The sequence below is a fragment of the Anomaloglossus baeobatrachus genome, chromosome 5, assembly GCF_048569485.1.
Source record: "Anomaloglossus baeobatrachus isolate aAnoBae1 chromosome 5, aAnoBae1.hap1, whole genome shotgun sequence".
Classification (NCBI taxonomy): Eukaryota; Metazoa; Chordata; class Amphibia; order Anura; family Aromobatidae; genus Anomaloglossus; species Anomaloglossus baeobatrachus.
This window is the reverse complement of record NC_134357.1, coordinates 294344401-294488579: the sequence shown is the minus strand read 5'-3', so window position 1 is coordinate 294488579 and position 144179 is coordinate 294344401. Positions and strand designations below refer to the sequence as shown.

Sequence of the window (144179 nt, the reverse complement as noted above, 5' to 3'; positions counted from 1 at the left end):
GACGTAGTTCCTGTGAATGTCGACTGAGCACTGGCATTCATAGGCACACAACAGCATTTGTGCTGATGCACCGCTCTGTAAATCACAAGCGATCAGAAGATCACAGCTTCAAATATGAAAAAAACCCCCACAAAAGTTCAAATCACGCCCTTTTTGCCACTTTGAAAATAAAATAATTAAAATAAAAATGTACACATACAGTGCTGGCCAAAAGTATTGGTACCCCTGCAATTCTGTCAGATAATACTCAGTTTCTTCTTGAAAATGATTGCAATCACAAATTCTTTGGTATTATCTTCATTTATTTTGCTTGCAATGAAAAAACACAAAAGACAATGAAACAAAAATCTAATCATTGATCATTTCACATAAAACTCCAAAAATGGGCCAGACAAAAGTATTGGCATCCTTAGCCTAATACTTGGTTGCACAACCTTTAGCCAAAATAACTGCAAACAACCGCTTCCGGTAACCATCAATGAGTTTCTTATAATGCTCTGCTTGAATTTTAGACCATTCTTCATTGGCAAACTGCTCCAGGTCCCTGAGATTTGAAGGGTGCCTTCTCCAAACTGCCATTTTGAGATCTCTCCACAGGTGTTCTATGGGATTCAGGTCTGGACTCATTGCTGGCCACTAGTAGTAGTCTCCAGTGCTTTCTATCAAGCCATTTTCTAGTGCTTTTTGAAGTGTGTTTTGGGTCATTGTCTTGCTGGAAGACCCATGACCTCTGAGGAAGACCCAGCTTTCTCTCACTGGACCCTACATTATGCTGCAAAATTTGTTGGTAGTCTTCAGACTTCATAATGCCATGCACACGGTCAAGCAGTCCAGTGCTAGAGGCAGCAAAGCAACCCCAAAACATCAGGGAAACTCCACCATGTTTGACTGTAGGGACCATGTTCTTTTCTTTGAATGCCTCTTTTTTTTTTTTTCCTGTAAACTCTATGTTGATGGCTTTTCCCAAAAATCTGTACTTTTATCTCATCTGACCAGAGAACATTCTTCCAAAACGTTTTAGGCTTTCTCAGGTAAGTTTAGGCAAACTCCAGCCTGGCTTTTTTATGTCTTGGGGTAAGAAGTGGGGTCTTCCTGGGTATCCTACCATACAGTCCCTTTTCATTCAGACGCCGACGGATAGTACGGGTTGACACTGTTGTACCCTCGGACTGCAGGGCAGCTTGAACTTGTTTGGATGTTAGTCGAGGTTCTTTATCCACCATCCGCACAATCTTGCGTTGAAATCTCTCGTTGATTTTTCTTTTCCTTCCACATCTAGAGAGGTTAGCCACAGTGCCATGGGCTTTAAACTTCTTGATGACACTGCGCACCGTAGACACAGGAACTTTCAGGTCTTTGGAGATGGACTTGTAGCCTTGAGATTGCTCATGCTTCCTCACAATTTGGATTCTCAAGTCCTCAGACAGTTCTTTGGTCTTCTTTCTTTTCTCCATGCTTAATGTAATACATACAAGGACACAGGACAGAGGTTGAGTCAACTTTAATCCATGTCAACTGGCTGCAAGTGTAATTTATTTGTTGCCAACACCTGTTAGGTGCCACAGGTAAGTTACAGGTGCTGTTAATTACACAAATTAGAGAAGCATCACATGATTTTTCAAACAGTGCCAATACTTTTGTCCACCCCCTTTTTTATGTTTGGTGTGGAATTATATCCAATTTGGCTTTATGACAATTTTTTTTTTTCATTGAAGACAAATTAAATGAAGATAATAATACCAAAGAATTTGTGATTGCAATCATTTTCAAGAAGAAACTGAGTATTATCTGACAGAATTGCAGGGGTGCCAATACTTTTGGCCAGCACTGTATTTGGTATAGCCGAGTTCAGAAATGCCCGATCTAACAAAATATAAAATAAACTAATCTGATTGGTAAGGGGCGTAACAGGAAAAGAAAACACCAGAATTATATTTTTTGAGGCCGCCGCAACATATAATACAATAACAGGCGATCAAAATATCACATCTACAACAAAATGGTATAATTAAAAACAGCAGCTCAGGGTGCAAAAAATAAGCCTGAGTCCCAGATCGAAAAAAATGACAACGCTATAGCTCTTGGGAAATGGCCCCGAAAACGTTATTCCTTTTTTTTTGTTTCTTACAAACTTCTGAATTTTTTTTGACCACTTAGATAAAACTAAAACTGTACATGTTTGGTGTCTATAAACTCGTACCGACCTGGGGAATCATAATTTTACCATATAGTGAACATGGTAAATAGAAAAACAAAAACAATTGTTGAATTGCACTTTTTTTTTGCAATTTCACCACACTTGTATTCCAAGTGGCTCAATGGTTTCATTCAAAACTACAACTTGTCTCGCAAGAAAACAAGCCTTCATATAGCAATAATGTAGGAAAAGCAAAAAAGTTATGGCTCTTGGAAGAAGGGGAGGAAAAAATGAAAACGGAAAATCGCTGAGTGGTGAAGGGGTTAATTTAATGAGAAAATTCAATTACTGTTCATAAAAGCATCTTTAGAAAATCCACTAGGACCTACTGAAAGAAAGCCTCCGTGCAGACTTTGGTCTTGTGAATAAATATGCGGCTGTGCCCTTAAAGAAGAATAGCGGCTGGGGAATGTGCACTTTTTATTAAAGGCAATTAAGTTGAGCTTGTTTTTATGGGAGTAGTTCCTCTTTTATTTTGGGCATCTGCGGCTGAACAATAGCTTGCGGTCCGGCACTGGAGAATCTACAATCACTCAGAGAACACAGGCATGTCCGGGCAGGCCGAGCTGGGCCCTCTCCTTCGTGTGACCAGGGTGCAGCAAGCTGCCGGTAACTCTTTGTCAACCAGTGGCCACAGTCACAATGACTGCAAAGGAATTTACTGAAAATCTGACGCCTATTACTTCCCGCCCATAGCTCATGTGAAAGAGGCTCTTACTGGTTAACATTTGTAAAATAAATCTTAATCTCTTTCCCTGTTTTGTTAGTATACCCACGAATATCCCTCCTTGTGGCCCCCTCTATGTGGATGATCATCTCTGGCCACCACTTTTTGATTCAATAGTGAATACACGCTTCCAGAGATTTTCTTTTCTTCTTTTTTTCTGCTTCCACCTTTTTTTTTCTTCTTACTCTTTTCCTAACCCCGTCCAGCCTCTGACCTGTCCTTCCTCATCTACTCCCAGTACACAGAGTTCTCTCTGAATAGCTTCTCATTTCTTGTAGACTGCAGTCTCAGAACACAGTTAACAAGGGAAGGAGAAGGTCTTATTGTCTGGGACTTTACCCCCCCCCCCCCCCCGAAATACCTCCTCTGGTTCTTGGAGGCTTATGCAATGGAGTCTTCTCCCCCTCCCTTGCGGTCAGGATGCACTCCAATTACACTCACAAATACGTTTTGAATCGAATCCAACATTGTAATAATAAAAGGATAACACATTAAGCAGTTCTTGTTGACCTTCATGGTAAGAATGGAAATAAGCCATAATCTACAGGCCACTTTAAATGCTGTCATACCTGCTGAAAATATTCCATGTACATACGTTAAGCTGGTTCAGGCCTCTGACATCTCTATTTGTGTCTTGGATTGTTGTTAATCATTTACTCGCAGGTCTTTAATCTGCCTCCTACAAGGAAAACTGTCCGTCTTGCTTGGAATGAATGGTTTCTACAATGTCTGGTCTAATATTTCAATAGTTTTTAAACAAACAGGCTAAAAAATATTCGCATCCAATGTACATATATTCATTATGAGATCGATATAAAACAGTACAACATTGGAGTATACTAAGACATTGGGTTAGTAAACATATGGCAAATTATACCTATAAATGTGAGCTTAAGGTTTTTAGGTCTGATGTCCAACCTAAACAGGGGCATGGCTATAGGGGGTGCTATGGTACCTGGGTGTTGGTGTCGGTAGGAGTTCAGTGCCTCTTTAACATAAGACCATAATAATATTATATATGGCACGTTGTAGGTGAAGGGACCTCACAAATTTTTCGTTGGGGCCCCAAATGTTTAAGCCAAATTTAATTTTTTTCAAATGCTATTTACTGTACTTTAGGTCTCCAGGAGTAAATTCTTAAAAATTGCGGTAAGATGAATTCAACAAGGATTTTCCCAGAAATGGCAAAGATTGTGCTTCTCCTGGAAAATGAAAAGTTTTCGGCTGAACCTAGTACATGTCTTTGGAAGCCAAAATGAAGCCTGTAACATTGACTATGAAATAAATGTGATGTTGAGACAGAATCAATCTTCAATACCATGTGGATGCAAGAACACCAAATGTTGGATGAACCCTTATCCTAAACAAATTCCAAGGAAAAGTAGATGGCTTCAGATCAATTTGCGTTATTATGGTATCATTTCCGCATTTATGTTGCCATTTTAAATCATTTGATGCTGGAGCCTTTTCTTCTACCATGAAATATACAGTGAAGTCCAGAAATATATAGAAAGTTAAGTTTTGGCATTTTAGCTTTTTACCAAAACATATTCAAGATACAGTTATATAATCAATATGTGCTTAAAGTGCAGACTCTCAGCTTTAATTTGAGGGTATTCCTAATTGGAGTAGGAATTACAGCTCTTTAATATGCACTGTAGCTGTCGCTTTTTCAAGAGACCAAAGGTAATTGGACAATTATCTCAAAAGCTCTTAGGGTGGTGTCACACACAGCGACGACGACAACGACGTCGCTGCTACATCACCATTTTCTGTGACGTTGCAGCGACGTCGCTGTGTGTGACATCCAGCAATGACCTGGCCCCTGCTGTGAGGTCGCCGCTCGTTGCTGAATGTCCTGCTTCATTTTTTGGTCGTCGCTCTCCCGCTGTGACGCACACATCGCTGTGTGTGGCAGTGAGAGAGCGACGAAATGAAGCAAGCAGGGAGCAGGAGCCGGCGTCTGGCAGCTGAGGTAAGACCTTTCCCTGGTTACCCGATATTTACCTTCGTTACCAGCGTCCGCCACTCTCGCTGCCAGTGCTGGCTCCTGCTCTCTGCACATATAGCTGCAGCACACATCGGGTAATTAACCCAATGTGTACTGTAGCTAGGAGTGCAGAGGAGCCAGCGCTAAGCGCTGTGTGCGCGGCTCCTAGCTCTCTGCACATGTAGCTGCAGTACACATCGGGTAATTAACCCGATGTGTACTGTAGCTAGGAGTGCAGGGGAGCTAGCGCTAAGCGGTGTGCGCGGCTCCCTGCTCTCTGCACATGTAGCTGCAGTACACATCGGGTAATTAACCCGATGTGTACTGTAGCTAGGAGAGCAGGGAGCCAGCGCTAAGCAGTGTGCGCGGCTCCCTGCTCTCTGCACATGTAGCACAGCGACGCGTGTCGTTATGATCGCTGCTGCTTCTGCTGTGTTTGACAGCTAAGCAGCGATCATAACAGCGACTTACAAGGTCGCTGTTGCGTCACAGAGAATGGTGACGTAACAGCGATGTCGCTGTCGCTATGTGTAAACCCAGCTTTAAATCGGCTGCTTGGTTATTGCCTCATAAATCCATCATCAATTAAGCAGATAAAAGGTCTGGAGCTGATTCCAGGTGTGGCATTTGCATTTGGAAACTTGCTGTAAACCCACAAGGAGTGGTCAAAGGAGCTCTCAATGGGAGAGAAACAGACCATCATTAGGCTGAAAAAAAAGAAGAAATAGCAGAAATGTTAGGAGTGTCCAAATCAACAGTTTGGTACATTCTGTACAAAAAAAAAGCGCACTGGTGAGCCTGGGAACTCAAAGCCTGGATGTCCACAGAAAGCAACAGTGGTGTAAGATTGCATAATCTTTTCCATAGTGAAGAAAAGCTCATTCACAACATCTACCCAAGTTAAGAACACTCTCCAGGAAATAGGTATTTCAGTATTTAAGTCTACCATAAAGAGAAGACTTCATGAGCGCAATACCGATGGTTCATCACACGGTGCAAACTATTAATCCGCCTTAAAAATATAGATTAGATTAGACTTTGCCCCCAAATAAAACCATCTAAAGAAGCCACCCAGTCCTGGAAAAGCAGTTTTTGGAGAGATGAAACCAAGATCAAACTTTCAGAATGAATGGGAAGAAGAAAGTATGGAGAAGGCTTGAAACAGCCCAAGATCCAAAGCACACCACATCTACTGCAAAACATGGTGACATGGGTTTCAATGACACTGGGTCACTAGTGTTTATTAATCCCTTCACCACCCAGCGATTTTCCGTTTTGTTTTTTCCTCCCTTTCTTCCAAGAGCCATGACTATTTTAATTTTCTGTCAATATAGCCTTATGAGGGCTTGTTATTTGCAGGACGAGTTGTACTTTTGAATGACATTATTCTTTCTCCCTCATATTGTACTGGAATATGGGAAAAAATCCAAGTGCGGTGAAATTGAAAAAAAAAAGTGGAATTCCATTATTGTTTTATTTACCATGTGTACACTACATGATAAAACTAACCTGGCATTATGATACCCCAGGTCACTATAGGTTCGTGGTACCAAACATGTATAGTTTTTAGTTTTTTTTTAATTAAGTGGTGAAAAAAAACCTAGAAATTTGAAAAAAAAAAACCCCAAAAACAAATTGCATTTTTGTCACCATTTTCCAAGACCTGTAGAATTCTCTTTTTCGGGATGTTGAGCTCAGTGATGGTTTATTTTTTATGCCCTGAGATGACGTTTTTAATTATACCATTTTTGGGTATGTCGCGGGCGGGGAGGAGGGTGTCAACACACTACGCTCACCCCTTCTGCTCGGGTCCGGCGGTTGCTGCTCAGTGGTGGCTCGAGCTGTGGGCCGGATCCCGGGGGTCTCTCGAGCGGCACTCCTCGCCCGTGAGTGAAAGGGGGGTTGTTGGGTGTGGGGATGATTATTGTCCGTGACGCCACCCACGGTTGTGGTGATTTCACCACCGCTGCTCTATACGGGGCTCCCGGGGATGGTGATGCGGAGCAGCCAGGTGTTGTGTTGCCCCTCCGTGGGTAGGGGTTGGTGATCCCGGGGCCCGGTGATGGTTTGTGAGGTGCAGGGCCTGGTGGGCGCAGGGACGCGGGGGCAGCGCTGTGCCTTGCGGCACTGTGGTACTCACTCAGCCTGAGACGTGACACAGTTTTTACGGTAAACCAACGGCTGGATAGACGGTCCCACGGACGGCTGCACTTGCTCTCCCGGTAGGTGACGGTGATGTCCCTTTTCCTTGCACCTTGATGAACTGGTTGGTTGCGATGGGTCCCCACCGGTAACCCGCTCCCCGGCTTCAAGCTGGACCGGGGGAGCTCTACTCTTTGCCCGCAGGCGCTGGCCCTAAGAAACGGGTGCCTTGGCGGTGGCGGTGTCTCTTCTATACTGGCTGGGCTGTTGCCTTCAATCGGGTCTTTGTTGTTGGGGGATCTACGTCCCCTTCACTGACGGATTCGGCAAATTTGGCGACTCCTAGCCTTGCCAGGGTCCGAGAGGCCCCTGCCCTGGTGCTGACTGTCCTTCGGAACACTGCTCCAGACCGCCGGGCACACAGCCAACGGGGTCCTTCCAGGAACTTCCAAACGGTCCCCCTCCAGACAGTCACCGCCGTTGCTGACCTTGCTGACCTGGCCCTACACAAAGCTGGACCCTTCAGGCTTTCCTTCTTTCTTGTCACCTCACTTGCTTTCCTCCTTTTCTCCTTTTCTACTTTCACTTAGTTGTTTACTTTAGCCCTGTCTCGGCTACTCCTCCACTCCTTCCACTTCCTCCTCCCTGACTAGACTCCGTTGTTTTCTCAAGCTCGTCCCTGAGCTGACTGCCTGGTTTCTCCCGCCTCCAGAGCTGTGACCTCCTCGGTGGGCGGAGCCAACTGCCTGGCCCACCCCCTGGTGTGAATCACCAGCCTCTGGAGGAAGGCAACAAGGATTTCTGGTTAGCTGTGGTGTTCCTACCTGGGATGTAAGGTGTGGTGGTGTGTGACCTGTGTCCCCTGGCTTGCCCAGGGCGACACATTCCCCCTTAGCAAAATGCAGACCGTCCGCGGGCTGCTGTCCAACACCGGTTTTATTTTTCTGAAAAAGATAACATAATGATATAACATATTTACATTTTTAATAATAACTGTTCCCAAGACGGGAGGCACATTTCTTTTAACGTTGCAAACAGTTTACGGTTACGGTTTCCGCTCTCTCCCACCCAAGCAACCTGGCCCTGATGCTGCCCCTAAAACCCAGGCAGCACCCCTTGACCCACAGTCCAGCACACGGTACCCGAGCAGGATCTGTCCTTCCCTCCAGAGGGTAGCCACCGGTTCCTTTGGTGGCTGGGCCCCAGCCTGCTCTGCTCAGGGCCCTCCCTCCACCCTGCCTCTCCGGAGGCGGCATGCGGAAAACGGTAACGGTAAACAACATATTTACAAGCCACTTAACGTTTGTGGTTGCCCTGCAAGTTCACGGGCTTGTCCATGGATAGTTCCTATGCTAAACTTTTTAAACGGTCCCCACAGGGACAACGGTGCGGGCTCCAGCCGGTTACAATCACAAAGCAAATCAGGTAAGGCACTCGGTCATCATCATTTTTCTTATCATTTTCAACTTTTTAAACAACTAAACAAAATGGTGGTCCCAACGGGGACGGTGCAACGGGCTTCTGCTGCCCTACTCCGGATATTCAGGCTCTAGTGCTCCTTCCAAGGGAGGGGGCGCGGCGCTCGCTCAGGCCTCTGGGCTGCCCTTTAGTTTAGCGTCCAGCGCGAACCACCCCCGCTCCCCAAAGAACCGGGTGTATTGCACTATGTCTCCCGGCATCAGATTGCGGCCGGGATGCTCTTCAAGCAGGTGGGCATTCACATCCCGCCGGGCTATAAACACTTCGGCTTCCAGGCCCGCTTCGTAGATAAACCCATAGCCCCGGCGGACATCAAACCGCCTCACCTGCCCCACATACGACGGGCCCCGGACACGGGAGGTTGCTTGCCGGAGGTGCTCTTTCTCTCGGATAGCTCGGGCCACCAGTTCGGCCTTCTTCCGTTCTCTCTCGGCGATCTCCAGGCCCAGCGGTACCGGCTCCCTATCCCAATACGGCGCTGCCGCCAGCGCCGGCGCACGGGTCGGGCCCCGCGGGACATCCTGGACGTTGCCCACTGTCAGGACTCTGGGCGGCATGTCCCGCGGTGTCTTAGCCTTGGGCGCTGCTTTGCAACAACAACCCGGCGCTACCTCAGCCGAGGTGTGGGGGATGGGCATAGGGGCTTTCCGCTGCTGGGCCTTCAGCTCGGAGCGGGTCATCGGCTCCGGCTCGGGGAACTTCTCGGGGGATGCCTCCGGTTCCACTTTCGGAGTCTTCCACGGTAACACCTCCGGGGTGCCGCGGGCTCCGGCTACAGGTCGGCCCGCCTGGGCGGGGACGCTGGGTACTGCTACTGGTTGCGGTGGTAGCAGGCCTAGTGGCGGGGTCACGGCCTCCGGGATGGGTGGCGAGGGAGGCAACTGGGGGAGAGGGCTTGGACCGGGCCCCACAGCCGCGATGACCGGCCCTTCAAGGGCATCGGGACGTGGGTCACTCACCCTCCCTTTCTCCGCGTCCTCCTCGCGTCTCCGCACGGTGGCTACAACGTCCGCCATGTCGGCCTCCCACTCCTCCATGAGGAGCTGCATCCTGACCTGCAGCCTTTGGTAGAGCTGCGCGGTTCGGATTTCCACCCACGCCGCGGTTCCAGGCGCGGGGGCTACGGTGTCGCGGGACGGCATCCACATGATGGCTTCTTTTCTCTACTTCCAGGAACGGTATCTTTGCAGAGTCCTGGCGTCCCTGCTTTTATAGCTGCAGCTACATGCGTCCAGCCGCCATCGCGTCCCACTTAGCTCTTTCCGGTCCCTCCTCTCTCGGGGCGGGGTTTTGGCCTTCGCGCCTCTACTGCTCGAGAAGACGCTCGAGCGGGAACTTTTCGCGCCAAAGATGGCGGCTTCTGAAATTTTTCTGCCGGATACCTCCGGCGGTCACAAGGCGCACCTCTACCAGACGGCAGAGCGGTAAGATCCTGTTCGTGACGCCAAGTTGTCGCGGGCGGGGAGGAGGGTGTCAGCACACTACGCTCACCCCTTCTGCTCGGGTCCGGCGGTTGCTGCTCAGTGGTGGCTCGAGCTGTGGGCCGGATCCCGGTGGTCTCTCGAGCGGCACTCCTCGCCCGTGAGTGAAAGGGGGGTTGTTGGGTGTGGGGATGATTATTGTCCGTGACGCCACCCACGGTTGTGGTGATTTCACCACCGCTGCTCTATACGGGGCTCCCGGGGATGGTGATGCGGAGCAGCCAGGTGTTGTGTTGCCCCTCCGTGGGTAGGGGTTGGTGATCCCGGGGCCCGGTGATGGTTTGTGAGGTGCAGGGCCTGGTGGGCGCAGGGACGCGGGGGCAGCGCTGTGCCTTGCGGCACTGTGGTACTCACTCAGCCTGAGACGTGACACAGTTTTTACGGTAAACCAACGGCTGGATAGACGGTCCCACGGACGGCTGCACTTGCTCTCCCGGTAGGTGACGGTGATGTCCCTTTTCCTTGCACCTTGATGAACTGGTTGGTTGCGATGGGTCCCCACCGGTAACCCGCTCCCCGGCTTCAAGCTGGACCGGGGGAGCTCTACTCTTTGCCCGCAGGCGCTGGCCCTAAGAAACGGGTGCCTTGGCGGTGGCGGTGTCTCTTCTATACTGGCTGGGCTGTTGCCTTCAATCGGGTCTTTGTTGTTGGGGGATCTACGTCCCCTTCACTGACGGATTCGGCAAATTTGGCGACTCCTAGCCTTGCCAGGGTCCGAGAGGCCCCTGCCCTGGTGCTGACTGTCCTTCGGAACACTGCTCCAGACCGCCGGGCACACAGCCAACGGGGTCCTTCCAGGAACTTCCAAACGGTCCCCCTCCAGACAGTCACCGCCGTTGCTGACCTTGCTGACCTGGCCCTACACAAAGCTGGACCCTTCAGGCTTTCCTTCTTTCTTGTCACCTCACTTGCTTTCCTCCTTTTCTCCTTTTCTACTTTCACTTAGTTGTTTACTTTAGCCCTGTCTCGGCTACTCCTCCACTCCTTCCACTTCCTCCTCCCTGACTAGACTCCGTTGTTTTCTCAAGCTCGTCCCTGAGCTGACTGCCTGGTTTCTCCCGCCTCCAGAGCTGTGACCTCCTCGGTGGGCGGAGCCAACTGCCTGGCCCACCCCCTGGTGTGAATCACCAGCCTCTGGAGGAAGGCAACAAGGATTTCTGTATAGCTGTGGTGTTCCTACCTGGGATGTAAGGTGTGGTGGTGTGTGACCTGTGTCCCCTGGCTTGCCCAGGGCGACACAGGTACATGCGATGATTTGATCACCTGTTATTGCATTTTATTGCAATGTTACGGTGACCAAAAAAATTTAACTCAGGCATTTTGATTTTTTTTCTCATTATGTCCTTTACCAATCAGATTAATTTATATTATAGTTTGATAGCTCGGGCATTTCTGAACAAAAAGATATTCAATATGTGTATTTTTTTTGTTTTTTAAATTGCTTTATTTTCAATGGGGCAAAATGTGGGTGATTTGAATTTCTGCGTTTTTTTTCATATTTTTAAAAACTTGGGTTTTTTTACACTTTATTGTTTTTACTAGTCCCCTTAGGAGACTTGAAGAGGACACTGTCCGATCGATTCTGCTGTACAGAACGGTTCTTCAGCCTAAATGATGGGATATTGCCGGGTTGGAAAAGAGACCAGATGGAGTCCAAAGTGTCTCCATCTGCCTCATTAGAGTGAGTGGTTCCAACGGGGGTTTTGTATGAATCGCGTCTTTTGGGATTAACACGGAAATCTTAACAGTAGTGCTCAGTAGAGACCGCAGGATAAATGTAAGCCAAACTGTATTCCGATTTTTGGGAGGGAGAATGAAGAAAAAGACAGCAGTTCATGGATAGTTCTTTTTTTATTTCCCGCAGTTCACTGTGCGGTATTAGTGATAAGACGGATTTATTCTGCGGGTTGGTGCCATTACTGCGATAACATATTTATATGTTTTATTATGTTCTGCTTCTATCACACAGTAAAAATGCTTTTTTATAATAAATAGTTTTTGCATTATACTGAGAGCCGTAACTTTTTTATTTTTTGGTGATTATCAAGTATCATTTCTTATTTTTTGTGAGACAAGTTGTATATTTTTGTATATTTTTTTGGACCAATTTGGGCAATATAACATTTTTATTGCAGTTTATTCAGATTTTTGAAATGAATAATTAATAAAAAACAACAATTCACTTTTATTTATATATATATATATATATATATATATATATATATATATATATATATATATAATTTTTTTTTTTTTTTTTTTTTTGTGCAGTTCACTGTGCGGTATAAATAATAAGACTAAGTTATTCTTCGGGTCACTACGGTTACAGTGATACCAGATTTATATCTCTTATTATGCTTTGTTACTTTTACACACTAAAGTCTACATTTTACGAAAAATAATTTGTTTTTGCATCACCATATTCTAAGAGCTGCAACTTTTTTTTTTTTTATCTTTTTCTGAATGATCCGTACTAGGGCTTGGATTTTTTACGGGATGGTTTGGCATTTTTTTTTTCTCCTATTGTTTTTTACATATGACATTTTATTCTCTTTGTGTTGTCAGTATAATGAAAAAATGTCATAATAGGAGGGTTTTTTTAAATTATTTTTTTCCATACAGAATAACTAACGTAACATTTTTGTAGATTGGGTAGTTTGTTTATTTTTCCTTGAAAACAAAAGCTCTGTTTTTGGGTGTGAAATGGGTTATCGTGATTTGTGTGCATTTTTTTGTGTTTTCCTTTTTTTACTTTTTTACTCATTTTATTTAACTTTTTTTATTGTTTCACTGTCACTGTGGGACATGATTTTTTTTCAATTTGATGACAGGTCTCATGCAAATTAGTACAACAGTGAGTCACTGACTGCCTGTAAGACTCAGCCCATAGTTGGATCTGAAGGCCACTTTACATGCATACTCGCCCCCATTGTTTGTGCGTCACGGGTAAATCGCTGCCCGTGGTGCACAAAATCGTGCGGACCCGTCACACTACTTACCTGCCTAGTGACGTCGCTGTGACCGGCGAACCGCCTCCTTTCTAAGAGGGCGGTTCGTTCTGCGTCATAGCGACGTCACTAAGCGGCCGCCCAATAGAGGGGTGGAGTGGAGTGGGACGTAACATCCCGCCCACCTCCTTCCTTTTTCATTGCCAGCGGCCGCAGGTAAGGAGATGTTCCTCGTTCCTGCAGTGTCACAGATAGCATAGCGATGCGTACTGCCGCATGAACAAAACAACGAACAACATCGTACCTGCAGCAGCAACGATAATTGGGAATAGGGGAGCATGTCAACGATTAACGATTTTGAACGATTTTGCGACCTTTTTCGATCGCACGTAAGCGTCACACACAACGACATCGCTAAAGCGGCCGGATGTGCGTCACGAATTCAGTGACCCCAAGGACAACGCTTTAGCGATTTCGCTACATGTAAAGCGGCCTTTACAGTTTACCGTATCATCAGATGACCCCCAGGGTACTATGGTAATGATCGGAACCCGTGATTATCATCGCGGGGCCAATAGAGGGTCGTTTAACTCCCATTTAACCACTTACATACCGCAGTCACGATTGACAGTGGTATTTAATGGGTTAATCAACGCAGCTCGGTTGCAAAACCGGTCAGAGCCGATGCCCACGGGTGTCAGCTCTCATGTACAGGTGTCAACCGCGGGATTTTCACTCTTAGGGCGGTGCTGTTTACTTATTTCATAGCGCCGTTAAAAAGTGGTGCTGAAGAATAAGGCTCCTGAACAACCACTGCGTATCGGCAGTCGTTACGGGGTTCAGATAAAACTTAAGGCAGAAAGACCTCCGATCAAGCAACAAATGAAATCAGCTGAAGTAAAGGCCTGGCAATGCATCACAAAGGAGAAAACACAACATTTGGTGACCTCCATGGCGTACGGACTTCCTAGGTTGCTAGATCACAATCAGTCAGCAAAGGTGCCCATGAGGTAAGAGTGCAAATTTTCACCTACAAAGCAGGTTGAATTGTACATTATGATGAGATATTGTTCTGCAAAGGGTCAACTATATTATTCTTGCACAGAGGCCCTTTTTTGTCAGTGTTATATGTAACCTAATGTACAAGCAGGAGGAGCTGAGTAGATTTCTATATAGTTTAGTGGAAAAACACTTAGTATAGGACCAAATTCAGATTTCAAACACTGTCTGAGTGTGCCGCCCCCGTAGCAGCAGCCGAGCTGCTCGGATCCGGGTTCTCAGTGGCTTGAGGGTCTCCGGACCTGGGGGGTCGTGCGGCCACTCAAATGAAGATGGTTATTTACAAGGGATTTTATAGAGTTTGTGACGCCACCCGTGGTATGTGGTAATTAGGAGTACCACCGCTGCTGTTGGTAGTACCCGGGATGATGGAATGGAGCAGCCAGGTGTTGTGACCCTCCACGGGTAGGGGGGATACCCCGCGGCTCGGTGATAGAAGGGGAGTGCCATTGGATGCGAGGGGGTCACTGTGGTACTCACTCAGTCCATTAAGCTGACACCGACAACTGGTCAAACAAGTCTCTGGACACCGCTGCAGCTGAGGGCAGCTTCGTTCGGGTCCCATCCCCAATCGTGCTGCCTGGTGATCCGTGACCTGCCTCCTGGCACTCAGTTTACTTCTTTGGTGGTCCCGGTAGTATGAAACTTGCCAGGTCCCGCTTCCCACTATGGCTAAATGTGGGAGCTTGCTCTCAGGGCTCACGCTTGGAATTTTCTGGACCGTTTTGAATTGGAAAGTCCTATCCACCTTGTTGCACTAATGCACTAATTTTAGAGCAGGTGGGATCGGCTCTTGAAGATTCCGTTCTCCTCGGGTAAATTATTGGGTTGCCTGAAGCTACTCCCCGACTTAGGGTCCACGTACCCTGTCGTGCCTTGGTCCCAGCCCGGTGATGGTGCAAGGCCACCAGCTGTCCTCCTCAACAGATCCATGCCCCTTGCCACGATCCCCTGCGACCGGGGGTCCATCTCCTCTGGACATGCAATTACACAGCGTGCGCACGATCCCTAAGGCTGGTTTCAGACGTCCGTGTTTTAGGTACGTGTGACATCCGTTTTTAACACGGATGTCACACGGACCCATGTTACCCTATTGTGTACTCACACAGCCGTGTTTTCACACGGACCGTGTAGCCCCGCTATTTCACACGGACATGTGTCCGTTTTTTTCTCCGGCAGCACACATCAGTGAGAGACAGACTGGAGAAAGCACGGGTTTTTAAATAAAAAGATTTTCTATATTTACCTCTCCCCAGTGATGCTGCCTCCCGCTTTGCTGCCTCCTGCTCCTGACCCCCGCTCATTATTTTCATTGATTATTTACTGCAGCGAGCAGCTGGGAGCAGGGGCAGTGCAGTGACGGCGCTGGAGACAGCACTGCCAAGGACAGCATCGCTGGGGGCATCGCTAGTGACAGGTGAGTATCCTGCCAGCATTGTGTGTGCAGGGACGTCCAGGAGGTCATCGGATTTCCCAATGAACTCTGATGACCTTTTGATGACACCCCTGCGACAACTGCGCTACAGAGTGTCACGATGGTGACTTCCAGGGGATCATGAGAGTTCATTGGGAACTCCGATGACCCCCTGGATGTCACTGCACAAACTGCTGTATACTCACCTGTCACCGGCGATGTCCCTGGCGGTGCTGTCCTCGGCTGTGCTGTCCTCGCGATACTCCTGCTTCCAGATCCTCGGGCAGTGAATAATCAATGAAAATAATGAGCGGAGGTTAGGAGTGGGAGGCAGCAGAGCAGATTACAGCATCGCTGGATACAGGTAAATATAGAACATCTTATTGTGACGCCCAGGACCTCAGGGGTCACAGGTCACTACACAACACCATACACCCCCTTCCCTGGACAGGTCACACCAGTCAAACATTAAATCCTTGTTGCCACCCTCCAGGGTTGATGTCCACACCAGGTGGGGCGGAGCCAGGCGGTTGGCCCCACCCACCGAGGAGTTCACAGCCTGGAGGTGGGAAAAACATAGTCAGTTAGTCCAGTGGTGGTTAAGGAGTCCAGTTCTGGGCAGGAGTGAGGAGTAAGAACTGTTTGTGTCTGGGTCAGAGCCCAGGCACTTCCAGCAAGGTTGGCAGACGGTGGTGGCCATCTGCAGGAGTTGGCGAAGGTCAGCGGAACCGTAGGACCGGGGTCGGGCAGTGGCCCGCCAGTACTGGACCGGGGAGCCGATTGGAGCCAAGCACCAAGCAGGGTACTCAGGCCCCGACTAGGCTTAAAGCCAACCTCTAGTCAAATTCTCTGATTGCGGTCTGGACCTCAGGGGTTCATTCCCAACCAAGTCCCGATTGAAGGCAACAGCCCAACCATTTCGGATAAGTGCCACCGCCAAGGGCCAGAGATCCAAAGGGCCAGCGTCTACAGGCAAAGTGGCTCCTCCGGCACCTATACGTCGGTGAGCGGACTACCGGTGCCCAGGCATTGGAGTCAACATACAAACACAGGTGCAGGGAAACTACAGCCACCATCAACCCATCCAGGGAAACACTGCAGCTGGCTGCGGGCCCCGTCCATCCAGCCATTTAGTTTACCAGAGACTCTGTCCATCTGTGTCTGAATGAGTACACCAGTGCCATCCAGCACCACACCGCGCTGCACCGCGACCCTGCACCCTGCGAGCCCCCATCCTACGGGAATCCAACCCGCCACCGGGCCCCGAGACCAACAGCCCCTACCCAAGGAGGGGTCAACATCTAGCTGCTCCCCGCCATCGCTCCTGGGAACCCCGTCACCAGCAGCGGTGGTGCCCACCATCACCACAACCCCTGGGTGGCGTCACGAACTCTATCCATCCCAAATCCCCTTTTCACTCGTGGGCGAGGAGCGCTGCTCGAGCTCCGGGTCCGGCCCCGCTCGAGCCACCGAGGAGAAGGCACCGGATCCGGGCGCGATCTCCCTGAGCAGCCCCCATGACGGGGAAGCTGGCCCCCTGCCCTCGACACTTTCATTGCAGAAACACGTGTTTTACCCGGTATATGTCACACGTATGCAAACACGGATGTCACACGTGTGACGCACGTGTGACCATAACAATGCGTGTGACTGGTACCTGATTAAACATGGACGTCTGAAACCAGCCTAACACTGCTTCTGTGAAGCCCCACAGGTGCGGTGTAGCGGTGAATTACCTTTAGGGACTCCACGTGATGTGACTGTTCTGGTCACAGGTAGGGAACCTTCATGGGATTGTCGTGACGCCACTCTAAGAATTGCGGTCAATGGGGACCGCCACTGCAGATTAAGGGATGACTGGGTCTGATGGTGGGTGCAGTCAGTTGTAATAGCCTCCTGAGAGTGACGCAAGCCCCAGGGCCCTGTGTAGGAGTGTGGAACCACAAGGCGCAGAATAATTCAACACAAACAGGATGTCTTTCAGGGATTTTACTCACTGTTGATGGCAGGGTGGGTAACCTGGGCGTAGCTGGGATGAACCAGGTGTCCTTCAGGCTGACTTGTGAGGGTGGCTACTGACTTGCCTTCCTTAGCCCTTCTGTTGTTTGTGATGATTGTTATGATCCGGAACCATGGAAGACCACCACAAATCATTGGCAAAAAGGTGACAAGAGCATTGGCAACTAATCTGGCCGCCATCCCTTTACTAACCAACACAACTAGAAGTAGCCAAGGGGTGAACTAACATCCTGTGCACTGCGAACCCAGCCGGAGAACTAACTATCTTAAAGGTAGGAAAGATGAATAACTCTCTGCCTCAGAAAATAGACAAGAATAGCAAGCCCCCCACATTCAAAGACTGCGGTGATATAGGAAAAACACAATACACAGGTAGATGACAGGATTAGCAAAAGGTGAGGCCCCCGCTGACTAAAATAGGAAAGGACAGGAAAGAAACTGATGGTTGCCAGAGAAAAACCCTGCAAAATACCAACTTCCTGATAGTACAAAAAGGCCCTCAGATTGCTCAATCTGAACTCCGTCCTATACCAGGTGCCCTTGTCATACCAATGAACAGAAAACAAGAATCATAACAAAGTCAACAAGCCTCAAACACATGGACCCAAAGGAGCTATACTCCACACAGAACTGCAGGGAGTTCCTCAACAATCCACTGAGGGGGAAAATCCCTGCAAGCAAATAAACTGAAAATAACCACAGCAAAATGACAAACCCAGATAAACAAAAGAACCAGACAATAAATAAAGAGCAAGCACTTATCTGGGGAAGATGTGGTGTAAAGCAGGATTAAGCAGGCTAGAGATACAAAGAACAACTGACATCCGGCAACAGCCTGCAATCAGACCAGGACTTAAATAAGCAGAGAGTTAGGAAAGGAAACACCCACTGCACAACCCACCTGGTCTCTGTCCAAACCCTTCCTGGCCACCAGAGGGAGCCTCCCAGCAGCCAAGACATAACTAACATTCACAACAGATGACCCCGACTTGCAGTCCCTACGGGGGTCACCCAGGGAAGTTGCTGCTCCCCTCGTTTCGGCCCGTTTGCTTGTAGCCTGCACCAGGTCACTCCGGCTGCTTGCCTCCTGTGAGCTATGGGCCCTCACTTTGCTACGTGGCTGCGGACTCTGTGGTGTTGTCTTGGGGGTTTGAAGTGCCCCCTCAGCAGGTTTGGCAGAAGAAAGCTGGATCTATCTCTCCACTGGGACCTGTTACCCGTTTGGGCCTGGTTACTCCCTGGCAGTCCTCTTACTCTCCACTCTGTTGCTCTCTCTTTAGCCTTGGGTGGATTTCGGGCGGCACTACCAGGTAACCGGTCTCCCCCGTCAGTAGTCACTGCGCGGACGCTGTTACACTGCAACAGCTCCAGGGTCTGCTTCTGCTCTCCCTGAGCTGCACACTAAACCGGCTCACTCATGGGACCTGCACATCTTCTCTCCTCGCTGTCTTCTCACTAACCACCTCCTCCCTTGACACTCCTTCACCGACTGACTCAGCTCACTTCTCTTTACTTCCTTTCCCCACTCGTGCCTGCCTACGCCACCTAGCAACCAGGCTCTCTACCACACCCCTTGAGTGTGTGGCGCCCTGGACAAGCCAGGACGTCAGAGGTGCTACAACAACACACCCCACACCCCGGCTAGGCACACCGAAGTCAAACACAAATCCTTGTTGCCTCCCTCCAGGGGCTGATGTCCACACCGGGGGGTGGGCCAGGCGGTTGGTCCCGCCCACCGAGGAGTTCACAGTCCTGGAGGCGGGAAAAGGAAGGGAAGACAGATCAGTTTTGGAGAGTGAAGTGGTAGTAGAGGAGACTGACCGTGTCCGGGTGTGTGGCCCGGGCACATACAGCAAGGTTGGCAGACGGTGGTGACTGTCTGCAGGAGAGGCTGATTGAAGTGAACTGTAAGGACCGGGGACGGGCGGTGGCCCGCCGGTACCGGATCGGGGAGCGAAGAGAAGCCAGCACCATTCGGCAGGGCTTACGGACCCCGACCAGGCTAGGAGTCGCCGTAAAACCGGTCAAATCCATTAGCGAAGGGAACCTCCGGGGTTTCCCAGCAGTCAAAACCCGATTGAAGGCAACCGCTCAAACCGTAAAGGGAAATACAGTCACCGCCAAGGCTACAGTTCCCAGGGCCAGAGCCTGCGGGCAAAAGGGGCTCCCTCAGCATCCATCCAAGCTGGGGAGCGGGTTACCAGTGGGAAGCCATTGGAACCGTGAACACAACACAGGTGCAGGGAAAGGCAGTCACCACCAACCTACCGGGAGAGCTACCGCAGCCGTCTGTGGGACCCGTCCATCCAGCCGTTTGTTTTACCGGAGACTTTGCATTCATCATTGGCTGAGTGAGTACCACCGTGCCGTGCGGCACAGCGCTGCACCCGTGACCCTGCACCTCACCAGGCCCCGTAGCCCGCCTGCCATCCCTCCGTCACCGGGCCCCGGGACAACCAACCCCCTACCCACGCAGGGGAGAAAATAACATCCAAGCTGCTCCCTGTCACCGCTCCCGGGATCCCCGTCCAGAGCAGCGGTGGTGCCACAACCTCACCACAACCGTGGGTGGCATCACGGACAATATCCCTAAACCAAACCACCCCCTTTCACTCACAGGCGAGGAGCGCCGCTCGAGTCCCCGGGATCCGGCCCACCGCTCGAGCCACCGACCGAGCAGTAGCAGCAGCCGGACCCGAGCAGTGGGTGAGCGCAGCGTCCCCTCCCTGCCTGCGACAACTTGGCGTCACGAACAGGATCTTACCGCTTTGCCGTCTGGTAGAGGTGCGCCTTGTGACCGCCGGAGGTGTCCGGCCGACAATTAGGAGAAGCCGCCATTTTGGGCGCGAAAAATCCCCGCTCGAGCGTCTTCCCGAGTAGTGGAGGCGCGAAAACCGAAACCCCGCCCCTGTAGAGGAGGAGTCGGAAAAAGACTAAGGGGGACGCGGATGGAGAGATGGCGGCGTCCTCGAATTGGAGCACGGGAGTACCCACCACCGGGGCATCCAAGCTCTGGGGGAACCGAGGAGGAGTAGCCTTTGAAGACTGCGTCCCGGGTGAGCTCCCCGCCGGGACCACTGCGTGGCTGGAGCGGGAGCTGGGCCGGTTCTGCTTGAAGGTGAGGGCGCAGAGCCTGCAGCAGCTGATGGATTGGAAGGCGGAGATGGGCAGAATGGTTGCCGTAGTGGGGGCCCGTGAGCAAGGGGCCGCTGCAGCCGTGCCGTGTCGCGATCAGTCCACCCAAACTCCAGAACCAGCCCTGATTGAGTGGGAGCCAGGGGCCAGCACCGCAGCTGGAGGTCCAGAGAGAATGCCGCTGATGGAGGAGGGGGTTCCAAGTACGCTGCCTCCGCCGCCGTTCCTAATGGCCGTTAGTGGTTCTGGACTGAACTGCCTATGGAAGGAGAACCCCATTTACCGACCGGTCCCCGAGTGGGCCGACCCCCTGCGGTAGTAGCCGCCTCAAAGTCAGCGGAGCCCGCTGAAAGTTGTTCCCGTTGTGACCACCAGTTTAAAAGTTGTGAATGATAAGTAATCAACAGAAGATGTAACCTGATTAGTACTTTGATTAAACCGGCCGTTGCCGGCAACCAGTCCCCGTAGGGACTTCCTGCAACCGTTGCATAAGGGACTTCTTACGGACAAGTCCTAGAACTGTCAGGGCAACCACAAACTTAGTGGAATGTAAATAATAATGTTTTGGCTTGATACCGTTACCGCCTCCGGAGAGGCTGATTTGGGAGGATGGGCCTGGAGGAAAGAGATGGCCCAGGCCCGCCACTACCGTAACCGGTGGCGATCCTCCGGGGGTTCAGGGGTTCCCCATGGACGTGGGTCCCCTGAAGGAGACCGTACCCGCTCGGGCAGCTTGGTGATGGACTGGGGCAAGGGGTGCTGCCCACTTCTTAGGGGCAGCATCAGGGTCAGGTTGTTTGGGTGGGAGAAGAGCGGAAGCCGTTACTGTTTGCAACGTTTAAGTACTGTACCTCCCATTAAGGGAAGTTTTATACAAAAGAAATGCTTGTTTTTACTGTTTTATATGTTTTACCCCTTTTCTACAGTTAAACAAAAATAAAACCGGTGATGGACGGGCAGCCCGCGGACGGTCTGCATTTTACTAAGGGGGAATGTGGCGCCCTGGACAAGCCAGGACGTCACAGGTGCTACAACAACACACCCCACACCCCGGCTAGGCACACCGAAGTCAAACACAAATCCTTGTTGCCTCCCTCCAGGGGCTGATGTCCACACCGGGGGGTGGGCCAGGCGGTTGATCCCGCCCACCGAGGAGTTCACAGTCCTGGAGGCGGGAAAAGGAAGGGAAGACAGATCAGTTTTGGAGAGTGAAGTGGTAGTAGAGGAGACTGACCGTGTCCGGGTGTGTGGCCCGGGCACATACAGCAAGGTTGGCAGACGGTGGTGACCGTCTGCAGGAGAGGCTGATTGAAGTGAACTGTAAGGACCGGGGACAGGCGGTGGCCCGCCGGTACTGGATCGGGGAGCGAAGAGAAGCCAGCACCATTCGGCAGGGCTTACGGACCCCAGCCAGGCTAGGAGTCGCCGTAAAACCGGTCAAATCCGTTAGCGAAGGGAACCTCCGGGGTTTCCCAGCAGTCAAGACCCGATTTGAAGAGAAACGCTCAAACCGTGAAGGGAAATACAGTCACCGCCAAGGCTACAGTTCCCAGGGCCACAGCCTGCGGGCAAAAGGGGCTCCCTCAGCATCCATCCAAGCTGGGGAGCGGGTTACCGGTAGGAAGTCATTGGAACCGTGAACACAACACAGGTGCAGGGAAAGTCAGTCACCACCAACCTACCGGGAGAGCTACCGCAGCCGTCTGTGGGACCCGTCCATCCAGCCGTTTGTTTTACCGGAGACTTTGCATTCATCATTGGCTGAGTGAGTACCACCCCCGCGACCCTGCACCTCACCAGGCCCCGTAGCCCGCCTGCCGTCCCTCCCTCACCGGGCCCGGGGACAACCAACCCCCTACCCACGGAGGGGAGGAAAAACATCCAAGCTGCTCCCTGTCACCGCTCCCGGGATCCCCGTACAGAGCAGCGGTGGTGCTACAACCTCACCACAACCGTGGGTGGCGTCACGGACAATATCCCTAAACCAAACCACCCCCTTTCACTCACGGGCGAGGAGCGCCGCTCGAGTCCCTGGGGTCCGGCCCACCGCTTGAGCCACCGACCGAGCAGCAGCAGCCGGACCCGAGCAGTGGGTGAGTGCAGCGTCCCCTCCCCGCCCGCGACAAGTGGACATGGAGGCACGCCCCCTCCTGGAAGCTCTCAGGAGTCCTCCCAAAGGTACATGTGTGAGACCTGATTACTATGCGCCTGTGTAGTCACACATCGGTCAGCCTTCTGGATTACCTGTATTGTACTGCCCCCAGTATGGGTGCAGTACTCAGTGGTGCCTGACCAGGTCCGGGGCGCCACACTTCCTTCACTCGCCATAGTGATCATGTGATCATATTACTGAAAGGGGGCAAGAGGGTTACAGGGAGAGACCAGATTAGTACTACATTGCAGTCAAGAAGCTGAATTTGTCCTGTAACTTTGGCTAATATACAAGTTCCAGGTACAGGGGAAATCAGAATACAAAAAAGTATTTAAGTGTTGTATTGTTGCAATGTAGGTCTTTAATGACATTATGTGGGGGGTGGCAATGTGTGAAATAAATGAAAGATTAAATAATAAAAAAGCAAGAAATATAAACAAATAGAACAAAATAAAAAAGCCACTGCTGGTTTTAAACACAATTTTTATTCTTGCACTCATAGAAAAAGACACATATGTTGATATATAACTATAATAGCCATGAAATTATAAAATCTGGAACACGATTTAAATATTTTAGTGGTCCTTTGTGATAGTAAAATAAATAAATAGCCCCTTATTGGTGGAAAATGGCCTGGCCTTTGAAAGAGCTACAAGCACGTATAAATAGTACAGCATCACCTTTCATGGACAATCACTAAGAAATAGCATTTAAATTGCAGCAAATGAGGCTGAAGGACTGTGGTAGATCTGAAGCCTCTGACACTCCAGCTCTATTCCTCACCCAGAGCTACCTCCTCCTCTGTGCTGTGATTTCAGGCAAAAAAACATAAGTCTAGCATATGGAGGTGCAGCAGGGAGGGAAAAAGAGCTGGAGTGACTGAGGTTTCAGAGTTCTTTAGCCTCATTTCCCTATCAATTAAAAGGCTGATTTCTCAGTAGTTGAAGAACAGACTGGCCAAGTAAAGATATTGCTTGACTTGTTTGAGGGGTGACATTCTGCTGACAGATTCTCTTTAGATAACTGTGTTCTGAAGAGGCGTATAGCCTACCACTATTAATCTCAGCATCTGCCCCATTTGGATTTCATGCTGAAGTATCTAATACATGCAATTTGCTATAATATTTAATGCTCACATCTTGAGTATCAGAATCTATTGATTAATTTCATCTAATATATAAAGCTGAGTGTATGTGTATGTGTGTGTGTGTGTGTGTGTGTGTGTGAGTGTGTGTGTGTATGTCCGCTAAAGGAATCTGCACTGTCGCATTTACAATCACAAAATTTTGCACATCCGCCTGATTTGACTCAGGGAACGTCATAGGGCGGCTTTGCACACTACGACATCGCAGGTGCGATGTCGGTGGGGTCAAATTGAAAGTGACGCACATCCGGCATCGCATGCGACATCGTAGTGTGGAAAGCCTAGATGATACGATTTACGAGCGGAAAATCGTCGTAATCGTATCATCGGTGCAGCGTCGGCGTAATCCATAATTACGCTGACGCGACGGTCCGATGTTGTTCCTCACTCCTGCGGCAGCACACATCGCTGTGTGTGAAGTCGCAGGAGCGAGGAACATCTCCAACCTGCGTCACCGCGGCTTCCGTAGAATATGCGGAAGGAAGGAGGTGGGCAGGATGTTTACATCCTGCTCATCTCCGCCCCTCAGCCGCTATTGGCCGCCTGCCGTGTGACGTCGCTATGACGCCGCACGACCCGGCCCCTTAGGAAGGAGGCGGGTCGCCGGCCAGAGCGACGGTCGCAGGGCAGGTGAGTGCATGTGAAGCTGGCGTAGCGATCATGTTCGCTACGCCAGCTATCACACAATATCGTACCTGCGATGGGGGCGGGGACTATCGCGTGCGACATCGCAGCATCGGCTTGCGATGTCGCAACGTGCAAAGCCCGCCATAGACTATGTTCTGAGGGGAATTTTTCCCCGCATCTTACATTTCGCCAAAAAACCTGCTTACATTAAAGTCAATGGAGCTGGGAGCTACAGGTCATTAATAGGAGCTTTATTGGTTGCTATAGGAAAAGAAGGACATTCTTAGTATGAGAAGCTTATGTGTGAGGTAATATGATTTTGGTGGAGAGACAAAGAGAGTGAGAGACAGACAGGAAGAGAGACTGAGAGAGAGACGGATAGAGAGACTGAGACTGATAGAGAGACAGACAGACAGAGAAAATCTGAGAGACAGAGAGAGATGGCTAGAGAGAGACAGACGGATAGAGACAGACAGAGAGAGAAACAGAAAGACAGAGAGGCAGATAGGGAGAAAGACAGACAGTGAGAGACAGAGAGAGGCAGATAGGGAGACAGACAGTGAGGGAGACAGACACTTAGTTACTCTCCCGGATACTACAGCTAGTCTAATATATAAAGCTGAGTGTATGTATGTATGTATGTCCGCTAAAGGAATCCTCACCGTCGCATTTACACAGACACTCCATGTGACTCAGGGAATGTCATAGACTATGTTTGGATGGGAAAACTTAACCCCGCGCTTTACAGTTACTTTCCAAAAAACCTGCCTCCATTAAAGTCAATGGAGCTGTGAGCTATTAGGTTATTAATAGGAGCTGTGATTGGTTGCTATAGGAACAAAATAAATTGTTAGTATAAGAAGCTTATGTGTGAGGTAATAAGAGGTCGGTGGGAAAATGGACAGAAAGAGACAGAGAGAGAGAGACAGACAGTCAAAGAAACAGACAGAGGCAGACAGACACAGACAGACAGGGAAAGAGACAGACAGAGAGACAGCCAGACAGGGAAAGAGACAGGCAGAGAGACAGACAGAGACAGACAGGGAAAGAGACAGGGAAAGAGACAGAGACAAGTAAAGAGACAGACAAGTAAAGAGACAGGGAGAGACAGAGAAAGACGAAGAAAGAGACAGATGGGGAAAGAGACAGACAGGGAAAGAGAGATGGGTAAAGAGACAGACGGGAAAAGAGACAAACGGGGAAAGAGACAGACTTGGAACGATACAGACGTGGAACGATACAGACGTGGAACTATGCAGACCTGGAACGAGACAGACCTGGAACGAGACAGACCTGGAAAGAGTCAGACCTGGAAAGAGTCAGACCTGGAAAGAGTCAGACCTGGAAAGAGTCAGACCTGGAAAGAGTCAGACCGGGAAAGAGTCAGACCGGGAAAGAGTCAGACCGGGAAAGAGACAGACGGGGAAAGAGACAGACGGGGAAAGAGAGATGGGTAAAGAGACAGACGGGGAAAAAGACAGACCCGGAATGAGACAGACGGGGAAAGAGACTGACAGACAGAGAGAGACAGACAGACAGACACAGACAGACACCGAGATAGAGAGAGAGACAGACAGACAGACACAGAGATAGAGAGACACAGAGATAGGGACAGACATAGAGACTGATACAGAGACAGACAGAGAGACTGATACAGACAGACAGAGACAGACACAGAGACAGACAGACACAGTCACACAGACAGAAACTTGAAGAGAGACAGTTACTATCCCGGGCAACGCCCGGGTACTACTGCAAGTTATAATATAAAACCTTAAGTTATTTATTTTTGATCTGCAAGAAGAAACAATTACTGACCAATCACTTTCCTATTCGTGTCATGCATAAAGGTACCGTCACACTAAGCGACGCTCCAGCGATCCCACCAGCTATCTGACCTGGCAGGGATCGCTGGAGCGTCACTACATGGTCGCTGGTGAGCTGTCAAACAGGCAGATCTCACCAGCGATCAGAGATCAGCCACCGGCGACCCGTGTAACCACGCTGTGCTTGGTAACCATAGTACACATCGGGTTACTAAGCAAAGCGCTTTGCTTATAGTTACCCGATGTGTACCTTGGCTACGTGTGCAGGGAGCCGGCTTCTAGAAGCTGTGGATGCCGTTAACCAAGGTAAATATCGGGTAACCAAGCAAAGCCTTTGCTTGGTTACCCGATGTGTACCTTGGTTAACAGCATCTGCAGAAGCCGGCTCCCTGCTCCCTGCACATTCAGATCATTGCTCTCTCGCTGTCAAACACAGCGATGTGTGCTTCACAGCGGGAGAGCAACGACCAAAAAATGGTCCAGGACATTCAGCAACGACCGGCGACCTCACAGCAGGGGCCAGGTCGTTGCTGGATGTCACACACAGCGACAGCGCTATCAAGATCGCTGTTGCGTCACAAAAACCGTGACTCAGTAGCGATGTCGCTAGCAATGCCGCTTAGTGAGACGTGGCCTTTAGATTGCAGACTGTAAGATGGGAATATTTAGGGAACTGGCTTTTTGTGTTGAATTTCTTGGTAATAGGCAAATCATAGGGTATACTGATAGCAGATTTTGCCTTTTAGCTGCACCCCCCTTCTCCACCTTCTCCACTGATGCTTGACCATACCCCTAAGAACATAGTTCCAAACAGCCTGTACGTAGCAACTATATGAATCATCCTCTGATTTGATATAATAAAGGCAGATACTACGGATCTATGGAAATCTTATCTATTTGTTTTAACATTTATTCTTCATGTTTCAATTTATTTTTTTTTGCAACATTAATTTGTCATTTTTGCCGACTTCAACAGGACCCACCAGCCAAATATCTGAAGAGATGGACTTTGTCTATTTTTTTTCTTGATTTTTCCACAAGTGTTCGTCAATAGGATGTGAAGAATTGGGATTGATAAGGTCTTCTCATGTTATTGTGCCTAACTTTACAGTTTAGAGGCTGAAGGCAGGTAGACATATTAGTATTTCTTTTCCTTTTCTAAAATAAAATACAATACTGTAATATCCTTGTGTAAATTATTTGATAATTCTACTAAACCATTTTTCAGAGGTATTGGATGAAGACGAGACTACTATTCTGATGAATATCACTTCCACAAGCTAACCTCAGTGGAAACTACAACTCCCAGGATGCCATAACACCTGCATGCTTGCTGGGAGTTGTAGTTTTCCCATAGCAGAGTCACAGAATGGACACCTCTGTATTACTTTACTCTGTTTGGCTTCTTATTCTGGTAGTAAATTGTGGCCCTAGAATACACAAGGATCCCAGTTTACATTGGAAGTAAAAAGGACAATACAATGGAAATTGATGTTTTATTTTTGTTTCATTCTCAAAGACTAGGGAGCAGCAATTACCAGAACACAGCTACCGCCATCACTGCAAATAATTGTCACCATTAAGGGACATGAATTAACAACCCTGCATAGTGCAGCTGACTCATAGGACTCCTATTCTTGCGCCATAGAAGCCTGGGCTATAAATCCTTTTCTGCAAGACGTGAAGACAATCAGAGGCTCCCCAGAGCGTGGAGCTGAACTGCAATTCATGGTTATGGCTTCCTAGCAATACTACTCCTCATTCCTCTCGGCTAAAGGGGCTAAACAAGATGCATTATGCAATACTTCCATGTTGACTCCAACATAGATGACATCCCCTTCTTCCTACCTATAGTGGTTTGTAAACCGCATTTCCCCCCTATTGACGTCTTTATTAAAAACAAAACTTGAAACAAGCTACCAGTGCCTTCATTTACAGTTAGGTCCAGAAATATTTGGACAGTGACACAAGTTTTGTTATTTTAGCTGTTTACAAAAACATGTTCAGAAATACAATTATATATACCGTATAATATGGGCTGAAAGTGCACACTCCCAGCTGCAATATGAGTTTTCACATCCAAATCGGAGAAAGGGTTTAGGAATCATAGCTCTGTAATGCATAGCCTCCTCTTTTTCAAGGGACCAAAAGTAATTGGACAAGGGACTCTAAGGGCTGCAATTAACTCTGAAGGCGTCTCCCTCATTAACCTGTAATCAATGAAGTAGTTAAAAGGTCTGGGGTTGATTACAGGTGTGTGGTTTTGCATTTGGAAGCTGTTGCTGTGAACAGACAACATGCGGTCTAAGGAACTCTCAATTGAGGTGAAGCAGAACATCCTGAGGCTGAAAAAAAAGAAAAAATCCATCAGATAGATAGCAGACATGCTTGGAGTAGCAAAATCAACAGTCGGGTACATTCTGAGAAAAAAAGGAATTGACTGGTGAGCTTGGGAACTCAAAAAGCCCTGGGCGTCCACGGATGACAACAGTGGTGGATGATCGCCGCATACTTTCTTTGGTGAAGAAGAACCCGTTCACAACATCAACTGAAGTCCAGAACACTCTCAGTGAAGTAGGTGTATCTGTCTCTAAGTCAACAGTAAAGAGAAGACTCCATGAAAGTAAATACAAAGGGTTCACATCTAGATGCAAACCATTGATCAATTCCAAAAATAGACAGGCCAGAGTTAAATTTGCTGAAAAACACCTCATGAAGCCAGCTCAGTTCTGGAAAAGTATTCTATGGACAGATGAGACCAAGATCAACCTGTACCAAAAGGATGGGAAGAAAAAAGTTTGGAGAAGAAAGGGAACGGCACATGATCCAAGGCACACCACATCCTCTGTAAAACATGGTGGAGGCAACGTGATGGCATGGGGATGCATGGCTTTCAATGGCACTGGGTCACTTGTGTCAATGATGACATAACAGCAGACAAGAGTAGCCGGATGAATTCTGAAGTGTACCGGGATATACTTTCAGCCCAGATTCAGCCAAATGCCGCAAAGTTGATCGGACGGTGCTTCATAGTACAGATGGACAATGACCCCAAGCATACAGCCAAAGCTACCCAGGAGTTCATGAGTGCAAAAAAGTGGAAGATTCTGCAATGGCCAAGTCAATCACCAGATCTTAACCCAATTGAGCATGCATTTCACTTGCTCAAATCCAGACTTAAGATGGAAAGACCCACAAACAAGCAAGACCTGAAGGCTGCGGCTGTAAAGGCCTGGCAAAGCATTAAGAAGGAGGAAACCCAGCGTTTGGTGATGTCCATGGGTTCCAGACTTAAGGCAGGGATTGCCTCCAAAGGATTCGCAACAAAATATTGAAAATAAAAAAATTTTGTTTGGGTTTGGTTTATTTGTCCAATTACTTTTGACCTCCTAAAATGTGGAGTGTTTGTAAAGAAATGTGTACAATTCCTACAATTTCAATCAGATATTTTTGTTCAAACTTTCAAATTAAACGTTACAATCTGCACTTGAATTCTGTTGTAGAGGTTTCATTTCAAATCCAATGTGGTGGCATGCAGAGCCCAACTCGCGAAAATTGTGTCACTGTCCAAATATTTCTGGACCTAACTGTATCTTGCCCTACTAAGGAATATTAAAAAAACCACCCTCCCATAAAGTTTTTTTTTTTACTAAATCTATGTTCCGTATATATGCCTATAATATACTCACCTACTGCCGTCACTGTATTCTTCTTCTCAGTGATATCACCGCTCTTCAAACACTCCAGGTCACACTGCACTCTGCGTGACCCAGAAGTGACTTTTACAAAGTAAAGGGTGCTTTACACGCTACGACATCACTAACGATATATCGTCGGGGTCACGTCGTTAGTGAGGCACATCAGGCGTCGTTAGCGACATCGTTGCATGTGACACCTAGGAGCGACGATCAATGATCGCAAAAACGTCAAAAAACGTTGATCGTTGACACGTCGCTCCTTTTCATAATATCGTTGGTGGTGCATGCCGCTGGTTGTTCGTTGTTCATGTGGCATCACACATCGCTATGTGTGACACCGCAGGAACGACGAACATCTCCTTACCTGCGTCCACCAGCAATGAGGAAGGAAGGAGGTGGGCGGCATGTTCCGGCCGCTCATCTCCGCCCCTCCTCTGCTATTGGGTGGCTGCTTAGTGACGTCGCTGTGACGCCGAACGCATCTCCCCCTTGAAGGAGGGATTGTTTGGCAGCAACGGCGACGTCGCTGAGCAGGTATGTGCATGTGACGCTGCCGTAGCGATATTGTTCGCTATGGCAGCGATCACACATATCACAAGAACAATGGGGGTGGGTGTTATCGCTCGCGACATCGCTAGCAATCGCTAGTGTGGCGCCCCTGAAGCTTCCGTCGCCACAGGTCATTGCACCCCATCCAGCGGTGTGATGCCCCATTCTGGGTGAGGAAAGGAGTGAACACCGGTCCCCTGGTAAATCTACACTACACCCATTGCTAGGAACACACTGGGACCAGGGAAAGTGGCAGTTCCCCTCCCATGCTGCATGCTGGGAGGGGCCGTAAGACCCATCCCTGCTCCTATAGGGTAGAACAGAGCAACTGGGGAGGTGGGAGGAGCCACAAGAGTGCAGACAAAGAAAGGAAGGTCTAGTTTAGTTAGTTGAAGAGAGAGTGGGGAAGGAGGAGGAGGCCTGCCGGAGGCAGGCAAGGAGGAGAAGAGAAAGGAAACAGAGCTCCAAGTCAGTCAGGAGCTGAAGGAAAGAAAGACGCTTCCTGGTGAAGATCCTGGGACTCAGAGGGTCCAGGTGACACCAAGCAGAGAACAGAAGGGATCCCAGGGTCACGGGTAAGCTGTAGAGCTGCGGTGGCCTGTTCCACAGGAACATCGGTGGAGGGATCAAGCTGCAACAGGGGACGGTCCCTAGAAACCGGAGGAGTGCAAAATCATCTCCAAACAGTAAAAACCGAGGCCCAGGGAAAGTTGTAAACTCCCCGGGCCATAGCCCACAGCAGTACCTCTAGAAAAGGGATAATCAGCCGACAGATGACCCCCCCAGCCTGGAGGCTGTTGTGGAGGCCAAGCCAGGTTCATCCTACAAAGGCAAGGCCTAGGAGGACAGCTGAAGACAGAGACACTTAAGAGAAGGGTACCAGGTTTTACTCCAAGAATCACCCAGAAACGGCGGATGTCCCTGACAGTGGTTCCAGAAGTCCAAGGGTTCCTACAGAGCTCTGACAAGAATTGTGAGTAAAGAACTTGAAACTGTACCCTTGGAGTGGCCTCTGTTATTTCATCTGCATAGACACACACAAGCACCAACTGTGCCCCAGGGCACCGCTCCACCTGTGGGGAGCAGTACCACCATTGCTGCCATATCATCCCCCGGAGGCCTCATACAGCAGCGGCGGCTTACTAGCCGCATACCACAGGTGGCGTCACCAACACAAACTTTAATTCAAGCCACATATTCAACTGACACCCACCAGGGCCACGGAGCCGGGCCCAGCCACCACTGACTACCACCGGACTAGTCCGGCCCGGCACCGGGTGTCCCACAGCCCTGGGGTGGGCGAGTCAATTTTGGCGTCACGAACAGGATTTCGTGCCTGGTTATTCCGGGTACTGTGCGCCTGAAGAATCGTGAAAAAGACTGTGTTACTGTGTGCTTCACTGTGAGAACTGCCGCCATTAGCGTTACAAAGAGCGGGAAGAAGGGGGGTGTGCCAGAAGAAAGGGCGCGAAGAGAAGCCCCGCCCCCTTGGTCTTGGCAAAAAGAGCGCGAAGCAGTGCCCGCTATGGAGAGCGGAGGAGAGAAAAATGGCGCGCTAAGAAACTGACAGGCAGTTAATGCTGCTGTCTGGAGGAAGAGAAAGAAAATGGCTCCTGTAAGCGGAGGCCAGGAGGAGCTCACCTGGATCAGGCCTGTGACTGCCGCTGAGCTGAAGGCTGAAGTCGGGAGGATGGCTGACCGGATGAAGGAGCGGGAAGTTACCAGCCTGCTGCTGAGCAACATCAAAAGTCTGCTACTAGAAGAAGCGACGAGTCTGCTGCTGGGAGATCGTGCAGAAGGAGACGCAGAGAGGATGGCTTCCACATGCAGCGATCCAGAGCTAGACTCCGCTGACTGGTGGAGGTGGGAGATGGACCAGTGGTGTGAAGGGCTGCAGGCGAAGGTGATGCAGCAGATCCGACAAGCGACGCGCGGAGCAGCGACCGCCAGAACACCGGAGATGCTACTGAGGGGTGAGTCATTTAATACCCCTGCCGGTGCGAGTGCCCCAACCCCCGCTGCCATACCCGCGGTCCCTGGAAAGATGCCCAGCACGGCGACGCCGATCCGGGCCGCAGCCACGCCAGGTGCGGCCCACCAAGATTTCGCCGCCGGAGCGACGCCCATCCACACCGCAGCAGCGACGCCCAGCCCGGCCCGTCCAGCTCAGGCCCCAGCAGCGATACCCCGTTCGGCCAAGCAAGATCCCGCCGCAGCAGCGACGTTAATCCGCGCCGCAGGAGTGACGCTGAACCAGGCCGCAGCCACGCCAGGTGCGGCCCATCAAGAACCGGTCACAGCAGCGACTCCAATCCAGGCCGCCGCCATGCCAGGCGCGGCCCGCCAAGACAAGGAGACAGCCCCAGAAGAGTCAGAGTGGCGCCGCCACTCTCAAGCCAGCAGCCCCCTGCAAGCAAGCAGTCCGCTACAGGAATGCCGAGCTGTGAGTGCTAGAAGCCCCATTCCTGCCCAGGCCGCAGCGGTCCGCAGTAGGTCAGTGGCCAGCACCCAGACAATGATCTCATCGGCATACATGTTGCCCGGAGCAATGCCGGAGTGGGACCCCCGCATCTATCCTCGTGAGTAAGAAGGAAAAGAAGATGCTGAACTGTAAATAGCCCCTGTCTGCCCCTTATTCTTTGTGAAGATGTCCCTTTTGTTCTGCCCTAATGTTCTTTTTGAAGATGACACCCTTTCCTGCCTTACTGCCCCTTGTACTTTTTGAAGAAGTCACCCCCCCCCTGTGTATGTGTACCGGGCCACTAGACTGGAATGTGGTCCCTGGTAAATGTGATGTGTAAAGTGTCCTGTGTAACCAGGCCACTGGACTTAGTGGCTGGTTTTGTTTTCCACTTTGTCGATTGAAAGAAACGAACTGCCAGGCTACTGGACTTGTTGTAGCCAAGAAATGTAAATAGTTGCACCCGTTGTGCCCCCTACCAGAATTATGGGGGAAGTGCCCAAACTGTGCAATGAACTGAAAGTGCACACTTAGCTGTTTCTTTATAAGAAAGTTTGCAACGTTTACTTATATGTGCCTCCCATAAAGGGAAGAAATGTTTTATTGTTTTTCTTACATGTATATAAAAATGTTTTTGCAGTTTCTCCACTTTTCTGTTGTTTTTCGGCCCGAGGACGTGCTGGGATTTGCTGTGGGGGAGTGTGGCGCCCCTGAGGCTTCCGTCGCCACAGGTCATTGCACCCCATCCAGCGGTGTGATGCCCCATTCTGGGTGAGGAAAGGAGTGAACACCGGTCCCCTGGTAAATCTACACTACACCCATTGCTAGGAACACACTGGGACCAGGGAAAGTGGCAGTTCCCCTCCCATGCTGCATGCTGGGAGGGGCCGTAAGACCCATCCCTGCTCCTACAGGGTAGAACAGAGCAACTGGGGAGGTGGGAGGAGCCACAAGAGTGCAGACAAAGAAAGGAAGGTCTAGTTTAGTTAGTTGAAGAGAGAGTGGGGAAGGAGGAGGAGGCCTGCCGGAGGCAGGCAAGGAGGAGAAGAGAAAGGAAACAGAGCTCCAAGTCAGTCAGGAGCTGAAGGAAAGAAAGACGCTTCCTGGTGAAGATCCTGGGACTCAGAGGGTCCAGGTGACACCAAGCAGAGAACAGAAGGGATCCCAGGGTCACGGGTAAGCTGTAGAGCTGCGGTGGCCTGTTCCACAGGAACATCGGTGGAGGGATCAAGCTGCAACAGGGGACGGTCCCTAGAAACCGGAGGAGTGCAAAATCATCTCCAAACAGTAAAAACCGAGGCCCAGGGAAAGTTGTAAACTCCCCGGGCCATAGCCCACAGCAGTACCTCTAGAAAAGGGATAATCAGCCGACAGGTGACCCCCCAGCCTGGAGGCTGTTGTGGAGGCCAAGCCAGGTTCATCCTACAAAGGCAAGGCTTAGGAGGACAGCTGAAGACAGAGACACTTAAGAGAAGGGTACCGGGTTTTACTCCAAGAATCACCCAGAAACGGCGGAGGTCCCTGACAGTGGTTCCAGCAGTCCAAGGGTTCCTACAGAGCTCTGACAAGAATTGCGAGTAAAGAACTTGAAACTGTACCCTTGGAGTTGCCTCTGTTATTTCATCTGCATAGACACACACAAGCACCAACTGTGCCCCAGGACACCGCTCCACCTGTGGGGAGCAGTACCACCATTGCTGCCATATCATCCCCTGGAGGCCTCATACAGCAGCGGCGGCTTACTAGCCGCATACCACAGGTGGCGTCACGAACACAAACTTTAATTCAAGCCACATATTCAACTGACACCCACCAGGGCCACGGAGCCGGGCCCAGCCACCACTGACTACCACCGGACTAGTCCGGCCCGGCACCGGGTGTCCCACAGCCCTAGGGTGAGCGAGTCACTAGCGATTGTCGCAGCGTGTAAAGCACCCTTAAGTCTATGAGGGATATAACAAGGCACCATAGACTTACATTATAAAGGAGTCTTCCGGCTCACACCTAGAGTGATCCAGATTGTCTAAAAAGCAGTGACATCAGTTAAGGCTGCTTTACACGGTACGACCGATTGTGCAATTTCACAATCGATCGTACCCGCCCCCGTCCTTTTTGCGTCACGGGCAAATCGCTGCCCGTGGCGCACAAAGTCAGTAACCCCCGTCACATGTACTTACCTCTCGTGCGACCACGCTGTGGGCGGCGAACGTCCACTTCCTGGAGTGGGAGGGACGTTCGGCGTCACATCGACGTCACACGGCCGCCGGCCAATGGAAGCGGAGGTGCGGAGATGAGCGGGACGTAAACATCCCGCCCACCTCCTTCCTTCACATAGCCGGCAGTGGCCGCGGGACGTTCATCGTTCCCGGGGTGTCACACGGCGCGGCGTGTGCTACCCCGGAAACGATGAACAACTAAATTAAACGATATTATGGAACCTAGCAAGCAGTACACGACTCACGATTTGTGAGCGATACTGTGTCGCTAGGAGGTGTCACACAGGCCGGCATCGCCAGCGATGCCGGATGTGCGTCACAAAAACCGTGACCCCGACGATCTATAGCGCGATAGATTGTCTGGTGTAAATCAGCCTTACACAGTGCGTCTTTTTGACACTGCGCTAAAAACGCACAAAAACGCACCTGCGTCGAAAAAACGCGGCAAAAAACGCATGCGTTTTGCCGCGATTTGGTGCGTTTTTTTGCTGCGTTTTGCTGCGTTTTTGCTCACTGCGTCTTTATGCGTTTTTTATCAGAGAACAAAAAAAAAAGGTCTGATGTCATTTCCTTCTTCAATGTGTTCTTCATGCTCCACTAGTGTATGCAGAAGAGCAGACAGCTGCAGAACTACAAGGCTCAGCATCCTCCATCCAATAGTGTATGCAGGAGAGCAGACAGCAGCTGTCGAACTACAAGGCTCAGCATCCTCCTTCCAGGACTGTATGCAGGATTTCTTTGCCCCCCCAAACAAAAAAAATGACGTGGGCTTCGCCATATTTTTGTATGCTAGCCGAGTACAGCAGGCAGGTACGGGCTGCCCCCAACCCCCAGCTGCCTATTTGTACCCGGCTGGGAACCAAAAATATAGGGAAGCCCTTTTTTTTTAAATTATTTCATGAATTTCATGAAATAATTTAAAAAAAAATGACGTGAGCTTCGCCCAATTTTTGAGTCCAGCCGGGTACAACTAGGCAGCTGGGGATTGGAATCCACAGTGCAGGGTGCCCAAGCTTTCTGGGCACCCCCGCTGTGAATTGCAGTCCCGCAGCCACCCCAGAAAATGGCGCTTTCATAGAAGCGCCATCTTCTGGCGCTGTATCCAACTCTTCCAGCTGCCCTGATGCCGGGTGGCTCGCCAGGTAATAATGAGGTTAGGGCTAGCTGTATAGCTGGCCCTAAGCCCGAAATTCATGGTGTCACGCCAATATTAGACATGGCCACCATGAATTTCTAGTAAAGATAAAAAAAAAACACAACACACAGAAAAATATTTTTATTAGAAATAAAACACAACACAATTAGTGACTCCATCTTTATTAAAATAAACCCCCCTCCGCAGTAATCCTGGGTCAGGGTCCCGCGCCGTCCAATCCGGATCCAATATCATCTGATCGGTTTGCTGGAAGGCAAAGCGATCAGATGATGTGTCAGGATCAAGTGCCTGAATCCCATCACACATCAGCTGATTGTATAAAAGCCGATTATACAATCAGCAGATGCATCGGTGCAAAAAAAAAAAAAAAAAAAAATAATACTCACTTATGTGCTGATTACCGGCAGCTCCTGCAGCGATGAGGCGGGAGTCTGATCCTGTCCGATCGCTGCAGCAGCTGCCGGTAATCAGGGATGAAGTCTCCTGACGCATCCGCTGATACCGGCCGGGCGCCCGCGTCACCGCGATAATTACGATCAGCTGATGCGTCAGGTGACTGCATCAGGTGATCCATCGCCAGGTCCTGCATCTATCGTACTGCCCGGGGAGACTGCACACACCCGGAGTGGCGATACCGTGAGAGGAGATGGGAGCGGGCATGGCACTGGGAGTCTGCACACAGGTGAGTATAACTTTTTTTTTTTTTCTACTGTTAACTTTTGTTTTCGCAGCCGCTTCCACCTCCCGCCCAGACATGGCGCCGCACGGCAGCATACATGCACAGGACGGGAGATGGAAGCGACGGTGACTGTACCGGGAGGATTCACGCTTCTGTATATACTGACAGAAGGAATCCTCTTCCTGTACACGTCACTTTACTACCCACCTCCTGCGTTTATAGCTGCGTTTTTGGTCTTAGAAACGCACCAAAACGCACCAAAACGCAGCTATTTGCGTTTCTCATTGCGTCTTTCAACATCCCATTGAACTCAATGGATGAAAAGCGCAGTGAAAAACGCGGGAATAATTGACATGCTGCGCTTTTGTGGTCACCACAAAAACGTAGCTGAAAAAAAACGCTGTGTGGGGACAGCAAAAATGAAAACTCATAGACCTTGCTGGGGAAGCAAAGTCATGCAGTTTTGAGGCCAAAAACGCACCCGAAAAACGCGCAAAAATGCAGAGAAAAACGCACTGTGTGCACATAGCCTTAAGAAGAGGAGCAGAACAGAGCTGAAGCCTTGAGAAGACTGTGGAAGGTGAGTATATTAACACACTGAAACTACTCTACATACACATATACACAGATATAGTGGGAAAAAATCAGGGTAGGGCTTTTTTAAGGTAGATTGATCAGTAGTTTGAACACTGCTACATAGTAAATCTGGAAAGGATTTTAATCATAACTCTTTGTAACATTTTATTGATTAGGTTTAATCTGGATTATTCCATTACTACAAGCCCTGTAGTGCCCAACTATGAGCCCACTGCAGCCATCACTGAACAGAAAAGGGCTGGGGATGTTCTGCTCTTAATGCAGATAACAAAGTACAGCTTAAATGGATCTATCACCAGATTTCACCTTATAAATTACTAAATACATCTTTTAGACCCGATGAGACTGGTGCACTTACTTTCGTAATCCATGCTTGAATAATCCTGAAATAAAAATGAACATTTTACAAGTCCAGATAATATTAGGTATAGAAACGCTCAAAAAGGATTCTACAGCTATTGTGACATGGATTTACAAAGTAAACTCATCAGACCTAAGAGAACCATATGAGGTATGCAGTTTTTATTGTGAAATCTAGTAACAGATCCACTATTATCATTGTGGAAATACACAGAAATCACTTGTCGGACTGGACATTCCAGATTAGAACTTCACTTTCTCAACCACGCTGCTACTTAAAGAGGTTGGCCACTATTTTTACAATGATGGCCTATCCTAGAAAGTATTCATGATACATTTCAGGTGCATGCAACTCCTAGATACCGCTGCCTTACCACACTGTGGAATCAAACCGTAAACCATCTCTCTCAAGATGATTATGATCAGTACTGAGGTATTGTTCCCTGCAGTGTGTAAGACTTGTATGTGTTACTTATATGACATGAGTGGAATGATAGGTATGAGCCCCAATTCTCAATGGTTCCTCTTCAGAAAGGGAAGGCTTAGAAAGGACCATTCACTGGATTTTTAAAAGTAAATTGGGCACCTCCTCCAATTAGCGCTGCTGCACTGATTGTGGAACAGTTTTTCTATATGTCCTATGCCGCTCTTTTCCAATGCTACAATAAAGAGTGCGCAATATGCTAATTATCCCTTCACCAACTGGGCGTATACCCCTGAACTTCTCTAATAAGCCATTTGCTTTTCTTCCTACAGAAAAAGTCAAAGCTGCAGCCTAGCTTAGGGTGTTCTCAATCTGCAGTCACTATGTCACGCTAGGTACAGGGAAGTACCACGATCACGGCAAAAGAGAAGGGAAAGGAAACCCTGTGTCTAGGGAAGAGGGTGATGGTGACCCCTGACCAAACACACTTCCAGCCCCTGGGGTCCCTCACTACCCTAGATAGGTTCTGTACCTATGCATCGAGACGGATACCTGACAATAGGTATCCTTAGTGCTGGGCCCTAAATAAGGAACGGATGGAATAAGCTCCTCATCAACCCCACTAAACAATTATAAAGACACAAGGGGGACAAACAAGGGGAAAAAGCATCAACTACTTATTGTTAGATAACTTAGGTAGGAGTACAGCTGAGCTTTCAGCAACGATACCACAGAGGATGACAAACCAACTGCTTGCAACCTCGGCTTGAAGGAACTGAAAATATCACCAGCACAGTCAAAAGAAAGGAAGGGGTAGTTAAACACCAAAGGAATACTAATAATCAACAGCTGGGTGGAAGTTGCGCTCCTGCTGGGTCCAAAAGGGAGAGAGATGAATCCAGCAGGAAAGCTACCTATACCAATGAACACTAACAGCCGGAACAATGGAAAGTCAGGGAGCATTCTGTGCAGCCAGACGCTGTGACTGTCCATGGCCAGAAACCCATGACTGTCTTTCACACGTGACACACTGCATCCAGTCTTGTTTTTGGAGAGCTTCAGTATATAGTAAAGCAGCACAGCACATCGTCTGTAACAAAGTTAGCTCCAACGCACCGGATCTCCAGTGCTCCTGTGTTTTGGCTCTCTACTGTTGCTGCCCTGATGTGCTCCAGTGCCTCAATAGCAGGAAGGGATGAATGGAGTTCTCAGTGTGTTTATGTGAGATTAATTTCGTTTCAAGACAACACATTGAGCAGAGCTACAACTGTAACCTACTCTTGGCCATTAGTTTTTGACCCTCTATGACATAGCTGTGTTTTGATTGGCCAGCGTCATAGTGGAGAAAAGGCAAAAGCCGAAAGAGAAGTTATGTGGTATATGCCCTGCTGTTTGAAGGGAAAATTTGCAAATAGGGTGCACATTATTACTATGGAGCATAACTTTGGAACCGATTGGAAGAGGTACTTATTTAAATTTAAAAATCCAATGACAGGTTGTCTAAAAAAGAACCGATCACAAGGTCAATAGGGGGCAGTATTTTCTCTGATTTTATTTCCACTGTTCCCCTGAGTATTCCACTTTTTTATTTTTTTTTAAATCCGCCTTATGGTTCCAGATATTTTGGTCTTTTTATTTAGTGCTAACTTTTATAGTTTCTACTAAAGGGGTAATGATACAGAGCAACATAAAGACACATCCCTAAAGAATCCTTTCAGTCATGCCCCTTGATAAATTACTAAATAATAAGGTTCATATATCTGGAACCATGTGTGGATTTTAAAAAATGAATGAAATAGAATATTCTCGTGATCAGCGGGAAATAATTAAGATAAAAAACTTGACACTTTTTACTTAGCAACATTAAACTCTCACCTATAAAATTGCGATTTACCTGCAATTACAGTGCAGAGCAGGCTGACAGTCAAGATGCAGGAGGAGTGATAATAGCGCCCTCACAGTGTTAAGGTACCGTCACACATAACGAGATCGCTAGCGAGATCGCAGCTGAGTCACGGTTTCCGTGACGCAGTAGCGATTCCGTTAGCAATCTCGTTATGTGTGACACCTACCAGCGATCAGGCCCCTGCTGTGAGATCTCTAGTCGTTGCAGAATGGTCCAGGCCATTTTCTTCAAAGGCAATGTCCTGCTGGGCAGGACACATCGCTGTGTTTGACACTGTGTGATAGAGTCACAGTGACTGCTGAGATCGTTATACAGGTCGCTACTGCAACCTGTATCGTTCCTGCATCGCTGGTAAGATCTGACAGTGTGACATCTCACCTGCGACCTCCCAGCGACTTACCTGCGATCCCTATCAGGACACATCGTTTTCGGGATCGCTGGTAAGTCGTTGTGTGTGACTGGGCCTTAATGAGCCGTGACTGTAATTGCTCCCTACATCGCCCCGATGACTGAAAGCTAGCAGCTACAGGGACAATATAACGTAATTTTCTCACTGCAGCTGTTGCTTCAGTAACACAGCCAAGATGATTTAAGCCTTATGTATCTGCTGAATACGACTACAACTGCAGTAAATATTGGTTTTGTAGGTGACTGGTTCCCTTTAAGGGATAGGAATGAATATTATTGAGTTGGGTACTTAATGAATAATATATTTTTTCTGGTTGTCAATATGAGTGAAAGAATTTATGTTAATACATTTTCTGGTATGAGAAGTAAAGGGGTCATGCTGATATCCCTAGATGGCTAAGTCAACAATGGGCTAATGCCAACTGTCCTAGTGATCTTGGGCTTTAAATACTAATTTCTTTTGTGGTCCAGGGCAGTATTTCTCAACTCCAGTCTGCAATTACCCCCAACAGGTCATAAAATAAGATTCAATGATTCTGAACCATTGCCAATGATTATAAAATGTGTCGTATATGTCACGCTCCCCGGGTCCTGGCGCTGCCTGTCACTCACCGCTCCGGTTCCCTGTCCTTCTGCCCGCTGCTGCTGCTGCCCTCCTCACTCTCCCTCCTCTGCGTCCTCCGTGCCTCCTGCCCGCCGGTCCTGGCGTCCCCTTGCGACCCAGGACACTCTGTCTGGTCCCCCTGCATCTCCTGCACCGCTTCCTGCTCTGGTCTCCGGCACACGAGCCTCGCGCATGCGAATTAGGGCGCGCGCGCGCTCACTCACCACTTCTTAAAGGACCAGCGTCCCGGAAGCAGGATATGGTCAATTACAGGTACAATTACAGGTACAGGGTATATTAGGCCTTCCTTTCTATGTGGGCGGTGCCTGATCAACGTGTTCCCATTAGCTAGGTGTTCAGGTCCCTTTGTGCCTTGCCCCCATTTAACTCTGTCTCTTCCGCAGAACCCGTCCTGCCACCTTAACCTGGTCCCGACTGCTGATTCCCCAGGAAGTCTCCCGGTGACCGTCTGCTGAGGATCCCGCCATCTACCGTCAGCCTGAACCAGTCACCGATCCCCAACTTCACCTGGTAACTTCAGCCTTCACATCTCGCTGGACCCGGACCCCGTCTGCGGTTCCTACCCGGCACTTGAATCCGGCTCCAGTCATCCGTCCAGTTCCCGTACCCCTAGTGTTCCGGCTACCGTGCATCTAGGCCCTCTGGTGGGGTGATCGGACAGTCCCTGTACAGGGGTTAGCTCCGGGTTGCCTCACTGGGGAAGTCCGGTGCACGCTCCAGTGAATCCACCTCCAGGACGTTACAGATTGATCAGGCCATGGATTCTGCTGAAGCACTAGCGCCCAGCTGGCCGGATTACAGCAAGAACTGGTACGACAACGCGAGACCCAATCTCGCATTCTGGCCTTTATGTCTTCAGTGGACACCCGCCTGAATACTCTTCAAGCAACAGCCACATCCCTGTCGACTCAGACCACGTCAGCGGCTTCCTTAGGAGATTCCTCTGCGACCTCGAAACTTCGCTTAGCTTCTCCGACCCGGTATGCCGGGGACCCCAAGACCTGCAGAGGCTTTCTGAATCAGTGCTCACTGCACTTCAAGTTGCTTCCGCACCTCTTTGCCTCTGATCAAGCAAAGGTGGCCTTTCTGATGTCCCATCTGGAGGGTGAAGCATTGGCCTGGATAAATCCCTTGTGGGAAAAGGAAGATCCAGTGACTACCGACATCCGAGAATTCCTGGAGGCCTTCCGTAAAACCTTTGACGAACCAGGACGCACCTCCACATCCGCCTCTTCGCTTCTCCGGCTACACCAAGGGACTTTAATGGTTGGCCAGTACGCAATTCGGTTCCGTACCCTTGCCTCTGAACTAGGGTGGAATAACGAGGCACTGACAGCAGCCTTCTGGGAGGGGCTCTCCGGTCGCATCAAGGATGAGTTGGCCGGTCGTGATGTTCCTCCTACCTTGGATGCCCTGGTCTCTCTTGGAACTCGGATTGATCTTCGTTTCCAGGAACGGTCCAAAGAGGTATCACGGGAGAGGCGACCGACACGGCACACCTCCACTCCGCAGAGGTCCACCGCCTTTCAGTCGGTGCCGTCCGGCACCTCTACTCATGAACCTATGCAAATAGATCGACTACCGGGACTGCCTTCTGCATATTGGTCATTCGTGAATGTTTTTGACAAGAAGGAGGCAGAGGTATTACTGCCACATCGACCCTACGACTGTGCCATCAACTTGTTGCCCGGAACTACTCCTCCTCGTGGATGGATCTATCCCTTGTCTCCTGCTGAAACTCAGGCCATGTCGGACTACATTGCAGATAACCTAGCAAGGGGGTTCATCATGAGGACCTCCTCTCCTGCTGGAGCAGGCTTATTCTTCGTCAAGAAGAAAGAAGGTGACTTACACTCCTGCATCGACTACCGGGGCTTGAACCAGATCACCGTGAAAAACATATATCCTTTACCTCTGATCCCAGAACTATTCGATCGGCTCAGGGGGGGCCCGTATATTCACCAAGCTAGACCTTCGCGGAGCTTACAACCTGGTCCGTATTCGCTCGGGAGACGAATGGAAGACGGCGTTCAACACCCGTGACGGGCACTACGAGTATTGTGTGATGCCCTTCGGTCTCTGTAACGCCCCGGCTGTCTTCCAGGAACTGGTGAATGACGTGTTCAGGGACCTTCTCTATGTCTGTGTGGTCGCATATCTGGACGATATCCTGGTCTATTCCCCGGACTTGCCGACCCACAGAAGGAGCGTACGACTCGTTCTTCAGGCTTAGGGAGAACCTCCTGTACGCTAAGTACGAAAAATGTGTGTTTGAACGGACGTCCCTTCCCTTCCTGGGCTACGTGATCTCCGACACGGGCTTGCAGATGGATCCCGAGAAGGTGTCTTCTATCCTTAAGTGGCCCCCTCCTTCCAGACTGAAAGCCATCCAATGTTTCCTAGGCTTTGCCAACTATTATTGCCAGTTCATCCCTCACTTCTCTGCTCTTACGGCGCCTCTCTTCACTTTGACCAATAAGGGGGCCAACCCAAAGGACTGGTCACCTGAGGTCGACGCCACTTTCTGTTCCCTGAAGCGGGCGTTTGCCTCCTCTCCCGTTCTCCACAGACTGGAGTTAAACTGACAATTCACCTTGGAGGTGGATGCCTCCTCCTCTGGGGCTGGGGCCGTGCTGATGCAGAAGTCGTCTACCGGGAAGATGGTCACCTGCGGCTTCTTCTCAAAGATCTTCTCGGCACCCGAACGCAACTATACCATTGGCGATCGAGAACTCCTAGCTGTCAAGCTGGCTCTGGAGGAATGGCGTTACCTGTTGGAGGGTGTGGTATACCCGGTTATTACTTATACCAACCATAAGAACCTGTGGTATCTGCGATCTGGTCGAAGACTGAACCCACGACAAGCCCGTTGGTCCATGTTCTTTGCCCGGTTTGACTTCCAACTACATTTCCGGCACGCGGACAAGAATGTGCGGGCTGATGCCTTGTCCCGGTCCTTTGTTCCGGTGGAACAAGAAGAAGAGACGAACCAGTCCATCATCTGTCCCAGTAAGGTCATTCCGGTGGTTCCCGTCACTCTGGCACAGATACCCCCTGGGAAGACTTATGTCACGGAGAACGACAGAACTAAAGTCCTTCAATGGGGGCATTCTTCGAAAGTGGCCGGACATGCCGGTGAGAAGAAAACATGGAGCGCTATTGTCCGTCACTATTGGTGGCTGTCCCTCCGCAAGGATGTCGTCTCCTTTGTCTCCGCTTGTCCATCCTCTGCAAGACGCCCAAGCACTTGCCTTATGACCGTCTCCTGCCTCTGCCGATTCCCTCCGTTCTATGGCAACACATAGCCATGGATCTTGTCACGGACTTGCCTTTGTCCTCCGGACATACGGTCATCTGGGTCGTGGTGGATTGTTTCTCGAAGATGGCTCATTTCGTCCCCAAGGTCGGACTGCTCTCTGCCCAGGAGCTCGCTGATGTCTTCATTCAGCATATCTTCCGGCTGCACGGCTTTCCCTTACATATAGTGTCTGACAGGGGAACTCAGTTCACCTCGCGCTTCTGGATGGTGCTCTGCGAACATCAGGGAGGATCTCTGAACTTTTCCTCGGCCTACCATCCCCAGTCGAATGGCCAAGTGGAATGTGTCAACCAGGTCCTGACTTCCTTCCTTTGACACTATGTCAATGTTCATCATGATGACTGGTCCACACTTCTCCCTTGGGCTGAGTTCTCCCATAACCATCACGTCAGTGAATCCTCCTCCAGTTCTCCCTTCTATGTTGTCTACGGTCTTCAGCCTTCCGTTCCATTACCGGTATCCTCGACCTCGGATGTCCCCGCTGCAGATGCCCTGTCCAGGGACTTCTCTACTATATGGAGTTCTGTCAAAACCTCCCTTGAACGTGTCTCTGTCCAGATGAAGAAACATGCGGACAAGAGACGCCTTGATCCTCTTCACTTCTCTCCTGGGGATTTGGTATGGCTTTCCTCCAAGTACACCCAGTTGAAGATTCCATCTTACAAGTTGGGTCCGCTGTACGTCGGTCCTTTCAAGGTCATCAAAATGATCAATGAGGTCTCCTACAAACTGCAGCTCCCAGCCACAATGCGGATCCCGAACTCCTTCCACGTCTCCTTGCTCAAGCCAGTCGTCCTTGGTCCCTTCTCCTCTGATGCCGTTACTCCTCCTCCTCCTATTGCTGACGACGATGTGTACGCGGTAAGAGATATAGTGGCCATGAAGACCGTGCGGGGTAAGCAGTTCTTCCATGTTGATTGGGAGGGCTACGGCCCCAAGGACCGGTCCTGGGAACCCCGGGAGAACGTTGGCACTCCTCTTATATGCGACTTCTTGTCCCGGTTGCGGGGAGGGGGACGTGAGGAAGGGGGTACTGTCACGCTCCCCGGGTCCCGGCGCCGTCTGTCACTCACCGCTCCGATTCCCGGTCCTTCTGCCCGCGGCTGCCCTCCTCACTCTCCCTTCTCTGCGTCCTCCGTGCCTCCTGCCCACCAGTCCCGGCTTCCCCCTGCAACCCAGGACACTCTGTCTAGTCCCCCTGCATCTCCTGCACCGCTTCCTGCTCTGGTCTCCGGCACACGAGCCTCGCGCAAGGCGCATTAGGGCGCACGCTCACTCACCTCTTCTTAAAGGGCCAGCGTCCCGGAAACAGGATATGGTCAATTACAGGTACAGGGTATATTAGGACTTCCTTTCCATGTGGGGTGTGCCTGATCAACGTGTTCCCATAGCTAGGTGTTCAGGTCCCTTTGTGCCTTGCCCCCGTTTAACTCTGTCTCTTCCGCAGAACCCGTTCTGCCATCTTAACATGGTCCCGACTGCTGATTCCCCAGGAAGTCTCCCGGTGACCGTCTGCTGAGGATCCCACCATCTACCGTCAGCCTGAACCCGTCACCAATCCCCGACTTCACCTGGTAACTGCAGCCTTCACGTCTCCCTGGACCCGGACCCCGTCTGCAGTTCCTACCCGGCACCTGAATCCGGCTCCAGTCATCTGTCCGGCCTCCGGTGTTCGTTGGACTCAGAGACGTTCCCGTACAAGATCCCTGACGGACTCAGTTCCCGTACCCCTAGTGTTCCAGCTACCGTGCATCTAGGCCCTCTGGTGGGGTGATTGGACAGTCCCTGTACAGGGGTTAGCTCCGGGTTGCCTCACTGGGGGAGTCCGGTGCATGGTCCAGTGAATCCACCTCCAGGACGTTACAGTATACAAACTGAGTCCAAGACACTTGACCTACTTTGGGGTACGTGAGGACTGGAATTGGGTAACACTGGTCCAAGAGGCATTAATAACCTCATCATTAGTTGTCTACCATACTGAAGAGGTTTATATCAACATCCCTGGTGGTCTAGGGTAGTGAATGGTTTAATCCAAATATTCATAGTGGTCACAGGTAGTGGAAAAACTAAGATGTGTAGTGGGTTATTGATTGCATGGGAGTGAAAGAGAATAGTGAAGACTGTGTACCGCCCCTGCAGCAGTCGGACTGCTCAGATCCGGGGTTGCTGTGTCTCGAGGGTCACCCGAAAATGAAAGGGGGCTATTTACATGGGATTAATGTTCGTGACGCTACCCGTGGTTCGCGGTAAGGGGAGTACTGCTGCTGCCGATGGGAGTACCACGGGGAGATCGAGTGGGGCAGCCAGATGACGTTCCCTCCATGGATAGGGGAGGCCCCGGGACTCTGGACGGTGGAGACGTAGGGGAGCGTGGTGCAGGCCAGGCAGGGAGAATCAGGGGAGAGCGTACTCACTCAGGCCATATGGATGTTGGTGTGACCGTAAAGCAGATTCTGACACAGTAGTAAACCAAGTCTCTGGGTGCCACTGCCGCTTCAGGGAGAGCTCGTCCGGGAATCCATCCCCGTGGGTATTGCTGATAGTCCTGGACCTGCCTCCATGCACTAATTTAGAGTGTTATAATATAATAATAATAATGATGATGATGATGATGATGATGATGATGATGATGATGAAGCTTTCGGGGTCCCGCTCCCTACTGTTAGTTGTGCTCTCGATGGCTGACACTTGGGATATCAGTGGGCCGCATAAGCTGGAAAGCCCTATCCCCCTCGTTGTGTTGATGCCTTCGATCTCTGAGCTCTTGGGGAAAGTTCATAAAAAGACTATCCTCCACAGGTTAATTATCAGGTTGCGTGAAGCTACTCCCTGATCTAGGGTCCAGTACCCCGCCGTGCTCGTAACCGGTTCGGTTACTAGATTTTCCGGTACCGACCATTCTCCCAAACTAAGTCTGGCACCACAAATGGCTCTACTCTCAATGGACCTAGAATCCATTAACCCATGTCATACTCCAATTATTATACATATTCTCCTCATAATAAAAAATTCCATTGCAGCAAATTGGAATAGTGACAATATACCAAATATAATGGAAATTAACAACAAGCTCATATTACATCACAAATTTGAAAGGAAACATGCTATATTTAATAATTCATTCGGCTATCACCATAAAAGATGAGGAGTATGGTTAGACAATTTAATAGATACCAGATGATTATCGAATCCCAAATATATAGGTTGACTTGTACTACTCTCTGACAACCTTACAAATTTCTAGATTTTTTCAAAGACATTCTACTCCAAAGATACAAAAACTTCTGTTCCTCCCTACCCAACCCTCTCTCTTTTTCTCTATCTTTTCTCCATTTCCTTCTTTCCTTTACTCTTAAAAAAAAAAAATTCCCTTCCTTCTTTACTTAAGGTTAATTCTCCCTTTTACTACTTACCCTTCCCACTTTTTTTCCTTGATCTTTCCCAGGTTTGCCCCAATAAGGTTGTTCTTCCCTAATTTATCCTCCCTAACCCCTACTTCCTTACCCCCTATATATACTAAATGGTTAATGTAAGTATACTTATTCATAACGTAGTCAAACAAATTTATTAATAAAATTGATTCTGTTTTATTTGTTCAAACTTAAAATACAATAAAAATGATTGAAATTCTAAGTCTGGCACCCCTCTCTAATACCCTGCGACCGGGTTTCCGACTCCTCCCGTCCCAGACCCCCGTCTGCAACCTAGCCAATGTCTCCCAGGAAGCTCCAATTCCCTCCAGCTCCTCACTCTCCGAGGGCTACCACTCCTCTGACCCTCCCACCAGTCTGCCTGACCCCTAGGCGGGTGGCCCTGTTCCAGTTAGACCACCCACTGGTGTGTCTGACAGGGTGTGGTGCGAGGTGTGGCTAGGATTTGAATGCTGATGGAGCAATACCAAAGGTTAGGATCCCAGAACCATGGGGGGTTGAGCACTGCACCAAAAGGGAAAGGTGTACAGTACCCTAGTTCAGGGGTGTCACAAGTATAGCTACTGTGCTGCCCTGGCAAAACCAGGGTGTCACAGAGGTCTGCATCCATCGTTTTGGTGCCCGGAACCCGTGCCCCACACTGGGAGTGGCGGCAGCCGCAACAGTGGTAGCCGCATCTGCAAGTTAACCCCCAAAGTTTTAAAGGACCCGCTCCTGCAGTAACCCTCCTGCCTTTATTGAACGTCCCCATGTTCCTGGGAGACGCCATCCAGCACACGGGTGGAAGGAGGAGGACCCTGCCCGACTTGTTGAACGTCGCCGCGGTCGGAGCCGCGGAGGGCGCCATCAGGTGTCAGAGCCCCTGGTGGAGGACGGCAGGGAGTTAAAGGAGTGAGGACAGTTCCCGTTTCAGAGCCTGGTTCACTGTACCCGCACTGCAGGCAGTGAAGGACGAGGTCTTTCTAGACAGTGTCACCATGAGTGAATGTGACATTGGGGACCCGTGCTGCCCTGTGGTGGACTGTGGGAAAGTGGCTGGAGGAGACTGCGACGGCAGCAGAATTAATGTTTGTAACGTTTAAGCAAACGTACCTCCCGATGTGGGAAGATGTATGATTGTAATGTTTTAACTTTTCCTTTCCCATTTAAAATAAATAAATAAATAAATAAACGTTGGTAGCTGGCCAGCCCGAGGACGGGCTGTGTTTTACCAAGGGGGAGTGTGCCGCCCTGGTAAAACCAGGGTGTCACAGAGGTCTGCCTCCATCTTTTTGGTGCAGATCTCACTCTTCATTGGGGAGTTTCCCACACTGATACACACCAGCCAATCAGGCCCCACTCACCCCCTCCCCATGAAAAAGGAGGGGGGCGAGAGGAGCTTAGAAAGAGCAGTGCAGGGTTTGAGCTGTAGTCAGTCTGCAGGAGGAGAGAGGTCTGGAAGCAGCCCCTGTTTGGGGCTGGGAAGAGTGGCAGTAAGGGCCTCAGGAATAGGCCAGCTGCTTGTGGAACCCGAAGTGGACCGGGAGAGGGTGGTGGGCCCCAGGTGCCGACTGTCGGGACCCAGTCCGGACCTGTGTAAAAAACAGACACAGACATCAGGCAGGAGAACAACACCTGAATTACACGCACGGGTGTGGGACCCGTCCTCACAGCATCTGTGGGCACCAGTTACCAGCAATTTGGTTTACAAAAGACTCTGAGTATTTCTTCCATCCGCGTTCCTGACCCTCCACATCAATCCAGCTTCATCCAGCACCACGACAAATGAACTGTAAGTGTACTGTTCCCTGCAATCCCTGCCACCACCCCAACTCCCAACTGGGCCCCGGAACTACACCTCCCTTACCCGTGGAGGGATCCCACCTTGCTGCCCCACACCATCAGTCCCGGGTACGGTCCCCAGAGTGCCACCATCTCATCACCGCAACCCACGGATGGCGTCACGGACAATCTCCCTTACCTAATCCCCTTTTTGCTGTGGAGCCTGGGATCACAGACTGGGTCACGCCACCGTGATACTCACAGAAGTGACCCCTTGGCCCGGATCTGAGTACCCCTTATCCCTGGGCGACACACTACAGTCTATGATTCTCTTCTAAGATTTATTGCAAAAAGACCCCAGGGACATGTTCCTGCTAAGCCTTCCTGACACCTAAGTGTCGTGGGCGGGGAGGACGCAGTCGCTGCTGCGCTCTCGCTAACGCTCGGGTCCGACGCTGCTGCGGCTGCTCGGTGGCTCGAGCAGTGGGCCAGATTCGGGGACTCGAGCGGCGCTCCTCGCCCGTGAGTGAAAGAGGTGGTTGGTTTGGGGGATTTAGTCCGTGACGCCACCCACGGGTCGTGATGAAGATGGGCACCACCGCTGCTGGTGACGGGGATCCCGGGAGCGATGGTACGGAGCAGCTGGGATGTTGTTTTCCCCCTCCGTGGGTAGGGGTCAGTGGTCCCGGGGCCCGATGATGTGATGGGGAGGCAGGGTCAGCGAGGTGCAGGGTTGCAGGGACAGCGCTGCGCGTTGCCGGATGGCACGGGTGTACTCAGTCAGCAAGAAAGGTACAAAGTCCTCGGTAAACCAAACGGCTGGATGGACGGGTCCCGCAGCCGGCTGCAGTGTCTCTCCCCGGACAGGTGATGGCGGCTGTCTTTCCCTGCACCTTGATGTTATCCTTCTGACTACTATGGATTCCCAATGGTAGTCCGCTACCCGGTGTATGGGTACCGGAGGAGCCCGTTTGCCCGCAGGCGCTGGCCCTTGGGTCTCTAGCCTTAGGCGGTAGCTGTGTACCCTCACGGTGTGGGCGGTTGCCTTCAATCAGGACTTTTGCTGTTGTGAAACCCCTGGGGTTCCAGTCACATTCGGATCTGACTATTGTCGGCAGCTCCAAGCCTGGTCGGGGTCCGATGGCCCTGCCTGTGTGTGCTGGCTTCACTTCGCTCCCCGGTCGGTACCGGCGGGCCGTCGTCCGACCCCGGTCCTACGGTTCCGCGTTGCTTCACCACTCCTGCAGACGGCCACCACCGTCTGCCAACCTTGCTGTCAGTGCTTGGGCCACAAACCCAGACACCCTAGTGCTTACTCCTCACTCCTCAAACTCCAACACTCAACTCAACTGTCACTTTTCCCGCCTCCAGGCCTGTGAACTCCTCGGTGGGTGGGGCCAACCGCTTGGCTCCGCCCCACCTGGTGTGGACATCAGACACTGGAGGGAGGCAACAAGGATTTTTGTTTGGCTGGTGTCCCTGTCTAATGGGGGTGGGGGTGGGGGTTTGTATGCTATCTGTGACGACCTGGCTAGGCCAGGGCGCCACATAAGCCTTCCGACATGACACACAAGTCCAGTTAGACAGAGAAAATAGCATATTTCATGTAGAGAAACCATAAAAACATGATTGCCTCTCAATCTTTAAAGGGATTGTCCAGAAATAGAAAAAGATGACTGCCTTATATCAAAAATAGGTTATCTACAATTTGTATAAATCCTATAAATAGAGAGAAATTCATCCCATATAAATTAACCATAAAGGTTTAACTCAGGAATATAAACGCAATATATACCCAACAAATATTCCATAAGCATAATTTGTGCAAAAAATATTTTTATTGGTTAAAAAAACTAAACACACATTTAAAAACAAAGTGCACAGAAAAGAGCATGAGGGAAAGACATAAAAGAGGGTGTGAGGTAGCGTCGTCGGCTGCGCTGCAGAAGACACGGGATCCAGGCACCAAGGTTCACAGCATACGGTTTATTCCAAAGAAAAAGTCCACAATATTACATATGTGCCTTTCCGGCAGAGAACTCAGGGAGATGTGATCACCCCCTCACACCCGGCACACCTGCCCTTGTTCCTGAATCTATTTATCCCTCCCTTCAGCCTGTAGGGAAAACAGCATTAACCCTATAGTGGATTATCATGGAGTGAGCACAACCGGGGCGAGACATACCGGCCGTCATAGATAACCCCGGTCACAGTCTCACATACCCCCCCCTCAGTTCAAGCGTGCGGGGTTGAACTCCTGCCATCAAACACGGGCCGCGGGACAAGGCATCGGCGTTGCCCTGCAACCTACCGGCCCGGTGTTCAACCGTAAACCGGAAGTTCTGCAGAGAAAGGAACCACCGGGTAACCCGGGCATTCCGTTCCTTGGCGGACCTCATCCAGACCAGTGGAGAGTGATCCGTCACCAAGCGAAACTGCCGTCCCAGCAGGTAATAGCGTAGGGACTCCAAGGCCCACTTGATCGCCAGACACTCCTTCTCCACTACGCTATAATTCCGCTCGGGAGGGGTGAGCTTCCTACTTAAGAAGGTGACGGGGTGTTCCACCCCCTGAACCACCTGAGACAGCACTGCCCCCAGGCCGTCCTCCGAGGCGTCAGTCTGTACTATGAACTCTTTCCGGAAATCAGGGTTTACAAGAACGGGCTGTCCGCACAGGACCCCCTTCAGGGCCCGGAAGGAGTCCTCGGCCTGCGGAGTCCAGTGCACCATGACGGACTTCTTGCCTTTGAGAAGGTCCGTCAAGGGGGCTGATAGTCCCGCAAAATCTTTTACAAACCTCCTGTAGTACCCCACGATACCCAGGAAGGCCCTAACCTGCTTCGTGGTCAGGGGTCTAGGCCACTTCTGGATCGCCTCCACTTTGTTAATTTGGGGCTTAATCACTCCTTGGCCTATTACGTAGCCCAAGTAGCGGGCTTCCGTGAGTCCCAACGCACATTTCTTGGGATTGGCTGTCAATCCGGCTGTTCGAAGCGCGTCCACCACCGCTTGTACCTGTTCCAAGTGGGTCTGCCAATCGGAGCTGTAAATAATGATGTCATCAAGGTACGCTGAAGCATACGCCTGGTGGGGTTCCAGCACTAAGTCCATCAACCTCTGGAACGTGGCCGGAGCGCCATGTAACCCAAAAGGCAAGACAACATAGTGGAAGAGACCCTCCGGCGTAACAAAAGCGGTTTTCTCCTTGGCGGACTCCGTTAGTGGCACCTGCCAGTACCCCTTGGTCAGGTCGAGCGTGGTAAAGTATCGCGCCTGTCCCAGCCTATCAATCAGCTCATCCACCCGGGGCATGGGGTAGAGATCAAACTTGGATATTTCGTTCAATCTCCTAAAGTCATTGCAGAACCTTAAGGAGCCATCGGGTTTTGGTATTAGGACAATCGGACTAGCCCATTCACTCCGGGATTTTTCGATGACCCCCAGGCGTAACATTGACTTTACTTCCTCTGATATGGCTTGTCGTCGAGCCTCCGGTACCCGGTATGACTTCAGGCGTACCTTCAGGTGGGGCTCGGTGACAATATCATGTCGTATCAGACTGGTCCTACCGGGCAGCTCGGAGAAGACATCGGGGTTCTGCTGAACCAACCGTCTGGCCTCTCGCCTCTGTGTCTTGGTGAGGGCTTCTCCAATCCTTACTTCCGGTTCGTCCTCTCCGGAGGTCGCTGGAGCCGGATGTGAACGACCCGAAGAGGAGGGAGGTGGGGAAAAAACAGCCATCAGGTTTTCCCGTTCCTGCCAAGGTTTTAATAGGTTGACATGGTATATTTGTTCAGGTTTCCGCCTACCGGGCTGCAATACTTTGTAGTTAACCACCCCGACTCTTTCCTTTATCTCGTAGGGGCCTTGCCACTGAGCCAGGAATTTACTCTCCGCCGTGGGAATCAATACCAACACCCGATCCCCGGGATTAAAGGTCCGCACGGTGGCTTGTCTATTGTAGCGGCCGCTTTGCGCGGCCTGAGCCTCCTGTAAATGCTCCTTCACAATTGGCATGACCGCGCTTATGCGGTTCTGCATACCCAAAATGTGTTCAATCACACTTTTATGGGGGGTGGGCTCCTGCTCCCAGGTTTCTTTTGCCAGGTCCAACAATCCCCGGGGATGTCGCCCGTATAACAATTCAAAAGGCGAAAACCCCGTGGATGCCTGTGGCACCTCTCGTATGGCAAACATCAAATAGGGAAGCATCATATCCCAGTCTTTCCCGTCTTTGGAAATCACCCTTTTGAGCATGGTTTTCAGGGTTTTATTGAATCGTTCCACTAAACCATCCGTCTGAGGATGATACACAGACGTACGCAACTGCTTGATCTGGAGTAGCCGGCATAGCTCTTTGGTCACTTTAGACATGAATGGGGTCCCCTGATCCGTAAGGATCTCCTTGGGCAACCCCACCCGGCAGAACACAGCAAACAACTCCCGAGCTATAAGCTTGGCTGCAGTATGTCTGAGAGGTATCGCCTCTGGATACCGGGTGGCATAGTCAACGATCACTAGGATATGCTGGTGCCCTCGAGCAGACTTTACGAGGGGCCCCACCAGATCCATCCCTATCCGTTCAAAAGGGACTTCTATAATGGGTAACGGTACCAACGGACTGCGAAAGTGGGTCAGGGGTGCGGTAAGCTGACACTCCGGGCAGGTTTCGCAGAACCGTTTTACCTCCCCAAAGACCCCGGGCCAATAGAACCTTTGCAATATTCGCTCCTGCGTTTTCTTGACCCCTAGGTGACCACTCATCAGGTGTTTATGAGCCAAGTCGAGGACCCGCCGGCGATACGGCTGGGGCACCACCAACTGCTCTACCCCTACGCCCCGTATTTCATCTACCCGGTAGAGTAAATCCTGCTTAAGAGCGAAATGGGGGTATCTTACCTGGGCACCAGGCAGCTGTGCCACCCCGTCAACTACTGTCACCCGACTCAGGGCATGTATTAATGTAGGGTCCTGGAGTTGGGCTGTCCCAAACGTATCCGGGGACGCCTCCAACTCCGGGATGGGCTCGACTGTCTCAGCCTCTCCTGCCAATACCTCTAGGGGCGACCTATCAGGTTCACATACTGTCCCTATCATGGGGACCCCTACGGCAGGCGTCCCGGATTCAGGATTGTAGGGCTCAGGTCCCGGACTGACCAATATCTGAGGGGACTTAGGAGGTCCCTTCCATAAAGTCCAAAAATAGGGCAGATCCCTTCCTAGGATCACATCATAGGGAAGAGTATTAATAAGTCCCACCTCATGTTGCACCTGACCGCAAGGTGCTGTGATGGTGACTATCCCCGTGGGATAGTCTCGGCGGTCCCCATGTATGCAAACCACCCCCACGGTACGTCCGGTGGCCTTTACTTTAGCCCTTAGGGTTGATCGCACAAGGGTCACTAAGCTTCCGGAATCCAACAAGCCTGTAACCGGACATCCATTCACCTGAATTTGGCACAAGTGGGGCTCAGTCTCTGGGTAGACCAGGTCAGCGGTACACACCACTTGAGCATACATTGAACCCCGCTGGGTAACCCCACAATCCATGGGCTCCGTGGTGAGTGGACACTGGGCTTCCATATGTCCCACCCGCTGGCACCGCCAACATCTAATAGGGAAGGACACCCCCTTGACGAGTTGTCGTTTAGGGTACATAGTTTTCCGGACCTCAGGGACGGAGGGTGCAGCTTCAGACGGGACGGTAGCGGACTCCCGCACCGGTGTCAGCGGTGGGTCCTTGGCCCTAGGCTTGGAGGGGCCGGACCGCCGGGCGGTACGCAAAGTCTCAGTGTCCCGTATCAAGTCCTGCGTAGCCACATGCCGCTCTACCAGGGACACTAATTGGTCCAGGGTACTCGGGTCACCCTGTCCGACCCACCGTTGAACGGTGACGGGTAAAGTGCGCACAAAACGATCCACTACTACCCTTTCCACCATTTGCGCCGGGCTCAGAGTGTCAGGCTGCAACCACTTTTTTACAAGATGTAACAAGTCATAGGCCTGGGAGCGTACGGGTTTGGCTTCCTCAAAGAACCACTGATTTAGCCGCTGAGCCCGTACATAGGTATTCACCCCCAACCGAGCCAGTATTTCGGCTTTCAGGGTCACATAGTCAATGGCGTCCTCGGTACAGAGGTCCAGGTATGCTTTTTGGGGTTCCCCCGTCAGATAAGGTGACAATACCTCAGCCCACTGCGGGGTCGGCAGCTTTTCCCGCTCGGCCACCCGTTCAAACACCGCCAGGAACGCTTCCACATCATCACCCGGGGTCATCTTTTGCAACGCTTGTCTCACCGCTTTCCGGACGCTGCCGTCATCACCCGATCCCGGGGTTGTTGCTGCCGGTCCGGCACGGATCGACTTGGCCAGGAGAACCATCTGTTCTTGGTGCCTTTTTTCCTGCAATTGCAAGGCTTGCTGCTGACGTGCATTGGCCTTCTCCATCTGTTCTTGGTGCACTTGCAAGGATTGCTGCTGACGTGCATTGGCCTGATCCATCTGTTCTTGGAATTTTTTTTCCTGCATTTGCAAGGATTGGAGCAGGTGTGCATTGGTCTGTTGCTGCTGTGCATTAGCCTGAGCCAAATGCTTTAGTATGTCCTCCATGGCGTCGCCGGGTTTGGGCTGTAGTATAGCCGCTCGAATCCAGGACATGTGCTACTGGGTCACCAGGAATGGATGCTACACCTCACCGGCTGTCATGCCCGCCGATTCTCCACCATATGTGAGGTAGCGTCGTCGGCTGCGCTGCAGAAGACACGGGATCCAGGCACCAAGGTTCACAGCACACGGTTTATTCCAAAGAAAAAGTCCACAATATTACATATGTGCCTTTCCGGCAGAGAACTCAGGGAGATGTGATCACCCCCTCACACCCGGCACACCTGCCCTTGTTCCTGAATCTATTTATCCCTCCCTTCAGCCTGTAGGGAAAACAGCATTAACCCTATAGTGGATTATCATGGAGTGAGCACAACCGGGGCGAGACATACCGGCCGTCATAGATAACCCCGGTCACAGTCTCACAAGGGGTAATGACCTACTAGTAATCAATTGTGCTGCTATACACCTTTTTTCTACCTCTATATGTGACGCCCTGGGCAAGCCAGGGGTCACAGGTAATGACATCACCACACCCTACACCCCGGTTAGGTACACCTAAGCTAGACCAAAAATCCTTGTTGCCTTCCCCAGGGGCTGATGTCCACACCAGGGGGTGGAGCCAGGCGGTTGGTCTCCACCCACCAAGGAGTTCACAGTCCTGGAGGAGGGAAAACACAGGCAGTTGAACGCAGGCAGAGCTTGAGTGCAGAGGAGAGTTAGAGTTTGGAGGAGGAAGTGAGAGGAGAGATAGAGTTTGGAGTTTGAAGTAGAAGGAGGGAAGGTAGTGAAAGAGAAAAGTGATAGTTTGAAAGCCTGAAGTTGGTCCGGGTGTGTGCCCCGGACTGAGACAGCAAGGTTAGCAGACGGTGGTGACCGTCTGCAGTGGAGGCTGATCGCAGGTGCCGTGAGGACCATGGACGGGTGGTGGCCCGGCGGTACCGGACCGGTACACAAGGAGAAGCCAGCACCATTGGCAGGGGCCTTTCGGATCCCGGCAAGGCTAATGTCGCGGGCGGGGAGGAGGGTGTCAGCACACTAAGCTCACCCCTTCTGCTCGGGTCCGGCGGCTGCTGCTCAGTGGTGGCTCGAGCTGTGGGCCGGATCCCGGGGGTTCTCGAGCGGCACTCCTCGCCCGTGAGTGAAAGGGGGGTTGTTGGGTGTGGGGATAGTTTATTGTCCGTGACGCCACCCACGGTTGTGGTGATTTCACCACCGCTGCTCAATCCCCATATCCCGGGGATGGTGATGCGGAGCAGCCAGGTGTTGCGTTGCCCCTCCGTGGGTAGGGGTTGGTGATCCCGGGCCCGGTGATGAGATGGGAGATGCAGGGCCTGGTGGGCGCAGGGACGCGGGGGCAGCGCTGTGCCTTGCGGCACTGTGGTACTCACTCAGCCTGAGACGTTGACACAGTTTTACGGTAAACCACACAGCTGGAAAGACGGTTCCCACGGACGGCTACACTTGCTCTCCCAGTAGGTAACGGTGATGTCCCTCTGACCTGCACCTGATGTTTCTAAGTTGGTAGCGATGGGTCCCCACCGGTAACCCGCTCCCCGGCTTCAAGCTGGACCGGAGGAGCTCTACTTTGCCCGCAGACGCTGGCCCTGAGGAACTGGTGCCTTGGCGGTGGCGGTGTTCCTCTTTAATGGTTGGACTGTTGCCTTCAATCGGGACTTGGTTGTTGGGGGATCGACGTCCCCTTCACTGACGGATTCGGCAAATTATGGCGACTCCTAGCCTTGCCGGGGTCCGAGAGGCCCCTGCCCTGGTGCTGACTGTCCTTTGCACGCTGCTCCAGACCGCCGGGTCACTACCCGTCCGCGGTCCTTCCAGGAACTCCCGAACAGTCACCCCTCTGGACAGTCACCGTCATTGCTGACCTTGCTGACCCGGTCCTGCACACAGCTGGACCAACTTCAGGCTTTTCACTCTCTTTCCTTCCTGTCACCACTCTTGCTGTCCTCCTTTACCACTTTACTTCCTTCACTTCACTACTTGTCTACTCCTCTCCCTAAACACAACTGCCTGGTACTTCCCGCCTCCAGGGCTGTGAACTCCTCGGTGGGCGGAGCCAACCGCCTGGCCCACCCCCTGGTGTGAACATCAGTCTCTGGAGGAAGGCAACAAGGATTTTAGTTTAGCTTGGGTGTTCCTAGCTGGGATGTAGGGTGTGTTGGTGCATGACCTGTGACCCCTGGCTTGCCCAGGGCGTCACATTCCCCCTTAGCAAAATGCAGACCGTCCGCGGGCTGCCCGTCCAACACCGGTTTTATTTTTCTGCAAAATATAACATTGTAAACGGTAACATATATACATTTTTAATGAATCTTCCCATAACGGGAGGCACTTTGACATAAACGTTGCAAACGGTTTACGGTTACGGTTTCCGCTCTCTCCCACCCAAGCAACCTGGCCCTGATGCTGCCCCTAAAGCCCAGGCAGCACCCCTTGACCCACAGTCCAGCACAAATTACCCGAGCGGGATCTGTCCTTTCCCTCCAGAGGGTAGCCACCGGTTCCTGTAGTGGCTGGGCCCCAGCCTGCTCTGCTGAGGGCCCTCCCTCCAACCTGCCTCTCCGGAGGCGGCATTGCGGAAAACGGTAACGGCAAACAACTTATTTACAAGCCACTAACGTTTGTGGTTGCCCTGCAAGTTCACGAGCTTGTCTATGGATAGTTCCCATGCAAACTTTTTAAACGGTCCCCACTGGGACAACGGTGCCGGCTCCGGCCGGTTGCAAATCAAGCAGACAATCAGGTTACTGTTCGGTAATCATTTTCATCATTTTCAAAACTTTCAAACAAACACTTTTAAACACAATGGTGGTCCCAACGGGGATGGTGCAGCGGGCATCCGCTGCCCTACTGGGTATTTTCGTCCTCCTCACCCGGCTCGGGGTGGAAGGACATGGGCACCAGCCCCTCCAGTGCATAGCAAGCACGGCGTGGAAGGGCCACCCGATACCCGTTGCCCCCGGTTCAGGGAACATAAGTGGCCTCCATGCCAGGCAGGGCAACGACCCCCTCCTCTTCTTCTGACACAGGCTCAGTGTCAGGCCCGGAGTCGCTATCTTCTGCCCCCGCCGCAGTCACAGAGAGAGGCACACCCGACGGGCCAGGTGCGGTGCAGCACGCGAGTGAGTAGGACGGAGGTAACACAGGAGCCAGGGGCAGACCGGGTCCCTCAGCCGCAGCGGCCGGTCCCTCGGGGACACAGGGGCGTGGGTCACTCTCCAGCTCCTCCATCACGGCCTCCACTCCATACACTCGTGCCACAGCAACTAGCGCCTCCACCTCCGCGGCCCACTGCTCCATCAGCCCGCCGATCTGACTCCGATAGTGACGGCAGATCTCCGCCGCCCGGGCCCTCAGCCATGCCGCTGTTCCAGACACCAGCTCGGTAGTCTCTGCAGAACTAGGTGGGGCGGACATTTCCCGTTAGGGTCGGTGGACCGGGGGGGTCCCAGTGTGTTTGCTGCACCGCCACACTCACATGCGTCCAGCCGCCATCGCGTCCCCCTTAGCTCTTTTCGGCCCCTCCTCTCTCGGGGCGGGGTTTTGGCCTTCGCGCCTCTGCTACTCGAGAAGACGCTCGAGCGGGAACTTTTCGCGCCAAAGATGGCGACTTCTGAAATTTTTCAGCCGGATACCTCCGGCGGTAACAAGGCGCACCTCTACCAAACGGCAGAGCGGTAAGATCCTGTTCGTGACGCCAAGTTGTCGCGGGTGGGGAGGAGGGTGTCAGCACACTACGATCACCCCTTCTGCTCGGGTCCGGCGGCTGCTGCTCAGTGGTGGCTCGAGCTGTGGGCCGGATCCCGGGGGTTCTCGAGCGGCACTCCTCGCCCGTGAGTGAAAGGGGGGTTGTTGGGTGGGGGGATAGTTTATTGTCCGTGACGCCACCCACGGTTGTGGTGATTTCACCACCGCTGCTCAATATGGGGATCCCGGGGATGGTGATGCGGAGCAGCCAGGTGTTGTGTTGCCCCTCCGTGGGTAGGGGTTGGTGATCCCGGGGCCCGGTGATGAGATGGGAGATGCAGGGCCTGGTGGGCGCAGGGACGCGGGGGCAGCGCTGTGCCTTGCGGCACTGTGGTACTCACTCAGCCTGAGACGTTGACACAGTTTTACGGTAAACCACACGGCTGGAAAGACGGTTCCCACGGACGGCTGCACTTGCTCTCCCAGTAGGTAACAGTGATGTCCCTCTGACCTGCACCTGATGTTTCTAAGTTGGTAGCGATGGGTCCCCACCGGTAACCCGCTCCCCGGCTTCAAGCTGGACCGGAGGAGCTCTACTTTGCCCGCAGACGCTGGCCCTGAGGAACTGGTGCCTTGGCGGTGGCGGTGTTCCTCCTTAATGGTTGGACTGTTGCCTTCAATCGGGACTTGGTTGTTGGGGGATCGACGTCCCCTTCACTGACGGATTCGGCAAATTATGGCGACTCCTAGCCTTGCCGGGGTCCGAGAGGCCCCTACCCTGGTGCTGACTGTCCTTTGCACGCTGCTCCAGACCGCCGGGTCACTACCCGTCCGCGGTCCTTCCAGGAACTCCCGAACAGTCACCCCTCTGGACAGTCACCGTCGTTGCTGACATTGCTGACCCGGTCCTGCACACAGCTGGACCAACTTCAGGCTTTTCACTCTCTTTCCTTCCTGTCACCACTCTTGCTGTCCTCCTTTACCACTTTACTTCCTTCACTTCACTACTTGTCTACTCCTCTCCCTAAACTCAACTGCCTGGTTCTTCTCGCCTCCAGGGCTGTGAACTCCTCGGTGGGCGGAGCCAACCGCCTGGCCCACCCCCTGGTGTGAACATCAGTCTCTGGAGGAAGGCAACAAGGATTTTAGTTTAGCTTGGGTGTTCCTAGCTGGGATGTAGGGTGTGTTGGTGCATGACCTGTGACCCCTGGCTTGCCCAGGGCGTCACACTAAGAGTCGCCGTGAATTTGCCAAATCCGTCAGTGAAGGGGACCTCCGGGTCTCCAAACAACTAAGTCCCGATTGAAGGCAACAGTCCAACCGTATGAGAGAGACACTGCCACCGCCAAGGCACCAGTTTCTCAGGGCCAGCGCCTGCGGGCAAAGAGGGGCTCCTCCGGCTCATATCCAAGCGGGGGAGCGGGTTACCGGTGGGAACCCATCGCTACCAACATTGAACTTAGATGCAGGAAAAGGGACAGTTACCGTCACCTACCGGGGAAAAGCAACAGCAGCCGTCCGTGGGAACCGTCTTTCCAGCCGTGTGTTTTACCGAGAACTGTGTCACCGTCTCAGGCTGAGTGAGTACCACCGTGCCGTGAGGCACAGCGCTGCCCCCGCGACCCTGCACCTCGCCAGGCACCGCACCCGGCCTGCCATCCACCCCTACCCCATCACCGGGCCCCGGGACAACCAACCCCCTACCCACGGAGGGGAGAAATAACAACAAAGCTGCTCCCTGTCACCGCTCCCGGGATCCCCATACAGAGCAGTGGTGGTGTCCACACAATCACCACAACCGTGGGTGGCGTCACGGACAATAAATCCCCAAAACCAAACCCCCCTTTTCACTCACGGGCGAGGAGCGCCGCTCGAGTCCCCGGGATCCGGCCCATCGCTCGAGCCACGGAGCGGCAGCGGCCGCAGCAGCAGCGGCAGCCGGACCCGAGCAGAGGGAGAGTGCAGCGTCCCCTCCTCCGCCCGCGACATATATATGTATATGCTGCTATGGATTTATGCATCGGGCACTTTAAATGGCATTAACTCCTTGAAATTTGTATAATATTTGCACTCTAAATATAGGCCATTTGATATTTTGCGCCTTGGTTTTGTTCACACTCTGAATCTAATAGTTATCAATTTTGCTGTTCGTGTATAGCACTTCATCTAATCATCACACTTGTGAGTTTATTGTATATTATATGAGGCTACTCATTACCCCTCTTTTATATTTTGCCCTCATGCTCTTTTCTGTGCACTTTGTTTTTAAATGTGTGATTAGTTTTTTTAACCACTAAAAATATTTTTTGCACAAATTATGCTTATGGAATATTTGTTGGGTATATATCTACAATTTGTGTCTGGTTTTGCAGATCACGTCCTGTGAAGTGAATAATGCAGAGCTGCAATTCCGCACACAACACGTAGGCAGGGGTGGCGCTTTTCTTTTTTTCAGGAAAAGCTTTTTCAGATTCTGGGAAAATCTTTCGAGGCCAATAGGAACCATCAAGTTAAAATGACCAAACCTGATCAGATCCAGCCACATGAACTATTATTTTAGGTTTGATCACTTCTCTGTTTGTATAGTATAGAACTATCTATGTCCATAGATGTGACAATAAACACAATTGTCTTATTGTGCACACCCATACAATATTATAATACCACTAAGCCATTAAATCTCATATTGTGAAAGTTTTAGATCCATAGATTATTTCTCGTCATGTTGTCCTATTTTCTATCTTTTAGTGTCCTGGCTGTGCTCTCATGACCTTTCCAAGTGAAAATCAAAGTCACTCTTGCCTCACTGACCCCCAACCCCCCTTTTCTCTGAGGTCACACAGGCTACTAAACGTATTCCCGTAGTGGGATTTAAATCTTGGTTTTAACCACATTTCCCACATTTCTCTGGTAACCGTCTGTTAACTCCCACTCTGCCCCCATTTAACCCTCACATCCATTAGAAACCAATGAGCTCAGATCTGAAATGAGCAAATTTCCTGGAAAACACGCACATTTAAGTCTACTGCTGGTCTGTTAGGTTTAGTCTGGTAATACTGCACAGATAGGTATTCGTTGGCACTGCTAAAGAATCAATTATTTGTATATAACAGGCGATCCACACTTAAATATGGTAGTTTCAGATTCTGTTACTTAAAGGGAATCTGTCACCAGGTTTTTGCCACCTAATCTGAGAGCAGCATAATGTAGGGGCAGAGATACTGATTCCAGCTACTTTGTATAGTTGTAATAAAATCACTGAATAATCAGCAGGAGATTATCATTAGAGGACTACTTAGCCTGCTGCCAGGTAGTCCAGCATATTCATGAGCTCTGTATAACTGCTAGATCTGCAACAGAGAAAACATTGATTTTAACCAAAATGACAGCGAACAGCTCAGTTAGTGACACATCGCTGGAATCAGGGTCTCTGTCTACATTATGCTGCTCACAGAAGAGATAGCAAAAACCTGGTGACAGATTCCCTTTAAAAGCTAAAATCCAGTAAATGCAGTGCTCAGCCATCTACATGAATAATAGTGTAGCGACCCTGAATACATCAGGGTGCTACAGGGGACTGCATCCTTTTCACCAGGGTGCAGCACCTAACCCCCCCCCCCCCCCGGTTCCAAGTTCCCAGAAACCGGTGTCACCTCCATCAGCACCACAAATCCCAACCAACACCTCACATCATGACCTGTCAGACACAGAGCCTGAGGTGGGTAAGTAAACAGTTTAGTTTCTGAGTTCAAGTTGGAGATGTGTGGGCTGGAGCTGTGTGCAGCTCCAGCAGAGGAGTGAAACCAATTTGAGCAGGTGCCAGGGTAGGAGCCCTGGTACCTTTGGCTAGGAGGCAGACGGCGGTCTCCGTCTGCAGGAGCCGGGAAGACGGCTCAGTGGAACCGAGGTGGACCGGGACAGGGTTGTAGCCCGCTGGTACCAACCCGGGGAACCGACTCGGAAACCGGAGCACAAAGGGGGGTACTCAGACCTGAAGCTAGGTCCAGAAGCTACTGGGGGCTAGCTAATTAACTGATTGCAGCTAGGACTAGAGGTCCTGTCCCACCCAAAGTCCCGACTGAAGGCAACAGCCCAACGAGGGGGATAAGCAGCCACCGCCACGGCTCAGAGATCCCATGGGCCAGCGTCTACGGGCATAGGGCTCCTTAGGCAACCACAAGCCGGGAGCGGATTCCTGAAGTTGCAAGCACAGGCAGTCCACCATCCAACACAGGTGCGGGAGAAAGACAGAGACCACCAGCCGGGTGGGGGACCAGACTGCAGCCGGCTGCGGGCACCAACCACCATCACCTTGGTTTAACAGAGACTTGTGTGTTTACTAATAGTGAGTACAACAGCACCCTCCGGTCGCCCATCTTCCTGCACCGCCAAACACCCCCAACGGGTCCCGGGGCCACCATCCCTACCCACAGAGGGGTTAACAACTTGCTGCCAAACATCTCCCCCGGGTGCCCCGTAACTGCAGCGGTGGTGTCCACCTTCACCACATCCCGTGGGTGGCGTCATGAACTTAACACGACTCTGGCCGTACATCTACGTCCCCAAACCACAAACCCCTTTCAGTTGAAGTGACCGCGAGAACCCCGGGTCCGCAGACCCTCGAGCCACCCACTGAAGGTCCAGATCCGAGTGGCTTGGCTGCCGAGCATGGGGCGGTACAACTCAATTTCTGGCGTCACGAACAGGATACTTACCCATCCACCTTGTGGAAGTGCGCCTTGTATTGAAGTCAGCGGTGATCCGTTGCAAGATTTTCAGAATCCGCCATCTTGTCGCCATCTTGTTGGCGTGAAAGTTCCTGCCCAAGGTCTCCTTCCTCGAGAAAGGGCGCGAAGCTGAAGCCCCACCCACTGGGAACACGGCCGTAAAGAAAAGCTGGAAGTCGCAAAATGAAACTTACCGGCCAGCTAGTGAAGTGCCACGAAAAGATCAAGGGGGAAAAGCGGGAAGATGTCCGCACCTAACCCCGACGGCGGAGTGGCGGGGCTCCGAAGTGGTAGAGGCGGAGTGGCCTTTGAAGCAGAGGAAGTGGTGCCGTCCACGATTCAACCACCATTCCCGTTGGAGGTCGAGAGTCCTGGGATGCATTGTACCTGCATGGGGAGCCCGATGTCCTGGCCGAGGATGGAGCAGTATGGTCCTCTGCAGTGGTAACAGCACCCCGTAAGTTAACCACAAGTTTTAAAGTTGCAAAGTTTTAAGTAAAGGACCCGCTCCAGTAATACTCCCGACCTTTGTTGAACGTCTCCAAGTTCCCGGGAGACGCCATCCAGCACACGGGGTAGAAGGAAAGGAGGATCTTGTCTGACTTGTTGAACCCCACTGCGGTCGGAGCCTCAGAGGGCGCCATCAGGGGTCGGAGCCCCGGTGGAGGAAAACAAGATGAGTTGGAGTGAGGACAATGTCCAATTGCAGAGACCGGTCTGGAGCAGTAACTGTACCCGCACTGCAGGCAGTGGAAGACGGGGTCTTTATGGACAGTGTCACCTGTGGATGATGGTGGCATTGGGGACCTGTGCTGCCCTGTAGTGGACTGTGGGAAAGTTGCCAGGAGAAGTCGTACCTGCAATGAGTTAAGTGTTTTAGCCCTGGACCACCCTTTCACCGTCCTGCAGTCTCCGGAGAGGCTGGTTGGTGGACGGGCCTGCGGGAAATTGTAGGCCGAGGTCCTATCACTAGTGAGACCGGTGACGACCCTCCGGGTCAGGGGTCCTCTGGACGTGGGGCCTCTGAGAGAGACGGCCGGGTAAGGAACTTATTATCCGGCCCGTGTGGGCAACACCCGGACCTGAACCCGTTTCCTGGACTGGGGAAAAGGGGTGATGACCTAGTTTTTAGAGGCAGCATCAGGGCTAGGTTTGCTTGGGTAGGCAAAAGTGAAAAGGACCCGGTCCCGTTCCCGGTTAATAAAAAATGTTTTATTATGTAACGTTTAAGCAAACTGCCTCCCCTCACAGGGATGAAACAAAGCCTTCATGAATGTAAATATGTTAGTATAATTGTATATGTGTACCGCCTCCCGGGCTCGGCTGCGACCGCCGAGTCGCTCGGATCCGTGCTCGTATGGTGGGCGGTGGCTCGAGCCTTTCCCGGACCCGAGGGTCACGTCACTCTGCAGGGGGGTTGGCGCTACACGCAGGGACTTGTCGGGGAGGTTCCACGGCCGGGGCCGCGGTGGTTTGGTTTGGGATGTAAGTTCGTGACGCCACCCACGGTGGTTTCCACCTTTCTCCTGCACCTTTTATATGTACGTTTGACTCCTATGCCTAAGCAACGGTAGTCCGCTCCCCGGCTTGCTGGTTATCGGAAGAGCCCTGTTTGCCCACAGACGCTGGCCCTTTGGGTCTCTATGCCTTGGCGGTGGCTTTACCCTGTATGGTTGGGCTGCTGTCTTCTAACGGGTCTTGTGTGGGATAGGTCCTAAAGTCCAGTCCTCAATCAGTTGATTTGACTCGGCCCTGTTGGTTCGGGGCTTTGTACTGGGTCTGAGTACCCCTCCTGGTGCTCCGGATTCCAATCGGTTCCCCGGTTCGGTACCGGCGGGCCACCGCCCGACCCTGGTCTCTACGGTTCCACCGGCTGTAATCCCAGCTCCTGCAGACGGCCACCACCGTCTGCCTCCTTGCCAAAGGTGACTGGGCTCCGACCCAGCCACCTGAGTAGACTCTTGGCAGGCCTGGTCACGGTCACAGGTCTGCCCTTGAACTCATCCTCCCTCCTTCACTGTCAAGGCTACTCCTCACACTGCTCTAGAACTTCTGTCTGAACTTGTGTCTTTCCCATCTCCAGGCCTGTGAACTCCTCGGTGGGCGGAGCCAACCGCCTGGCTTCGCCCCCTGGTATGGACATCAAACCTGGAGGGTGGTGACAAGGGTTTCTTGGTTGGCTGCTGTGACCTACTCAGGGAGGGGGTGATGTGTGTGTGTGACTACCTGGGACGACCTGACTAGTCCAGGGCGTCACATATGTGTTTTATCTTTTTCAGTTCAAAAAACGAAATAAACCGGTGTTGGTCGGACAGCCCGTGGACGGTCTGTGGTTAACCAAGGGGGAGTGTGATGCCCTGGCCGAGCCAGGTAGTCACAAATAGGGCCCTGCATTACACCTGTCCCTCATAGGTAACACACAGCCAAACACTTAAACCCTAGTCACCCCCTTCAGGGCTTGATGGACACGCCAGGGGGCGGAACCAGGCGGTTGGAAGACGCCCACCGAGGAGTTCAGAGAGCCTGAGGCGGGAAAGTAAACAGTTTAGTTTCTGAGTTCAAGTTGGAGAGGTGTGTGGGCTGGAGCTGTGTGCAGCTCCAGCAGAGGAGTGAAACCATTTTGAGCAGGTGCCAGGGTAGGAGCCCTAATACCTTTGGCTAGGAGGCAGACGGCCTTGGGTGGCGTCACGCGTACATCTACGTCCCCAAACCACAAACCCCCTTTCAGTTGAAGTGACCGCGAGACCCCCCGGGTCCGGAGACCCTTGAGCCACCCACTGAAGGTCCGGATCCGAGCGGCTCGGCTGCCGAGCACGGGGCGGTACAATATTATACATATAGAGTTGGTAAGTGTTTTTAGAAAACACTCGTTATCTGTATAGAATAACCATGTTGAACCAGCCTCTCACGTAATTCGTTGGACTGCTCAATGAAATTGCTATCCATGCTATTAATCCGACGTAACTTCAAAAATTGGCTATATGGCAGTGATGAAATGGATGATAGTTATCAAATTATAATAATGCATTCGTAGAGTTAGGTTTCCGATACGCTTTCCATCCAAAATGTCTATCTGAATGTCTACAAACTCCTGTAATAATGCTGTAGTGTGGCCACTATATTTCAACAAAAATAATACAATTCTTCTGCTACATTAGTTTTTCCTTTTCACGGCACAGAGAACAGCGGCTGTAGGCACAACCCAGGACTGTCTGACAGCCCGCTCTGCTGTGCATCATTACAGAGCCGGTCGTCAGTAAGTGATGGGGCTTCCCTACAGCCGCTGTTCCCAGTTCTGCTCCAATTATATAAATTAGGTTACTTGCGAGAAATACAGGCAGACATCTATTCATCATGCAATACCAACAGGGAGACATCAGATTGGTTCCAAATTTATTCTGCAGCCGGACAATGACCTTAGACATACAGCCAATGTCATTAAGAGCTAGCTTCAGCTTAAAGAACAAGGAGTCTTGGAAGTGATGATATCCCCTCCAGGGAACATGAACTCACCAACATCAAATCTGTGTGGGATTACATAAAGAGACAGAAGGATTTGCAGAAGCCTATATCCCCAGAAGATCTGTGGTTAGTTCTCCAAGATGTTTAAAGCAAGCTCCCTACCAAGTTCCTTCAAAAACCCGTCCAAGTGTACCTGGAAGAATTGATGTTTTGATGCCGTTTTGAAGATGAAGGGCGGTCACACCAAACATTGATTTGATTTAGATTTCTCTTTTTGTTCACCCATTTCGTATTTTGTAAATTGGAAAAAATAAACTATTATCACTTCTTACTTTGCAGCATTTTTTCCGGATGTGCCTAATCCTTTTGCACAGTACTGCATAATCATACCCCCACAGAGCTGTGTCTCTTGCGACAGGTCATACGGCTCTGAGTACCCTATTCTGGCAAAATGCCTGATCATGTGACGTACATCTTTCAGGTTTCCTCTGCTCCTCTTCCCAAAATGTATGTATTGTCACCAGGGAAGCTATGTAGAAGGCACGATAATGGGCTCCCTGCTTGAAAAACACATGCGCTATTAGTAGCCATGCTTCAGACTGCCCATGTCTATGGCTCCACTTCTGACGATATGCACATTGAGCATGGTCTAAGTAGAAGAAAATCAGGTGCTCCCCTCTCATCTCCTCTTCCCACCATCGCATCCAAGATTTCTCCCGTGCCTCCCCCATACTCTGGAATGCTCTGCCACAACACATCAGACTCTCGCCTACCTTGACAAGCTTCAAAAGGAACCTGAAGACCCACCTCTTCCGACAAGCCTACAACCTGCCGTAACCCTCAGTCTGATACAGCGCCGCACAATCAGCTCTACCCTCACCTACTATATCCTCACCTATCCCTTGTAGACTGTGAGCCCTCGCGGGCAGGGATCTCTATCCTCCTGTACCTGTCTGTGTCTTGTATTGTTTATGATTATTGTACTTGCCCTATTATGTATAGCCCTTTCACATGTAAAGCGCCATGGAATTGATGGCGCTATAATAATAATAAATAATAATAATAAATAATAATAATGATGTTATAGCATACAAATGAGCTCATTGTCAGAAAAAGAGCAGTAACATTATGTGAGAACCATAGCGAAAATAGCTGATCCATGAGGATATTCTAAATTAGGTATCTTACAAAAACAAGAGAAATAATCCAGCTCTCCATCGGATATCATTGTGATTTAGAGCACGAGAGACATTTTTGCTTGGACGCAGTGACATCAGTGCAGGAAATGGATACTCTGGCTTCATGAAGAAACAAAGCTTCTTTATTGGTAGAGATATACAAAAATCAGTGCTAATGGGTAAAATGTCATGTTATAGACATGGCTAGAATATTGCAGGCAGCATGCCCTGGACAGCTACACTTTTTAGGTGTTTTACACCTTTAGCAGTGACGAGCGAGAACTACCATTCTTAGGTGGTCTGTACTTGTAACGAGCAGTCGGACACTCAGATCAGCGTCTCGAGTACCCAAGTATAATGGAAGTCAATAGGAAACCCAAGCATTTTTCTCCACGATTTCCCCGAAAAAATGCTCTAGTTACCCATTGCCTTCCATTACACTTGGGTACTCAAGTCACGCCCATCTGAGCGTTCGACCTGCTTCTTACGAGTACCGAGCACCCGAGCATTGTAGTGCTCGCTCAACACTAACCCTTAGTCATGTCGCAACTGATGTGTTCCTCCAATTCAGTGGTCCCCAACATAGAGTTTTCTGGGACCTGTCTCCATGTGACTCCACAGAATATGCAGCAACTAGCCATACTGTAGCACACCTAGGTGGTCACATTATTACTAGAACTTGGCACTAGTGTCAAAAAAAATCACTAGCAGTTAACACTGTGGTAAATACGGGCTTGTCATCATTGGACTTGCTTTCCTTTAGTACCATGCATGGCTCAACACCAAGAGTCATATTTGAAAGTGGCTTTCGACCTGCAAAAGTTTGAAAACTTCTCCCCGACTGCAGTTTATTAATCCAAATGGGTTTTGTGGCTATAATAATTGATAAAGGTTCATGAGTTGTAGTGCAGTTTCTTTAAAAAGTGAAACACTTTGCTGTATAAAAAGGATTAGGATTAGTGACCAGAAAGCACTACCTTTCTCGCGAGTTCGGTACTTGAAATGAGCAGGTGGTGCTTGGATTGGCATGACTTTAGTACCGAGTATAATCGAAGTCAACTGGAAACTTGAACATTTTTCCAGATTTCCAGAAAAAATGTTCGAGTCTCCTTTCACTTCTATTATACTTGGTACTAAAGTCACACCCGTCCAACCTGCTTGTTTCGAGTACTAAGTCCCTGAGAATGGTAGTGCTCGCACATCACTAATTAGGATGTATCAACTGAGCCTTTTTTATAACAAGGTAAATCTGACATAGTATTGCTGTATTTTGGGGTTTTTTTGTGAGAAAAATAAGTGTTTGTGCTTAGTCAAATATTTATTAAATGGTTTTTAGGGTGTGAGAAGAAACAAATATATAATTCACATACGTGGATACCACTTGACTTGATTATATATAGTGAGGGGATACTGCTATGATTAAGAGCGCACTACGTGCTCGAAACGCGTCAGTGTACATTTTCCTGTCCCCGATGCTGGATTTTTAATGAATTTTGAATGAAGAAGTTCTTTCTACAATTTTACTGGATACCACATGACTTTGGTATAGTTGAGTTCCGGTGACCCAACCATTTCACCTTTTCTTTTGTCCCCTTACCCCCAACGGCTATGAAATAACACACAAACAACAGGATTGGATGAAATGGGCCCAGCAGACTTTTATTTAACATATAAACATCAGAAAATAACTCAAATTGGGTGGGGTCCTTGAAGCTTATAAATCTGGTGATTAAATAATAATAATAATAATAATAACTAGGGATGATCGAATACCTCAAATATTCGGCTTCGCGAATATTTGCAGAATAGGTCGCCGCTATTCGACTATTCGTGAATATTCGATGCCCAATGTAAGTCTATGGGAAACTCGAATAACAACTATTTGGGACTATTCGGGCTTCCCATAGACATACATTGCGCATCGAATATTCGCATAGCGACGACCTATTCATCGGATATTTGCGAAGCCGAATATTTGAGGTATTCGATCATCCCTAATAATAACCTTATTAACATAAAACTTCCCCCTGAGCCACACTTACTCCCAGCAACTTGGGAGCACCAGTAGAAAAGGGGAAAAGGGATAAATGCAAAACACAGGACCCGGTATTCCATTACCGGCGGTCCTCCAAATAACCAGACCACCAATCAAAACCACAAATTAAAGGGATCCGTATCTCCATGAACCCCCAGTTACAATTTACACCAACTTCGAGGACCCACCCCAACCGCCTACAGCCACCATGACCCTGCTACCACTCAACAGGGAGGGCGGGCAGGACTATCCCAGGGGAGCACAGGCCAAAAAGGATCCTCCACCCCCCGGCTGATCTATATAAACCCGAATTGTCCACTAGTCTCCACCCCCCTCCTGGTGTCACCTCCCCCTAACCAAAGTCATGCTGGCCTCCAACCACAGCAGGGGGGAGGTTCCGGCCTTATACTAGAGTGCTGGATTTTTTTCCCATGTTTGCAATCAGCGATACTATATATTAGTTACATTTCTATGTGTGTCCATATGTAAGTGTTGTTGGGTCTGGGCAGATGTCGTCACTATTGATGATTTTTTTTTTTGCCAATAAAGACGCCGAAACATACTGGAATTCATTTTCAGAAAAATGCATTTATTTAAATCCACAGGAGAAAATTCAATGCACCTTCAATGTCCATACAAGAGTGCCGTATTTCAATCTTCCCAGTATTCAACCCTGATTTCCCACCCCAATTGAAATTGCATAACAATGTTTAAGCCATTCAGATAGGCGGTGAACAGTCATAAACTCCTTATTGTTCACTGGTGCCAGCTCTTCTCGCACACACACATACACACGCACATTTGTTCCCCTTCCACGTCTCAGAATCCAAGTGAGGCCACCTACTTAACTCTTAACACCAGAGGAGTACGCAACACTTTAAAGGACTCTGGCAGCAAAGGCTTAATATATTCTTAAAAATACAACTCTTTTTAGAAATTTTTCTAGCAGCACCCATTCACGTAACACCCAACCCTAAATATATTTATATCTTAAGTGGTTTGTTCTGGCATCCAACCGATGGAAATATATGGAAGTAGAGGTATAAAATGCCCCATGGTTCCAAATAACCGGTGGTCATCATATTTTTTCTAGAGGTCAGTACAAACCAAGTCAGATTGAGAGAACACATTGCACATTATTAAGAATTGATCATTTTATATGATGTAACATATCTTACTCAGGCTGGTCACCAAAAGATCAGAAGTCAGAATAAAACAAAAAATAATATTTTCAAAAACAGTTTCTTTTTTTTGCTTTTATCTGTAGAAAAATAAGTACAAAAGTTTATTTTTTTTCTGTCTCTTTACTAAGTACTGTACATGTGATTGAGGAATAGGGGAAGGGTCTTCTCTCTAAGTCCAGAGTTCATTCTGTCTCATAGACCATTCTTCCAGGATTCAGTAGAGAAGAAATCTTACATTGGAGGCTCTGAATCCTTTTTTTTTTTAGACATGTAAACATCTGAACGCTCTCCTCGTTATATGAGTTCAAGGTCAGATAAAATGTAAATATAAAAATGTATTGGTATATCTATATGTAAGTATATAATGTACACAAGTCTTTTAAAGTCCAAAATGGCCCCATTATTGTAAATAGGTATTCATGGAGGTCCAGTCATTGAGACCCGGAGGGAATTCTTCATTGAGATCAAACAGCTGATCTATGTTGGAAGAGTTTGAAAGGTAGTCATTCCTGCCCTCATCCCATGGGTGCTGGAGAAATGAGGTGGCCAGGAATGTCTCATCAAAATCCAAACTATTTTGAACTGCTGCTGGATCCTGACCCATGGGATACCACTGCTGAGGACAGTTAATGTGTTTACCGTGGACTGTGAGGTCAACAGATTGGCTAACAGGGCTCAGTGGTGGTGTAACTTCTAGGTCCTCAAATGCTGAGAAGTTGTCACTGAGATTCGAGTCAAAAATGACTTCCCAGTCAAAATCTCCTTTCAGGGGTCCGAGTTCTGTCTGGTCATCATGGGACAGCATAGGTGAACTGGATAAGCGTGGCGCTTTGAACATCCTCTTAGGCAATGGCTGCTTGCGCTTGTGACCTTTGTTTTCTGCCATGTTCCACACATGTTCTCCGACAGAGTTCCAATTTTGCTCACCTGTTGCTTCCTCAAACTCTTTCAGCAGTTGGTGGGACTCGGAGCTCACATTCAAACTCCAGAGAGAACCCATATTATTATCAGAGGACATGGACTGGGCTCCGGCAAAGGCTGGGTGGATCTGGACGGGTGGCAGTCGCCTCTTCTTAATTGCACCATTCATAAGTCGGTCAGCATACTGTGGATCAATCTTCCAAAACCCACCTTTTCCTGGCTCGTCTTTCTCTCGAGGAACTTTGATGAAGCACTTATTGAGAGATAGATTGTGTCGGATGGAATTCTACAGAAGGAAGAAATCAGAGGCAGGTCAATATTAGACAATATTATTTTTGAACTCTAATGATGGAGACATTTGGCCCAACTGACCCATGAAAGAAGAAACCACAGCTTCTTTTGGGTTTGACCACTGTCTCTTAGCAGCATCCATTAAAATAAAATAGGTATATAATAACATCTACAATCTTTGTTTTTTTCCTTTACCCTAAGTCTACCCCCAACCCCCATCCACAGGGATCCCGGATCTTCCTGATCCGCTATTTACTGTTTAATGAAATTTAACAAGGGAAGAAAAACCGAAACAGCCCCCACCTCCCCCTTTTCTATTCATCCCCCTCCCTTGTGGGACTTTGGATGCTTATTGCTTGGCCAGTTAAACATATTTATCATTCTTGCCTCAGCGGTCTCCATTCTCACCACCTGTGTGTGTCTGCGATGCCCCCCCACCACCAGTGTTTAATTAAACCAGTAAAGTCTGAGACTAGCTGGGGGAGTAGTTCTCATTATCCGCCTGTAGAAAGTTTATGGTCTTGGTGGCTTGTTTATATGTTGGAGCAGAAGAAATAGATAGATCAAGACAACTGATACAATTAGATAGATAGATAGATAGATAGATAGATAGATAGATAGATAGATAGATAGATAGTGTGAGTTGTTTAAAGAAGCTGGGACAGGGATGGGGGTACTTCTGTATCCCCCTTTCCGGTAATCTCCCCCTCCCACCTCACTGTACAAGATTTCTCCCATAAACCAGCCTCGTCTGGTCCCTCCCAAGGACCATCTATTACCAGGAGACAATGCAGTGTCAGGGCCACACAGATTCTACAGAACAGAGGGAGGGAAGGGGCTGACACCCACAATCTAATACACTGATATATGGCCGTGTAGTTACTGACCCTCCATAGGGACCTACTCTGACCCGTCATTATATTATCCATTGTGTTGCACCCCATTCAGGAACACCAACCCGTATTGTAGAAAATTTGGGACAGGACAATTTTACTGCCTCTGTGTGATGGATCACAGGGGTTAATGTAACACTTGTGATGCTGTGGGATGCAGAATGTGCAAAATAGTAACTCGGGAGTCACGGAACTAGAGAATAATTATACCCAGGGGAGGATGAGAGCGGCAGAAAGATGCCAACGGCGTGCCTTATTGCCTCAAGACTAGGATGGCTGCATCAGTGACAGATTTATAAGATTAAGGGGATGCAGGGTTATTAATGTAAATGATCCCTTATAATCAATGTAAAAAACAGCTCAATTCATGTCCGGATATAGGAAACCATTGAATCTTTTACATTTTCTATGAACATATGTCTTATTTACCTGCCAAGTGGGGTCTGCATGCCGGAAGTAGCAGAAGTTATCTGTGATCCACTTGTAGATGGCAGAAAGCGTAATCTTGGTCTTCTTGCTTGCTTGCATTGCCATGCATATGAGAGTGGCATACGAGTATGGCGGCTTAACATGCGGGTTGGTCTTGTAGTCAATCTCCTCCATCGGTTGAAGGCCCAGATGGGCAGCCCTTGAGGTAGAAGATGATGTTGGCTTGCCCGGTGTGTGCGGCATTCCTAAGCAGGCTGGATCAGCAGCCAGAGGAGAGCAGGGGGCAGCAGAACCTGGTAGATGACGGTACCCATGAGGGTCTACAGATGAGGGGGTCTTGCCCACATTGGCATTGATGATGGAGAATTCTTGTAGCCATTGGAGACTGGTCAGACTGTCGTCCAGGTTCACTGAGCTGGAGAGGGACTCGTGCCCGACCTCACCTTCTGTCTGGTAGGCCGGCCAGTTATCTGCCATGTCTATGGGGACAGCAGTGGACAAGTCAAACATTCAGGAAGCCACAGCGGTCCGAAGACGTTTCCTGAAACACAATAATGTAAGTTTAGAGCAATCATGGATTATTACCGCGGTGATATACAGTATATCGTCACTACTGCTCCCAGATTCGGCTGCCAGGGGAGGTTATGGTTTGTAGAGCAGTAAGGCATGCTGGGAGTTGTAGTTTCCCAACACCTCAGTTGTTATATACCCAGTGTATATGACTGAAGTCTCACAATAAAGTAATAAATATATTAAGGAAAAGTAAGAGGACATTAATGGGGATAATTGTTCCTTACTGCTAACAAGATCACTGCAAGGTGTCTCCAATATCTCCACTATTAACCCATTCCTGAAGAGCCAGGAATAGAGAAACTTGTAATAACTGTTCCTGTGTAATGGGCAGAAGGTTTCCAAGTAATGTTGGCAGAAAGCCTCTAGAGCTCAGAAAGTGATGTATTCATAGTCCCTGCACGTCTGCCAAGCCCTGGGTGCCCTCCTGCCATTCTCATACCTGCCCATTCTATACAGCAGCTGGTAAAGATCACAAAAGCAACCCTAGCAGACCCATGAAGATGGCTTTGCTTGTTACCTGACTGACAGCTGATCAGGAGGCTGCAGGACGGACACGAAGCTTCTAGAAGCTGCTGAGGAGCCGCAGATGAGTTATTGCCAGCTCCTTTCTTATCTACCACCGACTCCTGCCAGGCATTAAGTACCAGCGGCGGTGAAAGGCTTCTCTCTGCACCATGGCAACGCTCCGCCCGTGTACACAGCTTCCAGCGATCCGATTGGCCGGTGAGTCGCCATGGAGAGCGCAGTCATGCCGCCACGCCCCCTCCTGTGGCTGCTCGCGGTGCCTGGCAGGGCATGGCTGGTATGTTGGCATGTACATGGTGAGGGGCAGGAAGGCAGCAGGGGGAGGGGTGGGCATGCATTCTGCTCACAGCAGCCTGCTGGTGCCTATTATATGCCATCCTCAGTGACTGAGGCACTGCCCACTTGTGCAGGTGCCCCTGTATGGATCAATAGAGTGTGGGGCTGACATACTGTATTCTCCTATACCAGTCATGAGGTAAGCCCGGTCATTTATTATTATAACGCCATTTATTCCATGGGAAAACAATACAAGGCATAGACTGGTACACAGGGGGGTCAGGACCCTGCCCATAATGGTGCAAGGCTTTTGGGGGGAGATCTCGATATAGGTAAATGGATTCCCGCGTTTTATTCCACATACTGTAAACAAATCCGCTTGTTCCTATTCACCGACTTTGTAAGTTACAGATTCATTTATTGTAGGATTGTCCGAGATCCCACACACGGATCCGTGGATTCTGATCAATCCCACACACGGACCTGTGGATTGTGATCAATCCCACACACGGATCGGTGGATTGAGATCAATCCCACACACGGATCGGTGGATTCTCATCAATCCCACACACGGATCGGTGGATTGAGATCAATCCCACACACGGATCCGTGGATTCTCATCAATCCCACACACGGATCCGTGGATTCTCATCAATCTCACACACAGATCCGTGGATTCTGATCAATCTCACACACGGATTGGTGGATTGTGATCAATCCCACACACGGAACGGTGGATTCTCATCAATCTCACACACGGATCCGTGGATTCTCATCAATCCCACACACGGATCCGTGGATTCTCATCAATCCCACACACGGATCCGTGGATTCTCATCAATCTCACACACAGATCCGTGGATTCTGATCAATCTCACACACGGATTGGTGGATTGTGATCAATCCCACACACGGAACGGTGGATTCTCATCAATCCCACACACGGATCGGTGGATTCTCATCAATCCCACACACAGATCGGTGGAATGTGATCAATCCCACAAAAGAACCTGTGGATTGGGATCAATTCCACACACGGATCGGTGGATTCTGATCACTCACACACGGATTGGTGAATTCTGATCAATCCCACACACGGATCGGTGGATTCTGATCAATCCCACACACGGATCGGTGGATTCTGAATAATCCCCCATCAAGGTACATATGAGGTCAGGGTGTACAATGTTATTTCGGATGGGGCCTTGGACATCACCCGCCGGACGCATCAGACTGATCTGTCTGCTGGAGAAGCTTTAACCATTCGCTCCTCTCCCCGGGCTGGGGTGTCCTCACCAGTGCACAGTATACAGGCGTGGGGAGGCAGTGATATGCATGTTTATGATGGAGGGAGAACAAAGTGGGGGTTACAGACTGTGCCCCGGGAAAACAATTTCAGTTAACGCAGTCATCGGCCTCTATTCTGCCTGGCAGGCGCAGTGCCCGCCCCTCCTCTTCTTTTGGTGACAGCCCTGTCCCCTCTGTGCTGTGGCATAGCAAAAGACCCATTCATTTGGGTTTTTTCCCATAGGCAAAATATGGGATCTGAAAAGAGCCCCCAAAATACTAGGGGAGGCGGAGGGTGGTGTGACTGGCCGAATGCCAAAGACATGGCACCTATTTGCATAATAAGGGATTGCAGGCAATTTACCCATTCAGTGCTGCTGACATAACTGAAGTGTGGGCAAGGATGGCCTGGAAAATGGGTTAACTGGATTTGTGTTCATACAGGACTGTGCTCCCTTCCCTGTGCTCCATTGTGTATGGGATGGAGTTCAGATGCCTGAACCTATCTTGAAACAGTTGCTTTTAGCTGGTAAATTGGCACTAAAATCTCTCCACAGATCCCATCATTTTGCCCCTAGCAAGAGCCCAGTGAGGAGGTACCAGTGTTATCTCCCGCTATATCTGCTGCCTGTTCCCTCTCTGGACACCAGGACATTACCATCCTTTCATATGCGTGATTGACCAATTTACCACCTGGGGATGAACCTAACTTCCCTCTTTTACACTTTCATCATCTGTCTTTGATCACTTGCACTGAGGTGAGACAGAAGTGACCTATACTAGCCATAGACATAGACTAGCCATTTATCAGCCTAGATGCCTCCCATTAGGATGATCTACATGCTCTGTATTATGGACACTATGGCTGCGATTCATCACAGCAATTTCGCGGGATTCTAGTGTAAATTGCTTTGAAAAGTCACAAAATTTTGACACATCTTGGCGTTGCACAAAACGTTTGCGACTTCTGAGGTTTTCATGGCAGTTCCTGCAAGATACACCAGAATAGGTGGAACCGGGGCACGACTCCACGTGTCATCTGTGTATTTATGTACTGTACACCTTATTTATGGCTTGATAAAGGCCCTGCATTGGTCGAAATGTTCGTTGCTGTTTGATTCCCTTCATGTATACTGGGATCAATAAAGGTTTTTCTGCTTGAAGAAGGAGTGTTTTGGTGCCTTGGACACTGTATATTGATCCATATCTTATCTAGTCAATGACGAACGCTGTGGCGTTTCTTAGGCCTAGGATACACGGTGAGAAAAACGGTGCAAGTGGAAAATGATAAAAAAATCACATTCCACCCGGACCAATATTACTCTATGGGTCCGCTCCCATGAGCGATTATTTTCTTAGCCCTAATCGGACCGAGAAAACAGTCGCAGCATGCTGCAGGTGAAATGCGAGCTTGTTTCACTCGCACCCATACAAGTCTATGGGGCGAGAGAAACATCGCATTGCACTCGCATTACAGCGGTGTAATGCGAGAGCAGTGCGATTCTCGCATCAGCAAAACCATATATCAGAGAAGAAACCAATACTTCAATAACCTGACCTAGAACATACACCAACCCAGATTAACCCAAAAAAAGTCCCAGAAATCACACAACAATAAATATATAAATTACATCTTTATTGATACCACCAGATTTCAATTTAAAAACAATTACACAAAAGACATATTAAAACCATAAAAACATATGGCAATGGAACAGGTCATACTCATGACCCCAATAAATATCTTTAAGCAGTAGGGAGAAAATATATGATTACAATTGCTTAAATCTCCTCAACAAAAAGCCACATACTGCCATCAGTCCAAAAATCACTGCCAATATTGCTAAACTATTAAGACTGCAAAGTAAAAAGGCAGGGGCTGTAAAAGGAGAATCCCTAGAAATTACCTGCTGTCATATTCAGAACCAGAGTGTGATGCTGTTCCACCGTCACGCACTCCAACGCGCGTTTCACTAACGCTTCCTCAGGGAGTAAAAGTTTTTGTTGGGGAGATTTAAGCAATTTTAATTATATATTTTCTCCCTATTGCCTAAAGATATTTATTGGGGTCATGAATGTGACCTGTACCTTTGCCATATGTTTTTATGGTTTTAATATGTCTTTTGTGTAATTGTTTTTAAATTGAATTCTGGTGCTCCCTCTCCTCCGTAGCGCTGGCCGTTCCCTCCGCAACTATGGTCTGATCACACGATGATCGGACCACAGTCGCATGACACTCGCATGACACTCGGCTCCCGCTGTGCTGCAAGCATGTGCCGAGTGTCATGCGAGGACTCGCACAAATCCCTGTGTGGCCTCAGCCTTAGCCTAGAAATCTCACTCCAGTCAAGCAGTGGTGTAAAATTCTTGTTTTGGGTCACAGATACGCACAACTTATCAGACGTTTCAGATTCATAAAGAAGCATGCACATCTTCATCACTCAGGAGACTTCATTACACTCATCGGGGGGAAAAAATAGCAGTCTTGCTGAATCGGGGCCTGTGTATATGAGAAATGTCAGTGGAGTTCATGAGTCAAGACATCCCCTGACATGTCCTGTGCCTTAAATTTTTTTTAATGTATATTCCACACTTATCCTCTCTAAAATTGGGGTGCATTCTTTTACTTTATTGGTAGCATAAATGTTTCCCCAAACTACAGCATCGATTGACCAAACTTAAAGAGAACTTGTTATGAAGTCAAAGGTTACCAATATCTGCTCTTATTTTGTTCCCAAAAGTTCCAGAGATGTCGACCCTTTTATTTAGGGCTAATTTTTATTTTTATGATTTTGCCAATGAGGCGTGGCTCACAGGATTCTCTAGGGCTTGTATTAGGCTCCTCGGCATTCATTAAATGGACACACAAGGTTACAGTTCTTCTTCAAACTTTATGATAAAAAAAGAGTAGAACCACCACTTCTGTAGACAGAATTGAGCAGTGTTTGCACATGCTCCTTACATTTACGCATATTGCTATTGTGAGTGTAGGGGTTGCAATCACACATGGGCTTTGAAGCCTATGGAGGTCCAAAAGGTCCCTTTGGTTCATATGAAAACCTATATCAGAATTGAGTATTGTTCTAGATTTTGTATATCATGTTTTTTGTTTTATAAGACGCACCATTAGAGGGGGAAAAAAAGGGGGGAAAAAATATGCGGTCCGTTTTATATTACAGTGGTGTGTTACCGGGGATTGGGCAGCAGTGGTGGATGAGTGGGGGTTACAGAAGGCAGGGGCGGGGCTTGAATACGGCGATGCTGCGGGCGGTGCAGAGAGGGGCCCTGATACTCACTGTGGATGGCGCTGTGCTGGGGCAGCAAGCACTACTCTGTCCTGGGACAGCGGGCCCTGCTCTGTGCTGTGGCAGCTTGCGCTGCTCTGTGCTGATGCTCGCTGCAGGCGGTGAGGCACGGGCCATTCTGAAGTTGTCAGCGGTGCAGGCTTGAAAAATATGGCGCCCGGAGTCGGCGCGTGCTCAGATTGAGTTATCGGCTCAATGACAAGCAGAGATCTCATCTGCACACATGCCACCTCCGGGTGCCATTTTCCTTAAGACCACTGCTGGACATCAATGGACCGGAGGCGGAACATGCACAGATGAGAGCTTGAGCCGAGAGCTCCATCTGTGCACACACCGACTATGGGTGCCATTATTTGAATCCCTCACCAACGACATCTTCAGAATGCCCCGTGCCTTACCGCCCGCTGCAGAGAGCAGAGCTACACAGAGCAGCACCCACAGCCCCAGCACAGCAGCGCCCACAGTCCCGACACAGCATTGCCTCTGCCTCCTGTGACCCTTCTCCAACACTCCCCAGTAAGCTACATTTGGATTTTAAGATGCAAACCTCAAAAAATATGGTAATTGTTCCTCAAGTTTCAAGATAACTACTATCCATACATTCACATGCATCGCCATTCTGATGATCAGTGGCAATTGTTGCAGTCGGACACCCATCAATTACACATTGATGTACACTATGTCAAAAAAGTGAGCACACCCCTCATATTTTTGGAAATATTTTATTATATATTTTCATGGGACAACACTAAAGATATGACACTTTGATACAATGTAAAGTAATCAGTGTACAGCTTATATAATTTGGTGGACCCTCTAAATAACTCAACAGACAGCCAGAAATGAGAACCTGTCAGGTCCCCCGTGTCCCCAGAACCACCAGCAATTGTGTGTACCTATCTAAATTCCCTGCCCAACAGTCCCTTTATTACATTGGACACATAAACAGATCTTTCGAAAAAGTGTTTCTAAAGTCTATTTATGATATGCAAATTAACCCGACTAGTCAATGAGGCGTTAGTTTTTCCAGACTAGTCGGCCCACTTAGCATGTTATCATGCCCTTGTGGGTTTAAATCTTTGAGCCACTAAAGACGGATGTGCGTGTCCCAGCTTCAGAGAGGCAGACTGTGCATGATCGGAAGTGGAGAAGATGGCTCACATAGACAGAAGAGCTGAAGAACAATCACCTTCTGCACTTCCGATCATGCGCACTGCACTTTTCTGAAGCCGGAATGCGTATACCGGCTTCAATGATGCAAGTGAACAAAGCCGTGAACATGCACAATATTTGTAAAACCCTGGCGATGATGCCAAGTCTTGTAAATCACGTTGTCATGCCCACAGGTGTGTGATAACATGGTGAGTTGACTAGTCTGAGGAAACTAACGCCCCATCTACTAGTCAAAGGGTTCATTTGCATATCATGAATGGACTTTAGAAATACTTTTCGTAAAGTGAAAATGGGTACATTTTGCCAAAAGTGTGGCCAAAATTACTTTCAAGCACTGCCTTAACAATCTTGGGCATGGTGTTTACTAGAGCTTAACAAGAGCCACTGGAATCCGCTTCCTTTCCTCCATGTTGACATTACGGAGCTGGTGGATGTTAGAGACCTCGCGCACCTCCAGCTTCTGCTTGAGGATGTCCTACAATGCTCAATAGAGTTTAGGTCTGGAGACATGCTTGTCCAGTCCAGCATCTTTGCCCTACGTTTCTTTAACAAGGAAGTGGTCATCTTGGATGTGAGTTTGGGATCATTATGTTTGGAATACTGCTCGGCGGCCCAGTTTCCAAAGGGAGGGGATCATGTTCTGCTTCAGTATGTCACAGTACCTGTTGGCATTCATGTTTCGCTCAAGGAACTGTAGCTCCCCACAGTCAGCAGCACTCATGCAGCCCCAAACCATGACACTCCCACCACTATGCTTGACTGTAGGCAAGACACACTTGTATTTGTAGCATAACTGGAGAATTAGACATGAACCGCACATCCAAAATCATCAGGTGAAGAGGTGCCTCACAACAACCATGCTGCATGGCTGAGTCCCTATAACTCCTGGCCACATCGCCTCACTGACACAAAACCACCAAAATAATGGCCGCCACACAGCAAAAACACCATAGTAATGAAGCTGGTCAACTCACCTTTCACAAGCTCCCAGTATGTGAACTGAAAGCAAAATAGGCAGAACCTCTCTTTGCAGTCTCCTGCTAATTAAAAACTCCTGTGCTAAATGGGAGGAATTCTGGTTCAAGTAAAAAAAAAGAGGAGGATAGATTGCAATATAGCATAACTTGTCTTTGCCGCAACACACGCTTGAGACCATGTGAACCAAATAACTTTATCTATTTCTCATCAGACTACTGGACATGGTTCCTGTAATCCATATCCTTAAGGGTACTTAACATGCTGCGACATCGCTAACGATATATCGTCTGGGTCACGTCGTTAAAGACGCACATCCGACGCCGTTAGCGACATCGCAGCGTGTGACACCAATGAGCGACGATCAACAAGCGCAAAAACGTGAAAAATCGTTGCTCGTTGACACGTCGTTCATTAATATCGTTACTGCTGCTGCAGGTACAATGTTGTTCGTCGTTCCTGCGGCAGCACACATCACTATGTTTGACACCGCAGGAACGACGAACCACTCCTTACCTGCGTCCACCGGCAATGAGGAAGGAAGGAGGTGGGCGGCATGTTCCGGCCGCTCATCTCCGCCCCTCCTCTGCTATTGGATGGCTGTCGTGTGACGTCGCTGTGACGCCGCACGAACCGCCCCCTTAGAAAGGAGGTAGATCGCCGGCCAGACCGACGTCGCAGGGAAGGTAAGTCCGTGTGACGGGTGTTAGTGATGTTGTGCGACACAGGCAGCGATTTGCCCGTGACGCACAACTGACGGGGCCGGGTACACTCACTAACGATATTGGTACCGATATCGCAGCATGTAAAGTACCCTTTAGTCTGCTTGTCTTCAGTTTCCTGTTTGCAGGCTTTCTTGTGCATCCATTTTAGAAGAGGCTTCCTTCTGGGACAAGAGCCATGCAGACAAATCTGATGTAGTGTGTGGCATATGGTATGAGCACTGACAGGCTGACCCCCCAACACCCACTTTAACCTCTACAGCAATGCTGCAGCACTCATACGTCTGTTTTGAAAAGACAACCTGCAGCTCAGTTTCAGGAATTTGGCAATCTTCTTATAGCCTAGGCCATCTTAATGTAGAGTAATAATTATTTTTTTAGGTCCTCGGAGAATTATCAGATGCCATGTTGAACTTCCAGTTGAACTTCCAGTGACCAGTATGAGAGTGTGTGAGTCATAGCACCAAATTTAACACCCCTGCTCCCCATTCACACCTGAGAACTTGTAACTGTGAGTCATATGACACCGAGGAGGAAAAATTGATAATTTGGCACAATTTGGCCTTTATCACTTAAGGGTGGAGCTGGGCGGACTCTACTGTGGTGCCCCTGAGGCTTCAGGCCCTCCATTAGGGTGTAGTACTCATCCCGGGTCCAGGGAAGGTCTGTACCGGTTTCCACCAACATCCACACACAGTAACAGTGGGTTGCCCTCCGCAATGGGGACCGAGCCAGGATTGGGTCACAGTAGGGGGTCACTACAGCGGTGGGTTCCCCGATCCACTGGAGCTGGGACTCAGGGTCAGGGAGAAGCAACCACCAGAGGGAGTCAGGAGCACACAATGGGAAGAGCAGGTTGACCTAGTGAGAGCAGTGAACCAGTCATTGGCAGCGGCTGGGGGCAACAGCTTGGAACACACAACACAACTACAACAAAAAAAGGAGAGTACAGCTACAGAAACAGAGCAGAGCAGATGTGTCATGAGCAGCTCTGTGGGCCTAGACGTTCAACACAGTCGCTGGGGAGAAGCAGGCGGCTGCTTCCACAGGACCAGCGCTGTAGGAGTACAGAACCCTAGGGCAGGCATACTTGACGTTGTCTACCAACTCTGCAAGGGTCACGGGGAATGGCTAGAAAAGTCACCGAACCAGTCCGCAGCCAAATAGCACACTACCCTTATCCGCTCCGGATTCCTGCCCCATTTAAGTCTATGGGGATCAGAATCCAGGTGATAGAAAGGATAGAGATATGGGAGCGCGTGCGGAGGACTTACTAAGAATCCAGCATGGCTGTACTCTGCTACCGTACCTTGCATTCACTTCCTGGGCTGCTAATCACAGTCAGACGCACAGTCAGACACGCCCCCACCCTGAGTGTCAGCGTGTCAGCTGACTGCATCCCATCACAGGCGCCAGGACAGCCGGTGGGTGGGGAAAGCAGTGCAACTAAAGGACCCCATACAATCTAGCATCTACTGTGAGCTTAGAATTTATGGGATCAATCCAGGTTAGTGGGCGTGACTATCTTGGTTGGTGGGCATGGTGATGTTTCCTCTTCTCCACCATAATCCTGCAAGGGGGGCTTTGCTTGTCCCTGCACTCCTCCTGTCTGGGTGCCTCACCCCCCAACCCCCGCTTCTATTATAGCCACCTCCATGCCCACGTGGACTTGGAACAATAAAGTTTATTCTGGCTGGAAACATTGGATGGCATTTTGAACATGCCAATATCATGTGATAGGGGCATGTTGAAATGACGTCATATATTATGGTCAGGAGACCACAAAAGATCTTGCAAAAATCCCATAAAAAAGTTGATGATAATACACAAGAGTAGTATAGTTGGTTTCACGGTTTCCCCTCCCCGTCCACATGGCTAGGGGGTGGAGCCTTCTCCAGGGCCTCACTTCTGGAGCTGGGTTGCTTTAATTACTGTCATCTCCGGTGAACCAGCGCCGGCTATAAGCTTAGCGCTGCTTTGCCTGTGAGTGTGATCCTGACCCGTTCCCTCTCTGTGCCCTAAACCTCTGTCTGTGCAAATACATTTAAATAGAAAATGCAAATATAATAGAAAAGATCATAACTACAAAAACACATGAGATACAAAAATACTACACTCCTGATCAAACAGGGAGTTAAAACTGCCTTTCTTGCTGGGAATAAATCACGCTCCAAAAATAGTGCATGAAGAGCACTTATTCACTGGCAAGAAGCAAAAGGGAATACACTGTGTGCAGAATTATTAGGCAAATGAGTATTTTGATCACATGATACTTTTTATACATGTTGTCCTACTCCAAGCTGTATAGGCTTGAGAGCCAACTACCAATTAAGTAAATCAGGTGATGTGCATCTCTGAAATGAGGAGGGGTGTGGTGTAATGACATCAAAACCCTATATAAGGTGTGCATAATTATTAGGCAACTTCCTTTCCTTTGGCAAAATGGGCCAGAAGAGAGATTTGACAGGCCCTGAAAAGTCCAAAATTGTGAGATGTCTTGCAAAGGGATGCAGCAGTCTTGAAATTGCCAAACATTTAAAGCGTGATTACCGAACAACCAAGCGTTTCATGGCAAATAGCCAACAGGTTCGCAAGAAGCGTGTTAGGCAAAGAAGGCGCAAAATAATTGCCCATGAATTGAGGAAAATCAAGCGTGAAGCTGCCAAGTTGCCATTTGCCACCAGTTTGGCCATATTTCAAAGCTGCAACGTTACTGGAGTATCAAAAAGCACAAGGTGTGCCATACTCAGGGACATGGCCAAGGTAAGAAAGGCTGAAAAACGACCACCTTTGAACAAGAAACATAAGATAAAACGTCAAGACTGGGCCAAGTAATATCTTAAGACTGATTTTTCAAAGGTTTTATGGACCGATGAAATGAGAAAGGCCTCTTGATGGGCCAGATGGATGGGCCAGAGGCTGGATCAGTAAAGGGCAGAGAGCTCCACTCCGACTCAGACACCAGCATGGTGGAGGTGGGGTACTGGTATGGGCTGGTATCATCAAAGATGAACTTGTGGGACCTTTTCGGGTTGAGGATGGAGTGAAGCTCAACTCCCAGACTTACTGCCAGTTTCTGGAAGACAATTTCTTCAAGCAGTGGTACAGGAAGAAGTCGGTATCGTTAAAAAAAAAATGATTTTCATGCAGGATAATGCTCCATCCCATGCATCCAACTACTCCACAGCGTGGCTGGCCAGTAAGGGTTTAAAAGATGAAAAAATAGTGACATGGCCCCCTTGTTCACCTGATCTGAACCCCATAGAGAACCTGTGGTCCCTCATAAAATGTGAGATTTACAGGGAGGGAAAACAGTACACCTCTCGGAACAGTGTCTGGGAGGCTGTGGTGGCTGCTGCATGCAATGTTGATCGTAAACAGATCAAGCAACTGACAGAATCTATGGATGGTAGGCTGTTGAGTGTCATCATAAAGAAAGGTGGCTATATTGGTCACTAATTTTTTGGGGTTTTGTTTTTGCATGTCAGAAATGTTTATTTCTAAATTTTGTGCAGCTATATTGGTTTACCTGGTGAAAATAAACAAGTGAGATGGGAATATATTTGGTCTTTATTAAGTTGCCTAATAATTCTGCATAGTAATAATTACCTGCACAAACAAATATCCTCCTAAGATAGCTAAATCTAAAAAAAAAAAACACTCCAACTTCCAAAAATATTAATCTTTGATATTTATGAGTCTTTTGGGTTGATTTAGAACATAGTTGTTGATCAATAATAAAAAAAATCCTCTAAAATACTTGTCTAATAACTCTGCACACAGTGTATTCTCAAACACTGATTTAGAAAACTACATAGATTAAGCAGAAATGCTCTTCAGTGCAAATTCAGCCTTTAACCAAACCCAGACTAAGAGAGCAAAATACTTATCAGGCATAGCTGCAGACTCGAGATGACATGGGAACAAAACTGATGCAAAGGAATGAAAAACTGCTGTAGAAATCATTCCTGGAGAATCCAAGAAAGCGCAAAAAAATGTAAAACAAAAACCTAAAGGGAAAGGCAAAAGGCTGGAGGACAAAATTAACGACATATTCACATGAAGCAAAAATAATTATCACTGGCAAAGTTAGACAGAGATTGCCTTTCTATATCCCCCCAGGCTGGACTCCATAGGCTTCCTGAAACAGCAATCATCTCCAACACCTGTCTGAGTGACAGATGCAGAATCAGACTCACTACCAGCACTAGCCACCAGAGGGAGTCCAGAAACACTCCCGGGAACAGCACCATCTCTGATGATATTCACAACAGTCATACCTGGAAGGAGCCGGTACATTATAGCATAAACCATCTGTAGCATGGTATAAAAATAAATAAAACAATTGGATCAGGGTCACTCCTCCCTCCTTGGTATCCTGATGCCCAGCACAGATAAAGCCCACGGCTACAGCCCCATCTGTGCACTTATCTTAGCTGGATATCAAAAGAAGAGGAACCGCATGCAGCTTTTTTTATTATTTAAATAAATTATTTAGAAAAACCTGACGTGCGGTCCCCCCCAAATTTGATACCCAGCCAACATAAATCCAGCTGGGGGCTGGTATTCTCAGGCTGGAGAAAATATCAGCCTCCAGCCACCTGGAATTGTCGCAGCTATTAGATGTGACAAGCCCAGAGCTTTACCGGTTCCTCCCGAATGCCCTGGTGCAGTGGCAATTGGGGTAATGAGCGCACAGCTGCTACTTAACCCTAGGTAGTGATGGTAGTCGTCTATGAGACACCAGTAAATAAACTCAAACACAGAAAAAATCCTTTATTTGGAATATAAGACAAAAAACCACCCTCCTTCACCACTTTATTAACCCCAACACACCCCTGTAGGTCCGACATAATCCACACAAGGTCCCACGGTGATTCAGCTCTACAACATTTGAATATCACAACGAGCGCCATAGAACAAGACTGCCAGCTGTGAGCTCCAGAGAATGAATGAGCCGCGATGAGCGATGACTGGATGCAGGGAGATGCCTCACACAGGCTGGGGGCACATCTGACTGCAACGAATCACAGACACCAGGCCAACCGGTGAGCAGGGAAAGCCATGCATATTAAATGAGCGGCACAGGGAGGCCGCAGGAACAGCGTACAGCAGCGGGGAGCAGCATATAGCCGGTCGGAGCCTCGGTAAGTATGAAGCGCTCACTTCATTCTAATTTTCTTTATTTTTCCATTATTTATTTTAATTTTTCAAGATCCAGATCAAACAGCCGGAATCCAGGGCCCGGGTCGAGCACCCGGGCAACTGTGAAACCGCGCAGATCCAGACTTTTACAGTCCGGGTCCGCCCAGCCCTACTTAAGGGTGTGCTCATTTTTATTCCAAGCGGTTTAGACATTAATGGCTGTGTGTTGAGTTATTTTGAGGGCACAACAAATTTACACTTTTACAAGCTGTACACTGATACTTTACATTGTATCATAGTGTCATATATCTTCAGTGTTGTCCCATGAAAAGATATGAGAAAATATTTACAAAAATTTAGCGTCCTGGAAAAGGTGGCATGGCTAAAGCAAGCTTTGAATATAGAGGAGTTACAGTGCTCAGCATAAATGAGTACATCCTCTTTGAAAAGTAACATTTATTCAATTTCTCACTAAATAATTTCCTACATTTTGAGCTTTGTAGAACATTTCTTTAACCCATAACATGAACAAAATGTGAATAATTTAACATTCATCCCAAAATGTTTAGTTTTTCTGAAATTATTTGATGCAAAAATTAACACACCACACATTAAAAACTACTACATCTAGTATTTTGTATGACTGCCATGATATTTAAGGACATCACCAAGTCTTCTAGGCATGGAAGAACACCTTGGTGACTTTTTGCAACAACTATGTTTTTCCATTCTTCAAGAATAACCTCTTTTATTGTCTGGATGCTACATGGAGAATGATGGTCAACTTCTCTCTCCAGACTTTCCCATTGGTGCTTCATTAAGTTCAGATCAGGAGACATACTTGGCCACTGAATCACTTTCACCTTATTCTTCGGAAATGTAGCTGTTACTTTAGCTTTGTGTTTTGGATTATTGTCATGTAGTTCATGTCTACCAAAGGCACTTTAGCATCTTCTCTTTCAATATAGAGTAGTACATCTGTGAATTCATGATGCCATCAATGAAATGTAGCTCCCTGACACCAGCAGCACTCATGCACCTCACATAAGGACACTACCACCACGTTTCGCTGTAGACACCATGCATTTTCCTTTGTCCTCCATTCCTTTGTGACGTGATACAGTTATGAAGCTACCGTTTCCAAAATTATTTATCTTGGTCTCATCACTCTAGAATATTGAGTCCCAGTAGTCTTCATATATTTCATTATGGGCCCTGGCAAATTGTAGGTAGGTTTTCTGTGCATCAGCTTTAGAAGATGCTTACTTTGTGACCCATGCATGCTATTCCTCTGCAGTGTGCACCGTATTGTGTCACAGGAAACAATCACCTCGGTTTGGCTTTCTACTTCATTAGCTAACTGCAGTGAGCTTAGATGTCGATTTTCTTTAACCCTTTTCATTAGAAGACACTCCTCTTTAGGTTTTAACGTCTGTGGTCGGCCTGGATGTTTCTGTGAGATGGTTACAGTTCCATTTGTGTTAAATTTTTGTATCACTTTTGCTACTGTATTCTGACTGATAAGTAAATATTTGCTGATCTTCTTGTATCCTTCATCTTTCTTGTGTAAAGAAATGATTCTTTCTCTGGTATTGTGACATTTCTTTTCCATATGGTGCCACTGCTGACAGTATGAAAGGGGAAGCTTTTTTCATTTTTAGGTAACGCCTTTTTATAGGCAACTGTTTGCTGGACATCTGTTTAATGAATGACTTACATTTATTTGAATTTGTGTTAATTAAAAGTCTGTAGTGTAATGCCTGCTTTACACGAGTCGATCTATCGTGCGATAGCACGAGCGATCGTAACCGCCCCCGTCGTTTTTGCATCACGGGCAAATCGCTGCCCGTGGCGCACAAACTTGTTTAACCCCGTCACACGCACTTACCTTCCAGACGACCTCGCTGTGGGCGACGAACGTCCACTTCCTGAAGTGGGAGGGACGTTCGGCGTCACAGCGACGTCACACGGCAGCCAGCTAATAGAAGCGGAGGGGCGGAGATGAGCGGGATGTAAACATACCACCCACCTCCTTCCTTCCACATAGCCGGCGGGTGCCGCGGGACGCAGGTAAGCTGTGTTCATCGTTCCCGTGGTGTCACACAGAGCAACGTGTGATGCCACGGAAACGATGAACAACCGGCGCCATTTTAATTAAACAATTTTATGAAACCTAGCGATGAGTACACAACTCACGATTTGTGAGCGATACTGCGTCGCTAGGAGGTGTCACACAGGCCGACATCGTGTACGATGCCGGATGTGCGTCACGAAAACCGTGACCCCGACGATGCATCGCACGATTGGTCGTCTTGTGTAAAGCACGCATAAACTGTAGCTTTGCTCTTAAGACTTTCTTTGGGGGTGTACTCAATTTTGCAACATGGTCTTGAATTAATTTGTTAGGAAAATGGGTTTTTGTTGGGTGTGCAAAATAAATCTTATTTGCAATAAATGTCCCACATATGTGGTAGTATTTTGTAGTATGGTATCCCATAGAAAATGATGTTGCTTCTGAAAGTTTGACATATCTTTTGGGGTATACTCATTTATGCTGAGCACTATATATTTTATACATACAGACCTACAGTACTGTACGTTAGTGTTAGGCAGGCGTGGAAAAAATACTGCAAAGAATGCTAGTAAAAATAAAAGTGTTAATAGTAATTTTTATTAATTAGCAAATTGAATGAATAAAAGAGAAAACAAAATCAATTCAATATTTGGTATCACCACCCAGGGCCGACATCATGGCATTACTGCCATTACTTTTGTATGGAACCCAAGGATGCAAGGGGCCCACCAACCCCAGTGCCTGCTTCAGCTGGAAGTGCTTCCAAGGGCACATATCCAGCTGAAATGTATTGCAGGACAGAAACCTGTCATGTTCCCGCACTGCAATGCATGCTGCCGGCCAAACAGTGGCCGGCAGCTGACGTAGTTGGTATTATGACTGGGGGGTGGCACATGACAGTGATGTCATGTGCCATAGCGCGCACTCTGATGTTAGCTGCTGACCATTGCGCGCTGGCTAAAGAGGAGGACGGCTCATGACATGGGAGCAGAGGGAAGGTAAGTAGAATTTTTTTTATGTGTTAGAGACAGAACAAGGACTATATTACCAGGAAGGGGCCCCTGTAAGGAGATGTACTAGGATGGAGCCCAGGATGGGACATACATATCAGGATGGAGCCCAGGATGATGATGTATATGGGGCATATATACCACGATGGGGCCCAGGATGGGGACATATATACCAAGATAAGGACATATATACAATGATGGGGGACATGCATACCAAGATAGGCCCAGGATGGGGACATATCTACCAGGATGGGGACGTATATACAGGATATGGTCATATATACCAGAATGTGGACATATATACCAGGATGGGGAACATGCATATCAGGATCGGCCCTGGATGAGGACATATTTATCAGGATGGGTCCAGGATGAGGACATATATTCCAGAATGGAGACATATATACCAGAATGGTGCCCAGGATGGCAACATATGTACCAGGATGGGGGACATATTTTAAAGGATGGTGACATATATACCAGGATAAGGACATACATACCAGGTTGGGGCTATATATACCAGGATGAGGGACATGCATATCAGAATGGGCCCAAGATGAGGACTATATATACTAGGATGAGGTCATACAGTGACAAGTAAAAGAGTAACAATGTTTTGAACGTTTGACTTTCAGGCTCCATATCTCACCATCCACTACAGCTTTGAGCATGAGACTACCTTGATTTTATAGACAATCATCTTGGCCATCTCATATAAATATTTAGCATATGATTAGTTATGCAGATTCTTGTCATTTCAATACATTGTTAGTGTCTTGCTCCTAAAAATCAAAATTTTAATTGTAGAATTTTGTTAGTATTTTGTACATCTCATTTGGCTTTCATTACGGTCTGAATCCTTCTGGGCATGCTCTCAATCTGATTCAAGCAGGTCTCTCCTGAAATCTGATCCTGGGTCTCTTCTACACGTTCCCAATGTTGGTGCATTGGTCAACTCACTTGGGCATATATACAGCTTTTTCTTCAACTCTACTCACAAATCCGATTGGGTTGAGGTCTTTTTGACTGTTGGGGCTACTCCAGCACCTCTAGTTTATTCTCATTGAACCATTTCTTCACCAATCTCAAGGTAAGCTTGGGGTCGTTGTCCTTCTGGAACACTATGTTGTCCTTTTAATACCTATAGTACTGGAGTGTATGAAGTAACTCTTCTTGTAGAATACTCACATATAGCTTAGCATTGAAACCAGCATTGATCCTGGTCATGTATCCAACGTCTTTGGCTGTGAAACAAACCCATATCATCAGACTTCCTCCACCGAACTTGACAGTTCCATCAATGTCTCGATATGTTAACCCCTTTTTCCCTTTATTCTTCCAGACCCGTTTGCAACCATCAAAGCCTAGTCTATTGACTTTCAACTTATTGTTCCAATTTACCCATTTCCAATCTTCTTCTGTCCACTTTTCGTAGTTCTTAGCAAACTAGAGCAGACACTTCTTATGATGATTTTGAAGGGGAGGTTTCTTCAACTTTTTTAGGCCACCATTCCCAACTTGTTAACGTGTTTCTCAAGATGCTTGTATGGACATCTGTACATCTGTGATTTCACTATTACGAAGAATACGGACCATCTCCACGGCCGTGTTTGTCACACCAGAACTTATAGACCTTGTGATAAGCCGACTTGTTGACTCCAATGTTTTGCCTGGACGTCCACCTCTTGGCTTTTGAATGAATATCCGGACTTCATTTCATAGTCTTCCATTTGTGTTGGCGCTCACATGATGCAGTTTGTCTTGGCCAGGCAACCATTATTGATGAACCAGATGCGGTTTATCTTTTTTGGGAAATCTTCTTCATGATGGCTTGTCAATTGGAACCAGTGACCTTTTGCTTTGAAATCAGTCTAATAAAACACTGAGCTATTAGGGAATGGGAGAACAGAGAAAGAAAATTCAAACACCAGGAAAAAAACAGTAACAATGCAGTCATATGACAAGAATCTGCATAACTAATCATATGCCGTCCAACTCGCTGTCATTTATCGCCCTCCAGGGCCAGCCACCGCCTTTTTTGACCATTTCACCACCTGGCTACTACACTTTCTTTCCACCGACATCCCCACTATCATCATGGGCGATTTCAACATCCCCACTAACACTTCTCACTCATCTGTCTCTAACTTTTAACACTCACTTCCTCCTTCGGCCTCAGTCAATGGTCTTCTTTGGCTACTCACAAAGATGGCCACACGCTGGACCTCATCTTCACTCGTCTCTGTTCCTTATCTAACCTCTCTAACTCACCTCTCCCCCTGTCTGACCAGAACCTACTCACATTCTCTTCCCTCTCTTGTCCAAATACACAACCCCCCCTTCAAAAACTTTCGCACCCCCGCAGAAATCTCAATCACCTTGATTTACACTCCCTTTCTCAGTCCCTTCTCCCTCTCACAGACATTGCTTCCATACATGACGCAGATGCTGCAGCCACTTTATATAACACTACAATCTCTGCAGCTCTTCAATTGGCCGCCCCCCTCACACATACCAAAACTCGCACAATCAACAGGCAACCTTGGCACACGAGCCAGACTAAAGAACTGAGACGGGCTTCCAGAATTGCTGAACGCAGATGGAAGAAGTTTCATTCCACTGAGCACTTTGTTGCATACAAAGAGTCCCTCACCACTTTCAAGTCTGCACTCACTGCTGCAAAACAAACCTACTTCTCATCCCTAATATCCTCTCTATTGAAGCGACTGGTGGTAGGGCCGCGGGTGTGTGTATGCTCTATTCCAACAAAATCCCCATACTCAGATTTTACCGGTAGTAACATTTCTTTACTAGGAAACATATTTATAATACAATCAACCGAACTATCTGCGCACATGAGTATAGTGGAGTCCCTGGATTTTCACTCCTTCCGGGTACGCAGCAAGAAGAAAGGAAAAAAAACAACAAAGAAATGGCGGCAACTTTCCCTAACTTTCCCTACAATCACGTACCAGTCTATCCCGGAAGAAGATGCCGCTCCCACGTCGCAGGCCTGGAGTCTCACGATGATGGGTCCCGGTGCAGCGCTGAAGGGATGCAGCTCCTCGGTCTTTTCCTTTGATCTTCCCCCGCTGGTAACGGATTCTAATCAGTCTTTTAGTCCCGGGGCACGCCGAGCAGAAGAAGGGAGATCACAGCCCCTGCACTTGCACTCTGGGTGCGATGCTCTGCAGTCCGGTTAGATCCTTGGTGAAAACAAAGTCCTGCAGACCGGGAATGGCAGAAACCACTTCCACAGGGTGATTTCTCCAAGACTCCGGTGGCAAAAGAGCCCTCTGTTCAGGGAGACCACACGCAGCTCTCCTCTGGCTGAGCTCTGGAACTGAACAACCTTCACGCACTTTTTTTTCTTCCTGGTTTTCACACACAAGCTGCAGTAGGGGATTTCCCACCTCTGTGTTTGTGATTGCACAGTCTGACACTGCCCCCTTGTGGGCAATTGCTGAAACAGTATTCAAATCCATTTCTACATTAATGATGCAGTCTGAATTGTTGATCCCATTACATACCCCCCCACTTAAAGGTTGGCAGTCCCTGTCAACTACCGTCGGTTCCCAGGCAGCGATGACTGCAGATGTCACAGGGGTTGGTTGAGAAGTGGGCCATACATACTGGTCCCTGTAAGACCGCCCGGGCGGGATCCCAGCAGTGGTGCGGTCAGTGCGTCTCAAGGGTCGGTTGTTCCCCTCCCTGTCACTGTCTTTACGCCCCACTTCAGTCAGCACTCCGGGGGAAGAACTGGGTTGTGTAGGTGGGTCACCGATCTCAGAGTCAACGTGATCACTATGCTGGGAAACGTCCGTGACGTCAGTCGTGTTGGTAGCGTCACCCCCTCCGGGTACTGTGGTAGGGGAGTCAGGCTGGGATCGGCAGGGACGCAACATATTTCGGTGCACAGTGCGGATGCTGCGACTGTCTTCACCCCGCACTCGGTATACATGCCCGTTGGGGTAGGGGCGTTCGATTACCCGGTAGACCTCAGTCTCCCACTTGGCTCGAAGTTTCCCTTGGGGCTTCTTGATACGGAGCAGGACTAGCTGTCCCAACTTCAAGGGCTGCTCTTGCACGGGGAGTGGGTCAGCATGTATGTGGCCCCGGATTTGTTTGCTCACCAGCCGGTGTACAGTCTCCATCTTCTGTCGGTGAGCATTTAGCCAGGAGGGGTAGTTATGGCAGACATCATCTCCAGGGCAGAATAGGTTCAGGTCATGGACTCCTTTTCCGGGGCGGCCAAAGAGAAGGGTGTGTGGGGTGTAGCCAGTCACAGAGTGGACCTGGTTGTTGTAGGCCCATACTAGATCAGGAAGGAATTGGGGCCATTGGTCTTTCTTATCATCGGCCAAGGTGCGGATCAGCTGGAGTAGGGTCCGGTTGAAGCGTTCACATGCACCGTTCCCTTGTGGGTGGTAAGGAGTGGTCCTCGACTTCTGGATCCCATACATCCGATGCAGCTCTTCGATGACTCGGCCTTCGAAACAAGCCCCCTGGTCGGAGTGCAACCTCTCCGGGCACCCGTAGACGTGGATGAACTGTCGACAGATGGCCCGAGCAGCCGATTCAGCCGTCTGGTCTTTGGTAGCGACAGCGACAGCGAATTTTGTGAAGTGATCCACCATGACTAGACAGTACTGATAGCCACTGCTCGCCGTCCCAATCAGCAGATAGTCCACCATCAACAGCTCAAGGGGCCTGGATGTTTTAATTGTCTGAACAGGTGCACGCTGCTCAGGGGACTTGTGTAGTTCGCAGGTGCGACAGGTCTGGCAGACGTCTTCAACCAGCTTGCGGAGCCCCGGACAATAGATGGACTGTTGAATCCACCGAAAGGTCTTGTCTATTCCGAAGTGTCCATTCCTTTTGTGGGCTTGGGCCACCATCTCATGGGCCAATTGATCAGGCACCACAACTTGTGTGCATTCCTCCAGCATGTGCGACAAGAGAACCTTCCGGTATAGCACTCCTTCTCTCAGAATCAGCCGGTCCCACTGACTGAGCAGGGTCAAGGTCCCGGTAGACAGTCGTGCCCTTGTATCGGCGGGAGGCTTCTGCTGCCGCTTCACCCATTGTTTGAGTAGAGCCCATTCAGGGTTCTGGTCCTGGATCCTGCACCACTCCTGGGGTGGCAAGGCGACTCCCACTGGAGTTCCAGCTTCGCCCACAACGAACTGGCGGTAATCCACCATCTGTTGGGCGAGCTTTGCAAAGTCAGGCGTCTCGTCCCCTTCTAATTCTTCATCCCGGTCTCGGTTGAGTAAGGGGTATGACACTCTAGACAGGCTGTCCGCATTTTGATTCTCAGCTCCAGCCCTATATTTGATCTTGTAATTGAACTTGGAGAGCTGAGCCATCCAACGCTGCTCCATGACTCCGAGCTTCGCATTTTCTAAGTGGGCCAACGGGTTGTTATCGGTCAGGACTAGTACTTCGGTCCCCGTGAGGTACCCTGCAAATTTCTCCGCCATAGCCCACGTTAGGGCCAACAGCTCCAGCCGGAACGAGCTATAATTGGTGGGGTTCTTCTCGCCCTCATGTAGGGACCGACTGGCAAAGGCTATGACCCGTTCCTTGCCTTCTTGTACCTGTGAGAGTACTGCCCCTAGACCCAGTAGACTGGCATCGGTGTGTAGTTGAAAGGGCAGGTTGTAGTCCGCATATGCCAGGATGGGGGGAGACGTTAAGACACCCTTTAGGGCTTGGAAGGACTCTTCCTGGCTGGGTCCCCAGCTGATGGGTCGTCCTCTGGGGCTGTTGGTGGTCCCTCGAAGCAGGTCATGCAAGGGTGCAGCAAGTCGGACGAAGTTTTTGACGAACCGGCGGTAGTAGCCGGCCAACCCCAGGAAAGCCCTGACCTCCTTGACGTTTGTGGGCTGCGGCCAATCCCGTACGGCGGCTATCTTCTCTGAAGATGGCTGGACACCTTCGGCTGAGATCCGGTGGCCCAGGTAATTGATCTCGGGCTGCAGAAGACGGCACTTGCTGGGTTTCAACTTCAGGCCATGTCATCTCAACCTACTGAACACACGGCCCAGCTGCTGCAGGTGTTCTTCAAATGTGGCCGAATAGACTACAATGTCGTCCAGGTAGATGAGGGTGAAGTCGAAGTTGAAGTCTCCCAAGCAGCGCTCCATCAGCCGCTGGAAAGTCCCCGGCGCGTTGTTCAGACCAAAGGGCATCCGGTCGAACTCGTACAGGCCCATGGGTAAGATGAAAGCAGTCTTCTCTCTATCTTTCTCATGCATAGGTACCTGCCAATATCCGCTGGCCAGATCCAACGAAGAGAAGTATTTGGCTTTCTTCAGGGCTGTCAGGGATTCTTCGATCCTTTGCAAATGGTACGAGTCCCAGATGGTGCAAGCATTCAAACGGCGGTAGTCCACATAGAATCTCAGGGATCCGTCCTTCTTCTTGACTAACACTACCGGTGCCGCCCAGGGGCTCTGGCTTTCTCGTACCACTCCCGCGTGTAACATGGAATTCAGGAGATTTTTCACTTCTTGGTATTGCTGGGGAGGAATTTGGCGGTACCTTTCACGGATAGGAGCAGTGTCACCGGTGGGGATTTCGTGCTTGATACTGGTGGTGCACCCAAAGTCGGTGTCATGCCGGGCAAAGGACGCCTGATGCTCTTGAAGTAGCTCTTCCACCTGGGACACCTCCCGTTTGGAGTATTGGGATACGTCCAACTGACACTTCTCTCGTAGTTCTCGCCCCGCGTTGGTGTCACCCGCGACAGCGGCCATGGCAGAGACCGTCACTGTCCAATCTCCCTCTGTAGGGGGCTCATAGGGTTCACCTCTTCGGTTAGAGCGTAGACTCGGGCAAGCTGTGTCCCGGCTTCTAGGTCAACGCTCACGTTAGCCGTGTTGCCCAGCCTGACAGGAATTCTTCCCTTTCTCACTACTGCTAGAGTTCGAGCGACTAGTGGATTCAGCTTCCCTTCCTTCGGGGAGCGCGGCTCAATCAGCACCTCCACGCCTTCAAGCTGTCTCGTGGTGCTAAGGGGTAGTGAGATAACTGTCTCTTTCCCAGCTGGTAAGGTGATCCTAGTATGGCGGGGTACGGTGACCGTGGCCAGCGGCAGTTGTTCTTCTGTCATTCGCTGGAGGTTGCAGGTCCGGACCACTTGCTGAAAGGCACGGCGGGTGGCCCTATGTGCGGTCACTTCTTGCCAGTACTTGGGCCCCTTCTTGGTAAACAACACCAGATTCAGGTCTTTCAAGATGTTCATCCCAATAATCATGGGCGTTTCTGATCCAAAGCCTTCCCTGACCACGATTATCCCTCTCTTCCCGAGATCTTGGCCACAGATTTCGGTGTTCATCCAGGCAACTCCCGTCACCGGAATGGGTAGATTATTGGCTGCTTTGATCTTGATGGCGGTATCAGGGTCATAGGCAACCCGCGGCTTTAGACATTCTTCGTAGAACTGCTCGGAGATGGTGGATACCTGAGACCCAGTATCCATTAACCCTTGTACGGCGATCCCTTCCAGTAATACTTCCAGGGTGGGGCTATTTGATGCAAGTTTGTTCCGTGGCTGGCTCTGTTTTCCTACACCCCTCTCTTTGGCATCCCCTGCCGAGTGAGCCTCTTTGGCAGGGGCGTCTAGTTTAAAGGCGGCCACTGTTGTGGGACATGACTTGCTGGTTCTGGTAGATCGGACTGTGGAGGAGCTTGAAAGTTCTGGGGGCAACGGTTGGCTCTATGGCGGGGATCGCCGCATGTCCAGCATCTTCCCATCGGCCGGCTGGGTTGTTATCTCGCTTGCCGGCCCGCCTGTTGGTCTAAGGGGAGCTGTAACACCTGTTTCTGCAACTCTGCCACCATCTGTTTCAGTTCTTCCGTGTTGCTGTTCGGAGTCCCGATACCAGATATGGACCTGCAAGCCGCGGTATATGTCTGTGTCTCCACGACAGGTCCCCTTGAACGTTCTATAGCTTCTTGTTTGGCCTTAGCGAACGTAAAGGCCGGATTTATCCGGAGTAGATCTTGCAATGAGCGGTTAAGGTACGGGTCTCTCAATCCGGCCACGAACTGATCTCTCAACACCAGGTCACGGGTACCCGTACTAGCTATCTGTTCTTCGTTTCTACCGACTTGTTCTAGTAGCACTTGAAGGGCATTGGCATATTGAGGAATGTCCTCCGACTCGAGTTGAGTACGCCGGAAGAACATATAGCGCAATGTTCCCACATATGTGGTCGGCCCATAGGTGTTCTCCAGCACCCGCACCAAGTCATCCAACGTACGCTGGCCCCTAACCGTCTCCAGCCTGACTGTCATTCACGCTTCCCCTTCTAATGTTAGCATGGCCATTTCTGCTAAGGTCTTAGGATCAGTGTTATACATTTCCCCCACTATCTTAAGTTGTTCAGTGCATTCAGTTACAGGATAGTTCCATCCGTCAAACTTCCTCACCTGATTGACAATAGACGGCGGGAGAGCTGTCCGGTTATAAGTTACTACCGGGGGATGATTTTGTTGGTCACACATCCTGCCGACTACGCCACATGAAGCGACCGGTGGTAGGGCCGCGGGTGTGTGTGTATGCTCTATTCCAACAAAATCCCCATACTCAGATTTTACCGGTAGTAACATTTCTTTACTAGGAAACATATTTATAATACAATCAACCGAACTATCTGCGCACATGAGTATAGTGGAGTCCCTGGATTTTCACTCCTTCCGGGTACGCAGCAAGAAGAAAGGAAAAAAAACAACAAAGAAATGGCGGCAACTTTCCCTAACTTTCCCTACAATCACGTACCAGTCTATCCCGGAAGAAGATGCCTCTCCCACGTCGCAGGCCTGGAGTCTCACGATGATGGGTCCCGGTGCAGCGCTGAAGGGATGCAGCTCCTCGGTCTTTTCCTTTGATCTTCCCCCGCTGGTAACGGATTCTAATCAGTCTTTTAGTCCCGGGGCACGCCGAGCAGAAGAAGGGAGATCACAGCCCCTGCACTTGCACTCTGGGTGCGATGCTCTGCAGTCCGGTTAGATCCTTGGTGAAAACAAAGTCCTGCAGACCGGGAATGGCAGAAACCACTTCCACAGGGTGATTTCTCCAAGACTCCGGTGGCAAAAGAGCCCTCTGTTCAGGGAGACCACACGCAGCTCTCCTCTGGCTGAGCTCTGGAGCTGAACAACCTTCCCGCACGTTTTTTCTTCCTGGTTTTCACACACAAGCTGCAGTAGGGGATTTCCCACCTCTGTGTTTGTGATTGCACAGTCTGACACTGCCCCCTTGTGGGCAATTGCTGAAACAGTATTCAAATCCATTTCTACATTAATGATGCAGTCTGAATTGTTGATCCCATTACACTATCTCACAACCCTAAACAGCTATTCAACACTTTCAATTCTCTCCTCCGTCCCCCAGCATCACCTCCCTCTCCTCTCATCTCAGCTGAAGACTTTGCCTCTTTCTTCAAGCAGAAGATTGACAACATCAGAACAAGCTTTGGCCCACAATCCCCAAAGCCCCTCCTCATAGCTACTCAGTCCTCTTCCTCCAAATCCAGCTTCTCCCCATGACAGAATATCATCTTTCTACTCTACTCTCAAGATCACATCTAACCACCTGTGCACTAGACCTGCTCCCGTCACACCTCATCCCCAACATCACCGCAGTCCTCATCCCAGCCCTAACCCATCTCTTCAACCTATCACTATCAACTGGTGTATTCCCTTCATGCTTTAAACATGCTTCAATCACACCCATCCTGTCTTGACCCATCCTCTGGGTCAAGCTACCGCCCCATATCCTTTCTCCCCTATGCCTCAAACCTGCTGGAACAGCATATCCATCTTGAACTGTCCTCATACCTCTCCCCCTGCTCCCTCTTTGACCAGCTACAATCTGGCTTCCAACTGCATCACTCTACTGAAACTGCCCTAACTAAAGTCACCAATGACGTACTAACTGCCAAAGCCAAGTGACACTACTCTGTCCTCCTCCTCATGGATGTGTCCTCTGCCGTCGACACCCATAGACCACTCCCTCCTATTACAGATTCTCTCCTCTCTGGGCATCACAGACTTGGCCCTATCTTGGATCTCTTCATACCTACCGACCGAATTCTCAGTGTCTACCATGCCCACACCACCTCCTCATCCCACCCTCTATCTGTTGGTATCCCCCAAGGTTCAGTTCTTGGACCTCTGCTGTTCTCCATCTGCACTTTCGGCCTGGGACAGCTCATAGAGTCTCACGGCTTTCAGTATCCCCTCTATGCCGATGATACTCAGATCTATCTCTCTGTACCTGACATTACCTCCTTACTAACCAAAATCCCAAAATGTCTCTCTAATATTTCATCTTTCTTCTCTGCGCGATTCCTAAAGCTTTACATGGACAAAACAGAATTCATTGTTTTTTCTCCTCTTCATTCAACTCCTCCAACAAGCCTATCCATCAAAGTTGATGCCTGCTCACTCTCCCCAGTCTCACAAGCTCGTTGCCTTGGAGTAACCCTCGACTCTGCTCTATTTTTCAAGACGCACATCCTAGCCCTCTTCATATCATGCCGACTACAACTCAATAATATCTCCTGGATCCACGCCTTCCTTAACCAAGAATGAGCAAAAACATTAGTACATGCCCTCATCATCTCCCGCCTCGACTACTGCAACCTCCTGCTCTCTGGCCTCCCTTCCAACACTCTTGCACCCCTGCAATATATCCTAAACTCTGCAGCCCACTTAATCCTCCTCCCCCCTCGCTATTCCCCAGCCTCACCAATCTGCCAATCCCTCCACTGGCTTCCCATTGCCCAAAGACTCCAGTTCAAAACGTTAACCATGACCTACAAAGCCATCCACAACCTGTCTCCTCCTTACATCAGTGACCTAATCGGCCGGTACCTACCTGCACGCAACCTCAGATCCTCACAAGATCTCCTTCTCTACTCCTCTCTTATATCCTCTTCCCACAATCGCATGCAAGATTTCTCCGGTGCCTCCCCCATACTCTGGAACGCTCTACCCCAGCATATCAGACGAGAAAAGCTTCAAGAGGAACCTGAAGACCCACCTCTTCTGACAAGCCTAGAACCTACAATAACCCTCAGTCCAGTACACCACTGCGCAACCAGCTCTGTCCTCACCTATTATACCCTCACGCATTCCCTGTAGACTGTGAGCCCTCACGGGCAGGGTCCTCTCTCCTCCTGTACCAGTCTGTTTTGTACTGTTACTAGTACTGTTGTACTAGTTTTTATATACAGTGGAACCTCGCTTAACGAGTAACCCAGTTAACGAGAATTTCGCTTAACAAGCAAAGCTTTCTGTAAATTTGTAACTCGATTTACGAGAAAGCTTTGCTGTACGAGCAAAATCCTCACTGCACACACTTCCGGTTCTGTACATCCACCGCGCTCTAACCCGCACTTGCAGTCCACACAAACACACACAAGCTTGCACAAACACACACGCACACACACACATACAGTATTATGCTCACCTTACCTTCCGTTCCACCGCTGACATCCTCGCGGCGAACTACAAGACCCAGGAGGCCGGCGATGGAACGGAAGGTAAGGTCAGCATAATATGTGTACCTTCAGTTTCATCTTCGGCCTCCTGGGTTCTGTAGTTCGCCGCTCCACTCCAGGCTGTGCATCGGCAACCATAGCGACAAAGCAGGAACTTCCTGTCACTGCTACTCAAAGGCAGCGCGCTGGCCAATCAGAGGCAAGCATCTCCTGCCTTTGACGTCAGCGCTCTGGCAGCGGAAGTTTCTCCCTTGTCATTATGGTAACCCGATACACAGCCGGTATCGAAGAACAGCAAGTCCCAGGAGACCGGCGATGGAACAGAAGGTAAGGTGAGCATAATATGTGTACTTTCCGTTCCATCGCCGGCCTCCTGGGTCCTGTAGTTCGCCGCTCCAGGATGTGTATCGGTAACCATCGGCGACGAGGGAGGAACTTCTGCTGTCAGACGCTACTCAAAGGCAGCGTGCTGACCAATCAGAGGCTCCTGCCTTTGACGTCAGCGCTCTGGGTACGGAAGTTCCTCCCTCGTCGTCATGGTTACCGGATACACAGCTAGTGCTACTGAACAGCAAGTCCCAGCAGGCCGGCGATGGAACGGAAGGTAAGGTGAGCATATAATATGTGCATGTGTGGCGCCCTGGACAAGCCAGGACGTCACAGGTACAGCAACAACACACCCCACACCCCGGTTAGGAACACCAGAGTCACACACAAATCCTTGTTGCCTCCCTCCAGGGGCTGATGTCCACACGAGGTGGGGCGGAGCCAGGTGGTTGGCTCCACCCACCAAGGAGTACACAGTCCTAGAGGCGGGAAAAGGAGAACAGTGAGAGACAGGGAGAGTGAAGGAGTGAAGTTGGAAAGGAGCAGTCTGACCGTGTCCAGGTACGTGGCCCGGGCACCTACAGCAAGGTTCGCTGACGGTGGTGACCGTCTGCAGGCGAGGCCGATTGACGCACAACCGTAAGGACCCTGGTCGGGCGGTGGCCCGCTGGTACCGGACCGGGGAGCGAATAGAAGCCAGCACCATTCGGCAGGGCCTACGGACCCCGACCAGGCTTGGAGTCGCCGTTAAACCGGTCAAATCCGTCAGCGACAGGAACCTCCGGGGTTTCCCAGCAGCAAAGACCCGACTGAAGGCAACCGCTCAACCGTGAAGGGAACTACAGCTACCGCCACAGCTAGAGTTCCCAGGGCCAGCGCCTGCGGGCAAAAGGGGCTCCCCTGGCAAATACACCGCTGGGGAGCGGGCTACCAGTGGGAAGCCATCGGGGCCGAAAACACATCAAAGGTGCAGGGAGAGACAGTCACCGCCAACCTACCGAGAGTGACCACCGCAGCCGTCTGTGGGACCCATCCATCCAGCCATTTGTTCTACCAGAGACTCCGTGTACGTTACTGGCTGAGTGAGTACCACCGTGCCGTCTGGCACTGAGCTGCCCCCACGACCCTGCACCTCCCCAACTCCTGCCATCCACCCTCCAGTCGCTATCATCAGGCCCCGGGACAACCAAACCCCCCTACCCACGAAGGCGAGAGAAACATCTCAGCTGCTCCCTGTCATCGCTCCCGGGATCCCCGTCCAGAGCAGCGGTGGTGTCCCATTATCACCACAAACCATGGGTGGCGTCACGGACTACATCCCCAAACCAAACCATCCCTTTCACTCACGGGCGAGGAGCGCCGCTCGAGTCCCCAGATCCGACCCACCGCTCGAGCCACCGAGCAGCGGCAGCAGCACCGGACCCGAGCGTGGTGAGCGCAGCGCCCTCCCCGCCCGCGACACATGTGAGTTTGTGTGAGTTTGTGTGTGTTTGTACGTGTTTGTGTGAGTTTGTGTGTGTGTGCATGTGTGGAATGGCACAACAGGGGACCAGGATGGGACATTTAACAAGTTGTGGAACGAATTGTCTGCATTGCAATGATTTCCTATGGGAAATCTTGCTTTGCCTAACGAGTAACTTGGTTAAGAAGCGGGATTGTTCTCGTTAACCAAGGTTCCACTGTATACCCTTTTTCACTTGTAAAGCACCATGGAATTAATGGTGCTATAATAATAATAAATAATAATAATATGCTAAGTAGATGCATGTCAAATTTATGTATTAGATAGCCAAAATGATTGTCTATAAAATGATGGTCCAGGATGGGGGAAATACAGTATATACCTGGATGGAGACATATATACCAGCAGGGCCGGCTCCAGGTTTTGTGGGCCCTGGGCAAAAGAATCTCAGTGGGCCCCATCCACACATAGACATGCACAGATACATACACATACAAGCATACGTACACATACTTATTTAAAGAGAAATTCACAAAAACACATATAAATAGACATACATCTATACACAGTCATATACACTGACATACATAGATACACATCATACATGCACACACACATTATTTTTATATTTTTATATATCTATACTGTACATATTTCTAATATTAGGAAGCCGGCAGCAGCCTCATTCACCTCCCCGCTTGTCTAACAGACATGGCCGGACATAGAGCACACTAACACTGCTGTATATCCATCACAAGAGAGGCTGGGGACATACACATTACTGGGGGGAATACATATTACTGAGGAAAGGGGTATACAGGAATTGGGGGGCATACAGCTCTAGCGGAGGGCAGTGACTCTGAGGTGGGGGAACAAACAGCTCTAAGGTGGAGGGTGACATGCAGTTCTGAGGGTATACAGCTCTGGGGGTATACAGATCTGGGGTGGGGGGGCATACAGCTCTGGGGGGTATACAGCACTGGGGTGGGGAGACATACAGCTCTGAGGGGTATACAGCACCTGGGTGGAGGGGACATACAACTCTGGAGGTATGGTAGTATGCAGCCCCCATATTCCTCCATATAGTGTTATGAAGCCCCATATGGCACTATGCAGCCCCCATATGGCACTATGCAGCCCCCATATAATATTAAGCAGCCCCAATATAGCACAATGCAGACCCCAGGATGGAGATCATATTTACAACGAAGTGGCCCAGGATGGGGGACATTAGTACAGGATAGAAAAAAGTGGGGGAGGGAGAGTCAGCTTATAGATAGTTGAAACTGCGTCTCAACCATTACACCGAACTGCCCTGGTCAGGGCTGGCAGACTGAACATGAAAAGTTATAAATCCAGCAATGAAATTCAAATAAAATCTTTAGTTCATAGATTAAAAAGTAAATGGATAAAAAATCAGGAGCAATCAATGGGCGCTGTCAGATTTTTCTTTTTTTCTTTATTAATTTGCTACGCGTTTCACGGATAAAAACAACCTCTTCCTGAGGCATAAGGGTTAAAAAATGGCAGACCTCGGGCACAACAGACAATAGGATAAGTACAGTATATTCTATGCATTTCGGTGTAATGCCTTATTCATGGTATACCATGGGCTGTTCCCCGTTATGCCCGCTGTCTGACACTTTTTAATTAATGGAATAAAGTTGAAGATTTCATTTGAATTTCATCTCTGGATTTATATCTTTCATGATTAGTACTCAATGGGGGACATTACTACATAATGAAGGAGGAGGTGGGGCAACTCGTATGTCTCTATAGTATTTATAGTAGAACTCTACAATGGCTCATACACCTGACTAATTTTGCATCAATTTTGTAGAAAACTCTATAAATGATCACAATCTGTTTTCCCTTAAAGAAAAATAAACATATAGCTAAAAAGAAATTTAAAGAAATTTTTATTAGGGTAGAGTAGAATAGGGTCCTGCCAAAAGAATCTACTTTGTTGTTGTGGCCGGCTTAAAAAATTGTTTGGCCAAAACAAAGTCTGATGGCCCTCTATGTGATATGGTGTTTGATGGGAACTGTTAGGCCCTGTGCGCACTTGCCAGTTTTTCCACGGATTTCCTGCGGATTTGCTGCATGTTTCACTGCAGAAAATGTTCATAACATCTCTGCAGTGATTCACCAGCAAATCCTATGGTGAAAAAAAGCTGTGCGCACTATCCAGATTTTGACAGCTGCATGTTTTGCTGCGGGATTCCCGCAGCAAAAACAAATGCATGTCACTTCTTTTCCGCAGATAGCTGCAGGATTTCACTCCATTGACTGCCATGTAATCGTGAAATCCCGCAGGGAATAACGCAGGCAGCAAATTCTGTGTGATTCATTGCGTTTTCCTGCGTTATTCCCTGCGGTATTTCACGTTTTCGGGACATAATGTTCATCACTGCCCTGCGTGTTGCAGGGAAGTGATGTCATTATGACAGGAAGAGGAAGCGGGGCAGAGTAAACACACACACATCACACTCACACACAGACATAGAATATACACACATCGCACACACACACAGACATATAAAATGCACATAGAAATCAAACATACATATAGAAATAAAAGAACAAAAAAAAAACACGGGCTCCGCCGTATTTTTACCGTCCAGCCGAGGTAAACAGAGCAGCGGCCCGGTATTCTCAGGCTGGGGAGAGCGAGGGCCATGGTTATTCCCCCCCTCCCGCAGCCGAGAATATCAGCCCGCAGCTGCCCCGGGACTGTCGCATCCATTATGCGACAGTCCCGGAGTGTCCCCGTCTCTTCCAGATTGCCGTGATGCGGTGGCAATCCAGGTAATAAGGAGTTAAATGGCAGCGGATCACTACCATTTAAGTCCAGGCTTAATCATGGCAGCGTCTATGAGGCAGCTTTCATGATTAATCCGTAAGTAAAGTGAATAAACACACACCGAAAAATCCTTTATTTTAAATAAAAGAAAAAAATCCCTCTTTCACCCCTTTATTAACCCCTCCCAACACACAGCTCCAGGGTAATCCACCGAGGTCCCACGACGCTTGCATCCAACTGCGTCTGACACACTGTACTGAATGCAGCCTCGTAACGAGCCTACAGAGGTAATTACAGGTCATTTCTCACGGTCGGTGATGTGAACACATCCCCGCTCGTGAGAACTGCAGTGTCCTCACAGGGACATTGATTGATTGATAGAGGACAGACCAATCTATTGATTATCTATCTATCTATCCTTCTATCTATCTATCCTTTTATCTATCTATCCTTGTATCTATCTATCTATCTATCTATCCTATAAATCTATCTAGCCATTATCCATCTATCTATTTCTCTATCTATATCAGAAGGAAATTACCTTTTTTTTTTCCAATGTGCTTTATTGCATTAAATGCATTAAAACACATGTAGAGAGAGGGGAGCCAGCACGATCTGAAAATGGCATGCATCATATAGAAAGTGCAAATTCACAGATTTATTCCAATTGTACTGTAATATAAATGAGATTTTTAGCAAATAATTGATCAATTCTTTGAGCCACCCCTGCCAACGTCACGGCAAATCTCAATAGGGGGGTCCTACTCTATATTCTGTATTTTATGTGCCAAGCGGCCTCCTAGATAAAGTTAAAAGCAGAACCATAATGGAGCACACATACCTGTAACCTGTATATATAACCGCTTCTATGTTGCAAAAGAGGCAATTGTGGATAGAGGCCAGCCCAGGTCCCAGCATGTGGAGCAAGCTCTACACATACTAGGACTATATCAGAACTGACCCTCCCAGTGCCAGACATCAACCATTGATAAAGGCGGACCAGATCCAAGTATGGTGCTTAATTAGCAATGCCTGTGGAAAGGGTGAAGCAACTGAATGTGTACAGCTATCAACAGGAGGAATATATTGCAAACCAAGATCAGGCGTGCATAGCATGGTGGTGACCAGCCACCAGACATTTGTAGCATAACTACAACCAAACAGAGAGAGAGGGGAGCCAGCACGATCTGAAAATGGCATGCATCATGTAGAAAGTGCAAATTCACAGATTTATTCCAACTGTACTGTAATATAAATGAGATTTTTAGCAAATAATTGATCAATTCTTTGAGCCACCCCTGCCAACGTCACGGCAAATCTCAATAGGGGGGTTTCTCTATCTATATCAGAAGGAAATTACCTTTTTTTTCCAATGTGCTTTATTGCATTAAATGCATTAAAACACATGTGCCAACCCGCGGAAAAAACACTCCAAAACCGCACCGAAACCACACCGACACCGGGTGCGGAAATCTTTCAAAGCCTGTGGAATTTTCTTAAGAAAATTCCATTTTCTACTGCAAACAGGGCCTTAATGTGTGACTCATGAGGACGTGGTGCAGAAGTGGAGTTTTTACAAGAGTTGGCGGTGGAACTGTGGAAGGTTTGAGTTGTGGAGGTGGAGCTGGTGTGGAGCCTGGGCGAAGTCTCAAGTGGGCCTGAAAATTTTGTCAGTATAAAGCACTGAAATTCCTGGTGGCAGCCCTTTGACCTCTCTTTACCTTCAAAGCAGCTTTCTTTTAGGAAGACTTGGATAAATTTTGGGATTTTGTAGCAAGTAACTCTGTTAAAAAAATGAAGTTGAGGAAGACAGTTTCTTGTCACAGGTTACACTTCTTGTGAAACCGAGCACATCAATAAGACTCAACATAGTTATACCATATTTTTTTAACTATAAGACGCACTTTTTTACCCCCAAATGTTGGGGGAAAGTGGGGGGTGCATCTTATAGTCTGAATGTGGCTGCGGGGAATGAGAGTGCTGCGGTGGAGCGGGTCATCGGTGGCACGAGCAGGTTGTAGCAGCCTGCCGTGACCACGTGGGCCCGCTCATTTCATATGCACGCCCATCATCCCTCAGCGCTGAAGCCGGCACTGACAGGTGGGTGGGATGATGGGTGGGGGGTGCGCGCATAAAGCCAGCCGACATGATCACCCCTGGCAACTACAGCCTGGAGTGATCATGTGCGGCTGTATTCACTGCCCCCCCGTGCATCATCATCAGTGCGGAGCGCAGTGAATAAGTATACTCACCCGTCACCGTTGTCTGAAGCATCGCGATCTCCTCCTGTCTACCGGCCAGCTGATCTGTGTAGAGAGCGGTGAGCACAGCGATGACGTCATCGCTGTACGCACCGCTAGTCTCCACACAGGTCAGCTGAAAGGAGGACGAGCGATGCTGGAGACAACGGTGACGGCTCTACACAGGTCAGCGGCGCTGCTGCCGGCACTGACAGGAGGAGGAGCGATGCTGCATGGAGTGAGGAAATGGGGGAGTATAAACGTTTATTTATTTTTGTGTGCCACAGGATACAGGCCATATAGCAGGATGGGGATATATAGCAGGATGGATGGGGGTATATAGCAGGATGGATGGGGGTATATAGCAGGATGGATGGGGGTATATAGCAGGATTGGTGGGGGTATATAGCAGGATGGATGGGGTATATAGCAGGATGGGGGTATATAGCATGATGGATGGGGGTATATAGCAGGATGGGGGTATATAACAAGATGACGGTATATAGCAGGATGGCGGTATATAGCAGGATGGGAATATATACCAGGATGTGGTACATATATACAAGGATGGGGATCATATCCAAGACAGGAGGATCATTACCATGATGGGGCACCTTAGTAGAGAATTTGGGGACATTACCCCCATAGCAGTGTCAGCAGCAGATCCTTGCCCCATAACAGTGTGTCATGACCACATTTTTTGCTTCAAATTTTATTTTCCTCCTCTAAAACCAGGGTGCGTCTTAAGGTCCGGTGCGTCTTATAGTCTTAAAAATACGGTACTTCATCATTAAGGTCCCTCCCAGGCAAAGATTTCAAAGCAGAGTGGGGTTCAAGCTCTTTTGAAGAAGCACCAAGATTTGAGAAATATTGAGGACTGTTGACACTATGATAGGCATACAGAACTTAGTGCAGCAGATGAAAGACACATCAGGCGTCCATGCTAAATCAGAGGTTACCCAGCAGTGCTCACTACTGACATCAATCAGTGGAATCCAGTTCAGCTCAACCATCTAGTGGGTGAAGATATCTGGCCAGAAGTAGTCTCCAGGGAAGAATTGCAGCTAAAACTATATCTTTCATGTGGAAACCAGGCCAACCAGGTCAAGTATTAACAAAAACATAGGAACTGGGGTGCAAAAAAAAGCAACAAGTGCTTTGGGCTGATGAGTCAAAATGTTAGCTATTTAGTTGTAACAGAAGGAAGTTTGGTTGCCGAAGAGCTGGAGAGTAGTAAAATAATGATAGTCTGCAGGCAACAGTGAACCATGGTGGAGGTTCCTTCCAAGTTTGGGATTGTATTTCTGCAAATTAAGTTGGGCATTAACCCCAGGATTAACCCCTTCACCACCCAGCGATTTTCCGATTTTCGTTTTTTTCTTCCCCTTCTTCCAAGAGCCATAATTTTTTTTTTATTTTTCTGTTAACAAAAATATTGTTTTCTGCGGGACAGGTTGTACCTTTTTTCAAATTAAGGTTTATTGCAAACAGCATATAACAAACATAGTACTCATACAGTCATTACATTAATAATAACATTTCGTTTTTCATTGTGTGACAAATAAATGCAAAGCCAAAACTGTTATTGTAGTCACCAAGATGGTGACTAAGTATAGAGTTCCGCTGAGGGGGTGTGGAAAATTAGATAGGAGAAGAGGAGGATGAAGAACAAGTCAGAGAGAAAAAATAAAGATGAAGAGGAAGGCAAATGAGTTGTACGCTTGAATGAAACTATTAATTTTACCATATAGTGTACTAGAAAACAAGAGAAAAGTTCCAAGTGTGGTGAAATTGTAAAAAAAAATATGCAGCTCTACAATAGTTTATTTATATATATATATATATATATATATATTTATTTATATATATATATATGGTGTATATACCATGTTCACTACATGCAAAAGTAGAAATAGCACCAGCACAAATCTGTAAAAGAAAAAAAAACTTCAATAATATGCAATGCAAAAAGGCATAAAAACAAGAAGGTAGGTGGATAAAATAAAAACTGATACAAGACAGGTACAGGGAACACGTTTCCGGCCCAAAGTGGCCTTTTTCTGACTAAAGGGCCACTTTGTTTTTATGCCTTTTTGCATTGAATAAAATTGAAAAACTTTTTTATGGATTTGTGCTGCTGCTATTTGTACTTTTGGATTGTCTATGGAGCTGCTCTGCACCGTGAACTTTATCAGGTGAGCTGAAATGTTATTTTCTATGTTCACTATATTGTAAAACTGGCATTATGATTCCCCAGGTCAGTACGAGTACGTAGATACCAAACATGTATAGTTTTTCTTGTAATTAACTGGTGGAGAAAAGTTCAGAAGTTTATAAAAAAAAATAATAATTTTGCTTTTGGCACCATTTTCCAAGAACCATAACGTTCTCATTTTTTATTATATGGGGCTCAGTGATATCTTATTTTTTGCACCCTGAGCTGACATTTTTACTGATACCGTTTTTGGGTACATCCGAGGTTTTGATTGCCTCATTGCAGTGTTTTCTCTGGCTGGTCTCCCCGAGATCAGTGATTGTTTTGTCTTGTTGGTCTACTAGGCATTGCTCCCACCTGGCCAGAATCCTACTCCACACTGATGAGGGGCAATACCCCGAAACAGCTGTCTGTGGATGGATACCTGGCCTTGGTATTTCCCTTGTCATATCTTTAAACTTGTCAAAAAGTTGGATATTGACTAAAAGGGCCACTTAATATGGTGGTTATGGTGGTCTCCTAAAAAGAGCCACCCCTTGGCTGGGTCCTTCCCAGAGGGATATCTGGCTGGTTTCTGTGTTGAGACTCCTAAGGCTACTTTCACACATCCGGCTTGAGCCCTGCGGCTCAATCCGGCTGTGCAAGCTATGCATCGGATGCGGTGAAAACACCGCATCCTTTGCATAAGTTTTTCCCATGCGGCCCGCCCGGTTTTTGCCGCTTGCGGCATGCTACTGAGCATGCGCAGTGGCAAAAACCGCATGCGGCGGCCGGATGCGGTATTTGCCGCATCGCGCCGCATCCGGCCGCCATAGGCATGCATTGAGAGATGCGCCGCATCGGCCGAATGCGGCGCGATGCGTTTTTTTTTGCCGCACGAAAAAACGTGCCAGGCAACGTTCCATCCGGCCGCCGCATCGGCTAAATCTGCCGCATGCGGCAAAAACCGGATGGAACGCAAGGCCATGCGGCACAATGCGGCACAATGCGGCACTAATTAAAGTCTATGCAGGAAAATCGCAACCGGCAGCAAAAAAAACCGGTTGCGATTTTCCTGCAAAGTGCCGGATTGTGCCGCAGAAGAAAAACCGGAGGTGTGAAAGTACCCTAACAGAGGCTCCATGGACTTTTTTGATTGTAATGCTGCGGAAGACAAAAAAACATAATTTTGTTGTTTGGATTTTTTCCCATTACTCTGTTTATCGATCAGATTAATTTACTTTATATTTTGATAGCTCGGACAATGACAAGCATGATAACAATATTTTGCGTAATACATCCCCAACACCTGTGCAATGCTGAATGCTTCGAAAACCCAGGCTTTCTCTTTCATGTTCTATGGAGCAGTGTACGGGAACAGGTTTCACTGTACGTTCATACACCGGCTGTACTTCCTTCTCTCATGTGTGCCTTCACAGCTTGCATTTCGTGAAAGCAAACACCATAGGACAGCAGGGATTAACCATTTCCAGGCTATATCCCAGCACAGTAATCTAAATCTTGGCCTTCTCAAGTCAATAAAGACAAGAAGTGTAACTTTAATACCTGCGTTTGGTAGGGTTTGGAGCCTACCTCTATCCTCGTTAAAGTTGACAATCAATATACATCTATATAATATATTGTTTTTACATGGTCACGTACAGAGGGGAATCCATGGCAACATCCTAGAGGAATCTCTTCGGCTTCATACCATCACCTCCCTCCTCCCAGCAGTCTTGATAATGCATTCTCATGTCTTGGTAGAGTGAGGACACCATGTAGTATACAAGCAGTCATGCTCTGATGTGCCATTGAGGAAACAGATCAACAGGATGATTTTTTTAACCCTTCTGACCCTATTAGGTTTTTTTCATTAGATAAGTGGCATCATAAGTGCCTGGTAGCCACTTCTCTCTGTTCCCATAATAGAAATCAAATAGCCATTCATCCTACCCCAATGGGAATGATTACTACTGTTCTTCCACCAGTTGTCTCATTCCTTTGGTCTTTTCCCCTTCACTTGTGATTGTGGATAGGGGGGCCTGTACAGGCTCACATAGTACATAGAAAAGGGGAAAGGGTTTAGTCTAAGCCTGGGCCTCCTTCTCACGGCCCCCATAGCAGCTACATGGGCTGAACGCTCTTGTTTGTATTGTGAGATGTCTCCAGCTAGTCTGATTACATTATTGTGCATTGAGAAATCACTGCACCGCCTTCTTCTAGTCTTGCTATCTCATGTGGATGGATGTCCAGCCTGTTCTCCAGCCATTAGAGAGAACAGAAAAAAATATTGGTAAAATATTCCTTATTTGATTGCTGGTCTTTTTTCAACTATACTATGTAACAATGTACAAAATGGTTTTGTATAATCTAATCATAAATTACAATATTTCTTGTTTATTAAATTGTTCATACATGTAAATAATTAATCTTAACCCCTTCACCCCTGGGTGATTTTTCATTTTTGTTTTTTCCTTGCCTTCTTCCAAGAGCCATAACATTTTTATTTCTCCTTCAATACAGTCATATGAGGGTTTGGGTTTTTTGCGGGATGAGTTTTACTTTTGAATGACACAATTGATTTTACCATATAGTGTACTGGAAAATGAGAAAAAAAATTTCAAGTGTGGTGAAATTCCAAAAATAAAGTGCAATTCCATATTTTTTTTTTATTTACCATGTTCACTAAATGGTCAAATTGACCTGGTATTATGATTCCTCAAGTCGGTACGAGTTTGTATATATCAATCATGTATAGTTTTTTTTATTATTTAAGTGGTGAAAAAAAATTCAAAAATGTGGCAAAAAATAGGATAGCGCTTTTGTTACCATTTTCCAAGACCCGTAGTTCTCATTTTTCGGGATCTGAATCTAAGTGACTCACGTTTTTAATTATATCATTTATGGGTAGATTTGGTGTTTTGCATTTTATTGCAATGTCGTGACAATCAAAAAAACTATAATTTGGGAGTTTGATTTTTTTTTTTACGTTACACAGTTTTCTGATCAGATTAGTTTCTTTTATATTTTGATAGCTCGGACATTTCTGAATGCGGCGATACCAAATATGTGGATTTTTTTGTTTTCTTATGGCTTTATTTTCAAAGGGGCAAAAGGGGAATGATTTGAATTTGTTTTTTTTTTATTTTTTACATCTTTTAAAAAACTTATTTTTTTTAACTTTTTATTGTTTTCACTAGTTCTCTTAGAAGACTTGAAGCCTGCACTATCTGATTGCTTCTGCTGTTCCGAGCTATGTTTTAGCGTCATCATCAACTTTAGCATTGCTCTGAACAGCAGAAATGCTGATCTCCTCTGAGTGCTGGCGGTCTGCCGGCATTAACAGGAAGTTCGTCATGACAGTGGCAGAAGTAATCACCTGACCCCCTACTGTCATGACAACCCATCAGTACCCCGTGATCACGCCGATGGGAGTGTGGAATGGAGCACTCCCTGCCAGCGCATGTTAGATTGTGCTGTCAGTTTGACTGTGGGCTCTAACTAGTTAACAGGCGCGTGTGGATTTCTGATCCACCCACGCCTGTTACCTGTACGTTGGCGGATCAGATCAGCTGATGTGTGGGGAAAGATGCGAGCTCAGCGCATGATCTCACATCAAAGTCAGGGACACAACTAAGGATGTACCGATATGTCGTTGGTCGTAAAGAGGTTAAAATGATTATCCTCTGACATACTGACAGACACAGTCAGAAAAGGGCCTCTGTGCAAAAACAGTATACGGGCCCTTTTCAGTCCAATATTTCATCAGAATCCACAATTCCACATGTTTCGGAGATGGAAATGGGCCTCCTACCTCTTGGGCACTTGTGCAGTTGCACAGATTGCACCAATAATATGTCCGCCCCTGGTCTGACTTATTATTTCACTGTATTAATACTGCAATCTGATATGCAAAGGAATTCCCGCACTTGCTGCACCAGGTGGTCTATGTACAGTTGTGCTCAAAACTTTACATACCCCTGCAGATTTTTTGCTTTCTTGGCCTTTTTTCAGAGAATATGGATAATAACACAAAATCTTTTTTCCACTCATGGTTAGTGGTTGGGTGAAGCCATTTATGTCAAACTACTGCGTTTTCTCTTTTTAAATCACAATGACAACCAAAACCATCTAAATGACCCTGATCAAAAGTTCATATACCCCAGGTCTTAATACCATGTATTACCCCCTCTAACATCAATGACAGCTTGAAGTCTTTTGTGGTAGTTGTGGATGAGGCTCTTTATTGTCTCAGATAGTAAAGCTGCCCATTCTTTGTGGGAAAAAGCCTCCAGTTTCTGTAAATTCCTCGGCTTTCTTGCATGAGCTGCGTGCTTGAGTTCTCCCCAAAGTGGCTCAATGATATTGAGGTCAGGAGACTGAGATGGCCACTCCAGAACCTTCACTTTGTTTTGCTGTAGGCAATGACAGGTCAAGTTGGCCTCATGTTTTGGATCGTTGTCATGTTAGAACGTCCAAGTACGTCCCATGCGCAGCTTCCGGGCTGATGAGTGCAAATTTGCCTCCAGTATTTGCTGATAACGTGCTGCATTCATCTTTCCTTTAACTTTGACCAAGTTTCCTGTGCCCTTGTAGCTCACACATGCCCACATCATCAGTGATCCACCTCTGTGCTTTACAGTAGAAATGGTGTTCCTTTCATCATAGGCCTTGTAGACACCTCTCCAAATGTAACGCTTATGGTTCTGGCCAAAAACTTAAATTTTGGTCTCATCACTCCAAATTACCTTGTTCCAGAATGTTTGGAGGCTTATCTCTGTGCTGTTTGACGTATTGTAGGCAAGATACTTTGTGGCATTTGAGCAGTAATGTCTTTATTTTGGTGACTCGACCATGCAGCCCATTTTTCTTCAAGTGCCTCCTTATTGTGCATCTTGAAACAGCCACACCTCTAGTTTTCAGTGAGTCCTGTATTTCAGCTGATGTTATTTGTGGGTTTTTCTTTGCATCCCGAACAATTTTCCTGGCAGTTGTGTCAAAACGTTTTGTTGGTCTACCTGATCGTGGTTTGGTTTTCAAGAGCCCTGATTTTCCATTTGTTAATCACAGTCTGAACACTGCTGACTGGCATTATCAATTTATTGGATTTCTTTTTGTATCCCTTTCCTGTTTTATACAGTTCCACTATCTTTTCCCGTAGACCCGTTGACAATTCTTTTGCATTCCCCATGACTCACAATCCAGAAATGTCAGTGGCTGTATGAAAGTTGCAAGTCTGTCTGGATCCCAGAAACACACTCCACCAGGTCACAGGTGAGGATGTTACCTTTATTAGCCATTCAAACCCATTTGTGCCAACTTCTGTGCATGTTATCAGGCCAAAATTACTAGGGTACTAGGGTATGTAAACTTTTGATCAGGGTTATTTCAATGTTTTTGGTTATCATTATGATTTAAAAAAAAATAAAAAAATAAAGATTTTGTGTAATCATTGATATTCTTTGAAAAAAAGCCAAGAAAGCAAAAAATCTGCCAAGTATGTAAACATTTGAGCACAACTATCTATCTATCTAATATATACAGTGGGGCTCATAAAGTATATAGGAAGTTATGTGAGGGCTCAATGTATTTAGGAGGCTTTATGGGGCTCATAAATTATATAGGAGGCTATGTGAGAGCTCATAATGTAATGGTCCCTTAGTCTGGTTTAGCAAGCTACACAATCATGGGAAAGACTGCTGACTTGATAAATGTCCAGAAGGCAGTCACTGACACACTTCACAAGGAGGGTAATCCACAAAAGGTCATTGGTAAAAAGGTTGGCTGTATCCAAGCATATAAATGGAAAGGTGAGTGGAAGGAAAACGTGTGGTAGAAAAAAGGTGCACAAGCAGCCTTGATAGGATTGTTAAGAAAAGGTCATTCAAAAATTTGGGAGAGATTCACAAGGAGTTGACTGCTGCTGGAGTAAGTGCTAAAAGAGCCACCACACACAGACGTATCCAGGACGTGGGCTACAACTGTCGCATTCCTTATGCCAAGCCACTCATGACCAATAGACAACGTCAGAAGTGGCTTATTTGAGCCAAGGAGAAAAACAATTGGACTGTTGCTCAGTGGTCCCAGGTGTTGTTTTCAGATGAAAGTAAATTTTGCACTTCATTTGGAAATCGTGGTCCCAGAGTCTGGAGGAAGAGTGGAGAGACCACAATCCAAGCTGCTTGAGGTCTAGTGTGAAGTTTCCACAATCAGTGATGGTTTGGGGAGCCATGTCATTTGCTGGTGTAGCTCCACTGTGTTTTATCAAGACCAAAGTTGGCGTAGCCGTCTACCAGGATGTTTTAGAGCACTTCATGCTTCCCTCTGACGACAAGTTTTTTGGAGATGGAAATTTCATTTTCCAGCAGGACTTGGCACCTGTCCACACTGCCAAAAGTTCATATACCTGGTTTATTAACCAAAGTATCACTGTGCTTAATTGACCAGCAATCTATGGGGTCAAGAGGAACATGAGAGAAAACAGACCCAACATTGCAGACAAGCTGAAGGTTGCTATTAAAGCACCCTGGTCTTCCATAACACTTCAGCAGTGCCACAGGCTGATCGCCTCCATGCCACGCCACATTGATGCAGTAATTCATGCAAAAGGAGCCCCGACCAAGTATTGAGTGCATTTACTGTACAGACTTTTCAGTAGGCGCCAACATTTCTGGGTTTAAAATCATTTTTCAGTTGGTCTTATATAATCTAATTTCCTGAGATAATGTCTTTTGGGTTTTCATTGGCTGTAAGCCATAATCCTCAACATTAACAGAAATAAACACTTGAAATAGATCCCTCTGTCTGTAATGACTCTATATAATATATGCGTTTCCCTTTTTGTATTGAATTACTGAAATACATTAACTTTTTGATGATATTCTAATTTATTGAGATGCACTTGTATTTCGGAGGCTATATATGGTATCAGTGTATTTAGGTGGTGTTAGGGCCGGATGGACGGGCAGACCCAGGAGGTGGATCCACTGGGCCGAACACCTCACTGAAGGCAAGGGGTCCGGTAGCCGAAGCACTACAGGTAGCAGGAGAGTCCGTTCAAGGAAGTGGAGTGTAGAAGTCCCTGGGACCACGGAGTCACCGAAGGTAGTCCGGGTGACGGAGCTCAGGTTCGGAGGCCGAGATGTTGTCAGGCAGAGTCCGGAACCGATGGAGCGAGAAGACGGGTCACCACAGGGATCAGAGATGGTATGGACTGACGGGATGGCGGACAGTCACCGTTCGGGGTTCGGGAATCGTCAGGACCGGTTGGCGAGGCAGGAGCGGCTCTAGGAGAGAGAGAGGTAAGTATACCACAAGACACAAGGAGACCTGACTCCTAGCTTAGCAAACACGAAGAACAGGCCCCGCCCACTTGGAAAGGATTCCCCTATATACCCTGTACCTGATTCACCAATATCCTGTTGGAGGACACTGGCCCTTTAACAGAGGGTCAATGACCGCGCGCGCGCCCTAATGCGCATGCGCGAGGCCCGGGTGCCAGAAGCCAGAGCAGGGAGCGGTGAGCAGGAAGCAGGAGAGCTGGGCTGGGGCTGAGTAGCCGACGGGCGCTGGGAGCGGGGACCGGGCTGCCTGGGGACCGCAGGCGATGAGGCAGGAAGGCTGTAGAGCGGGGGACCGGGAGGCCTGGCACGGGAGCGGCGGAGCGCGGCCTGAGAGCGAGGAAGCGTGGCAGGGGAGCCGGTAAGCAAGGCAGGGGAGCCGGGGACCGTGGCACGGGAGCTGGGGAGCGTGACAGTACCCCCTCCCCCACGCCCCCCTCCCCGCAACCGGGACAGGAAGGCACGTATCAGGGCAGTACTGACATTCTCCCGGGGTTCCCAGGACCTATCCTCAGGACCATACCCTGCCCAGTCCACCAAGAAGAACTGTCGGCCCTGCACGGTTTTCATGGCCACGATATCCCTTACTGCATAGATGTCATCATCAGCAATAGGAGGAGGAGCAGAACTGGCAGCAGCGGAGAAGGGACCAAGGACAACCGGCTTGAGCAGGGAGACGTGGAAGGAGTTGGGTATCCTCATCGTGGCCGGGAGCTGCAGCTTGTAGGAGACCTCGTTTATTTTGCTGATGACTTTAAACGGCCCGATGTAGCGAGGACCCAGCTTGTATGATGGTAGCTTCAATCGGACGTACTTGGAAGCAAGCCAGACCAGATCTCCTGGAGAGAAACACGGAGGATCCAGACGCCTCTTGTCTGCGTGTCTCTTCATCCGCAGGGAAGCACGTCCAAGGGACACCTTGACAGAGTCCCAAATTGTTGCAAAGTCACGGACTGCAGCATCAGCAGCAGGGACATCCGAGGAAGAGGATACAGGTAAAGGGACGGAAGGCTGAAGACCGTAAACGACATGGAAGGGAGAGCTGGAGGAGGACTCACTAATGTGATGGTTATGGGAGAATTCAGCCCAAGGAAGAAGCGTGGACCAGTCGTCGTGATGGGCGTTGACGTAGTGACGTAAGAAGGAGGTCAAGATCTGATTGACTCGTTCCACTTGGCCATTCGACTGAGGATGGTAGGCTGAAGAAAAGTCCAGAGTCACTCCCAGATGTTTGCAGAGAGCCCTCCAGAAGCGGGAGGTGAACTGAGTTCCTCTGTCGGACACAATGTGTGATGGAAAGCCATGCAACCGGAAGATGTGTTGTACATAGGCGTCAGCGAGTTCCTGGGCAGAAGGCAGTCCAGCCATAGGGACGAAATGAGCCATTTTGGAGAACCGATCCACCACGACCCATATGACAGTGTGTCCGGAGGACAGGGGCAAGTCCGTAATAAAGTCCATTGCAACGTGTTGCCACGGAACGGAGGGTATAGGCAGAGGCAGAAGACGGCCATATGGCAGGTGTTTGGGCGTCTTGTTCCTGGCACAAGAGGAGCAGGCTGAGACAAAAGAAGCGACGTCCGTGCGAAGGGATGGCCACCAGTAGTGACGTACAATTGTACTCCATGTTTTCTTCTGACCAGCATGGCCGGCTATTTTCGAGGCATGGCCCCAGTGCAACACTTTTTGCCTGTCCGTCTCAGAGACATAGGTCTTCCCGGGTGGTATCTGGGCCAGGGTAACAGGAGCCACCGGAACGATTTTACTAGGGCAGATGATGGGCTGGGATGTCTCCTCCTCCTGCTCCATGGGCATGAATGACCTGGACAAGGCATCTGCTCATATATTCTTGTCCGCGGGTCGAAAATGGAGCTGGAAATCGAACCTGGCAAAGAACAAGGACCACCTGGCTTGCCGTGGGTTCAGTCGCTGAGCGGACCGCAGGTATTCCAGGTTCTTGTGGTCCGTGTATATGATCACAGGGTACACTGCTCCCTCCAGAAGGTAGCGCCATTCTTCCAGAGCCAGTTTGACGGCCAATAGCTCTCGGTCACCGATGGTGTAGTTGCGTTCAGGCGCTGAGAAGCTCTTAGAGTAGAAACCGCAAGTAACCATCTTCCCGGAGGAGGACTTCTGCATGAGCACTGCTCCGGCTCCCGAGGAGGAGGCATCCACCTCCAAGGTGAACTGTCGGTTTAACTCAGGACGGTGGAGCACAAGGGAGGAAGCAAATGCCTGTTTCAGGGAGCCAAATGCGGCGTCGGCCGCAGGTGACCAGTCCTTTGGATTAGCCCCCTTCTTTGTCAAGGCGGAGAGAGGTGCCGTCAGAGCAGAGAAGTGAGGGATGAACTGACGGTAATAGTTTGCGAATCCCAGAAAGCGTTGGATTGCCTTCAGTCCGGAAGGAGGAGGCCAGTTGAGAATGGAAGAGACCTTCTCCGGGTCCATCTGCAGGCCGGTGTTGGAGATTACGTAACCCAGGAAGGGAAGAGAAGACTGCTCGAAGACACACTTCTCGTACTTGGCGTACAGACGATTCTCCCTCAGTCTTTGTAGTACCAGCTGCACGTTCTCTCTGTGGGTCTGGAGGTCCGGAAAGAAGACCAGGATGTCGTCCAGATACACGACCACACAGACGTAGAGAAGGTCCCGGAACACGTCGTTCACCAATTCCTGAAAGACTGCTGGTGCGTTACACAGGCCGAAGGGCATCACACAGTATTCATAGTGCCCATCGCGAGTATTGAATGCGGTCTTCCATTCGTCCCCAGAGCGGATGCGGACCAGGTTGTAGGCACCCCGAAGATCCAACTTGGTAAACACACGAGCTCCTCTAAGCCGATCAAACAATTCGGGGATGAGCGGCAGGGGGTATTTATTTTTCACGGTGATTTGGTTTAGTCCCCAGTAGTCAATGCATGGGCGTAGGTCGCCCTCTTTCTTCTTAACGAAGAAGAAGCCTGCTCCAGCAGGAGAGGAGGATCTCCGAATGAATCCTCTTGCCAGGCTCTCTGTGATGTAAGTAGACATGGCCCTTGTTTCAGCAGGAGACAGCGGATATATCCGTCCTCGAGGTGGTGTAGTTCCCGGGAGTAGGTCGATGGCACAGTCATAGGGACGATGTGGCGGCAGTACTTCGGACTCCTTTTTATCAAAGACGTCCGCGAAGGACCAATAGGCCGAGGGCAGTCCCGGTAGGGACTCCGGAACCGGAGGGCGTCGGATGGGCTGTATAGTCTTCAGACAGTTCTCATGGCAAGAGGAGCCCCATCAGGTGATTTCACCCGTACCCCAGCTGACTGACGGTTCGTGTGTCCGTAACCAGAGGAGTCCCAGCAGGATTTGATGAGACATGTGTGGGAGGACGTAGAGTGCGATGTTCTCGGTGTGCAGGGCACCGATACGTAGTTCCACCGGCTTGGTGATCCACGAGATGGTGTCAGAGAGGGGTCTCCCATCTACAGAGGCAATCACGAGGGGTTTGTCGAGTGGAGTAACAGGCACCTGGTACTTGTCCACCGTGGCCTGCTGGATGAAATTGCCTGCTGCCCCGGAATCGAGGTACGCCTCGGCCGTGAACCGCGTCTTTCCCGTTGTCACTTGAACAGTCCACGTAACCGGGTCTGAGAGAGTCCCAGCACCTAGGGTGGCCTCTCCTACCAACCCTAGGCTTTGGAGTTTCCCGGCCTCTCTGGACAGGAACGTAGCAGGTGTGTGCCCTCTCCGCAGTAGAAGCAGAGGCGCTTGGCGAGCCGTTCTGCTCGGCGTTGTTCGGACTGCCGCAAATGGTCAATCTGCATGGGCTCGTGGACCGAGACACCAGACGACGTTGACTGAAGTACGGCGGGCTTCTGCGGAGGAGAGGAATGCCGTATCGGACGTCTCTCACGGGACACCTCTTTGGATCGTTCCTGGAATCTGAGGTCCACGCGGGTGGCTAGTGCGATCAGGGCATCCAGAGTAGAAGGAACGTCGCGGCCTGCCAGCTCGTCCTTAATACGACTGGAGAGTCCTTCCCAGAAGGCGGTGGTGAGGGCTTCATTGTTCCAGCCCAATTCTGAGGCCAAAGTGCGGAAGCGGATGGCATACTGCCCCACCGTCATGGTCCCCTGACGTAGCCTGAGGAGTGAGGAGGCGGATGCGGCGGCACGGCCGGGTTCGTCGAAGGTGGTTCTAAACGCCTGCAGGAAGTCCTGGATGTTTGTGGTTACAGGGTCCTCCTTTTCCCACAAGGGGTTCATCCAGGCCAGTGCCTCTCCCTCTAGATGGGACATCATGAACGCGACCTTGGCTTGGTCAGAGGCAAAAAGGTGCGGCAGCAGCTTGAAATGGAGAGAGCATTGATTGATGAATCCCCTGCAGGTCTTGGGATCTCCAGCGTATCGGGGTGGTGAGGCCAAACGAAGGCTGGAAGCATCCGAGGAGGCTGCAACGGGAGCTGTGGCCGTGGATCGTACAGTGGAAACCTGAGATGCCAAGGATGTGGCCGACGCTTGTAGCGTGTTCAGGCGGGTATCCACAGAAGACATGAAGTTCAGCATGCGGGTCTGGGTCTCGCGCTGGCGTGTGAGTTCCTGCTGCAAGGCCGCTAGTGCTTCGGCGGGATCCATGGCCTGTTCTTACTGTTAGGGCCGGATGGACGGGCAGACCCAGGAGGTGGATCCACTGGGCCGAACACCTCACTGAAGGCAAGGGGTCTGGTAGCCGGAGCACTACAGGTAGCAGGAGAGTCCGTTCAAGGAAGTGGAGTGTAGAAGTGCCTGGGACCACGGAGTCACCGAAGGTAGTCCGGGTGACGGAGCTCAGGTTCGGAGGCCGAGATGTTGTCAGGCAGAGTCCGGAACCGATGGAGCGAGAAGACGGGTCACCACAGGGATCAGAGATGGTATGGACTGACGGGATGGCGGACAGTCACCGTTCGGGGTTCGGGAATCGTCAGGACCGGATGGCGAGGCAGGAGCGGCTCTAGGAGAGAGAGAGGTAAGTATACCACAAGACACAAGGAGACCTGACTCCTAGCTTAGCAAACACGAAGAACAGGCCCCGCCCACTTGGAAAGGATTCCCCTATATACCCTGTACCTGATTTACCAATATCCTGTTGGAGGACACTGGCCCTTTAAGAGAGGGTCAATGACCGCGCGCCCTAATGCGCATGCGCGAGGCCCGGGTGCCAGAAGCCAGAGCAGGGAGCGGTGAGCAGGAAGCAGGAGAGCCGGGCTGGGGCTGAGTAGCCGACGGGCGCCGGGAGCGGGGACCGGGCTGCCTGGGGACCGCAGGCGATGAGGCAGGAAGGCTGTGGAGCGGGGGACCGGGAGGCCTGGCACGGGAGCGGCGGAGCGCGGCCTGAGAGCGAGGAAGCGTGGCAGGGGAGCCGGTAAGCAAGGCAGGGGAGCCGGGGACTGTGGCACGGGAGCTGGGGAGCGTGACAGGTGGCTATATGGGGGCTCATGCTGTATGTAGGAGGCTTTAAGAGGGCTGATGCTGTATTTGGCTATGTGCCCACGTTGCGTTTTTTCACGTGTTTCCAACTGCAGCGTTTTAAAGCCAAAATGCATGCGTTTTGATTTTTAAGCTTAGTCTATGAGAAATAGGGATTTCTTGTGCGCACTATGCAGTTCTAAACGCTGCGTTAAATTTGCATATTTTTGGGCAAAAACTCTGCGTTTAAAGAAGCAGCATGTCCTTTTTTTTAGCTATTTGAGCAGCGTTTTGATAACATAGAAGTCAATGAGAATTCCCAAAACGCATGTAAATTACAAAAATATGCGTTTCTATTGCTTTTTATATGCTTTTGATATGCGTTTTGGATGCCAAAACCGCATCTATGCACGCATGGAAGTGACCTCACCAACGTGACCAATGACATCACATCCTTTATAAAATAAAAAGGAAACATGTGCCTTGATTATCTAGCCATTTTTGGGAAATACCACATTATACCTGCATCACATCGTTCTTGGAAAATATGGCATGGTATAAAAGATTGAAGCTGGATGTCCCCAAAATGATAAGTCTGGTATGTTTTCAGATTATTTAATACATGATAAAATCATAAATTGTGTAAAGTATTGATTAAAAATAATTGTGTGTGGTCCTCATGTATGTCATAATTTTCATACAACCGTATTTTTCATGTGCTGTTTTGAGAGATGAATCATGTTAATGTTTTAATTGTTTTTATTTTAAAAATTATCTGTAGGTTGTAACAAACTAGATATAGCTGGACATTAATTTACAGCAATATATTTTCTGTTTAAATTAACTTCCGACAATTGTATTAGTAATATGTTATGGGAATAGTCAAATAAAATCTATACTTATATATAACTATGTACACTGAAATGTTCACAGTATATTACAAATAATCTTAGTTTAAAATACAGATAATTTTGTTGTAGAATTTTTTATAATGTATTAATAAATAAATACAATAACTACATGTAATGTTATATATATTTACATGTTTACGAACGTTTAAATACTCATAATAATTGATTTAAAATATATTAGCAAGCAATATTAATTATCCTGATAAAGAGTAACTGTAAAATGTTACCTCTATTTTTAGATTTTTATGTTAATAGACATATATTTATGCCAAATTAGCAACATATATATATATATATATATATATATATATAATCTAAATATTTATATTTTAAGATTTTTTTTAATATTGGAATAATTTTACATTAACATAGGAAAATATTCATTAAGACAATTATACAGTAATCATATATATATTATTTTAAATACATTAGATTCCCTTTGCAAATTACATATTATTCAAAGTTATATGATTAAAAAAAAATACAAAGTACCAATTTAAATATTTTAATATGTTATATAGTCATTTTAGCGTATATTAATTTTTTTCTAAAGTTATTTAAATTATGTAGATGCTTAAATTATTATTTTAAAATTATTTTTAAAAAAACCAAACATTTAGGTAGAATCGATGCCCTGTCTTTGGGACCCTTCATGTCCTGAATACTTATAAAAAATAAGAAGATCTGATAGTTGGCTCACCATATGTAAAGAGTTGTACCCATAGTGGCATGAGGCCGATCATGCACTTCAGAATAAGATTGGCAATTTTTTTTTATTTTTTAAAATTGTTTATACTTAAATGTTAACTCATATTTGTACATAAATTTGTAATTACTGTTACATTTTTTTAAAAAAATAATATTGAAATGACTGCATAAGTCAATGTTTTTTTTTTTATTCTAAACATTAGAGCAAGAAAACGATGGCGATCCGTTAAGGATCGATTCCATAAAATTCGTATGCAGGCATCAAAGAGTGGGTCATCTCCAGTGAGATCAAACTTTATATATTATCAGGATCTTACATTTTTATGCACAGGCCGTGTATTGCGTCCGTAAGTATATTATTTTTTAATTTTTATTTTTTTTTACTCCTTTTTTTTATAAAAATGGAAATTTTTAAAAATTTTTATTGTTTATGTAAATAAAATTAATTTATATTATACATTATGCATTTCTGTTCATTTTCTTTAAAAACGGTAAAAAAAAACAATAATCATACAACATTTAATTTGTATTGTAGTACAGAGGGGAATATCATGCCACAACCTAACATTCTCAATGAAAATCAAGAACAAACTACTGATCTTAATCCAGATGTGACTGATGAACATCCAAATCCAAACAGCCAGGTGAATGTGGATCAAGATGCTGACCATGTACAAGTCACCTGAAGCAGGTGATTCAACAAGTGAACATCAAGTAGTCAAAAGAGCTACGTATCAAAAACCCAAAAATAAAAAAAAAATATTCTAAATCCAAAAAATTTCGACTCAGATCAGTTAACTACCCAAACACTAGAAATTCTAAAATCTTCATCTCAAGATGATCAGTATGATAATTTTTGGAATGAGTATAGCATTGAGGATTCGAAAATTGGAAGCTTTAAAAAAAAAAAAAATCCACCTGCATGACTGCCATTTGTGCCTTGCTTGCCTGTTTGGAGGAGGAGGAGGAGGAGGAGGAGCAATTTCCTTCGGGAGGAGAGTTGTTTAACTTAATAGAAAAAGCGTTTGAAAAAAAAAAAATCCTCAAGAGCAAATCCCACAACAAACAAATGTAACTCATAATATTGCCAGAGGACACCCATATCCTGATTATCCATCCTCATATGCTCTACAACCAAGTAAAAAATTTTACCAACAACCCAAACAAAATCAATTTGAGCATCAAACAAATGTCAATTATCATCCAAATGTTAATATGTCTGGGCACATAATGAGCCGATTACGGGGTACTACACCCAAGAGCTTTATTCACAGCCATGATGTAATTAAAATTTGTGTTACCCAAAATTAAAAATAATTTAAAATAATTGTGATAATTGTTTATTTTTAAAAATGTTGCATTACTTTTTGCATTTTTCATTGCATATCCAGACATAAAAATTGGGTTGTTTGGATAATAATTGTTATTTTTGTATATTATATTAAAACTGTGGTGGAAAAAAATAAAATTAAGTCAGATTTGACATGTCCATTTGTTTGTCGGTAAGAGGTTCATTGTTACAATTTGATTTTTTTTATCATCATTAAATGTACAAAAAAAATCAAAGGCTTGTGGATTTTTATTAATGTTGTAATAATTTTTTTTCATTTTGGACCATGAAAATTGTATCATTCTTTTTATTATTTAACTTATGTAAGTTTTTTTTTTATTTTGAATTTACCAAATTTTTAAGGTTAAAATTTATTTTTGCTTCAATTGTATGATATCAATATCGAAATATATGTGTGTGAATTTCTGTGACGTAAATTTCCTAAATGTTACATCATTTCTGCTGTCTTTCGTATTTGTCATCCAAAATCCTGTGTTTCCAGCTAGAAGAAAATGACATCAGTAGATTTCTATTTTTTTTTTTTTCATTTGGAAGCTAATGTAAATACCCATTACATTCTATGAGAAACGCAACCACAAAAAAAGCATCTAAAACACTTGTTTAATTCATTGAAACCGCTATTTGAACACAATAAAAACGCATATAAAACGCGCTGAAAACGGATGCATTTTTAAGACATTTATAACAAAAAGACCAAAGTAGACAAAAACAATTTATGCCAAAGGGTGCGTTTAGAACTGTAACTACCTCGACGCAACGTGGGCACATAGCTTTAAGGAGTTTATGTGGGGCTCCTAATGTAGATATGAGGCTATGTGGGGCTCCTAATATAGATATGAGGTTATGTGGGGGTTCATGCTGTATTTAGGAGGCTATGTGATGCTCTTTATGTACACTGCTCAAAGAGAGCACTAAAATACCACATCCTAGATTTCAATGAATGAAATATTCCAGTTGCAGATCTTTATTCCTTACATAGTGGAAAGTGTTGAGAACAATAAAACATAGAAATGATCAATACAAATCAATACAAATCAAAATTCATATTCCATGGAGGTCTGGATTCGGAATGATAGTCAAAATCAAAATGGATAATCAAATTACAGGCTGATCCAACTTCAGTGGAAATGCCTCAAGACAAGGAAATGAGGCTTAGTAGTGTGCGTGTGTGGCCTCCATGTGCTTGGGTGACCTCTCTACAACGCCTGGGCATGCTCCTGATGAGGTGGCAGATGTTCTCCTGAAGGATCTCCTCCCAGACCTGGATTAAAGCATCAGTCAACTCCTGGACAGTCTGGGTGAAACATGACATTAGTGGATGGAATGAGACATGATGTCCCAGATATGCTGAGTTGGATTCAGGTCTGTGGCGCAGGCAGGCCAGTCCATAGCATCAATGCCTTCATCATGCAGTATCTGCTGACACACTTGAGCCAGATGATGCCTAGCATTTTTATGCATCAGAGGGAACCCAGAGCCCACTGCACCTGCATACAGTATGTCTCACAATGGGTCTGAGGATCTCATCCCGGTACCTAATGGCAGTCAAAGTACCTCTGGCTAGCACATGGAGGGCTCTGTGGCCTTCCAAAAAAAAAAGCCTCCCCACACCATTTCTGCCCCACTGCCCAACTGGTCATTCCAGAGTATGTTGCAGGCAGCAAAACGTTCTCCAAGGCGTCTCCAGACTCTGTCATGTCTGTCACATATGCTCAGTGTAAACCTGCTCTCATTTGAGAAACGCACAGGGCATCAATGTCGAGTCTAACAATCTTTGTGTTCTCTGGCAAATGCCAATCATACTGTATGGTGTTGGGCTTGCAGATATTGGGCCCTCATATCACCCTCATGGAGTCTGTTTCTGACAGTTTGAGCAGACATGTGGATATTAGTGGCTTGCTGGAGGTCATTTTGCAGGGCTGTGGCAGTGTTAGTGGTCCTGCTGCTGAGTTGTCCTTATACAGCCTCCTCTACGTCTCCTGGTATCTACTCCATGGTCTGAACACTGCGCTAACAGACTCAGCTAACCTTCTTGCCATAGCTCGCATTGATGTGCCATATTGGATGAGCTGTACTACCTGAGCAACCTCTGTGGGTTGTACACATCGCCTCATGCTACTTCTAGGGGTGAAACAGCCAAAAAGGATGAAAACAGAGAAATGGTATGTGGTCACCATCTGAATAACCATTCCTTTATCGTGGTTGTTTGTATGTTCTCCCCGTGTTTGCATAGATGTCCTCTGGTTTCCTCCCACTCTCCAAAGACATACTGATAGGGAATTTAGATTGTGAGCCCCGATGGGGACAGTGTTGCTGATGTATGAAAACCGCTATAGAATTAATGGCGCTTTACAGTATAAGTTAATAAATATAAGTGGTGTCTAGGTATAGCAAAGTAGCCATGCGCTACACAATGAAACCACCTATAGCACCACCTGGTGGAAAACAACGGAGTTAGCATTTTTATCTTGAAAATGGAATGAGATAGAGAATAAAAGTGAATTAAAAAATTGTAGGGCATGATCAATTCAATACGAATCGACACCTTGCATACAGAAATGCTATGATTAGAACGTGTAAAACTCACAAGGCTGCGGATGTGAAGCGATACCTCATGGAGACCTTCCTACAAGTCATTGGAAGATTTCCTGGAGAAATGTTCTAGTTTCTCATTGACTTCCATTATGCTCAGGTACGCGAGTCATGCCCATCCGAGTACCAACTGCTCGTTACCATTACCGAACACCCAAGCATGGTAGTGCTCGCTCATCACTACTGATGACTATAGCAACCAATCATATTTTTCTTCAGAACCTATTGGCAATCGAAGCAGTGATCCAGTTGGTTGCCATGGGAAACACTGCCATTTTTTCTCAGAACAGTTTTTATGTACGAGGTGCACAGCCTTTGTTGGGATGTTGCTGTTGTATTTTATTTCTGCTCTTTGTTTAATCTTGAAAGCAAACAAACTGGATCACGTATAAATGCAGCTCAGAGAAAAACTGGTTTTGTTTCCAACGCGACCAATCAGCATTAAGCTAGCATTTGAATCTGACACAAGGACGGTGATGGTCAACAAGAAGCATTTTCTATATTGAAAGCATATGGATTCCTCTATGACCCCCCCCCGAAGACATGGAATGATACATGTGTATACATTTTGTACAGAATATAGTTTTCTAAAAGTACTAGAATACTCTATATATGCTTATAATATTCACATCACTTCTTAGTGCAGGAGTCTGTGCTCTAGAGCCACTCTACCTATTGTAAATAACATTTTGGGATCTTTGGATAGATGTCTTCTTGCCACTAAGTTAGAAATCTTATTTCCAAGTTTCTTACCAGTAGTGTAACAGATAAAAACCTGGAACGATCTGCAGTGTTGCGGATAAACCGAAGGTCCAGTCCGTAAACAGGATGTAAAGGTGCTTTATTAATGTGTTTCGGAGTGAAACCCCACTCCTTCATATTAGGTGCTAAACTCGGAGGCTATCCTGAAGAGGGAATGTAGTTTCACGCCGAAACGTGTAAATAAAGCACCTTTACACCCAATTTACGGACTGGACCTTCAATTTATCCACAGCAGCGCAGATCGTTCAACGCTTCTCCAAGCTTCTAGCTGTTACATCCAGCTTTAGGGCTCGTGGACCTTGCGGCAGCTGTTTTTTGCTTCTGTAGTGGTTGTATGTCACACAACCACACAAGGTGGTAAAGCCAGGCAGCTGGGGGCTTGGATTCTCAACAGCCCCCAGCCGCCCCTGGAAATGACGCATTGTTTCTTAGTGCCATTTTCAGGCGCTTTACTCGGCTCGTCCAGTGTTCCTGGTGGCGCTGGCACGCTGGGTAATAAAGGGGTTAATACCAGCTTTGTATTCTGAGCTGGTACTAGGCACGAAACTCATGGTGTCACGCCAAAGTAGACATGGCTACCATGAATTTCTAGTCAACAGTAAAAAAAATACAACACAGAAAATTTTTTTTTGTATTAGAAATTAAACAATAAAAACATTTAGAGACGCCACCTTTTTTATAAAAAAAATCCTTAGTCCGACGTAATCCACAGGTAGAGCATTGTCAGCTTCATCACTCTGTACAGACACAGTCTATACACAGTGAGAAGCACAGAGAGCCAAGTCAGCTCTGCTACATCGCTCTCTACAGAGCGAGATGCAGGCTGACAGTGAGGGGATGAATGCACCTGCGTCTCACATCACCCCGCATGGTCTCCGGACAGGCGCACATAAGCTGCATGGAAACACATGCAGCTGACCGCTCCTGTGGGAAGATTGTGCGCCATGATGCGACACTCGCTCAGTGGCAATGAAAGTTCAGTTACCAGGACCTTCGATAACGTCATAGCCATGTGACTAGTCTGTAAGCCAATCAACATTCACACCAGACGGTTACATGCTATGATGTCATTGAAGGTCCTGCAAGTCACTGCTGGTTACCGGCGGCACAGCAATGATCGGACTCAGAAGCAGGAGCGGCCGGGAGTCTGCGGGACCTGTAAGTATAAAGACAATGGTTTTTAATAATGTGCTTTCTTTTTTTTTTACAGCCCATGACCCGATTTGGACCCGATCTGTAACATGAGCTTCCCAGGAAAGCTCGTGGTCGGAATTGTGTACACAATCACTATGTGATCAGTACGATCCCCGATCTTTACAGATCGGGATCACCCATCCCTACATAGGAGCTCTATAGAAGTGGCTTACCATTAGTGCATCTAAATAAAGTAATTCATTTTTGCTCATTTTCTTTATCCGGCACAGGCCGCTATGACTTCTTCCAGCAAGGTCTTATCTCTGCAAAAAGTAAAACACATACATCCATGACTGATCCCTTCTACAGCACCCTCCGCACCTTTCTCCCTACTTCAACACTGTGCCAGATAAAGAAAATTCCAATAGTATCAATGTGGTAGCCCGTAAAGAATTAGTATCCTTATGTTCCCTCCTTAGTAACTGTATTCACAAAAATAAAACATATTTCTACACCGGGTGGCACGGTGGCTCAGTGGTTAGCACTGCAGTCTTGCAGCGCTGGAGTCCTGGGTTCAAATCCCACCAAGAACAACATCTGCAAGGAGTTTGTATGTTCTCCCCATGTTTGCGTGGGTTTCTTCCGGGTACTCCGGTTTCCTCCCACACTCCAAAAACATACAGATAGGGACTCTAGATTGTGAGCCCCAATGGGGACAGTGTTGCCAATGTATGTAAAGCGCTGTGGAATTAATAGCGCTATATAAATGAATAAAATTAAAATTATTACAGTGATGTCTCCCTTTCTGAGCACCATACAGTATTGCTGCATATGTCCCCTTTTCTGGTCCCCGTACAATACTAAATTCCTCTTTGTGCCCCCATTTAGTAGTAATGTACGTCTTTCTGCTTAACGCCTTCACCGCCGAACTTGTTTTCGCCTTCCTGACCAGGCCAAACTTTACAATTCTGACCAGTGTCACTTTATAATTTAATAATTGTGGAACGCTTAAACGGATCCCAGGAATTCTGAGATTGTTTTTTGTGACATTTTGTGCATCATATTAGTGGTAAATGTTGGACAGTGGATGTATAGCAAAATGTTGAGACCCAATAGACTTTGGAACCTATGGCAAGCACCCCTTCCCCCATGCTACACCAACATATCTTACTCAAAGAGGTATTCCTATCTCTAAGATCTTATCCCAATATGTAGTAGGTGTAATACATACTTATAATACTAGCAACTACCTCCAATTAGAATTGTAGTATAGTTTTCCGGATTATCTGTTTAGCTATGTCACTTACCTCATGTGCACGGCATTACAGTATCTTAGTTATCCATGGTTACAACCACATTTATAGTGACAGTAAGTGAATTAGTAGTGGTTGTAACTAGTGATGGGCGAACATGAACTGTAAAATTCGGGGTCCGTGCCAAACACATAGTGTTCGTGTACAAGGTCCTGAACACAAATTTTCCTGGGAAACCCGTGTTACAGTTCAGGTCCAGGGGCTTTTTAGAAAAGCACATTATTAAAAAACATTATGATTATACTTACCGCTCCCGCGACGCGTTCTGCAGATCTCCCGGCCACTTCTGCTTCCGGATCCAATCATTAATTTCCGGGGGGTATTCACTGCACTGCTCGTCACTCGGCAGTCTTCGGCTTTTTTAGGCCGTGTTCGTGGTGACATCAAGGTTCGCTCGCGTCTATGGCTTAGCCTTATCCTATTCAGTAATACTCGATTGAACTTTGACTATCACTGTCAGTGTATGATTCCACTTGCATATGACTCGTGCGAGTCTCACATCGGTATCACCCGACACAGCGCACAATCTCCTGACAGGAGTGGGTCGGCTGCATGTATTTCCATGCAGCTGAGGCGCTTATGTCCGCAGAGTGTGTGGGTTGATACCGATGCGAGGCTCGTACAAGTCATACGCAAATGGAACTCTGGCCTCAGCCTGCTTCTCCCTCTGTAGAGATGCTTGTCTGTACAGAGCAATGAAGCAGAGCTGACATTTCTCTACCTGTGGACTACGTTGGACTAAGGATTTTTTGTAATGAAGATGGAGTCTATAAATGTTTTTTTTTTGTTTTATTTCTATTAAAAATAATGTAATATGCGTTGTGGTTTTTTTTTTTACTGTTTACTAAAAATTCATGGTTGCCATGTCTAACTTAGCGTGACTTCATGAATTTTGGGCTTAGTGCCAGCTGCTAATACAAAGCTGGCTCTAACCCCTTTATTACCCAGCGTGCCACCACCATCAGAGCCGCTGGATGAGTCGGGTAAAACGCCTGGAAATGGCGCTAAGAAACAATTTGCCATTTCCAGGGGCGAATGTGGGCTCCGGTTTTTAACGTGGGGGGCCCAGAATGCTTGGGCCTTACCACGCTGAGAATCTCAGCCCCTAGCTGCCTGGTTTTACCTGGCTGGTGATCAAAATATGGAGGGAGCCCACACATTTTTTTTTTAAATAATTAAAAAAATAATGGGCTTCCTGTATTTTGATTGCCACCCAAGGTATAGCCAAGCAGATGGGTGTGAAAGCCCATAGCCGTCCACTTTATCTGCGCTGAGAATCAATATACAGCAGAGTGCTACATCTTTTTTTTTTTAATTATTTATTTTTACACTACCATACGTGTAAGGGACTCAACAGCCAATCATAGACGCTGTCACAGAGTGGGCGTCTGTTTGGATCCTGGAGTAACCTGAAACCAGCCCATACATTTTAGCATCTAGAATGTATGGGCAGATTCCAGATTACTCCAACAGCCAATCACAGACACCCATTCTGCGTGACAGCATCTGTGATTGGCTTTTGGGTCCCTTACACATGTAGTAGTGTGAAAATAAATAAATAATTTTAAAAAATGACATAGTGCTCCGTGGTATTTTTGATTCTCAGCACAGATAAAGCGGACGGCTGTGGTTTGCCACCCCCATCAGCCTGACTGATAGCTGATAGAAGACCATTATTTTTTTTTTTACTTATTTAAAAAAATAATAAAAAAAAATTGTGTGGGCTCCCGCGGTATTTTGATCGCAGTCAGTTAAAACCAGGCAGTTGGGGGCTGGGATTCTCAGTGTGGTAAAGCCCAGTAGTTCTGGGCCCCCTTCGCTAAAAACCGCAGCCCACAGCACCCCCTGGAAATGGCTCATTGTTTTAGTGCCATTTCCAGGCGATTTACCCAGGTTGTCCAGTGGCCCTGATGGCGGTTGCACATTTTATTCTCAGCTGGTACCAAGCCCGAAATTCATGGTGTCACGCCAAATTAAACATGGCCACCATGAATTTCTAGTAAACACTAAAAAAAAAAAATTAACACAACACATAGAAATTTTTTTTTTATTATAAATAAAACAAAAAAAATTTAGAGACTCCAACTTTATTATAAAAAAATAAAAAAATCCTTATTCTGACTTAGACAAGTGTCTCTACAGAGCGAGAAGCAGGCTGACACTGACAGAGACAGTCAAAGTTCAATCGAGTCCATGGCTAAGCCATGGACTCGAGTGAACCCTGACGTCACCATGAACACGGACGAAAAAAGCCGAAGACTGCCGAGTGATGAGCAGTGCAGTGAATACCCCTGGAAGTTAATGATCGGACCCGGAAGCAGAAGCGGCCGAGAGATAGCGGGTCTGCAGGACGCGTCACGGGACTGGTAAGTATAATGACAATGTTTATTAACTATATTCCTTATTTTACAGCCCCCTAATCCCACTCAATAACTGTAAAGTCCAAGCTCGGGGTTCGGACACAAGTTCCTGTTATCTCCGGCCCTGAACTCGAACTTTACAAAAAGCTCAGGCAAGTCTCCCGATCCCGAACATCAGGGGGTTCGCTCATCACTAACTTGTAACCACAAATACTCAAACTACTGTAATGCCCTGCACATGAGATGAGTGATACAGCTAATCAGTAGCGATGATGATGTGCTCAGCACTGCTCATTACTTGATTGAGCATGTGGGTGCTCAAGTACTCGTGGAGCTCATCCGAGTATTGCGGGTGCTCGGATTTTTCGTTCGTGAAACAACGACCACAACGCACAGGCTGACTTCACTGCATGATGTGTGCAGGGATCCCATTATCTGACCAGTTCGAATTGAGTAACGAGCATTCGAGCATTTTAGTGCTCATCCATCATTAATAAACAGGAGAACTATACTACATTTCTAACTGGAGGTATTTGCTATTATTATTATTATTATTATTACTACTACACCTATTACATATTGAGATAGGACCTTGGAGATGGGAAGAACCCTTTAAGTATTGTAACCATTTGCATTATTACACATTGGGACAATACTTCTACACTGTGGTAAGAACATCATGTAACAGTCTATATGCAAACCAAATGTAATGAGGCAAAAATAGACTTGAAAGAAAACAAACCCACGATGGATTGGTACTTTATTTCACTGCTGGAGTGGTGATTTTAATCTAAGTCCACTGACCCCATCTCAAACACTACTTTCTATCACCACAACTCCTGTCAGCCTCAAGCCACTTGTGATCTGCTGGTAGCTTCAGTATTTTATGGAGCACACTAGAGCTCACAACTCAATAAAAGTCTATGAGAGCCTCGTTCTGGTTCTCATAGACTTGAATTAAGTGCTTCTAACATAACTTCTGACTTCCTTCCAGTGATAAGTTACGAATGAACATAAGATGTTGCCTCTGGACCTGAGTGACGCCGAAAAAAGGTGAAGACGTCAAAAGGCGAGTGTAAGACTGGGGCATGGGACTTCGATTTAAAACATCACTCCAGTGGTGCAAAAAAAACCAAACAAATGCTGGAATGGTGTGTCAAGAAGAATTGTAAAAATGTAACACATTTAAATTATAACATTACGATAAAGAACATTCAACATGTAACTGCAAAAAAAGTAGAAATTAAATTTCAAATCACTGTGGGCCTGAGCAAAATTATCCCATCAATGTGCACCTCTTACTTTATGACCTCCTGTTTTGAACTTGTTTGTCCTTTTAGTTTACACTTTTAATTATGGGTTATAGGAGCTCTATTCTTCATACCTTTACATAGAACACAAAACCCCTTGGGCAAATAGGGTCAACTTTCTATAGCTATAAACCAGAGGTGTATCTAGGCTTTCTGGCACCCGGGACAGGGTTCAGTTTGGCGCCCCCCCACCAAGCGGTTTGGGTGGTATCATGTGACCAATCATTCATATGTGATTTCCATACTTACAGTCTCGTGATGACGAGCTGCTCTTAATAATTCTCTCAATTTTCAATGAGAAACGAAGGAAGAAAGCCAGTTGTCACATGACCGTAAGTATGAAGATCACATATGAGTGGAGTGGCCATGTGGTGACCAGCGAGCAGAGCTGAATTCTGACAGGGAGTATAGTATACGCAGTTAGAACTCGGGATATTACTCTGCTTAGTTTTATTATTAAAGGGCTTGTCCAGGTTTGAGATGAATGTTTGCAGTGATTCTACATGACTGCAGGCTTCTGAATTCTCACAGCGAGGACTGCACACTTTTAGGATTCTCCGGTGCCAGTGACGAGAGTGGATGGTCATGTGAGCACAAGTATGCGATTTGTATATTTCTGGCCACATTCTGACTAGACGTGTCTGTCCTCACTCAATTCATTTTCATTGAGCGAGGTCATGCATGTCTAGCTGGTACATGACCACATGTATGTAACTTGCATAGTTTTGTAACCTTCCACTCTCACAGCTGACACCACAGAATCCTGACAGTGAGCAGTGTGCGCACTGTAAGAATTCAGAAGTCCTCAGTCACAGAGTGACTGCAGGCTCATCACAAACTTGGTCAACCCCTTTAATGCTCCTAACATAAATAAAAACATAGTAGTAACCCTTAACTTGTCAGACAGTGCAAGACTTTATTAAAGCGGTTGTCCACTACTTTAACATTGATGGCTTTTCCTTTGGATAGGTCATCATTGTCTGATTGGTCAGAGTTCGGCACCTGGAACCCCTGCAAATTGCCTGTTTTAGGTATCATGTCGGCGGCGGCAGGTGGCTGGAACTGCTCAGTAGAGATGAGCGAACCGGTCGTGGTTCGGCTCGAGTTCGGTTCGTCGAACGGGAGTCCCGTTCGAGTTCGGTTCGGCGAACGTTCGACGAACCGAACTCGAACCGCATAGGAAACAATGGCAGGCAATCACAAACACATAAAAACACCTAGAAAACACCCTCAAAGGTGTCCAAAAGGTGACAAACAACTCACAACACAACACAAACACATGGGAAAGTGACAAGGACATATACTCATGCGAAAACAAAAGAGCAGGACAAGGAAAAAGAGGACACACAGATATAGGCATGGCACGCCCTTCTAAAATCATGTAAAACACCGCAAGGTGACTCCAAGCGGAGTCTCCCTTTTTTCCAAAAATTGGACCACACACACACCCACCCCTTCAGTGGCAGCACTTGTGCCCCAGTTGTACAATTCACAGCTAGATTTGCATCAAGCACATTCAAAAATACGCCATACTTAACCGTTTCCAGGATGACCCCGGGGTAGGTAGCAAAGTCTTTCCTGATCCCAGATCTGTTCTTCTTGGGTCATTTTTAAAAACAATGTAAGCAAGGGTTACTCCAAGCGGAGTCTCCCTTTTTTCCAAAAATTGGACCACACACACACCCACCCCTTCAGTGGCAGCACTTGTGCCCCAGTTGTACACTTCACAGCTAGATTTGCATCAAGCACATTCAAAAATACGCCATACTTAACCGTCCCCAGGAGGACACCGGGGTAGGTAGCTAAGTCTTTGCTGAACCATGACTTGTTCATCTTGGCTCCTTTTAAAAAACACAGCAAGCAAGGGTTACTCCAAGCGGAGTCTCCCTTTTTTCCAAAAATTGGGCCACACAGGCACTCACCCCTTCAGTGGCAGCACTTGTGCCCCAGTTGTACACTTCACAGCTAGATTTGCATCAAGCACATTCAAAAATACGCCATACTTAACCGTTTCCAGGATGACCCCGGGGTAGGTAGCCAAGTCTTTCCTGATCCCAGATCTGTTCATCTTGGGTCATTTTTAAAAACAATGTAAGCAAGGGTTACTCCAAGCGGAGTCTCCCTTTTTTCCAAACATTGGGCCACACAGACACTCACCCCTTCAGTGGCAGCACTTGTGCCCCAGTTGTACACTTCACAGCTAGATTTGCATCAAGCACATTCAAAAATACGCCATACTTAACCGTTTCCAGGATGACCCCGGGGTAGGTAGCAAAGTCTTTCCTGATCCCAGATCTGTTCATCTTGTATCATTTTTAAAAACAATGTAAGCAAGGGTTACTCCAAGCGGAGTCTCCCTTTTTTCCAAAAATTGGGCCACACAGACACTCACCCCTTCAGTGGCAGCACTTGTGTCCCAGTTGTACACTTCACAGGTAGATTTGCATCAAGCACATTCAAAAATACGCCATACTTAACCGTTTCCAGGATGACCCCGGGGTAGGTAGCCAAGTCTTTCCTGATCCCAGATCTGTTCATCTTGGATCCTTTTTAAAAACAATGCAAGCAAGGGTTACTCCAAGCAGAGTCTCCCTTTTTTCCAAAAATTGGGCCACACAGACACTCACCCCTTCAGTGGCAGCACTTGTGCCCCAGTTGTACACTTCACAGCTAGATTTGCATCAAGCACATTCAATAATACGCCATACTTAACCGTTTCCAGGATGACCCCGGGGTAGGTAGCAAAGTCTTTCCTGATCCCAGATCTGTTCATCTTGGATCATTTTTAAAAACAATGTAAGCAAGGGTTACTCCAAGCGGAGTCTCCCTTTTTTCCAAAAATTGGGCCACACAGACACTCACCCCTTCAGTGGCAGCACTTGTGCCCCAGTTGTACAATTCACAGCTAGATTTGCATCAAGCACATTCAAAAATACGCCATACTTAACCGTTTCCAGGATGACCCCGGGGTAGGTAGCAAAGTCTTTCCTGATCCCAGATCTGTTCATCTTGGATCATTTTTAAAAACAATGTAAGCAAGGGTTACTCCAAGCGGAGTCTCCCTTTTTTCCAAAAATTGGGCCACACAGACACTCACCCCTTCAGTGGCAGCACCTGTGCCCCAGTTGTGCACTTCACAGCTAGATTTGCATCAAGCACATTCAAAAATACGCCATACTTAACCGTCCCCAGGAGGACACCGGGGTAGGTAGCTAAGTCTTTGCTGAACCATGACTTGTTCATCATGGCTCCTTTTAAAAAACACAGCAAGCAAGGGTTACTCCAAGCGGAGTCTCCCTTTTTTCCAAAAATTGGGCCACACAGGCACTCACTTTTTCAGTGGCAGCAGTTGTGTCCCAGTTGTACACTTCACAGCTAGATTTGCATCAAGCACAATCAAAAATACGCCATACTTAACCATTTCCAGGATGACCCCGGGGTAGGTAGCAAAGTCTTTCCTGATCCCATCCCAGATCTGTTCATCTTGGATCATTTTAAAAAACAATGTAAGCAAGGGTTACTCCAAGCGGAGTCTCCCTTTTTTCCAAAAATTGGGCCACACAGACACCCCATCAGTGGCAGCACTTGTGCCCTAGTTGCAAACATGATGTTTTGATTTGCATCAAGCACATTCCAAATCCACAAGCATTTACTCTCCCCAGGATGACACAGGGGTAGTAAATTCCTTGTGGATCCATGACTTGTTCATTTTGATGAATGTTAGTCTGTCCACATTGTCACTGGACAGACGCGTGCGCTTATCTGTCAGCACACACCCAGCAGCACTGAAGACACGTTCAGAGACAACGCTGGCAGCTGGACACGACAAAATCTCCAAGGCGTAAGTTGAGAGCTCTGGCCATTTTTCAAGATTTGAAGCCCAAAATGAGCAAGGCTCCATTTGCAAAGTCATGGCATCGATGTTCATTTGGAGATACTCCTGTATCATCCTCTCCAGCCGTTGACTATGTGTCAGACTTGTTGTCTCTGGTGGCCTTACAAAGGACGGTCTAAAAAAATTATGAAAAGATTCAATAAAATTGCTGTTACCAGCACCAGATACGGTGCTACTGGTACGGGTAGACTGTTGAAGATGACGAGACCGTCCCATGTTTGTCAAGTTACAACTGGGAGATTCACTCCCTGCACTTGCATGGTTGTTTGGTGGAAAAGCCGAGCTAAGATCGAGTAACAGCTTCTGCTGATACTCCTGCATACGTGCATCCCTTTCTATGGCTGGAATTATGTCACAAAATTTGGACTTGTACCGGGGATCTAATAGTGTGGCAAGCCAGTAGTCATCATCACTTCTAATTTTGGCAATACGAGGGTCATGTTGGAGGTAGTGCAGCAAGAAGATGCTCATGTGTCTTGCGCAGCCATGCGGACCAAGTCCACGCTGTGTTTGTGGCATAGAGGTGCTAACCGGTCTTTCTTCCTCTGACATCTCCCCCCAACCTCTTTCAACTGAAATTTGACCAAGGTCTCCCTCATCCGCTGAGTCTTCCATGTCCATGGACAGTTCGTCCTCCATTTCTTCATGTTCTCCTGCACCTTCCTCAACATTTCGCTTGCTACCATGCGCCCTTGTTGATCCCTGTCCCCCATGGTCCCATGCCTGCCGCGTTGGTGATGATGAACATCTGGACCTTGGTGATGTTGTTGTGTCTTGCGCATATGAATCCTCCTGTAGTTCCTCCCCTTCCTGTTGTCCCACCCCCTGACTCCGAATAGTGTTTAGCGTGTGCTCCAGCATGTAAATGACTGGAATTGTCATGCTGATAATGGCATTGTCAGCGCTAAACATATTCGTCGCCATGTCGAAACTGTGCAGAAGGGTGCATAGGTCCTTGATCTGAGACCACTCCATCAGGGTGATCTGCCCCACCTCTGCATCTCGTTGGCCCAGGCTATACGTCATGACGTATTGCACCAGGGCTCGGCGGTGCTGCCACAGTCGCTGTAACATGTGGAGAGTCGAATTCCAGCGTGTCGGCACATCGCATTTCAGGCGATGAACCGGCAGGCCGAAAGACTTCTGGAGCGATGCAAGTCGCTCAGCTGCGGCGGTTGAACGGCGGAAGTGAGCAGACAGTTTTCGTGCCCTGGTCAGAAGGCTATCTAGGCCGGGATAGTGTGTTAAAAATTGCTGGACAACAAGGTTCAACACGTGAGCCATACAAGGCACGTGTGTCACCTTGCCCAGGCGAAGGGCCGCACCGAGGTTTGCAGCATTGTCGCACACGGCCTTACCAGGCTGCATGTTAAGTGTAGACAACCATTTATTAAACTCAGTCTCCAGAGCTGTCCACAACTCAGCCGCTGTGTGACTCCTATTTCCAAGACATGTCAAGCTAAAGACCGCCTGATGCCGTTGCGCTCTGCTGCCAGCATAGTAATGAGGGGTGCGTGATTCCTTCTGCGCAGTGAGAACGCTGGTGGCCTGACCAGGCAGGCTTGGGGCGGAGGTGGAGGACACAGATGAGGTGGAGGAGGCAGAAGCAGTGGCGGAACTTTGACAGACAGAGGATTGACACACAAGTCGTGGGGACGGCAAGACTTGTGTAGCAGACCCTTCACCATCTATCACCATAGTTACCCAGTGCCCAGTCAGCGACATGTAACGTCCCTGTCCATGCTTACTGGTCCAAGTATCGGTGGTGAAATGCACCCGTTGACACACAGAGTTTCTGAAGGAAGCGGTGATGTTGTGTGCGACATGCTGGTGTAGCGCAGGCACACCTTTCTTAGAGAAGTAGTGGCGACTGGGCATCTGGTACTGGGGCACAGCGACAGACATAAGGTCTCTAAAATCCTGTGTGTCCACCAGGCGGAAAGGCAGCATTTCGGTAGCCAAGAGCTTACAGAGGGATAAAGTCAACCTCTTTGCTTTGTCATGGGTCGCAGGAAATGGCCTTTTATTTGTCCACATCTGAGGGACAGAGATCTGGCTGCTGTGTGTAGACGGTGTTGTGTAGGGTGTCCCTGGAAAAATGCAGGTTTGTGAGGAAAGT

General features: G+C 48.2%; 1 protein-coding gene and 1 long non-coding RNA gene across 2 annotated transcripts; one reads left to right on the top strand and one right to left on the bottom strand.

The window, feature by feature from the left end:
- Positions 1-72235: 72235 nt before the first annotated feature.
- Positions 72236-76539, bottom strand: FOXJ1 (forkhead box J1). The gene is made up of 3 exons (XM_075347476.1): positions 76451-76539; positions 75361-75901; positions 72236-74033 (listed from the first exon to the last, which is right to left on the bottom strand). Exons 2-3 carry the CDS (start codon positions 75868-75870, stop codon positions 73227-73229), a joined length of 1317 nt encoding a protein of 438 aa, XP_075203591.1. The 5' UTR covers positions 75871-75901; positions 76451-76539; the 3' UTR covers positions 72236-73226.
- Positions 76540-76705: 166 nt separating this feature from the next.
- LOC142309998 (uncharacterized) lies at positions 76706-128896 on the top strand. Its single transcript, XR_012754055.1, has 3 exons — positions 76706-76735; positions 127547-127690; positions 127879-128896. It is a non-coding gene; the product is annotated as an uncharacterized LOC142309998 (long non-coding RNA).
- Positions 128897-144179: the final 15283 nt, after the last annotated feature.

What these genes read in the sequence shown, in the direction of transcription:
- FOXJ1 (XM_075347476.1), bottom strand. Translation starts at nt 75,870, where the DNA reads ATGTTTGACTTGTCCACTGCTGTCCCCATAGACATGGCAGATAACTGG. An exon ending in ATGCAGACCCCACTTGGCAG is followed by an intron (nt 74,034 to 75,360) that starts GTAAATAAGACA and finishes TTCCTTCTGTAG; the next exon opens with AATTCCATCCGACACAATCT.